Source organism: Diadema setosum, chromosome 9 (assembly GCF_964275005.1).
Source record: "Diadema setosum chromosome 9, eeDiaSeto1, whole genome shotgun sequence".
Lineage (NCBI taxonomy): Eukaryota > Metazoa > Echinodermata > Echinoidea > Diadematoida > Diadematidae > Diadema > Diadema setosum.
The window spans coordinates 22,530,751-22,674,929 of NC_092693.1; the positions used below are offsets into that span (position 1 = coordinate 22,530,751).

General features: G+C 37.8%; 2 protein-coding genes and 1 long non-coding RNA gene across 5 annotated transcripts; 2 read left to right on the forward strand and 1 right to left on the reverse strand.

The window, feature by feature from the left end:
• The first annotated feature begins 6,698 nt into the window (after positions 1–6,698).
• LOC140233241 (uncharacterized) lies at positions 6,699–55,276 on the forward strand. The gene is made up of 25 exons (XM_072313352.1): positions 6,699–6,788; positions 23,752–23,791; positions 28,484–28,648; positions 29,832–30,169; positions 30,773–31,034; positions 33,035–33,184; positions 34,490–34,579; positions 35,245–35,351; positions 36,082–36,286; positions 36,912–37,144; positions 38,477–38,645; positions 39,767–39,907; positions 40,800–40,872; positions 42,196–42,310; positions 44,668–44,723; positions 45,620–45,740; positions 46,698–46,804; positions 47,397–47,502; positions 49,198–49,351; positions 50,229–50,362; positions 51,703–51,788; positions 52,290–52,416; positions 53,020–53,130; positions 54,144–54,192; positions 55,215–55,276. The coding sequence occupies exons 1-25, from the start codon at positions 6,699–6,701 to the stop codon at positions 55,274–55,276; spliced, it is 3,291 nt and encodes a 1,096-aa protein (XP_072169453.1).
• A 4,848-nt stretch (positions 55,277–60,124) lies between these two features.
• On the reverse strand, positions 60,125–120,759 carry LOC140232926 (cytoplasmic tRNA 2-thiolation protein 2-like). The gene is made up of 14 exons (XM_072313036.1): positions 120,679–120,759; positions 110,375–110,443; positions 108,233–108,311; positions 107,438–107,497; positions 105,733–105,793; positions 103,536–103,645; positions 100,971–101,167; positions 99,485–99,670; positions 98,241–98,414; positions 97,437–97,500; positions 96,016–96,203; positions 95,441–95,501; positions 94,498–94,556; positions 60,125–60,642 (listed from the first exon to the last, which is right to left on the reverse strand). The coding sequence occupies exons 1-14, from the start codon at positions 120,738–120,740 to the stop codon at positions 60,588–60,590; spliced, it is 1,425 nt and encodes a 474-aa protein (XP_072169137.1). The 5' UTR covers positions 120,741–120,759; the 3' UTR covers positions 60,125–60,587.
• A 1,992-nt stretch (positions 120,760–122,751) lies between these two features.
• On the forward strand, positions 122,752–127,942 carry LOC140233483 (uncharacterized). Of its 3 annotated transcripts, XR_011901544.1 has the most exons (6): positions 122,752–122,849; positions 123,725–123,810; positions 124,576–124,667; positions 125,788–125,857; positions 127,027–127,144; positions 127,812–127,942. It is a non-coding gene; the product is annotated as an uncharacterized lncRNA (long non-coding RNA). The 3 variants fall into 3 exon arrangements; XR_011901545.1 differs by lacking the exon at positions 125,788–125,857 and having other exon boundaries at positions 123,725–123,861; XR_011901543.1 differs by lacking the exon at positions 125,788–125,857.
• The last annotated feature ends 16,237 nt before the right edge of the window (positions 127,943–144,179 follow it).

Sequence of the window (144,179 nt, forward strand, 5' to 3'; positions counted from 1 at the left end):
GTAGAAGAAAACACCATACTACATTAGATAATATAACTGGGAGGCAAACAAAATTAATGCAACCAGTGATTTCAATGAATGAACAGTAAGGCGAATTACATAAGTGTGTATGCTTCACTGGCGTAGCCGGGGGGGGGGGGGATGGGGGCGATCGCCCCCCCCCCCCCGCATTCTTTTTTTTTTTTTCCGCCTCCCAAATCCCCGGTCCAAATCTTAGGGGGGGGGGGGGCGATCGCCCCCATCCCCCCCCCCCTAAGATTTGGACCGGGGATTTGGGAGGCGGAAAAAAAAAAGAATGCGTGTATACTGTATGCATGCACATGAAGCGGGTCTCCTTTGCAACCTTTCATCAAATGAGATCATATTTTTTGAATATTTCACTCAAAGTGTGCACCAGATCGTTGAATTTCAATTCAAAATGTGCAAAATCTCTCGTGCCTCCCCCTCTCTGACTCTTTCCCTAGTTTAGTATACTCTTTAGATTTACAAAAAAAAATCGACCCTTTCCTCTCTCAGACCCCCCCCCCCACCATTTCTTTTTTTAATGATTTCACAAATATTTCATCAAATATGCGTATACGAGATATCTCAATTTCAACCTTAACCCCCCCCCCCCATGCATAGAAGTAGACTGTGGCTGCACTTTGAACATAAACAGTTTTCCAAATATGACACAAAATGTGTGCACCAAAACGTTTAACTGCAATCAGAAAATTATACAGGATCTCCTTACACAGACTTGCTACACTTCTCTTCTGATTGACAAATTTCCAGATATTCCAACAAAAGTGAGCGCCAGATTGTTGAATTTCAGTTCTAAAAGCTTAAAACTGAAAAAAAAAGGCTCCCTTGAATATGGGAGAGGTATCTTGCCATCGTTCCATTACATGTTACCCACTATATATAACAGTACATTTTTGGGAATGACAATTTCCGAATTTTCCACAAAAAAGTGTGCTCCAGATCGCTTTATTTCAATTCTAAAAACGCAAAAGCTCTATGAGCGGGAGGGGGAAATCCCCCTTCCCCTAAGCTCTACCTCACTAGACTTTGTACATGTACATACACACAGATGATGCACATTCGGAATAAGAGCTAAATTCCGTGATTTTAACACTTCGGTGAAAAAGTATTGCACCAAAAATTTGCACCAGATCACTGAATTTCTGGTCTGAAAATGCAAAATCACCTTCGTGTGGGAGGGGATATGCCCATATCTACACCCTCGTCTTCATGCTTTTTCTGTTTGATTGCTGAACAGACAGCGTTCATGATATTCAGTGTAAGAATTAATACAAGAAGATTATTTAACTGACACCATTTTATAGGCAAATTGTTCAATTATAATCTACACTAAAATAATACTGCAACCTTCAACAAGTGGGACTATTTCAACTCGTTAAAACACGCAAAAGCATGCATCAAATTGCACCATTTGCAACATCAAAATGCAAAAAGTTCTCACCGTGGGAGGGGGACACCCCCCTCCCACACCCTCCCCTCCCCCGTCGCTCGCTCCGCTCGCTCGGGTTCAGTCTCGTTCATGATATTCAGTGAAAATAATTAATACAAGAAGTGTATTTAAATTATACCATTTTATAGGTAAATTGTTCAATAATAATCTACACTGAAATATACTGCAACCTGAAACAAGTGGGACTGTTTCAACTCGTTAAAACACGCAAAAACATGCATCAAATTGCACCATTTCCAACATCAAAATGCAAAATCAAAAAAATCTCACCGTGGGAGGGGGGACACCCCCCTCCCACGGTGAGAGACTGAACCCGTCGCTCGCTCCGCTCGCTCGGGTTCAGTCTTGTTCATGATATTCAGTGAAAAGAATTAATACAGAAGTGTATTTAAATTATACCATTTTATAGGCAAATTGTTCAATAATAATCTACATCAAAATATACTGTTATCTTAAACAAGTGGGACTGTTTCACGTCGATAAAACGCGCAAAAACATGCATCAAATTGCACCATTTACAACATCAAAATGCAAAAAAGTTCTTACCGTGGGACCGGGGACACCCCCTCCCACACCCTCCCCCCTCGCTCGCTCCGCTCGTTCGGGCTCGGTCGCTTCGCTCCCTCGCAGACTAACCGCCCCCCTAAGATCAAATCCTGGCTACGCCGTTGGTATGCTTGTACTCATTAAGATATCTATATCATTTACATAATAACTTTATGCACTCCCACCATCATTTCACTGAAAATGTGGTAGCACTTTGAATTGCAAATTACACTCCGTTGTACGTGGCAAAGCAAAATTATATGTTTAATATTTTTGCCTACATCACAAACTGTGAGTTATATACCCATTAATGACATAATGGTATCGTCTACACTTCACATTAAGCCCCTGTCTGTTGGAATTTATGCGGCCAGTGGGAGAATTACTATACCTCTGAGGCAAAAGGTTAGATTTATGGTATTGTTTTACCTCACAAAAACTTCGGATTCTCTGCGTATCCTATTCATTCCATGTACCCCATCCTGGGTGCATATAACATTTCTCGAACATCGCAACGTATCGCTTGAATTAGAAATTATGTTGACTGATTCACACTGTTGTGTGAGAGGATATGTTCGTCAGAGAAACTGACGAACATATCCTAATCTTTCGTCGTCTATCATAATAATTATATTGTTAATTATTTTAACCTGAAAATACAAATTCTCTGATAGGTTAAGTAATTTGTGTTTATGTGTAATAGCTCCAAACAACAAAATACTGTCACTTCAACCCTTCTCTTCTCTTAACTTTTGATGTCCCCTCATATTTGTCCTAGTCTTGTTTGCCTTTTTGTTGTCATCGTTGGCTAAAATATATTGAAAAGACTTGAGGTTCTTTTATCTAAGTGTGTGTGTGCGGTGTGTGTGTGTGTGTGTGTGTGTGTGTGTGTGTGTGTGTGTTTTGTTCCTTCAGTTAAAAACTAGAGAGAATCATAAAATATACCATATCGCCCAGAGGTCGTTATTCCATCAAGCAAATTGGTTATTAACCGCCTCCTCCACATGTACCTTCTGACATGATAAAATGTATATTCATTTGCATTATAACATAAATAGTTTGGTATAATGAGTATTCAGTTTCAATACCTTATTTCATATTCTGATGTGAACATTGTTGATTTGACATAATGATTTCATATGTACAAGTGAAGAAATAAAGCAAACTGAAAAGAAAAATGATATTCCTACGTCTTGGGTTGTAAAGTGAGTCTACCAGGATTTATGCAATCATGGCTCCTCCCTCCATCACTTCCCTGTTTATAATTATTATTATACAGACAGTGGAAGTGTTTTCTCTGGAATTGGTAGTGTGCCAAAGCAAGGAAATAGTATACCTCAAACGTAATGGTAAATCGCAGGGCTAACATATTATTAATTTTGAAAACACACACAACACGCGCGCGCACACACACAGAAAATCAAACAAAATATGGGCAAATAACAGAGAGCGCGAGTGACATACTGAACACTGAGAAATAGATACAGATAGACAGACATACAGACAGAATGAGAAAAGGACAAGAAATCTGTCGCAAGAGATGAATTTTAAGAGGAGAGATAGACTACAAGAGGACAGATGAAATTCAGGAAGAGACATAATATTTAATACTGGTACAGAGTCATGGATGGAGGCGCACACCATGGCAAATGGCAAACGCTATATTCTCCACCGGTCAACATCTCAGTATACACCAGCGATCTTAATTAAAACTTATTGATTTAATCGGGAAAGCTCAAATAAAAGAGGCTTCAGAGTATACCACGAGCTATATTCAAAATACTCTCAAGGACTCCAATAAACATCCTCAGTTTATTCCATCCCCTCTCCTGACATTAAATTGAAAATGTACATATTTGCGATCAACTCACCGATTTGTTAGTATAGTGTCCTGAAATGTGCAAGATATACATATATTATATCCATCTCTTTTTAGGCTTTCGATTGCTTGCATAGACTTGGCAACGATGTAAAATGTCTTATCTATAAGAAAAGATTTGAAACCTGGCAACGGAGTCATGGTTAAATGAGTCAGGTGTCATAGGTTATGAGTTTAATTACATGTGTTCAGCTTGGGGGGGGGGGGGTCAAAGAGATCGCGCAATAGATACACAGTGATGAAACAGACACTACCAACTTTGACACCATGTCGGCAGATCCGTATACACGGGCATCTATAAAAAGGGAACCATTAAAAACTCACACTTTCCATTCGCATGAATATTTTGCTTTTGTTCTTGAAATGTCACGAATTTCACATTGCACTAAATAATCTTGTCAGACCATATCATATTACATCATGCATTAACATCTTGGTTTATTTTTCTTGCTCATGGCTACAACGACATTCCCTTCCAAATGCATCACAAACCACAGACAAAAATGACAAAGGAAGGCAAGATGTCCTCATTTAGATTTCATTTTTTAATTGATCAGTTTGCTTGCTTCTACTCTTGATTCAAAATAAAGTGCTTAAAACAAGGGATGTCACGTTTTCAGGACCACAGAGACAATAACGTGGAGACAAAGGGATGGATGGCGTAATTGATAGCTGGTTTTCCATTGACAGTAAGTTGTCACCATTTTGAATCGGAGTTCTCTTCCACATTTTCTCCCCTCTTTAATTGGTTTTGGTTTCGTTTTTTGCTTTGCAATAAACGCAGCGACTGTCAAGAGATGTCGAACTTATATAGTAACGTGTATCATTCGTTTATGTGAAACTCTGAATGATTGATGGGAACTTCAATATGTCATTTACGAACGTCACGAAGCAATTTCGTCAAACTGAAGCGCGTTGTATAGTCAGTCTGCGCATGCGTAACTTCACAGTCAGCGATTACTGATAACATGATATCTGAGTCCGTAGGATAGACAGATAATACACACACACACACAAACGCACGATTTCAAGCTCAATTAATCCATATTAACTTAGCAACACAACTCCAGGGTGTTTGCCCATTACCCATCCAGAGATCAACGCAGATGGAGCGAAATATTAATGTTTGTCTATTCATTGTCTCTTTCCCGAAATGATTACTCTCAATGGCCATACTGCCCTATACGAGTTGAGATCTATACTCGGCTGATTAACGATAACTATGAATAGATGAATCCTTTCACTTGCACCGTCGCTTCAATAATATACCGGTATGATCACTAAACGGTTTAAATTGAAAAATATCCATGGTTTCACGACATTAACTCATCCACGGAAGGTTTAACATAGACTCTTATCATAATTTTCACAACTTATGGTTGCTGCGCATCGGCCTGCATGCTTGTGTATATATTATGTTTAGGTTTATACTATAGCCTTGTACATTATATGCATATGAATTGTCTATTTCATAGTATAACAAAAATGCATATCGTTTACGCTCGGAGACCCAACGTCTAAACATTTCAAATTTTTAAGTTTTTTTTTTATTCTTTTTTTTTGTGGCTTGAGGTAGATCAACAACATCAACAAAAATAACATATTTGACAATTATATGCTCGTAGTTTACGTCCTACAACATTACTGACAATGGCAGACAAATCAGCCTAAAACCAAAATAATATTTCTAATTCAAACTATTAAGTCTTTTGAGGAAAAGGGTCAGCAGTCACCTGGTGGCCGGTATTTTATTCAGTGTATTTAATGTACAAAGAGTTGATAACCTGTACTTTGAGGACTAAAAAGTAAATGTATGTAACAATGAAAGCGAGCATCCGTTGCACTTGATTTAAGTCCCGATCCAGGTCACACACACACACACACACACACACATACACACACACAAGAATAGCTGTGACACCCATTTTTTATTATCGAAATATAAAACCGCTGAAGTAAAATGCATGCACCAACTAAAGTTGAAAAAAAAAAAAAAAAAAACCCATAAAGGGTCCAAGGTATTCCCTTGATACTTTCGAGGCATTATCTTGTTTGCCTATTCTAGGCGAGATTAACTCCACATGCACGCGTCCTGTATGTCTCGTGGCGTCATCTTCCAAACCACGTGATGTATTCACTCTGTCCAATCACGAGTGAGCTTGGCCAGGGGGAAACGCACAAGACAGTCATAACTCTATGTGGAGCGGCATCTATCAGTTGAATCCCTGGGAGCTGATGGATCTACCGATGATAACAAGACAGTGTTATCTACTACCAAGCGTGCATGTTTTTTTTTTTCCCTCTCTCGCTCATCTGTCCCGCCAAAAGCATCAGCCTGTCGTGCGGTTGACATCACATTGTGAATCTCTTCTTATATGCGCAATCTCTAGTCAACACCATTTAATGCAGTGCATAACAAACTGATTCATGTGGACATTTAAAAAAATATGCACGTTGTGAATCCTCTAAAGTGGCACTCCCGACAGACGTTGATGATCGAAGCCGAAGCGTCATAATGGAAATACTTGTCTCCCGGTTGACAACCGGTCGTGGCGTTTAAAGTGACATTTGAGTACTTGAAGAAGTCCTGCGCTTATGCATCTATTTTGCGTTGCATCTATTTTCCGTTGGTACATAATAATATCTACAGTATAATATCTTCTGATTTTCTTTGGGACTTACCACGAAGAAGAGCCGATCAAGTTATAGTGTGACTGTTGTTTTAGGCTGTCTTTTCTATTTGGTGAAATTGGTGTGACAGCGATTTGCATTTCATCACATCGTTCACACCACCCCAACATGTGCGGACGCCGGAGGTGTGGTAGCCTCCCGACGTTCTGGCAAAGAGCTGCTCACAAGGTAGCAGCAGCGATCTGTATAGTGGCTGTGGTAAGTGTACTCTTCAGGAACTATGATGCAAGGCCTTTGGTTATTAATCAGACAGACACAATGCTGGGCATTTAAATCAAATATTGAAACAAACAATATATGCATGAGTAATATGGCAGAGGCAATGTGAATCCACATCGTTAAATAACGTAAAGATATGGTTTACCCATGATACGAGCCATTTTGCAATAAAAGAAGCATAAACACATGACATGCAAGTTATTTCATGTTATAAATTGATCAGATGAAATTCAAACAACTCTGTGTTATTCAAATTCATGAAATTCTTCCGTCGAGATGTTTTCATTGCAACTGATTGACAAATTGCCCTACATCGACGTAAATAAGCACTGAATTGATCAGTGTTTTAGTAGTAGCCATGATAAAAAAAAAAAAAAAAACATGGGCGTACATACTCGAGCAGGATTCGAACCTACGACCTCCTGATCACCGTACAGGCGTCATCTCCACTAGACCACCGAGCTTTCGCCCGACAGCAAGTGTTGGTTCTATTCCTTATAGCATGCAGCGGGTACTGCTTTGTTATTCAAATTCATGAAATTCTTCCGTCGAGATGTTTTCATTGCAACTGATTAACAAATTGCCCTACATCGACGTAAATAAGCACTGAATTGATCAGTGTTTTAGTAGTAGCCATGATAAAAAAATCATGGCCGTACATACTCGAGCAGGATTCGAACCTGCTCGTAGGTCGTAGATTCGAACCTACGACCTCCTTGCTTCTAGGAGAAGGGAAAACACGCTAGCTCTTGAATTCCCTGTATAGTGTATAGGAGGTCGTAGGTTTGAATCCTGCTCGAGTATATACGCCCATGATTTTTTTATCATGGCTACTACTAAAACACTGATCAATTCAGTGCTTATTTACGATGTAGGGCAATTTGTCAATCAGTTGCAACTCTGTGTTGTCGAAACTCAGCTAAAAACAATTTATCTCTTCGATTTTGTTCATTTGTAGCTACAATAGTCTTTCGAGGATGAAGGTACTATTCAATCGAATCGGAAGAGTTTCAATCAATAGGCCAAAACCCTCCACACTGACACACACATGTTTTGGCTTCAAAGTTATTTTGAGCTTAGTCTGCTCAATAAACCCATTGAGTACAATACATTTTCTTTTACGTTTTAAGTGTCAATAAGAAACTTGCTTCTAGGAGAAGGGAAAACACGCTAGCTCTTGAATTCCCTGTATAGTGTAAAATATTATCACTAATTCTAAAATAACAAGCATTCTCCTCCGTAGGATGTACAGAATAAATCCATTCCATATTTGAAAGTCTTTGATTTAGTAGAGTGAAATCAAACAAAATGAAGATGAGGTTTCAACAGAATCGGACAAAAAATAAAAATGTCATGCATGGACTTTCACAAGTCAGGTTTATTTGAAACTGCATGTGTTACTGCGTAGGATGTACAGAGCAAATCCATTCCATATTCTAAAGTCTTTGCTTTATAAGAGTAAAATCAAACAAAATATGACTAGGTCTTAACAGAATTTAACACAAAATAAGAATGTCAGGCATGGACTTTCTCAAGTCAGGTTTTCAAGAAACTGCGGTAATCTCTATGATCCACATAATTATAGTTATGCAAATTATGAGGGTAACGGTCTCATCACCTCATAAGTATGCCATTAACGTATACATACAAAGCTCTACTACAATTTCTTTTTGTTTATCTTCTTTTTGTTTTGCCGTGATAATCCAGAAATTACTAAAAAGTAAACTCTAATCATATTTTTGTGCATACTAAAACTCTGTGGGAGTGTAATGAACTGATGTCATCATCAACTTACGAAATTTTCATATCTGGTTGTCACCACCAATATTTTTTTTGTTCGTAAAACAAAACAAAATACCGCTATAAAATTTCATGTCATTGATATGATCTGATTTTATCGAAGAATTTCTTCCGTTCTGTCTCTGCCAATTTGAAAAAGGGTTTTGAGTTGCACTCAAAACAACATCAGATATCCTTTCCTCTATGTGTATAGCAGTCAATTCTTTTCGCCATCCATTTCGGTACCAGCGAAGTTTGTTTAACACCTGCGGCATTTAGATATCGAGAAGGCTTTTATTGCAAACAGAAGATGGTTAGGTTTAAGCTTTCCTTTGATAGAAACATGACGTCGCTCTATGTGCACTGGGAAATCAAGAGTGCCTCAAACAAACCGAACAGCCAAAACCAAACAACCACGTCATCGCGGACTCATGTGTATCATGTTGCCTTAATTATGTCTTTGTCACTTTGGTCAACATGCAAGTATCATGGCTATCTCGGTGTTTCGCACGGACCTGCGTAAAATATTGATTTTGGTATCATCCACAATCTGACAATAACTTGTTTTACTTAATATTTTAATGTGCAATTCACTCGTTTGCGCTCGCTTCAGTACAAACCATTTTAAAGAAAGCAAAAATAATGGACGAATGTTTCTGAAAACAGAATTGAATGCATAGTTCACTGCCAAAACGTATCATACCAAAGATTCAAATTCCGGATTAAGGAATTATCACTATGAAAGAATTTCTGTTTTTGCCATTCGTATTTCTATCCTTGAGCCATGTTTATTGCCATGTCATTATCAATGTTTGATTGTTATTAAACTGAGTTCATAATACACCAACCCCCTCTTTAATGACTATGCATGCTTTTAGAACTCATTAATTCACTAATCCATTGATCCATTAATAGTGGTGAGATAAGAAATGATGGGAGACCGTGATGCTGTCTGGTGACGTGGAAACCTGGGCGTCGTACAACCGATCTGTTGCATGCACGGGTGGCCGGCGGAGACCGCTTTAGATCGGTGTTGTTGTGGTAGTTTCCAAGATGGTATTTTCCGCTTTCTAGTTGTCTTTAGATAGGCAGGAAATTCAATTTGAATAAAAGTTAGTGCTTTTGATAACTGGCATGTCCATATAGCATTAGGCAGCGCGTGAAATTCAACAGTCAATTTCTCACCAGGTTTTTGGATTACCACTTGTGTAACATACGAACGAATCTAAAGAAGATTGCAGAGGCTGGAAGTTTAATGGACTTGCATTTCTCTTCTTTCAATTTTGAGAATACAATGAACAAAAACACTTCAAACCTTTGAATCGTTCGTGGTCATTTCAAGGAATTGCTGTTAGTAACATTGTTGTTGAAAGAGACGTTACAAGTGTAACGTTGATGATGAAAGCTAGCCAGCAAATCTCGAAAGGTTGGTGGAAGCCTGAATCTCCTATTGTATGACCTCCCCAACTGATGAAAGTTTTATGCATCAAGTGTAACGTTGTCATAATTTCATAGCGATGTTTCCCGTGAAGACTATATACTCTTCAGCGCTTTGACAAATGTTTGAAGTGACAGTATCTGCACAAACCGGTGGAGGGGAGTTAAAAAAAAAAAAAAAAAGATCATTTCCCTTTTCTCATTTCAGTCATTTTATTTACCTACGCCTGTGAAATGTTCATCTTCCTTAGATCAATGACTGCAAAAACAAAAGCAACCACTTCTTTCCAACACGCGATAGCTAGCTTCATACTCTACACTTGGTCTATGTTCAGAGTGTGCGATGAAGGTCTTCCATGATTAATATAATATGCCTTGTCATGCTTTAGATGTGTAATTCGATGTGTCACATTCGTAGTCAGGTGGCAAATTGTCCACCAGGGGTAATCGTGTTGTCAAGGCAGTTGCAAATAGCTCAGTAAGGTGGAAAATTGTCCATGTTACAGAGTTTTACCTCCGTAATAATACCACCATCACCACCACACTAATGATCCAAAGACATTGCACGTCATACACATAGACACATACAATTCCGTATCAATTAACAAATCAACGAATACATAACGGGATATAACATGCTTACTCACATAATATTACTATGCAAACATACATAAGTGACATTTTTGATGCCGTACACAACGCCGCAGGATGCTTCTTGAGGAGCAAGAAAGATTTGGTCTCCTTTTTCTTTTTAAATCAACTTCACATTAACTTAAATAACATATAAGAGGTATTTCTACTGCATTATCATCTAAGATCATGAATGAATGAATGTGTGTGTGTGTGTGTGTGTGTGTGTGTGTGTGGAGGAGGATTTCTCGATAATAGCGCGCTGATTGGTATATCATTAAATGGCGATCTGTCGGGGCGTCGGGCTGGTGTGAGGACGCCTATTGATATAATTTTCGATGTGAATTACACCACACCCAGAATGTACGAATTCTTGGTTTGACATGGGCAGAACCATTTTTTTTTCCTTCTTTTCCCTGGGATGCCTGCCATATATGTTAACTGTCAGGCTCTGGGGTGATTTGTACACTATATTTATACAATGTTTTGTTTTTGTTCTTTTTCCCCATCGATATGGGTTTTGGTGCGTGTTGCACCACACCCAGAATGCACAAATTCTTGGTTCGGTATGCTTCATATTCTTTATGCATAATTTGAATATTTTTTTTTTTTTGTAATTTTATCTTATTATCTACCCGGTTCAAATTTTATCTTATTATCTACCCGGTTCAAATCAGTGCATGTATGTCGGGTAAGAAATTACTGTTAAGTTATGTGTGTAGAGTACGCAGACTTTGCAGAAACTCTTCTTTTTTTTTCTTCTTCTTCTTCTTCTTTCGTATGGCTTTGGTGGAGGGCCGCTTTCAATCATCTCCTTATGGTATGGAAAGTGGGTTAGTTGTTTTGGTATGGAGGTTTATTTTTGTAGTGTTTGAAGTTATGTACAGGGTAGGTATATGTAGCACATGGGTATCAGGTTTTTGTTACCGAATTAGATATTGGGATAAGTTAGGCTGCAATAGGAGGGAGGGAGAGGGGATTAATTCTAGGAGTGAAGGGTGTGAGGTGAGTGTTGTGTGCTTGAGGTGTTGTGAGCGTGAATGTTATGGGATGTCAAGTCGTGGTAGGGTTGCCTGTTTCCATTTTAAGGAGTTATTTTCAGTCAGCGCAAGTTCGCACTTTGCAATTTCCTGTCTGTGTAATCAGTTGGGAAGAAATGTCCTGGGAAAGAAAGTTTTTTGTGTGTATGTTCGGGGTGTGATTGAATTATCTGTTGGGAATAAGGTTGTTAGAATTTTTGGGATATGTGATGTAGTATATGAATAGTCTGTCTTCTTGTACATTTATGTCTTTAAATGTAAGAGGAATAAGAGATAAGTTGAAAAGGAAGAATATTTTTGAATGGTGTAAAAGTAAAGGGAGTGATATAATTTTATTACAAGAAACATATAATACACGGGAGGTGGAAGATATATGGAAGTTAGATTGGGATGGACCTATGTTTTTCAGTCATGGATGAAATCATAGTCAGGGTGTATTAACGTTGATATCTTCACATTTAAAATTAAAGATTGAAAAAGTGGTAATAGATGATGATGGAAGATATGTTATTTTCAAAGGTGATATGCAAGGGGTTACTTTGGTAATAGGAAATTGTTATTTCCCTACAAGAGATAAAGAGAGAATGCAAGTGGAGTTTTTGCAGAAATTAGATATTATAGTGTATCTAGGTTGTATAATCCTAATCAATTGTTTTTTATAGGAGGGGATTTTAATTTGATAATGAATGGAAGTTTAGATTATATGGGACCAAGGAAGGTGTTGAAAACTGTTTTTAATGAAAAATTTGAAGATTTTTTGAATAAATATAATTTGATAGATATATGGAGAAAGAGAAATCTGAATAAACAACAATTTACGTTTAGACAAAAATGGCCTGTTATTCAAAGCCGTTTAGATTACTGGTTTTGTTCTTCTAGTTTACAACACTCTGTGAAAAAGTGTGAAATAATAACGTCAATAACGCCTGATCACTCTGGTGTTTTGTTACAGGTTGAACAGTTGGTAGATATATTTTGTTATGGTAAGTCATACTGGAAATTTAATAACAGTTTATGTATGGATAGAGAATTTGTTGAAAATTTAGTAATGAAATAATTAGATTAAGGGAAGAATTGAGTTTGAGTATTCAGGGTAAACGATTGTTATGGGATTTTATGAAAATGAAAATGAGGGGATATATTATAAGCTATTCTAAAGATAAAGCAAAATTGAGAAGAAGTAGAATAGAGGAGTTAGAAAGAAATATTGAGGAATTAGAGAACCAGATATTAGTTTCATCCAGCAATGCGGTAGTAGATGATATAGAGGAGAAGAAATCGGAGTTACGAAAGATATATGAGTATTCTCGACAAGGTTTGAGAGTTCGGTCTAGGGCTGAATGGTTTGAAGAAGGAGAAACAAAAACACAGTATTTTGAACAATTGTTGAAATCTAATAAAAAGAAAAGTGTCATTAAGGAAATATATGATAATAAAGAACAGTTGATAAAGGATGTAAATGGAATAATGAAAGTAATTAGGTTATTTTATGAAAAGTTGTATTCTAATAATGATGAAAATAGTTATGATATAAATTGTGTATTTTTTGATGATATTCCGAAATTAAGTGAAGAGAGTAGAGAAAGTTGTGAAGGGAAAGTTAATATAAATGAATGTTTTATGGTTTTAAAAGAAATGAAAGGCAATAAAGCTCCTGGAAACGATGGTTTCACAGTGGAGTTTTATCTCACTTTCTGGTCGGTTCTGGGGCAAATGATGGTAGATGCTCTGAATGAGGCATATGATGAAGGGGCTTTATCAATATCAGAAAAGCAAGGTGTTATTACTTTATTAGAAAAAGAAAATAGGGATGTACTATACATCAAAAATTATAGACCAATTACACTTTTGAATGTAGATTATAAGATATTATCTAAGGTCTTATCAAATAGAATTAAAGAAGTTTTGGGAGAGATTATTCATTTTGATCAAGTTGGGTACATAAAGAATAGGAATATAGGAGAAGCGGTAAGATTAGTAGATGATATGTTATTTCATTCTTTGCACTATACAAGTGGGTTTTTGGTCACAGTGGATTTCGAAAAAGCGTTTGATTCAGTTGCACATGAATTTTTATTTCGGGTCTTACATAGGTTTGGTTTCGGTGAATCGTTTTGTTCCTGGGTTAAGGTGCTTTATAAGGATATTAGCAGTTGTGTTATGAATGGAGGGCACTCTACTGGTTATTTCAAAATCAAGAGAGGGGTTAGGCAAGGTGATCCCCTGTCTCCGTATTTGTTTTTATTAGTAATTGAAACACTGGCACAAGTAGTAAGGAAAGATAACACTGTAAAAGGAATATGTTTTGGGGGAAATGAAATAAAGCAAATTTCATATGCGGATGATATTTCGTTGTTTATAAAGGACATAAAATCTTTAAATAGGTTACAGTATATTTTTGATGAATTCGGGAAAATAAGCGGTTTAATTGTAAATAAAGAAAAATTTTATTTTTTGTGGATGGGTAAGGATACAGAGAAACCTGTATTATCTGTATCTGGAAAATATGTTGATGCAGTTAAAATTTTGGGGGTGAATTTTGCAAGAGATGTGAGGGGGATGAATGAGATCAATTTTAAAGAAATATTAAGTAGAATAAAAAAGTTGTTAGGATGGTGGAAACAGCGTGATTTAACACTCATGGGAAAAATTCATTTGTTGAAAACTTATGCATTATCAAGGTTAAATTATGTTTCATCACTCATAGTTGTTCCTCAATGGATATTTCCTGAATTGGATAAGATGATTTTTGAATTTTTGTGGAATGGTAAAGACCGGGTAAAAAGGAATATTATGTATCAAGATTATGTTAATGGGGGACTGCGAATGATAAATTTTAAGTTGTTTGTCAAAACGCAACGTATTATGTGGCTGAAACGTTTATTGTATGGTGAGAAGAAATCTGGGTGGAAAATGTATTTTGATTTTAGTTTTCGATCAGTAGGAGGAAGGTTCTTATTTTTATGTGACTATGAATGGTCTAGATTGACATTGACAAATCCAGTTCCACCTTTTTATTTAGAAATGGTTAAGGTATGGCAGGAAATGGATAAATGTAGGAATTTTGAAGATGAAGTGATGAATCCAGTTATATTTAATAATAGAAAAGTATGTATAAAAGGGAAGAGTATTTTTGATTGTGATTTATATGAAAAAGGTGTTTATAATGTACATCATATTTTACAAGGAGGTTTTATTAAACCCGTTGGGTATTTTCGAAATTTAGGTATTATGGGAAATGGTATATTTAAGATAAATGATATTTATAATGTTCTTCCAGAAAAGTGGAAAGAGTCCACAGGGAGTGTAAGGTTTCAGCAAATTGATGTATTAAATTATGATATACAGGTGAAGATTTTTGGTAAGATATTAGAATTTCAAAATATTAAGTCAAAAATAGTGTATGAGTATTTTGTTACAGCTTTACAAGAATTGTATACTCTGGAAATAAGATATGGTGAAGTGAAGTATGATTGCAGTGATAAAGAAATTAGAAATTTATTTCTTAGACCTAGAAGCACGACTTTACTTAGTAAACATAGGGAATTTCAGTTTAAGTTGTTACACGGGGTGATATATACAAGGGAACATTTGTTTAAGTTTGGTTTTGTGAATGATAATCTTTGTTCTTTTTGTCAATTGGAAAGGGAAACTTATTCACATATATTTTTTGATTGTGTGAAAGTAAAGCCGATATGACAGTTTCTTATTGAGTTTTATGATTTAGTTGAGTTAGAAGAATTAGAATGGAGAGATATTTTTTTAGGTTTACGAGGTAGTTCAAATCGAATCAAATGCGTGAATGCCTTGATAATTTTGATGAAAATTGTAATATTTCGGTCAAGAGAACAAAATAAGTTACCCAAGAGGGAAAAGATAAAGAAATTTGTTCTGGATTTTATAGAGGAGGAAAAGAACGTTGCGGTTAAAGCAGGTAAGCTCGGTTTTCATTTGCAAAAATGGGAGCAGTTGAAACTTTCATAGAGTCAGATGTATGGTCAGTTTAGGTTTTAGCCGTATTAATGTTTAGGAATTGGTATATGTATCAGCATTATGCTGGTCACTTTTTTTTCCCCCATGTAAAATGTTTAGTTAGCTTCGGTTTTAATTTGGTGTGTGTTTAACTGTCAAAGAAACAGGTAACCAAGATACCACAAGTATGTAGTGTGATTTGGCGTGCAAATGTTGGTGTTTGTGAGTGCGCACTGGTGGGTATGTTGTTGTTGTTTTGGTTGATGTCTAGTGCATATATGGGTGTGTGTGTGTGTTGAGGGAAGGCTACGGGGGGGGGGTATGTTAGTGGGGAAATAGGTGGGGATGGTTAGGGTTATAGGTAGATGTAGTTAGGTTAGAGTAGAGTAATGGTTAGCGGGGAAATAGGTGGGGATGGTTAGGGTTAGGTGGATGTAGTTAGGCAATGTTAGAATAATGGTTAAGGGGTCAGGCAGGAATATGGTTTGTTTTGATGATATACACATATGGTTATTTTGTGCTTGTACGGGGGGGGGGAGGGGTGGTTGATAGGTTAGATGGAAAAAAATGATGAGTTTTGTTCGGTTAAGTAAAGAATGCTTTTTTTATATGTTTTAGGAACTGCTGTATTCTCAAAAGAGTGTAAGAGAATTTATATAATGAAGTGGATATTGAGCAATCTGATCAAGTTGATCAAGATTTTTTTCCCTTTAAGAGTTATACTTTATCTGATATATTTATGTATATAGTGTGTGCTCTGCCAAAAAAGAAAAAAAAAGGAAGTTAAGTGAAAAAGTGATTGAGTAGCACACATTTCTTAGTCGGTGTGTGAGTGATAAGGCACATTCGGATTGGCTTGATTAGGCTGATCAAAATAGCTTTTTCTGAGAATTATGTAGATTTTTATGTCATTTCCCTTATAAAAACAGGGTATGATTTGGTAAAAAGAATCAAATATATTGTACTGTATGTTTGAAAAATGATTTAGCAGCACAAGAAAGAAGAATACAGCTGCTTTCTTTTTTTGTTGGTGGATGTATTAATTTTATTGTTAATATGGATTTCACATTGAATGAAACTCAAATAAAAGAATATTATTAAAAAAAAGTGTGTGTGTGTAAATTCGGGTCATAATTCAATCGCTTGTCAGATATCGTATTAATTTGTCATTAAAACTCAAACAGGTCTGTCATCGATTAGTGGGATTTGTCAGTCGATATCTTTGTTCCTTCATGGGGAGGGGGGGGGGGGGGAGAAAGGGGGACAGAATGCTTGACTGCATTCAAAACACCGGTTGGTTGGCAACGAACTACGCACATAATTATCATGAAGTAGACCACCTGAACAAGTTTGATCTGGCATACAAGGGATATTCTATTGATCTCAACATCCATGACCTCCTAAAGAATGATGGACATCGAGATCGTCCGCACTTAATGATTGTTGATCACTAATGACGAGAGTGCCACTACTACTGTAACTACTGAAAGTAATTATTGTGATGATAATAATAATAGTATTTCAAGGAGTTGAATACATAATACGGTTAAGCGGTGAAGCGTTTAGAGAGAAAAAATATTTTAATTTGTGGCATTCACAATGCTTTTTTTTTTAATTAGAATTTCGTTTCTTAAATACATGTAGTAATATGACGATCATTGAACAATTATCTTATGTTATCTAGATGTATGTTATTCTGCTATCATCAATTATCATTACCATTATTATTACTGTTATCATTATTAGTGGTTGTAGCAGTAGTAGTAGTAGTAGTTGTGTAGTAGTAGTAGTAGTAGTAGTAGTAGTAGTAGTAGTAGTAGTAGTAGTAGTTGTGTAGTAGTAGTAGTAGTAGCAGTAGTAGTAGTAGTAGTAGTAGTAGTAGTAGTATAGTAGTAGCATAGAAGTACTACTACTACTACTACTGCTTCTTGATTTAGGACATCTACGCCTCATGCTAAATATTCTATCTCTCAATTTCCTCACATCACTAGGACTACATTTTCCATCATCTGTTTTTCTCTTCTTCGCTTATTGGCCCTTCTTCTTCAGAACATCACGTTGAACCTAAAGCAGAAATTGGCACATGGTTATCATTTTTCTATTACAGCTGTTAAGACTAAGTAAAATAATTGAAGTAATTACAAATAGTTTAATCTTGATAACTCCGACAGCTTTTACCCAGCGTGAATGGACCCAGATTTGCCAGTGCTTGTTGATGAAGAAATGTCACTTGAAAATCACTCAAAAAAAAAAAAAAATCAGCTAATGTACACCATCATGCTCGATATCATTGTCAGTACGGGCTAGAAAATGGATCTATATTGAGGTAAAGATGAGTTCGGTTTTGGACTCGTTTAATATGTTGCCACTGACAACCAATCAAATGAAGACCCAAACAATGGGGAAAATGCCTTGACTATACGGGCACAAAGGCTGCTGGACTCGAACCAGTGTTAAAGTCAGTCTTCTGTACGCCAGATACTATCTTAAAGCGTTAAAAGCTCCTATCCATATATCCTTTGGCAGTGATGATTATCGTTTTCACATCAAAGCATTTTTTTACGGTGTAGGCCCTATGTTTGTGTGTGTGTGTGTGTGTGTGTGTGTGCGTGCGTGTGTGTGTGTGTGTGTGTATGTGTGTTGTTTAAAATTGCAGCGACTCAAAATATCACAGTGACTGAAATTTTAATGACCAACACGCATAGAATTACGGTTCGATCTATGTGTACTAATGCCACATTATTTCATGCCATCAAAACGAGTTAACATACAGAAGAAGATCTGCGATTGAAAAAGGGAGACGAGAGGAAAAAAAAAAACAAGAATCACTTGAATACTATTTCCCAGCGACGAGTATTCTGTCAGGAAAACAATCCGCGTCTCTGATTGACAAGAACCGAGCAGTTCGGCATCGGTTGTAATAGCTTCTAGCCTTGATCTGCATTTTAGAGGGCAACAAGGCACACTTTTCTCTCACACGATGTGTAATTTTAACGAGTTTAATGTAAATTCGCTTGTTAAAAAATTTATCGTCACCCCAGTACCCCATTTGCTGAGTTTACAATGGACACCGGTGAGTGGGCGGCTGCTGCGAGAAGCTCACTTATTTTGATTGGCTGTTTATTTTGTTTACCCCCTCGTCTCCCCGAGTATCCCCTTCTCTCTCTCTCTCTCTCTCTTATATATATATATATATATATATATATATATATATATATATATATATACATATATAATATTATATATATATATATATATATATATATGTATATATATAGAGAGAGAGAGAGAGATTATAGATATATAGATATAAAGTAACTATATTATTACTATTTTTTCTTTGGATCATAATCTTGTATATTGTTTGATGTATCGGAGATCTGTCAACATTATTTAAAGGGGAAATCTGGTCCAAACATAAGTTTATCTGATAAGAAAGAATAAAATATTACGAGTTCTCAACGGTAAAATTTTGATCGAAATCAGGTGAGAAATAAGGAAGTTATGACATTTAGAAATTTCGCTAAATTTTCAGGAAGCAGTTCTTGAACGGTCAATATAGCAAAGTGAGCAGGTAATATCCTCACAACTTGCCATATACTAGTAGTTTGTACATAAAATTTTGAAATTTCCCGTTTTTCATTCAAACGCATTTATGCCCGAGGCTCAAATCCTAGTATATCTAACTGATCACTATTTTGAAGTTATTCAACCAGGAATAACATCATGCTTCAGACTTCTATGGCAGAAACATTGAATTTTCTTCATTTTTTATACACGATCAATGGAAACTTGTGAGGTTATGACATGGTTAACTCACTCATTTGCATATTCATATCCACTGTACAAGAACTGTTTTGCAGAAATTACCCAAACTTCAAAATATCATAACTTCCTTATTTTTCATCTGATTTCAGTCAAATTTTTATCGTTGAACTCATGAAATTTTACTCTTTTTTATCACACTAACTTATGTTTGGATTGGATTTCCCCTTAAAAAATGTATTGCAAACATCTTGACACTCTGTCTGCTGATATCACATTAAAAATGTGAGCACAATTGCGATTCATATGCAAATACCCCCAAATAAAAGCTACAGCTCTACCTATAAGCCAGTTCACTATAAGCTCATGTGCACATTGGTATCTATACAAATAACCTTCTTTTTTTCTTAGTTGGTTAGGCGCTTCGATCGTTTTCAAAACGGCATAATGCACGAGCTTGCCGACTTAGGCCTAACAATTCATAGAATTCAAGTCCAAACAAAGAATGAACATACTCATAGTCAGGTGACCAGAATGGTTCGTCAATTGACACTTCGGCAAGCATCCATTTTGTTGTTTTGTACTGAATTAATTAAAACCCGTTTTCTATAAATATTTCAAAACCCCAGGCTTACTGTAACTGTATAAGGTGGATGAGAAAGCAAGCACCTTTTTTTGAGGATTTCATGAATACGTATTCTTTGTTTGAATTCCATAACGTTGCGTCGGACAAGCTTACAAAATGCATTATGCCGCTTTGTAAACGAGTGAAGTGCTTAACCGACTGAGAAAAAACAGAAAGGTCATTTTGTACCAAAGTGCATATGAGGTAATTGTGAACTGGCTTATGGAGATTGCTGCAACTTTTATGTTGGGGGTATTTGCGTGTGATCATCATCGTACCCCCATGTTTTAGTCGATTTCAACAAAAGAAGTGTCAAAATGTTTGGAGTTAAATTTTCTTTCACTTTCTTCTAAAAGTTGTCGGATATCACAACGCACCATATCTGAGCTAAGATCCAAAGACAAAGTGGTTAGTTAATTTGTTTGAGGTGGGCGTATTGTATATATATATATATATATATATATATATATATAGCGAAGAATCCAGAAATAAACTAGTAATGCATTATTTCGCCAATATATATATATATATATATATATATATATATACATATATATATATATATATATATGCATATATATATATATATATATATATATATATATATATATAATATTCATTTATCTATTAATTTCTTCATTCACTTACACAATTATTAATGTGAATAGATAATCCGGTAAGAGATTTTTCATAAATCGACAGAGACTGAGAGAGAGAGAGAGAGAAGAGGAGAGAGAGATGGAAACAGAGGAAGAGACAGCTGAAAGACCAACAGTAACACAGAGTGAAATGTTAAGAGGCGTTCATTTTCAAGAGTATAGGAGGGGATAATTTATTGATTGGCTTATTCTGTAAACATGAATACCGCTGGCAAAATGACCTTGCACTCGTTGAGCGCTTGTCCCCAGTAAGTTGCAAAATCGATTGCAGAATTTAGCGGCAGCTCCTTTTGATTATATTTATTGCGACTAAAATGGGCCAAATATTATTACACGGATTCCACACCACTTTCCGTCGAGGCTCTTCCACATTACAACTGGAGGCAATAATGTCATGGACGATGCTTCGGTATAAAATGCATTGAGCTTCCTAGTCATCAGCCTCGAAGAGTAATTGTTTATCCGTCCGTCTTTATCATCCATCCCGGGCGTTTATCCGCCGCTTCATGGGGCTTTCTAGCTAGATTTCCAACTGTCAACAAGACAGTGCAGCTGTCAAAACCGGATATTGTTCACAATTTACACAGCTTATGAGTCAGTTTTATTCAGATGTATAGGAATAAACTTTATATGCAGAGAAGACCGTACACTATTGGTCGAACAAATATTAGATTGAAATCATGATTTTGTTAATTTTTAGCATGTTATTGCTGCATCCACCACACGTCAAAAAGGCACTGATGCCTGTATATTCAGGTTATTCAGATAGGTTAGAATAAACCCTGATAATTAGATTTGTTTTTGTTTGACTTGGTTTAAATTCTTACCATTAACACCACGAAAATAATGATATTACTTGTGGTAGCTTACTGTAATGATGAAAAATCAATCCTGCAGCTACATAAATTATGCTGTGTAATGATGTGCCAATTGAAGAGAAGACTCAATGGCAATGCTGAGACTAGTGTTGCGAAAAAAAAAGAACTTTCACGCTCAGATTTTGAGCTCTTGAAGCATTTCATCATCACGACTAATTACAGATTATCAGTGTTATCTTACATCAACTCAGTGGCAGTGCATGGTAGCGTAGTTTATTGAAACTTCAGACGTGCTACAGAAAATGCAATTAGAGTACTGTGTCGATAGACGCAATCTGCAGTATATCATCTACTAGTTTATTCAGTAGGTTACTAATGAATCAATAATGCCTCTATTTCCAAACGATGGGATCGAGCTATTTCGTAATCTTCATCACCAAATCCTATCTATGAAGTTGCTCCTGAACACCTGATCTCGCTGATACGCACTTAATGTTAATTGCCGAGATTGTGGTAGCGCGTCTCGTCTCCATGGTTACGTGTGTCAACTGAAGGCATGTAAGAGCAGTTTCGTACGCTTGCATGATGGACCACGCGAGGAAATGATCAGAATGTCACATGAAATTTGGATTAGCTCTAAAAGTTCTGTCGGCCTGCTGCCTCCGGGATCGAAGGGATGGATGACTTTCAACTTTATGCCTCCTTTTTCCTGTTTCCAATGTTATTCCTGACATAGTGAAATTAAACATTGCGCAGATAACGAGTGACGGGAGAGTCAACGTAGATAAAATCTTCCACCTTTGTAACCTCCTACAGTATTTTAAACCCTGGGATCAGAGTGTTATGTACTCAAGTTTCCATATTGTATTTCTGGTTGTCCTGGTATACTATGTAGGTTTAGTTAAAGTGCTTTGAATATTCATACATTCGACTTGGATTTTCCGCTGTAGTGATTTTTGCGGCATCACCAACCAACACGGCGGGTGTAGATTTTGCGCCTCATACACGCACTATGATCAAATTGCGCGCTGATCCTCAGCTCACAATAAACCCTTTCGTTTGTATAGCAAATCATCGGTCTTGCAGAGTATAAAGTGTTGTCAAGAATACAAACTTTTATTTCAACGACTGTACCAAACTCCCTGTCATTTATTCACACGAGGGTGTTCTAACATGGGACAAAAACTGACAATATTTTCTGTCTATTGGTAAACACAATATTGTGGTCCATTATCGAGAGATCACGTTTATTCAATCTCTACTTGCCCATATAATATAAATAATCAGTAAGTCAGTTCTTGACAAAAACAAACACACAATTAAACAGACAAACAAGCACCCAAACAAACAAACAAAAAACAAACAATATTTCAGCAAACCAAGAAAAGACAACAACATTTATCGTCGAAATGAATTCTACAGCCAAGAGCTTCACATAATATTATCCATGGAAGCATATCTAACAGCTGTTCCCTGGAAACGGATCTAATTTGGGGTCAAAGAAGAGGTCTTTCATCTTGTCTAGTATATTCGAGCTCCGTGTACCATGCATGTTTCAGAAATACGTGATAGCCCTCTCTCCCTCCCCCTGTCTTCCTTTCTTCTTCTTCTTTTCTATGTCTTTAAAAATAAATGAATACATAAACTTTTCGGCATAAAAAGTGTAAGCGCAATTGACGGGTTACTTCAATGAGCTGCAATGTAAGGCTGTGAAGAGATGTAAGGCAAAGTACATTATTGCTAACGCTTCGTTTTCATTATATTTCATTTCAATTCGCGACTGAACAGAATACATAAACAATGTAGATTCTACCAAGTTACGCTTGTTGTACTGCTTTCATTCAAGTAATGTGTACTGATATTACCATGAACAGCAATTATACAAAAAACTGCCGAAAAGAAAACAACAAAAACCCAACAGTCAATAGTAATCACACAGTAACCATGGAGTGACGGCGCTGTAAAATAGTTTTGCTGGTTTGATGTCAGTGATTAGACAGGGCTGACTCTAACGAATAGATTTTTGTTGACTATAGCATGACGGGATGAACGTGTGGTCGTGTAGTATTAGAGGTATGATAGTACATGTGGAAGTAGTAGAAGTAGTAGTAGCAGCAGCAGCCGCAGCAGCAGTAGTGGTAGTAGTCGTAGCAATACCAGTGCAACGTAATATCACCATCATCAGTATCATTATTATTTCTTTTTCCACCTTAACAGGTGCTGTCAACAGCTACGGATGCAATTCACAATTGTTCAGGTATGTGTTCACGTATCTTTCCTCTAAAATTTAATTTGGTAATGATCGAAAATGCGTACTACATATTGGTAGAAGCAACACTAAATGGTGATCGACAGTAATAGTGGTATATATACTGATGAAGATATAATAAGAATAATACATTTGCGATATGAAGCAAAATTAGTGATTACTATCAAATGCATTATCAGATCATGCTATTGTTAGTAATGAGGGAAGTGAGTTATACGATCACATCTTATAACGAATTTTATTACGACGGACTTGCTTGACACCAAGGAGACGTGGGATGGGAAAAAAGCCCCTCCCCCCTCCCATTTGTTTGTTTGTCTGTTTGTTTGTTTCTCATGTCACTTCCGGGTTTCATCGGGTGCCGCTATAATACAAGCCCCCTTTCATTTTTTTTTTTTTAAACGGGAGGGGGGGGGGTTCCGCGAATCCTTATTTCTTTATTTTTGGGGGCTGCTGGCAAACGGGGGGGGGGGGGTCCATGGAACCCCTGAACACCCCCCCCCCCCCCCTCCAGTTACGGGCCTGAGAAGCCAGTTACGTATTCACAAGGCAAAATCGTATATGTGATGTATGGGACGAATATATATATTATATGATTGCCCATCCCTCCCCATTTTTTTATTATTAATAGAGCAATTAACGTGGAGGACTTGGAAAGTCAAATCTTTCTCTTGCAAACCCAGACAATTGTCATACAGTCGTATGAGAAGTCACGGATTATTTGATTAATTGCGTTCCTTGGCGATGATGAACTGCAGACGGACCCAAATGTAATCTCTTGTCCAATCGCAGTGTCTATACTGAACAGAATTCACTTCGTCATGGTTTACCCTGTTGATGTCATACAGCGTCATAATGTCGGAATACTGCACAGGATGAAATGCCTTGAATTGATGGCAACAGCTCCTTTAAAGACGTCGAAAAGCTCGTAAACGATTTTCGCGAGGTTTTCCTCCGTTATTCAGTAAATTATGTAGACTATTTTATGTTTCCACGCGTCCATGGCTGACGAAGCATTCTGTAAACCATTAATTAGCGTTTGCAATGTATTTGTGTAATCTTGCCGTTGTTTCAATTTCATTGACATCATTTATGGGAGCAAATTCGAGACAGCGATTGTTCTCCCGGCCAGTTCGAATTCCATTAATATGAAATATTTTTTGATAATTCTTTATTCGAATTTCGTTCAATTTCATATCACAGAAACAGAAACGTTCACAGAAACAAAAACAAAACATCAAACAAAGACAAACTGCATTATACACAAACATTGTACAAAATAACGTCAATCTTACACTATATAAGGACAAAATGCAGTACCAACATTGTGCAAACTAATGTCAAACTTACATTGTAACTCTTTTAACCAAGGAAACGAAATCCACTTTCTTTTAAACACATATTCTCGCAAAACGGGAACATAATAGATAATTTGCTTAAAACACAAAACGGGGCATATTTTATTGCTTCTCGAAGGAAAAAAAAAGAGAAAAAACGAGGCCATACACATACACACATTCACACACACACACACCCACACAACGCCAACAATGTACAAGTTTCACATACACACGCACACACACCAAGGTCCCTTCTATCTCTCCCTCTCTCTCTCTCTCTCTCTCTCCCTCTCTCTGACCCTCTCTCTGACCTTATTATAATGTGATGTGTTTGTATATATTATGTACATGATGTCTTCCTGCTCTACGGATGTATAATGCTACAAGGTCATTAAAAAAGATGCCTCAATAAAATAATGAAAGCCTGAAGTCAGACGTGACCTAGTTATGCAATGCATTCACCAGTGCATCATTTAATCATTAACGACGTGGCCAGGGAAGACCGTTTTTTTCTGTTGTTGTTGTTTGCTTGTTTGTTTTTTACTGGACAAGGCCAGTAACTTTTTTGAAATGTATACGCATTGGATGTAATGCGCATTCTTTACAACGAAATATAGTGGCAATCAGTGTCACTTATCATTCTGACATTTTCAAAGCTACCAATAACCACATGCTGGCCATTAAAAGCAACGTCCATTCTGAGCTGATGGCCGTCAACAGGATGTACTTTCGTTGCTACAAGGATTCAATTTGAAATTCTTCACTGGAAACTACTAAAGAGATTATAGTTCTCTCATTAATTTTGAGGTAAAGTTCCCGTATCAATTAGGCGGGATGAAAATTATTTTTAAAAACACACACACACACACACACCTACACAAACCTGCACGGCATCCAAAAATAGTCGATAGTGGAAAGGTAATGACGTTATTGTAAGAGAATGGTTTCATACAGAGGTAGTAGGGAGTTCAATTCACTCCCTTTGTCAATTAAAAAAGGCAACCAGTATAGATATTTTCAAGCGATCGCTGCAAGAGCACATCTCTTCTTATGTTTGATATAACTCAGTACATGACAGATTACTAATACATAATTTAATGGGAAATGCATATTTTTCAATTTCTTTCTCTTTTCTTTTCTTTTCTTTTCTTTTCTTGTGTTTTTTTCTTTCTTCTCATTGTATATATTTTGATTTGTTGTTTAATTGAAGAAACTGTATTACTTTAGTTTATACTGGACCCTCCTGTAAAACAGCGGGACCATAATGGTCCTCTTCGCTGAGTGAGGCTATCCAGCCGTATTATTTATGAGTTTTTGTATCACATGATTTGTAATGTGGATTTTTATATTTACGGAAATAAATTACCATACCATACCACGCAATCTCCTCACCTGAGTAGATGCAACCAATAGCAAAGTACCTTTGGATGATAATTGATGACAGTTATCATGTACTCTTGGGAAAGACACCTATATTACAATGAAAACATGACTGTTAAAACTTGGATCATATACCCATACCGCGGGTTTGTTTTACTATTACATACGAGATCTATAGGTCTCTTTAAAAGAGAAATGTTAATGCGATTGTCCCATTCAGGCGGATCTCGTGTATACTGTACTGGCTCGTTACCGTATATGGGCACGATTTTGTAACTAATTTGGATTAAGCTGAAATCTGACTTATTTGATAGTCACAAAGGAAACAATTAACTTCTGAGAAACAAACAACTGCTGGAACAGTCGGCTGTGAAGGACTACGCAGTAAGGTTAAAGAGCTGTCCAAACATTGATGTAAAGGAGCACTACAGCTGCTGCTAGTGGACTTGTATTGGGGATTTGAAGATTGAGAGCCCACGATAATGCACCACGCCATCACAGCTCTTTTCGGTATTATTTTTTTTTTATAGCGTCATAGTCATAAGAATTGCTTGCTTGTTTGTTTGTTTTTGCTCCTTTTGCCTGTTCGTACGTTTTAAAGATCCATTCATTCATTCATTCATTTTCCTTTTTCCTGTATATCCATCAACAACAGCAACAACCACAAAAACAACAACAACAACTACTACTACTACTACTTCTACTTCTACTTCTACTTCTACTTCTACTTCTACTTCTACCACTACTACTACTGCTACTACTACTACTACTATTACTTCTACTACTACTACTACTACTACTACTACTACTACTACTACTACTACTACTACTATAACTACTACAGCAACAACAAATGCAATACCACAAAAGACAGCAAGATGTTGGAACACGTTAACAACCACCGCGTAAGCCAGCTGATTAACATGCATTTAAACTTTAATACAAGCGTTCTGTGCTGTCTCAGACAGAATGGTCACTACGTCAGATATTTCGGAAAAAAATTCTATGGTACACGCGATGATGAATAATGCAAAAGGTGCAAGGTTGCAGAATTAACAACGTGCAACATGCTTCGGATGTATTCAGAAGCAATTCTTCGTAATGTGATGATAGAAACTATGGTGACAGACATTTCCAGGACGGAACACCGGCGCACATGGACAATGTGGTTGCTCTGATGCATTCAGATGAAGGCGGTCAATCAATGCATAATAGAATATTGTAATAAACATGAGTGCTGCATATAAGCTACGAATTTCGACATAGAATGCGGGGGGGGGGGTATATAGGAGGGCATGAACCCCATCTGCGCAGTTCCAACGTTGGTCGCTTATTTATCAATCTTTTATCAATCCATTTTCCACAGTAATTTATAATAATGGTCGTTGGTAAATAGGGCATCGTATATAGATATATATATATATATATATATATATATATATATATATATATATATATATATATATGTGTGTGTGTGTGTGTGTGTGTGTGTGTGTGTGTGTGTTAGTGTGTGTGTGTGTATGTGGTAAGAGAGACAGAGAGAGAGAGAGGCTGAGGACTACACACAGAAGCAAATCTATTACTTATCATTCTACTGTTATGTCAGATTTATATAAGACATAATCTATTCCTTATGTTTACTTGATTTGATTTGATTTGATTTGATTTATTTCTGCATACAATCAGATACAAATTGAAATCAAATTTCGAAAGCACAAAAACAAACAATAACAAATGCATCAATTGATAATGATAACATAACATTACACAAATATCTAAACATAAGCAATTGCATTGTGCAAAAAAGAAAAAAGAGATATACAAAATATGCAATAAGATATAAAGTATTTTCCATTAAGTGACAAAAACAATTGAATGTAGGAGACCACCATCGTGAGCGATTAGGCTTGAGATGAATGGGGCCTATACCTTATGTTTATGACTTTGCGATTTTCCTCAGATTTGATCCTCCTGAAAGGAAAGTTAGTCATCGACACAGATTGTGGACTGTGGTACATTGTGTGCAACGGAGGAGATAATGACACGGACCCCGCGTCGTGCCTGAACAGCTCGGCCCCCTGCAATGTTACGATTGATGACCTTGGATATGACTTTGACTTTACGAGTGAGAAAAACCGTTTAGTCCGCAGACAAAACATAAGCGTAGCCATATTCTAAGAGTGTTTATTCATCTTAATCGTTCTCTTGATACGAGGTTATACTACAAGTTTAATGCCCCAGTCACATAGACATCCCGGACCACCCTGGATCTGATCCGTGGTGATCCGGGGAGAGATCCGTGTTGACGCCGGGAGGCCAACACGACAAATGCCGTGTTGGTCCGTGTACACGCCGCGATCTTCCGGCCTTATCCGTGTAGCTGCCGTGTTGATGCCGTGTGTACAGTCAAATCAACGCTCGTCGACGCTCCATCGAGGTCGAAACTATCCCGTAACTCCCCGGATCATCATGTAGATCCTTGAGGATCCGTGTTTATATGTGACTGGGGCATTATTACTTGTTTTATAATTATCATTGCCATTACTATGATCGTGACTGTCCGTACTGTAAGCAAGTTCATTATAATTGTCGTCATTTTATTGATAATTAGATGTAGCAGAGCCAAAGCTCAAACACATGGAGAATCCCGCTTCATTTTTTTTTTTTTTTGCAATACTAGTTGAAGACCTAAGCCCCTCTTCGACTCTGTGAAGATCTCAAGTAGGTTTTTTTTTAAATCATTATTTCCGATTTAGATTTTCGATGTTTGTTTGTTGTTTTTGTGGCAGCTGTTCCTATGATGAATTAAGAGAACATTATATAACTCTTTTTTTTCTTCAAAAGAACCATGATAAGATGATATAATAGGCTGTGTCATAGGCTTGCAGTATCACGATTAGTTACTTTGTTTGTTCGTTCGTTCGGTAGTTGTTGTTATTGTTTTTTAAGAGAGGAAGGAATGGGAAGACTCTCCAAATCATTGTGATATTTAATGCTTTCTCCTTTTGTTTTCTAATTTTGTCTACCCGCTCTCGTTTCTCCCTCGCCCTCGTCTGTCTGTCCCTTTCTCTCTCCTTTGTTCAAAAGTAGGACTTTTAAACAGCTATTACTTAATTCCACTGCTAATGATCTGACAAGTTTAAAGTCACTGTTTATGTGTTTGCTTTGTTCTTTTTCTCTTTTATATTGTTGATTTCGTGTATTTTGTTGAAGTTGCTAAAGCGCTTTCAGTCTGCATAGAAAAGGCACTATATGAATATTGGTTATTATTATTTGGTTTGATCATCTCTTCATCTAACTTTAAGCAGACAACGCCTGGAACTTGTCTCACCCGTGGCCGGAGACATACCCGCCGAATGACATGGACTCTTCCTACGTCACAACAACCCCTGAGGTGAAAACATCCATGAGCGACACGTCGGGCGATTCCAATGATGCGACTCCGACTAACCATCAGTTCACCGACGACGACACGTACCCGAGTACGCCGACGAGTGGGGAGGAAGCCACGGTCGTGACGGAGACCTTCACAACCACGATGGCTATCATTGACGAGAGCACCACGGAACTTGGAAAAGGCGACAAGGTCGAAGGCCTTGACGAGGTGCACGACTGCCGCGCGAGATACAATGAAACAACGGAGCAGGTATATACATGTCACTCCGCCGATTTTATTATAGTCTCCGTATTAACACTCGAACACGTACTTTTGAAGAAAACGTGAATGAACCAGTTCTAGTCATTAAACGCAAAAAGGCTACGAGATTAAACTCGTGTGTATAATTATCAATGGAAATATAATGGAAACAAAAACTCTTCAACGACCGTGTATATAACTAAAAAGAAAAATCAGGTACCTTGAATTGGAGTGACAACATTGCTACTTCTGACAGGTATTTTGATGTACTTTTAAGACTTATCTGTACATCGTGTGGATACAACGTATAGCAACCATGGTATTGTGCGATTCCATTCTGATACTAAAGTTACAAATTTTCGCTGCAATTTATAATTCCCAACTAAGCATCTTGTCATTCGATCGGCTACGATTTCCTGAAAATGATATGGTCCAATGAAATATCTACTTAGAACTAAGGATCCAGACAGCAAATCTCGTTAAATGATTTTTGAGCAATTTCAGGCCTTTACCACAAACTTATTGAATTTATTGAATTCTTCGTCAGCTCAATATGCATTTATTTAGACGATAATTTTTTAAGCTTTGACAATTACCTTTAATATTTTCCAGCTTGTCGTGCTCCGTGGGGAAGTATTCTTTGTGGAGTACAATGACGATTTCAACAGAACTTGGTTCTACGGAGTGGCATCGTTCCTCGTCGACGGCTCCGTCTATCTCGACCACAGGCTGAACGTCGAGATCAAGGGACGCAATGCACTCCGCATCGAGAGCGTACTCGGTCACATCGTCGTCAACACGACACTCCACGTTGATGTGGTGAACGGAACACGGCCGAATTCGTCATCCGACTGGCACCTCGGTGGCTTCGGAAGTAAGAGAAGAAGACCTGGGGGCATTTCATGAAGTGTTTTGTCCGACAATTTATCGGACAGATTTGTTCCCAGCCAATCAGATGCAAGGCTTTCAGTAGCTTATAACAGTTTGTAAAAAAAAAAAAAAAATCTGACAAAACGCTTCATGAAATGCCCCCTGATCTACGCAGATTGATCTATGTTGAACATACACACATGCATATTGCATTACTGTGAACCAAAGTCGTGCCGAATCCCTACCAAAATTTTCAGAGAGTTCAGTCACTAAATCACATGTCTAATGGCTTCAGCATCATTTTTTTTTTTGCCCCACCAACTCCCACCCCCCCCCCCCAAAAAAAAGTACAGTAAATACAAAATTGTACGTGACAAAAGGAAGTCTGGACACTGTATTTGGCCGACACAGAATCAAACTGTTTGTTCAATCATAATAACTAATGACTTTAATAATCGTCAAATGAAAATAACTTCAAAGTTCACTGGGCATGGGAACTGATTGAATGGACACATTAGCAAAACTTCAAAGTGTGACACGGCGCACCTTTTGAGAAATCTCTACTAACAGAATAAATCGAATTTCGATGTATTCTCTGACTTTGTGTGCTTAGGTGGAACAGGGGCCGGTGTCAAAATGTCAGATGTAAAAATGTCAGAGGTGTAAAAATGTCATAACATTTTTACCTTTTACATTTTTACCGCAAACATTCTTATCTTTGACATTTTCATCTTTCACCGGAACAGGTGCCTGTATGGATTGACCATTGTTTCGTTGTTTTAGTAACTTAACTTTCAAAACGAAAAAGAGATGAACAAGTTGAAGTGTAGATGTAAATCCTGGAGATCGGTATGATTGAAATAAAATTCGATGTAATTGCATTTGATAATTCATAATAGCTGGTGAAACGTTCAATTCGTGACTATCGATGGTTTTGTAACATTACGTTCAAAATTTAGAAAGAGATAAATATGGAGAAAAGAGAATTTAATGTAACCCCTTTTGTTAATTCATGATAGCTGGTGAACGCTCAATTCGCGACTATCAGTTTGATAAAAATACATCATAAGAGTCCCATGAAAGATGGAATCTTGGTAAAAGTTCTCCTTATAATTATCTTCGCTTATCCTTGAATTATACGAGTTGCTGCTTTTTTTTTTTTACTGTCAAGCGATGACCTGAAGTGTCCTATCACGAATCTACCCAGTTTACTGAGTTTTCTAAATTGCAGGTACAAAAGTTATCAAACTTGTCATTGTTTTTGTTGAAAGGGGGGGGGGGGGGAGTAGGTGGGTAAGATGTGTTGTGGTCTTTTAAATATAGGCCAGATTAAGTTATTTTTTGAGGGAATTTCCCAAGAAGCCTACCTGAATTTGTCTTGGGATACCCAGGTGAGTTTGCGAAATTCATAAATGGCAAAATGAATTTGGAAATGGTACGCAGTGGATACGTGGACATACATTGCAGAATTCAATATTAATGCAACATTGTATATTGTGGTATCTTCACTTTAAACACAAACACACACACACATACATACACACACCATTATTTATAATGATGGTTGGTGGGGTTTTTTTGTTTTATTTTGTGTTGTTATTTTTTTTTGTGTTTTTTTTTTTTTTTTTTTTTGCTTAACATGAATTAATTTCGGATAATGTTTGGTACATACTGTAATTACATCTAAAGTGATCCACGTCTTACAAGCGCCTGCTGCTTTTTAGTGGGCTACTTTTTTTTTTCATTCTAATATTTTTTTTCCAAGTGTACATTGATATTTTGGTTATTTAATGAAGTTGTATGTACAATTTATTGTAGTTCATGATACTTTTGTTATCTATTTTCTAGAAACTTATAGAATAATCATTGTGTACTGTATACTTTGTATTTTGTTATGGTTTTTGTGAACGAATGGAAATAAATCTCAATTGATAAGAACTGAACTGAATTGAAATTTCTCTTTTGTTTTCTTTCTTCCACCGTGACTTCCATCACCTGAGTAAGATAAGGGAGGACCAGGGTTAGGTGCACCCTACACGAGTGACGGGGCGGGGCATGGTGGAGTGGGCGGGACCCCAATTTCGGCCCCAAACCCCGAATACAGCCAGCCTTACCTGATGAACGATACCAGACATCTTGTCGGCGGAAGTGCAGGTGGGGACAAGTGTTTTTTTTTTTTTTTTTAGTTTTAGGTTTCGTTCAGCTTATGTATATTTCCAAAGAGAATCGAACTAAGGATGCAGTTAACAACACTGTTTACAAACTGCAATATGTGTATATACCAAACAACTTTCAAAGTAAGTAGAGAATACATTATCAATAATGTGATATAATCGATATTAGTGTCAGCTGTTCAGTAGTAGAAAAATCGATATTACAATATACGTAAAAAATCATTATCTTCAGCAGACGATGTTATGCAGTGCATAATGCAAGGAGATTCCGTGTATGTGCATTTTCTTTTGAGTGTGTGTGTGTGGGGGGGGGGGGGGAAATGCCGTATTCTCAAGGGAGTGTAAGAGAGCTAATGTAATGAAGCGGATATTGATTAATCTGATCAAGTTGATCAAGATATTTTTTTTCTTTTAAGAGTTATGCTTGATTTGATAAATTTTTGTGTATAGCGTGTGCTCTGCCAAAAAAAGAAGGAAAAGAAAGGTGATTTAGCAGCACATTTTGTGTGTGTGTGTGTGTGTGTGTGTGTGTGTGTGCGTGTGTGTAATAAGACAGATATGGATTGGCTTAGATTAGGTTAATCAAGATAACTTTTTCTAAGAGTTACGCAGAATTTCATGTCATTTCTCTTATATAAACATGGTATGACTTGAAAAGAAAAAAAAATATATTGTACTGTATGTTGGAAAAAAAAATATTTAGCAGCACAAGAAAGAAGAATACAGCTGCTTTTTTGTTGTTGTTCATACTAATTTCATTGTTAACATGGACCTGATATTGAATGAAACTCAAATAAAGAACATCCTAAAACAAAAAAGTGTGTGTGTGTGTGTGTGTGTGTGCTTGTGTGTTTTATTCTAAGTTTTGTTATCATCAATTTGCCTTGGGTATTGATGAATGAGATGTGATTTCGTGATAAACGCATAGGGTTCCTAACATGCCTAACATGCGCCATCGTTTATAATCCCCTATAATTGACACTAATAAGCCTGTGAGTTTGTAAATGTGTTAGAGAGTGCATGTGTCTGTCTGTCTGTATATATATATATATATATATATATATATATATATATATACACTGTATATATATACATATGTATATATATATATATATATATATATATATATATATATATATATATATGTATATGTATATATATGATTATGTATTATTGTTTGAGTGTGTGCGTATATGTGTATCTAGATATGAATATACGTGTGTCCGCCATTGCTCGCATAACATTATATTGTGACATTATTCATAACCGATTGTGAACATTTCAGGCGGGGTTGTATCTGACGAGGAGTCGGCCGAGAGAGCGGCTGGGGGTGGCGCCTTGGAGCTGATCGCATCATCTGGTGTGATATACGTGGGTAAGAAATAAGTGGCGTCGAGCCATAACGGTTCCGAGATGTCGCGTGTTGATAAAAGACAGGCTAACAGACTGAGTTATTATGAAGGAAAGCAATCAAAATGAGAAAAAAACCCCAAACGAATTGTTCCCTTTTTTCGCAAAAATTGCGGATATCCAAACTAACTACCGATCTTGCTTTTGATGGAAGATGACAATACTATTGTGAGGTAATGGTAAAGGTTATTGGTTTCCATACCACGATAAGTATTCCAGGAGGTTCAAGTACAAAATAGTGAAAACTCAGAAGCAGAGACTGGAATAAATTTTGATATCTTTAGGATAAGATAATACCAGAATTCAATACTTTGCATGTTTTCGCCAAGCGGTAATATCAATCACATTAATGACGTAAATGTCATAGATATTCCATCATTTGTCGTGTCGTGAATATAAATATATTATGATATGCCAGCTTCAATGCAGTGGACTCCCGTTATAGTTTTCTTTCGTTATAACCGAATAAATTAAAAAAAAAAAATCGTTCTCACCGTGTTCGATATAACGGGAGTGCATTGTATAGGCTCGAGTGTTCCCGCATGTGAATGTCGCAAGGAAAGCCACACAAGCACAGCGATGATAAGTTTGGCATTAAGATTCTTTTCTCCCGATCACTTTGTACGTCAGGTGCACTTATCACTGCCCGAGGACAAGACGGTGGACAGACACCGAACACTACTCAGTGGTGTCGAGGTGGTGGCAGCGGCGGCCTGGTCCGATTCATAGCAGCTTATGTAAGTTTGGGAGGTTTTTTTAACGTGTTTTCCTTCATGTTCTTGTCTTTTTCGTCTCGCTTGTATTATTGTTGTCAATCTTGGTTAGGGTTTCAGTTCTGGTCTTTGTCCTGGTTTTGGTGATGGTCTTGATTTTGATCTTGCCAAGGAGATATCACCCCTTGATCTTCCTGTAAGAGGCTTGCGAATATTTCTCTCGCAGTTCCACTGTACATGAATGTCATTATTTGATGGTTTAATATTTTCCAGTTTACGGTCGTGTATAGCCTTTAGATAGGAGACCATCCCTTGACTGATTTTGTCTCCTTCCTGTCTAACAGAAAGCACGGTCATTACGACGGGGAGCATTTTCTTCTTTAAATGTAGAAGTAGTGATATGAAAACAATGATATTCAAAACTTCTCGATAATTATACAAATCGGGTTGCTTTCTGTCGTATTTCATTACTCGACTCTTAGTGAGTATGTCTTTTTTTCTGCTATTGCACTTTTTGTGTGGATGTGTCTTTAAGCACACGTACAATTCTGATATTAATTTAGTAATTACTTATACATGTATGAACTCCAATGCCGCCACCACCACAACAACCCGTTTTAGCGACTGGGTGAAGGCAAGGGAAAAAATACAAGGGAAAAAACAAAACAAAAGCAGTTGCAAAAAGTGTGCAAATCCCAATTTACGTAATCAGACGCATGTGAGGGGTAACAGTGTACCATTTTACCTCTATCAGATTGAAGTGGTAGATCCCGGCGCGGTGATAGTCGAGGGTGGAGACTCAGCTCTGGATAACTCCCAAGCCTTGTGCGGTGGTGGAGGGGCAGGGGGCGTGGTTCACCTGTCAGCGGGAGGGATTTGTGTGAGCAGCAACGACACTATCCGCCTTGGGGGCGGGGATGGCAGCCAGATGGGTGAAGACGGCGTGCTCACATACTACAGTAGGTTATTACCTTGCGGAGTAGACCACTTTGATCTTTACAAACATGCACATTGCCATATACTCATATTGGAGTAAGCCCCGTTTTTAGTACATAATTTTCGTAATCTCATTCAGATTTATTCAAATTTTATTAACATCGTCGGAGGGTTGTTGTTGTGGGGTTGTGTGTTTGTTTGTGTGTGTTTGTGTGTGTGTGTGTGTGTGTGTGTGTGTGTGTGTGTGTGTGTGTGTGTGTGTGTGTATGTGTGTATGTATCTTGCTTTTCTTTTGTCGCGTCTTGGTTCCTCAATCTGGCACTGTCTGGTGGACCTGTCTAGAAGATTTTTCAGGTAAATATTAGGCTACACGGTCCCTTTCAGTTCTTAACCTTTCTGTCCTAATGAATCAAATGTGCACAAATTTCTCACGTGAACCTATGGACAGGTATTAAATCTGGCGTGCAAAGGGTTAAAGCGGGGTTGTAAAATACTTACGTCATGATTACTAATCTTATCCTGATGATGCAAAGCTGCCATGCGAAATTTAGGTCTTCTTGTTTGATGAGAACGCGTGATATTTCTGGTACAGGTATACATTCCTGTCAGAATATTAATATTCGTATTTTCTTATCTTTGTTTTTCAAGGTTACTCGGATCCATTGTGCCATGTAGAATTCGCCATCGGCAACAGCAATGACGGAAACGGAAATTTGGAAAACGGCGACGGGTACAGAGGGGACCCAAGCGATGTGGAAACGGGCAGCGGTGGTGGTGAGTCTTCCGCAGGAGAAACCAGCCGGACGCAGAGCCCGACTAATCCGCGTCGGAGCGAAAAGAGGGTTCAGCAAGAGTTGCAGAATGCGGTCGCAGATCTGCCGGTGAGGGGTCTTCCCATAGTCCTATATATTTATATATTTATATTCAGATTTATATAACGCCTAAATAGATCGTTGTCATTTGATTGGTTCTTTGACATTGATCATTCGGTCCATTTCACTGTAACGTCATCATCCGGGCAATTCTGGCTCCATTTACCGTGCAAATTTGGATCCATACGATTTGCTCCATTGCACGCACTCAAAGAGCCCGGCACACTGCTTGCGTTTGCAGTGTGTATGCGACACCAAAGCGCTCAGTGACCACTCTCTCGATCTCAGATTCTCTCTTGTTTCTAAATTAAGAAAATATCAAATGAGAGGGATTTTTTGGCGTTATATAAAACAAATAATATATGGTTTTCATTCTTGCAATGAACAGAAGATATCATTTGGTGAAGATAATAATCAATGGAGATCCATTCAACGAGGCGCAGCCGAGTTGAATGGATCATTTCAACTTTCACCTCATGAAATAATCTGCCCATTGTATTCATAAACATTCATTATTTGTATAATGATATCAGTCCGTTTTAGTGTGAAATGTCACTCCATTTTTAAGTTAATATGATACATATGAGTGACTGAAGGTCAATTGAATAAAGTAATACAATTTGCTAGCACACGATATCGGGACGTTGAACCATCAAGGTGATGTTGTTTTAAAGTTTTCTCGTTTTCCATGTTTTCAGGGGTGTCAGTCATTAAATGTTGTCAATGTCAATGTGGTGATAATGGTATTGCCTTCCCAAGTCTTCTGTTGACCTGCACACAAGTCATCATAGCGAGATTCAAATTATACGGCGTTTCCATTTTACTCATCATTCAAAAAGAAAAAAAAAAAAAAAAAAAAAAGAATGGCATGGCCGGCGCCATGGTGTGGGGGGCATTTCAGACATCTGGTGCCACTTCCGGGTTTTATCAGCTAACAAGCAAAAAACAAACAAACAAACAAACAAAAACAAAAACAAAACAAAGGTCTCCAGCGCAACTTCTGTACTTCTGTAGGGTGCCACTTCCAGGTTTCTTCAGCTGACAAGCAAAGAAAGAAAGAAAGAAAGGTCTTCAGCGCAAAAACAAAGCCCTACCGGGCTCACACTTCAATTTTTCTATTTATTTCTTTCTAGTCATTGCCACTTACGCCCAAAGTTGTCACACCTTATGTATTCCTTTGTATGGTGCAAAAAAAGTGGGGCCCCGACCCCCCCCCATGTTCCAAACACTTGTACCATGATTTATCATAAGTGACGCGATCAAGTTATTGCAGTGTGAAAAGTACACAAACCAACGAATGATCGCAAGCAGAATGGCATTCCTCATTCTATTTCTCCTCAGCTCACATCTGGAACAAGTAACACGTCAACGGCAGAAGACGTGACACCGGCGGAAGCAGCGAATCAGGTGAGGCAATTTGAGAGCGCCCTCAGAGACGTGGCGGCAGATCTTCTCGGCGATTTAGCAGACAACGAATCGTTTAGCACGACAGCTACTGTAGGAGATACAGGTTTGTCTTCACCTACATCCCTCCCGCCTTTCCCTTCTCCTTTTTCATTCGGGGTTTCTGTCTCCAATTTTCCTAATTGGTCTACTTATTTCATTTCTTCTTTATTTTCTTCATAAGTTTACCCAACTTTTCATCTTTATCATACTTTGTTCCTTTTGTGCACCAATGCTTTACAAAATTATTCGAACATTAATGTAATATTAAAGGACAAGTTCACCTTCATGTACATGTGGATTGAGTGAATGCAACAATATTAGTAGAACACATCAGTGAAAGTTTGAGGAAAATCCGACAATCCGTTAAAAAGTTATGAATTTTTAAAGTATCTGCGCAATTACTGCTAGATGAGAAGACTACTACAGAGTATGATGTCACATGCGTACAACGATATAATGAAAATAAAAAGAGAATTTCACAAAATTTTACTTTTTGAATAAAGCACACATTTCTTGGACTTGTTCACTGATGAATGTGAAGGATAATAATATTCCCCTTGCCTTCTGAAAGAGAGAATTCGAGTATTCTTTTGTTATGCGAGAAAAGTGAAAACAAGGTGAATTTTCTTTATAATTTCTTCATACCGTTGTACTCATGTGACATCACAAGCTATAGTAGTCTTCTCATCCAGCCATGACTGAGCAGAAACTTTAAAAATTCATAACTTTTGAACGGATTGTCGGATTTTCCTCAAACTTTCACTGATGTGTTCTACTAATATTGCTGCATTCACTCAACCCACATGTCTATGAAGGTGAACTTGTCCTTTAAATGTATTTCATATCATATCATGCATGTCTATTCAATGCTATCTTTATGACGGTCTTGTCGATACTTTATTCCATTTCTCTCTGTTATGCATGCGCTCACACTTTTCCAGCATTCTTTCGTGCGTGGGGTGTGTGTATGTGTGTATTGGGGGGGGGGGTGCGTGTGTATCTTTGTGTGGGTCGACCTACCCCCAAATGACCAAAAGCATATTCTTTTTTGGTAAGTGTATAAATACATGAAATTAGGACCTATCATCTATGTCCTACATGCTTTCTTGCTATGTGCCCGTCTTGGCAATTTGCTCACACGTACAACTGTCTAAATGTGAGATATTTCATTTCATTGTTGCTCAGAAGTGAAAATAAACATCGTGCCAGCATCAGACTTTCGCGGGACTTCGTTCCCATCGCCCGGCGATAGTAGCGGGCTGGAGGCGGACACTTCCGGTACCAAGATTGTGATCCCTACAATAGATTTGACAGAAAATGCTACGGGTAAGCCAGGAATCCCGCCTTCCCATAATGCACTGTGTACATTATACAATAATAAATGATATGTGATTGTGGCCGACACCCCGGTTTCTAGTATATACATGCGAAATTTCAAAGTTCCCCTTTGCTTTTGAATATTGTCAAATTGTCATGAAACATTCATCAACCACTTAACTTGAGTTTCCACTTCTTTAAGGATCACTCTGAACACGGAATGGAGTTTTTTTTTATTTATTTTCATATTTCTCACACATATCACAAAAAGTATATAAATACGAAAATTATACGAAACATAAATTAGATGGAATTTCACCGGAATGTACAAAAGTTTGTCTTGGTATAAACAAAAGGTGTATACATGAGAGTTGAGCTATAGTCATAATGCGATAGATATGATGGGGCCTGCGTAAAAGCAAGCTTGTACAACCGCAGGTCCCGTGATAAATCAGATTAGGGGAACTATGAATACAGATAATTTAAAACCATACTTTAACTGGGAGAACCGATTAAAACAAATAAAAAATCCGATCAAATAAATGTTACTAAATAAAATACAGTTTGTCTTTGATTCCAAAGAAATGCGTCCATAGTGTTGCAATAAGTCTCAATTGCCATACACTGCGTCTAAAGCCACGTTTTAACAGAGCCTTTCAAACTCGAGCTACCGCGGCAGCGTCTAGGTAATCTTTTTTTACTCCTGCTTGTTAAAATGATTATTGCTCGGACGTTGTCGCGGTAACTTCTGCTCCTTACTTTTGTAATCTCCTGCTTTTTTTATTGTTTGAGGCAAAGAATTTTGTTGATCACTTTCACCTTCTCCGGACATTGTCGCAACAACAAAGACAAAAACACTAAACAATAGCAAACTGTTGACTGTTTGTTTTTCCACTGACAGGGCATGTCGTGTCTGTCTTCATTCTCCACACATCTCCCCCACCCTTGGGTGGCAAGCTCGCTGCGAACACAAAGTAAGTCTAATATAGGCTTAAAGGCAAACTCTTTCGTGTTGCAAATCTAAAACAAAACAAAAAAAAAATCTTAAGCGAACGATGCAGCAGCCTCGAAGCATCCAATCAGCTGCAAGCTCTGAAGACCTTGCCATGGTAACTGTAACTATTTTAGGCCTAGATATACCTCATTACTATTTTGAAAAAAAAAGTGTTTTGAATTGAACGAGCCCCTGTGATGCAAGCCTTGATATTCTTTTCAGCATCACTTTTTTCTTTCATTTTCGCAACAGCCGCCAACAGCATAAAAATATCAAAACAGTTAGCAACTATTTAATTAGCCTCTGCTGTTAACAACAGACCAAACGTTCTACAAACATTGATAGACAATACACGATTCATTAGCTCATTCAAGGCTCAATGAGCCACAAGAGGCTCGTTTTCTGCACTCACAATCATTAAAAATGGATGCAAAATATGGCTTCCCTCAAAGTACCCCTGCTGCATATGCACTTTACTCTTAGGTTGATTCACATATGTGATGATGATAATGATAATGATAATGATAATGATAATGATAATGATAAAATTATAATGTTAATTACAAAAAATAACAACGACAAAGACACTAACAACAGTACCAAGCATATAATACGAATTCAAAATGAAAAGAATGGAACAGAGAAAAATAGCATTACATTAATTTTCTCTTTTTTGCGTTTTATCGTTGTATTTTTTTTTTTTTGTAGTACACTTTTCTGGCTTTGTTTTTATCTGTTTGTGCAACCATTCTCCCAATTTTTATTCACCTATTTTGTGCCTTACTCTGTGGAATTGGATGGGATCTGAAACAAAAGACATTTTGACACGGCGAACATGGAGCAAAGTTATCACTGCAAGCTATGGAACAGGTTTATGTGTATATTCTTCCTTGGATGCTAGAACACAGCCCGCATGTCATTTCAAGCAATTATACCTTAAAAGCATCCTGTCATTAATGAAGCGAAGGGCTGTAATGGTTCGAACATTTTAAGTGCAGCTTCACGCCGATGACGTTGAGCATGGGTGCCGTTAATGAATTAATAAATTAATGGAAGTTGGAGAGAGGTGATTATGTTCTCCTCAGCGAAAATTGTTACACTTTAACAGAATTTTTACACTGAAAAATTTGTAGCGTCCAAAATGTCTTTTGTGTCAGTGTTTATTGTTTAGTTATGAAGCGTTTATCTTAGTTTTCGATGTGACAATGTTCGATCTCTCTGTATACATGTATATCTAATCTTCTTCTTTTCCCTTCACTATCTCACTCTTCTTCTTCATCGCCTCTTTCTTGTGGGATATTAGCACAAGCGTGAGTCATCAGCTCAATAGTCACGTGATCAGCGCCACTGTGTCGCTGGAGAACGACGGCGCCGTGAACTTCAACGAACCAGTCGTCATCGTTCTGAGAAATGGCGAGGTACGCGTCAGTTGTTTGCTTTCTTTTTTTAACTTAATGCTATTATTTTTTTTCGCCCCTTTTATTTCCAGTGAGAGACAACTATAACATCATCTCAGTGTCGGCTTCGCTTGATTACAAGATGCCATATCGCTGTCATCCAAGTCAAGCAAAATGCCAATTGGTGACGGAGACCGTCACCAGTACCAAAAAACAAAACAAAAAACAAAACAAAACCCGATATATCTATTTGGATAGTCTTTAAGTACTCTTATTTATGTTTTGATGACCACTTTGTTAATTTGTCATGATATCATATTTGTACAAGTGTATGGAGGAAAAGAAAACAAACGAAACATATACTTGGAATGTTTTAGAAGTATTTCATTCATTCATTTATTTTGTCAGTCAGTCAGTCAGTAAGTCAGTCAGTGGTGTACCTATTTACTCAATGTCTCCATGTGTTAGCAAATAGTAGGATACATACAAAAACAGAGCACATTTCGTGATTTGAGTCTTTTACGTGTGGTGTACAATGGTGTATGCAGACAACATTTTGATGAGAGCCACTACGTACAAACTTTACGTGTTTCTAATCTACAAACAGCACAGAAAACAAATGGTTCTAGAAAGGATGACTAACAAACTCGAACTGTGTTGATAATTTTTTTTCGTGCTACTCAGATAATCAATTTGTTCGCTTTTACGAGACCACACAAAGAAGAAGAAAAGAAACAACATCGCATGTGAATATTTATGCAGCGGGAGGCAGACCTACAGATGAATCCGACTTAAGAGCACTGTAACGTTGGTAACTTATGGCGGCCATAACGGGGGGGGGGGGGGGGGGGGGGGCTTCCAAAGAAGAACGGAAGCACTTTCAATGGGTTATGCAATGAGCCAGGTGCATTGCTATGTCAGTGCATAAATCATCTTTCGTCAGGCATACTTGAAGCCCCCAGTCAGAAATTACCATTAAAAGTTATCTTCTTCCTATAGGAAGGTTTTTTAATATCTTTAAAAAAAAAAAAGAAAAAAGTACGGAGCAGACTCTGTAATTGCACGGTTCGAGGTCACATTGGTTTGTGATAGATGATATGATGGAACCGCGAGTAGTATTCCTCCCATGAGTGTGCTTACCAAATTTACATGTACAGTGCATTTTCACAAATTTGATGGCGAAATTATTGCGAAACCTTGACATCGCGTTGTCGCACTTCTTTGTCGCTGATGTCGAATTCCCAATGGTGATGTAAAACTTTGTTCCAAGGATAAATTTGTAACGATGATCCATCAGCCGAGTCTCGGTCACGTGGGAATACGCGATCGACTTTTAATTTGGTGACAAATCGCAAACACGAAAATGGTACAGCCTTTAATTGTTTCGGTAATCCCATCAGTCATTTATGCGAATAGTATCACGCTGGATGTTATCTGAATAAATGAAGGTTTTGAGATCGATGAGAAGGTTAATTTGATTAGTTGAACCCCAACCTCGACGCCGTTGTGTAAAAGGACCTTTTTGCGATTTTGACTGACAATTACGTTGTTCTATAATTTTAGAGGCCATATTTTGCATCCACACTGCTTCTTATTCAAATTCAATTTAATCCAATTCAAATTTTATTTCATTTTTCGAAAAGAGGATAGACATTTCACTTTCCTTGGTAACAGAGAGTAAGGTTAAATGAGCAAAACGAAGTCCTTGACGGTACATTTGAAAATGCAAATAGCAATGTCTTTGGAGCATTCCTCATGATTTTGGATATTTGTGGACTACGGGCATGAAATTGCACTGCTCTATCCTATCTTGATTTCACACACACACACACACACACACACACACGCACACCGTTACGTGTGGTCTGGTATTGTTCTCATTGTAGGTTGTTATCTGCTTTGCTTGTCCCTGTCATGCCCGTTGTGATCTAAAAACACTAATGAAATGATGATAACGATGTTAATGATAAGAAACACAGACATAGGATAAAAAATAAAACTTTCTATCTATCTGCGTAATGAGTTTATGCCCTCTTTTTCATAATTCCCCATTTTTTGTAAAGATTTTGCTGTGATTATGAGACATGATATTTTGACATACCGTGGCCTAAAGCATAATTTCTAAAAGGGTGTGTTAAAACGTATTTGCCTTAAATGGGATGCTCTAAAAATACTGCTGTCAGACTATAGCTTCCTGCCCCACGCTTCTTACCGCCCTGCACCCTGGATTTAAGAATATGAAGACTGTTTAAAGTATTCGTGCACATACTTTCTCTTAAAACGTTTTACTTATATGAAAACGTTTTACTTATGAAAACGTTTGCAATAAAACCCCTTATTTCATGTTTTGTATAAGGATACATATTCTTTTCCCTCAGGAAGTTGGTGAACAACAAGGATCACTGTGTGTATTTTACGACTTCACGGCCGAAAAGTAAGTAACATCATTGTTTTTAACATAACTTTCTTGGTTCGGTTTAATTCACAATGGGCGTATAAATGGGCACAAACACATGCCTAAGAGGAAAAATAATTTAGCTGCAATATGACAAATACAGAAATCGATATGTGGCTAGTAGAAAGATGTTTGGTTATTCATTTGTCTGTATAATGGTTCATAATCTTTTGCCTGCACACTGGTGCCACAGTCGTACCTGACACAGTGAGAAATAATTTTAGTGTTTGGGATCTTGTGGCAGAAATGTATGGGATATCAAGAGAAGAAAAGTTTCACACTGATCTTTACAACAGACTGAAAAATCCTGGGATTGACGAAACAAATGTTCGTGCAAACATCGTGGATGCCGATGAATGAAAATTCTCTCTATGACTCAAACAACAGTTGGATGTAATGAATGGAATAATTATAATCAGGATCCTTCTCCAACACGATAAGTATGCCATTAGTCCATAAGTGCTGATCCCTTAAACATCACAGAATGCTTCTATTCATTAATGCATATGCAATCAATATGAAATTGAGCAGAATTTCACTCATTAAAGTCAGTTATCAGCATTAGATCTGAAACTATTGGAGATCATCGACTATTACCATAAAGGGCCCAAATTATTCAGCGGCCCACAGTACACAATAATGTGAGAACTCGCGAGCACAAAATGATATTGTGTTTTCTGTGATTGCTGTAATACGTATAGACCCTCTGTCTTTATCTCTGCCTGATTTCGCAGCTAAAGTTACATAACGCAACGTTACACGTCAGCTGATTTTGTTTACTCGGAATTGCATGCCTTTCCCTCTTCCTCTTCTAACTGTTTGGTTGTTTTTGTTGTTGTTGTTGTTGTTGTTGTTGTTGTTGTTTTAATTCAAAGTGAAACGGGGGCGTGGTCCCAAGAGGGTTGTGACGTCATCCATGTGAATAGTTCCCACACGGTGTGCGAATGCAATCACTTGACCAACTTCGCGCTTCTACTTCAAACCACTGATTTCGAGGTACGTCGGGTGCTCAAACTATACTTACCATGACAATTTTAGTCGGTAGCTGTGCGTGCAGTATAGCATTTTCGACAGCAGTAACTGATCCTGTGACTAGTATTAGAGAATGTTGCAGGTGATCATAGATGCCTTGTCATCACTTAAATTGGCTCCAAGCAGATTTTATTATATTGTTTTCGTCACGGTAAAAGGTTATGCAAGTTAACCACGAATTTTGCATGCGGAATCAACACTAAGATCAATGTTATGATAGTACTATAACATTTTATGATTATTATACTACATTACGATAATAATCATTTATGAGCACTTGTGAAATGGAAATCAAACGTGCTTGGGATAAGAATATTTTGTAGGTATATGCTTTACCGTGCAGATTGTAGGTCGCATGTAAATGTTGACGAGACTGGCAGGTTCTACTGCTTTCCTTCGGAAAATTATGTACATAGCTGGTACGAATGACCCTTCTTTTACAGTCGATGAAGGGCACTTCACTCGTTTTCAGAGCGACATAATGCACAAGCTTTACAAGACAATTTATGGGATTCATCAATCCTGTTCAAACAAAGAATGAACTTGCGTAGACCAGACGACTAGAATGATAGGAAAGCATCCATTTCATTATTTTGCATTGATTGTTTTATCAATCTCTATCTATTGATATTGCCAAATACCACTTTTGCTGTCAGGTGGGTGTGCTGGCAAGCAGCATTTATAAGGATTACTTGAATAATCATTATAATTGTCACAGGTGCTTATCCCAGTGAATAAAATTCAACATGCCTGTTGGTACGAATGACCTTTTTTTCTGCCCATGTGCAAAGTGGAACTCTAAACTGGCTTATAGCAGCATGAACTGCTCACCATAGACTGATGTTGGCTTTACGTTTTACAACAACGAAATAGATAATAGGCCTACTTTAAATTCTTAATATTGTATGCATTCCGTTTTAGATTTCCGAGAAGGATGAGCGCATTCTTCAAATCATCTCTCAAATTGGCATCGGTCTGTCTCTCGTAGCGCTGTTCGTTGGCTTTTTCACCATTGCTGCAACTTACAAGTAAGGAAGTTGTAAATAATATTATGCAACAATATACTGGTGACACGAATGCCATCCCTAATTGTAAAAGATATCATGTTATGTTGTCTGCCTAGAAATTGTTTGGATTGGTTTGTTGATTGTTTGTTTTAGAGAGGGAGTAGCTCATCCCCACCAATCCCTCTCCTAAAAATATATCGAAATGTCTTAATGGTGCATGATAGTTTGAAGATGGTGACTGGGTGCCTATAGAAGTGACAAAAAGAAAAGGAAGAAGAAAACTTTTAGATTCTAATTTATGAGTTGCTGTCCTTTCTGCCGGCAATTAACGCTGTTTCGCATAAGAAAGAAGCCGCAATAATTATAATGATGCGGTGATAGTAAGTTTTGATAGTTGCATGTTATATGCATCTGCGTCGTCACTGCATTCAAATGTTAATGTATACAGTTGCAAAAAATAAATAAATAAACCCAAACACGTTCATGATAATACAACTATTATGTATTGTATGGTGATAGATGATGTTATTTTCAAGTCTTCTGATTTGTTTGTTTGTTGTTGTTGTTTTTTTTCTTGCTCTTTCATTAACTCGCCGACCGCTCCACAATTCAGGAGTCTTCATAATCGCGAGGCCGCCCTCATCCACTTGAATCTTATTGCCGCCATGTTTATAGGTCACATGATTTTTGTTGCCGGCGTGAGTGATGTCGGTCATCAGGTAAGGAGCGTGTGTCACGCAGACTTGTCAAGCGTCAGACAAAGTTGTTACTGATGTTGTTGCGTAGAAATTATTTCATTTCCAACAATGCAAAACATATACGTACACAAAATAACACATCATCAGTACAATTAACAACTGAATGTGAGACGTACTTTAATTTTACATTGTTATATATTTTATTCGTCTTGTATCATATTCAACTTTATATTTTGATTGCCGTTTTAACTTTTCGTATTTTGTATTGTATTGTATGTAATGTATTGTTATGGATTGTAACATTGTACTGTTCAAAAGTTGTTTCAAATTGTAAACTGTATTTTAATATTTTTATGTAATACAGGGCTCTCTTGTAAAAAGAGTTCTATGTACTGAAGATACCACCCTGTATAGAGAACACAGAATAAATAAAAAAATAAAACTACAAGTAACAAAGAACAAAGAAAAATACGTGAAATTAAGAATACTACGCATCACATAAGCAGATAAACTTGAATTACAGTTAAAGTTGCAGGAAATGGAGGAGACGTGCTGAAAAGCCAAGCTTGTATTTTGCATTCTCCTCGTGGACAAAATGACTAAATAACATCAAGGAAGCAAGTTGCTTAGATATATAAAGGATTATGTCGCCATAATGCGATATTATCAATATGGCCTATACGTTGCAAAACTAAATGAGTCATGATTGGAAATAAATTCGTAATGTCTGATATAAAAGACTAAACGTGACAAAGAGAGGAAAGGAATAAGATCGAAATATTCCAAACAAAATTCCATAGAATATGCGAGAGACTATCAGTGTAAGGACACAGAGTTCATGTACGTGTGTATATACGTATGAGGTTGTGTGAGTGAGAATGAGAGTATGTGTGAGAATTAACAAGAAACGTGTTTACTCTTTAACGCTTGATTGCAATGGTATTTGAGAAATATCTAAAAAGCCTTCATTATCCTTCATTATACTGTAGTGAATATGTCATTCAAGAATGTTGCAGACAATCACCTTTTAACCATGGCCCTCCTACGTAAACACCTGTATTTTCACTCAATCAATGTCTCCATACAGTCATATACGCAATGTTGTCACAAGGAATTCCATAATAACTTAATTTTGATTCATCACGTTAAAATATTATTGTTAAGCATGCATACTCGGGGATTACAACTGCATGCATGTGTTTTGAAGTTGGCTTTAAGTTCTCTTCACCACGATACATCTTATCTCTGCTCAGCCTCCATAAACCATCTCGATCTGGACTGCGCTCCTCTAAAGCCTCTTGTCTTCTCATCCCCAAAACTAAAAGATCATGCATGGGGGGACAGAGCATTAATATGTCAGCAGCTCCCCTATTATGGAACAGACTGCCGAACTCAGTGAAGCATTGCGAGACTGCAAATGACTTAAAGAGAAAACTAAAATTGCACATTGGTCTAGTTTTCTTTGAGGAGGAACATGCTGTAGCTGTAAGAACTTATAATAGACCGTCGGATTGTGTATTTGGTTACTCATATCATTATTATTATTATTATCAGTATCATTATTATTGTCATTTATTATTATTATCATTATCATTATTATTATTATTATCAGTATCATTATTATTGCCATTTATTATTATCATTATTATTATTATTATTATAATTATTACATGTATTACGATTCTAACACTCTTGTCTCTGTTGACGCCGATGCAGACACGATGTCGAGCAGTCGCCATTCTGATCCACTTCTTTTACCTCGCGACCTTCTTCTGGATGCTCATGGAAGGGGTGTACATTTACTTCCGGGCCACGAGCGTCTTCAAAAGCAACAACCGTCAGCTGATTATCTACCACGCACTCGCATGGGGTAGGTATCCAATGCGCACGCGCACAAATCATCGTGACTCATCATTATTATCCTTAAAGGACAAGTTCACCTTCATAAACATAAGGATTGAGAGAATGCAGCAATATTAGTAGAACACATCAGTGAAAGTTTGAGGAAAATTGGACAATCGATGGAAAAGTTATGAATTTTTAAAATTTTTGTGTTGGAACCGCTGGATGAGGAGACTACTAAGGCTCGTGATGTCATATGAGTACAACAGTATAAAGAAAATGTAAAGAAAATTCAACATATTTTCACTTTTTTCGCATAATAAAAAGAGCACTTAACTTGCCTCTTTCTAAAGGCAATGGGAATAATATTATCCATAACATATGTCAGTAACGAGTCAAGGGAATGTGTACTTTTTTCAAAAGATGAAATGTTGTGAAATTCTTTTTATATTTTCCTTATATTGTTGTACGCATGTGACATCATACACTGCAGTAGTCTTCTCATCCAGCAGTGACTGCACAAAAACTTCAAAAATTCACAACTTTTGACAGATTGTCCAATTTTCCTCAAACTTTCAATGGTGTGTTCTACTAATATTGCTACATTCTCTCAATCCTTATGGTAATGAAGGTGAACTTGTCCTTTAACTACTATGAAAACGACTGTCCCATAGGTGAACTTGATTTCAAAGGCAGCATAAAAAAGCAGAACACAATCAATCCTATACAACTCCAAATTATGAACAAAAATTGACGGGTATAGCAAGAAGAACAAATAATGCGCGTGACGTTTATGTGAGAAGTTCGATCACCCTTTGTTCATATCTTTCGTCTGTTTGTCAATGTAAATATATTCCTCCACCATAAATTCTATACGGATGTATGTAAATATATCTACATTGCAGGGTGTCCGGTCCTTATCGTCATGATCACGGCTGTGATAAACATCAATTTCTATGGGACATCTTATGCCTGCTGGTTATCGAGAGATCGGGGTGCCGTATGGGCCTTCGCCGGACCCGTGGTCGTCGTCATTGTGGTAACACCATGATCTCCTCATTGTTTGTTGGTCAGGGCAATAAATAAACAAATAAATACAATGTAAATGAATACATAAATAAATGAATAAATCAATACATTTATATACATAGATAAATAAATAAATAAATAAATGAAAATAATAAATACATGCATACATAAAGAATGAAAGAAAAAAAGAAAGAAGAGCAACGCTAAATTATAAGATTGAGTTTTAATCAATTATTTTTTTCTCTAATCTGTCTCTTTTGATGATAAGATGCTCATTGTTCTCGTTCTTTTGGCACATACCGATTGAGTCGTCACTACTGAGAAAACTGCAAGAAGATTGATTTTGTTAACATCCTCAAAAACTAAACTAAAATTAAACTAACTACACAGTCATGATGTCTGGCTATACATATAGAAGTAGATCAAAAATAATCACAAAGATATCATATTTAGAATAAAGGAGTGTCAAGTGGAGAAAATTGCGGGTACATACAGTGGACGGAGAGTACATTTTTGCCGGACCAAGAAACGTTCCTCCATTTAGATGTTAATCGGAAGATCAATATCCCTTTTTTAATTCAGAATTCCAGTATAATTAAATATAAAAAAGGAGGTAACAAAACTTTGAAAAATACAGTAATATTTCTATCATGATTAAATCTGAATACACGTACCCGCAAAACAAATAATCAATAAAAGAATATTATTGTTAGATACTGATTGAGGTTTACCCGACCGAATCAAAAACATATTATGCACCCAAAATAGAGAAAATTAAATCTGTGGAAGATTTTGTTTCTTTCACTTCACTTCTTTCACCAAGAAAATTTCCTCCATTTAGATGTTAATCGGAAGATCAATATCCCTTTTTTAATTAAGAAGCAGTACAGATGCTAAGTGTATGCCGTGGCAGAAGAAACTTTTGATGCAATCACGTGACAATTGATGCGTCTGTAATACTTCAATCTATGTCACTACACCACTCGTTGTCGTCTTTTTCTTATTCAGTTCAATTTAATCTGGTTTGTCAAAAATACTGCCACGGCAGCCGAGATGCTGAATTTACAATTTAAAAACGTGTACAGCATAGAAAAAAAATCCAGTATAATTAGATATCAAAAAACGGAGGTAATAAAACTTTGAAAAATACAGTGGGTAATATTTCTATCATGATTAAATCTGAATACACGTACCCGAAAAACAAATAATCAATAAGAGAATATTATTGTTAGATACTGTGTGAGGTATATCCGACCGAATCAAAAACCTTATACCTGAAATGGAAAAAAATAATCTGTGGAAGATTTTGTTTCTTTCACTTCAACCTTCAACAAATCGTTTCCTCTCTAGGCAAACGTGATCATACTCGTCATAGTCCTGCAGAAGTTCCTCTCCATCAAATCTATGAGCGACAAATCAAAGTTTGAGCAAGTGAAGTAAGTCACGTCAAATTAATCTAAGTTTTATATAGTGTACATGAATGTATGTACATAAAATTATAAATACATTATTTTCATGAATAAACATTATATATACAAATGCATAGTATATCAAGTATATATAAATAAATGAACACATGTGAATATATTTATAAGTATATAATGATATGATTGTGACAATGATGGTGCTGCTGCTGCTGATAATTTTAATAATAATAATGATAATAATAATAATAATAATAATAATAATAATAATAATAATAATAACAATGATAACGGGAAGTCAATATTGTCTTTTACCACCAGAAGTAAAGCCGAAATGGTACATATTGCAATAGTGTATAACCGCCTGCCTACAGGTAGTGTTTGTAAGACACAACTTTGTAGTGGTAGTGGTATTTAGTCATTGTACATTCATACATTTTTAAACCATTCAAACGGGGTTTTTATTTTGCTTTGCTTTGCTTTGTTTTGTTTTGTTTTGGGTTTTTGATACAGAAAATCCACTCGCGCAGTTGTGATTTTGCTCCCCTTGCTGGGAATCACGTGGATGCTGGGTTTCCTAGCAACAAGCTCCTCCACCATCTTTTTCCAGTACGCATTCGCTATTCTCAATTCCCTCCAGGTATGTCATTCCCTCGCTCCAAGTGTATCATGCATTTAACTCTATGAATACACTCGGTAAGTTGTTTTTACACAATGCTCAGGGAATCTGAGGTGGCGGGGCCCTGAAAGTGTTAATGCGTTTCCGAGAGCTAAATCATCCGATTTCACCGCCTTCTAAATTCACGCACCAGAAATGAGCTGACTGTTGTGTTCGCGGGAAGATCTGTAGCGTAGAATCAACGTTAATTCGTATGGTAGGACTATAAAACTGATCATGACAAACATCTTTCATGCCTATATCCAGGCTCAATTGCACATGCAATATAGTAAAAGTTTTCTTTTAAAAAACAACAACAAAGAACTGGCCTGACAAAGTGGGCTATTGAACGCTCATGCATTAACCTCATCGTTCTTTGAAAATCCTGAAAATTCGAGTGTTTCTTTGTTTGCTTATTTATTCTAGAGAAATGTTATGAAAAAGCAAAACGCAGTGAAATATATCTAGCATTAAAATTACTGAGATCGGAGACATGTACCTTTCCTGACGGAGGCGAGAGTCATGATTTCTTCCTCGTGGTGAATTCTTACTTTTTGCTACTGGTATGTTTTCAACAATCAACAGGGTGTATTCATCTGCGCGTTCCACTGTTTTTGGAATGATGACGTCATGAAGATAGTGAAGCTGAAGTACAAACGATCCAAGGAACATTTCGATGCTATCACAAGCCAATCGGTAAATCTCTACGTTCGTTTATTGACCCTCCTCTGGCGATCAAGACTGCACTGATGCTGCCATTTATCGGCGATGCAGAAACAAATCGAATTCAAAATCATCCTTATGATAGCAGAAACTAACATTTTATTTTTTTTTCTCTTTTTTAATAATGAATTCGATATTCCTTGGTAAAACAACAGATTATCATACAGGAAATCGACTGCTATGTCCCTCCACTCGTTCAATGACGAACTACGTACTGTCTCCCTTTACGCATCTAGGTAGAGGAGGGTAGCAGAAAGGCAATTTAATGGGTAAAATCAAATTTGAAGAGAGTGGTGGGGAATAGGAAAGCCGTCACGTTAAACACACTTCCAGTTGCAAGCATGTCTTAATTTTCTACAGTTTATTTTAAAACGATTTGCAGATTTAAAGGCCTCGGCACACCGTCCTTTTTTTTTTTTTGCGTTTTGTGGGGATTTTTTTTTTTTTTTTTTTGTGCTATGGTGCGCCAAAAGGAACTATATCTAGTTCTGTTTAAAAAAAACACCCACACACACAAATCAATAGGCCATAATTGGGTACAAATTCACCCAAAATTTTATGCTTATGTCAGAATCAAAAGAGCAACAAGATAACCTGTTGAAGATTTATTTTGTAGTAAAATTATGAAAAAAAAAAACTGATATTGTAGCAGAACCAGATATGGTTCCTTTTGTGGCCCCATAGCAAAAAGTCGGACCGTTGCCGTTTAGACCGTGCTCAGTGTGCCGAAGCCTTAATGTAAGTGATTTCTATAGTATTGTCTTAAACTTGAACTTTATGTGTGTAAATCAATAAATTGAACTTTATTTGTGTAAATCAATAAGGCATAATTATATAATATCTCGTGTGTGACTGTACTTCTACATCATTATACAGACCACTATTCCGAACTAACTACACTCTACATTCTATTGACATGATTAACACAATCAAAACTCAATTCCTCTCATATTATTATATTGTTATCATATCTATTTCTAACGCAGGGCTCAAGTTTTGCGCGTCCAGGCTCGTCGAACTCAAAAGTAGGACCAGGTGCGTGACGACAGAAACTCTTCTGCTCACTCAGTGTGTATGCTGCGAGCTCCCGATTGTATTCTTCATCTTTATCTACCTCTCTCTCCCCATCTCTAGCTCTGTTTGTTCGTCACTTTTTTCTCTCTCTCGTATTACATGTATGTATACAGTATCCTACATCTTTGCATTACTATATCCATGTATGTTTGCATCTACATACGTGCCCCTCTCTCTCACATGCACTCTTATTACTCTCTGTATCATACCAGCATCAGCGTGTCATTGTTATAACTTCTCTTTTCATGTTGTTAATGCTATCACTGTTGATTGACATTTTCCTCGCGTATAAACAATATGCCTTCATTCGGGATTCATGAAATACTGACTATGTTGCTGTAGGAGGCTTTAAATGGTTCCTAAACGTAATGTGTGTGTGTATATATATATATATATATATATATATATATATATATATGTGTGTGTGTGTGTGTGTGTGCGCGCGCGCGCGCGTGTGGGTGTGTATGTGTGTGAATTGTAAGTCGTGACAATTTCTATAAGTCTGGCGCAACTTCCATATTTGACCATAATATTTCAAATATGATTCTGGGAAAACCCAGAAGACAATAGCGTTGTTTAGTCGTCTTGGTACTCAGTGAAAAAAAAAAAGAAGAAGAATTATGATCATAAAATGATGAAGTAAAAAAACAACAACACTTGGGCATAAATACAGAATAAAATGAGAACACCTCATTTGAATATACCAAACACTACACAATTGTGTGCATATGGTGAAATTATGAAATGGTAGCAGAATGGTATAGACTTAGCAGTTACGTTATTTTATCTGAATTAATAATATCAATAATAGTAACAAGTAATAATAACAATAACATAGTAATAATGATGATGATAATAACGGTGATTACATGATGTTATGGAAAGATAAACTATAGATTACTTTTCACACTATGTCGTGGTGTTCAAAGAAGTCTTTGAACAAAAATATGTTAACCATTCTATATCGTCATCCTCCAATACAGCTCCACGACGGGAAGCCTTCAGCGAGTCTTCACCCTCCACCGTCGCCACGATGTCGTCGTGATCGGCGTCAGATCAAAGTCGTTTCATTTCAATTCGAATCAAAGGCGGAACGAACTCGAGTGCGACAAGAAATGCAAGACAAACAAAGTGCACGTAACTCTAGCGAAAGAATATATTATGTGGTTCATATAAGATGAGAATTACATACAAACTTATGGGAAATACTAGCCACAGTACGGCTGTAGGAAAAAAAAAGATCAAGAGCACATTACAGACCATATTAATATCATTATCATGTCGTTGTGTGCCCTACTAGAAAAATACACACGAGGTAGGTTTACTACAGGATTACAGTGTTGATATCATGTTTTATAACAATGGAAACGAATAGGACGGTGTGATAAGCCTAAAAATTAATCGAAATGGCAATCACAGCATACAGTTTTTCCTCTAATGATAAAAAGAAATTGAATCTGAATGGCTGGCAGCTAATCGCTTACAGGATTATTGATTTTGATTATTATTCATAAGTATCGAGTGTGATTTTTCTCAAGGAACAAAAATGTCAATGTATTGGGATACGAACCCAAATAGAGGTGAAAATGCAGGCGTAATAAGTTATCTTACGTGAAAGTTAGACCAGTAGCAGACTATTTCTCTTTTCAAATATACAGGGTTGCGCTGAACAATATTGTGATGGGCCATCAATGTGAAAAGATTATTGGTATGATGCTGGACATTTGTTAAGACGATAAACAATGAATTATTAACGATGTGTTTATTCTACAGGATTACGTTCGTAGCACATTTTATCAGTACAACTGTATCCAATTTGGTTTGCGTTCTGTGCAGTATAGAGCAATATAAAATTCTATAAAGTTCTCATTAAGTATCATTCTGAAATACCTGGAAGTCCTGAAGCTACTGCAATATGAATACATATGCAATTTTCACCACCATCGATCTTTCATTCTTAACTATTATGAAACAAATATTAATGAAAATACTTTGATTTTGATTTATATGCCTATATTGTGGACTGAGGGCAGATAAAAGTGCAATATATACTATGTAGTGCCTATTAACTTTTGCGTATTGTTACTATAGTTTTGTACTGGGTTTGTAAATAATCAACTACAGTTCACGTTTCTTGGTATATCATTCAGCAACTATAATGCGTGAACCTTTGCAACTTTTTGTCATGTTTTCGTCATTTCAGTACTGAATATCTTCTTTTTTTTTTATTTGTTTAGAATAAATAGAAAGCAAAAATTAATTTAGTGAGGATGTATGTCTGACAATGGGATACTTTTGCGTCATGGTGGCGACTAACGTGACTATTATTATGATCATGAGTGTTTTGTGAAAATCTCATGAACAGGGGCGGATCCAGGAATTCTGTAAAGGGAGGGGGCAACTAATATTTCTGGTGCCACTTCCGGGTTTCATTTCATTTTTTCTTTTTATTTCTTTTGTTTTCAACAATAAAGGGGGGGGGGGGGGCGTGCGCCGGTTGTGCCCCCCCCCCCCCCCCCCCTCTGGATCCGCCACTGATGAACATGAACATTCCATTGACCTTTTCATTTGCCTCCGATATCAATAAAGCTGCCCTAATTTCCTTTGGTTGATTTTACTCTAGCTATCGAGACCAACTTAAATTGCATCCTCCGCAGGAAAAAGACAGGCATTGCATTTAAAAAACGACAACAACAAAACCCCTAAATGATGGTTTGATATACCAGAGTCTACCTGGGCCCTGTTTTATGAAGAGTTAAAATTGATTATAAAGTTGATTTCAACTGTCAATCTATGGCAGACTGGCAGACTGTGTGGTAAGGAAATTTAGAATCGATTTTATCTTTTGATCAATCGGATCTATCGAGTCACGACAGTATTTTGCAGTTGGATAGCTTTTGATAATAATACTTGTCTTTTGATAATGGATTATTTTGTCATCATTATGCAAATAATATCGTGTACATTCATTGCATTCTCTACTTGGTGAAAGAAGCGCGATGACCATTCATTTCGTGTCTTTTTACATGCATTATCACGCCATTATTATGCAACATAATGTACATAACGCGCTCTCTACTATAGCACATTAGATGAAATAAGTGCCATACCGTATACTTTATACTACCAAATTTACAATATGCACGTGTAATCTCAAAGGAAACAACAGCATATATAGGCCTATATGGATTGAGTGAAAGCAGCAGTACCAGTAGAACACAAAATAAGTGAACATTTGAGGAAAATTGGACAATCCATTCAAAAGTTATGAATTTTTTAAAGTTTCGGTGTTCGTCACCGCTGAATAAGAAGACTACTACACTTCATGACGTCGTTATGGACAACAACATAAAGGAAATACGAGAATTCCACAAAATTCCACTTTTTTTCACGAAAATTACATATTTCATTGATATGTTACTGACATAATGTTAAGGGTAGTATCATTCCTCCTGATTTCTGAAAGAGGTAAGTCAAGTGCTCTTTCTTTATGCTAGAAAAGAGAAAACATGTTGAATTTTCTTTATAGTTTGAATCGAAGTATTTAGTCTCCTTGTCCAGTGATGACACTTTAACAATTCATAACTTTTGGATGGAATGTCCGATTTTCCTCAAAATTTCACCAATGCATTTGTTCTACTAATATTTCTGCTTTCTCACAAGCCCCATCCATATTTTGGCTTGGTTTCCTCAAATGTATCTTATATAGACGTGGTGGTGCGGGAATTTTCCCACATGATTGATCTTATTTGGTGCGACTTCAGATACATTAGAAAGTCTGAATGAAGACGAAGGTAATGCCCGTTTGCATAGTTTGGGAAAAATTTCTGGATTCCTTGGACAGTATTATCACTCTTTTGCTGTTGGTTATCACTTTTTGGCTGCTGATTTTAACTTTTTTTTTTTGGCTGCTTTTCATGCAAGTTTGGAAAGAAGAAGTGATAGGAAGGGAGGAAAATAAGTACATGTACATGTAAGGGATTTTAAAAAAAATTAAACGTCTAAAAACAATCTTGTTGAAATTCAGAGGCATGCATGTATGTATATAATATGTAAGAAAATTGTGCCTGTTATGTATAGTAGGTAAATCATCTCCCACAGCTTTCGAAAGTATATGGATACTATCATAGAATAAATTGAATCATGTATTTCCCTAGTTTTGTTATTTCATTATTATGTATTTATTATGTGTATAGGCCTACAAATATATATATATATATATATATATATATATATACATATACAAATAATATTCACATTGTGTTAGGGTCAAGTTGACTATGGGTGGCACATTGAAGATCCTCACCAAATAAATCTATATCACTTTTGGATTGCGTAACTACATTGTATAGACTAACGTTAACGCTGGCTGCTCAGTCTAATCAACACTCCTGTGTCCTTTTCCAAGCATCAAATGCAACTGTTATATCAATGGTTTGATCATAACGGAGCTTTCAATGAATGAAAGATTGGGTCTAATCTTCCGCCATGAATCACACATCAATTAATACTCGTAGACAGTTGGTCAAATTGTGAATTTGAAAAAAAAAATGGAATTAATAAGTTCAATAAATCTGGTAAGGATGAGTATGTTATCCTTGCAAGATATACTGAAAGTATTACAATATGTAATTTCATTAAATGCCATATTCGTCTATGTCCCAAAGATAACACAGTCTGTTGCAACTGAGTCAATAATTTGAATAAACGTTCAGTTTATCATTTCATACCAATTAGACACAATGTTTGCTGAAAGAAATAACAAAAGCATGCTGCTACATTGAGTATAATTCAAAGACACAATTAAACCAGTGAAAAACATTCTGTTAAAAGTTTTGATTTATTCATACAGCTTGGTATATATTGTTAACACTAACTGTATTTTGATACAATATAAAACTCTGTCCACAAACTTGTGCCTGTATTTTGAGTTGAGTTTGACACTTTTTAACCCATGCCAACGACAAACAAGCACATATTTGACACACTGTGATTCCTGGCATGGTTATTGTTGTCTTGAGCACGCTAGAACATTCTCCAATTTCTTCGATATTACAGCAGAGCAAGTAAGTGCTACATCCCACAGAAGAAAAACTTTATGTTGTCACAACTTTCAATGGGCTGAATTCAGAGCCCGAAAATTTGCATTGTTGAAATGAAAACTTTGCACTTTGAAGGTGAAAGCAGTCTCAAGAACTGGCAGATAATTTGTCACAAACCCTCACTACAAATCAGCATTGTTGAGGACTGGCATTTATGTTTGTAACAGGCTTCTAGAAGATGTCGCGTTATATTTATTGTATTCTACACGTTACGCAGCTCAACCCTGTTTGAAAAAAAAAAAAAAGATTTACATCTTTCAAAGTACATTTTTTTTTTTTTTTTACACGTGGTCCATTATGAAAACATGTTGAGCAACTTGAAAGTCATTCAACTCCATGAAAATGTGGCAAGATTGTATTCTTTAAATGGACTTTTAATTACACTGTATAACAATATACCGTTTCAGTAAAGTGCCTCTCATCAATTTGGTTATGATCTTCTCTTTGTCATAATGCTGACACCAACATCTTAAGTGAACATGGACAAAAATGAACATATATCCCTGCCATATCAAAACACTGCACTTCGTCTTAGAAACTTGTATAGAATCTGCTTTTGACATTAGCACTGACTAATGTACATTATGCAAGCTTAAAGGTTTTTTTGACATACAAATGCATGTTGATTTGTTGTTGACTCATGATACCCTCAACATCACTTTTGCGGTGAAATGATATTTAGAAACAATCCATATATTTTTGAATAATTTTTCTTCTTTTTTTCTTCAGATTACTTGGATACGCCAAAAAAAAAAAAAAAAAAAAAAAAAAAAAAAAAAAAAAAACCTTCCAAACCAAGATTCTGGTTGTGATCTCATCTGTCAATCATTGCTAAAAGTACTGATATGTTTAACAAAAGACATTGGAATGCACCTTCCCCTCGACTCAGCATAACTTGCATGTTTCTGTGATATTAATGTGACTAACAAAAGACATGGCAAGGGAACATGCAAGTTATGCTCAGTCTCGCGGAGGGTGCATCCCAATGTCTTTTGTTACTCATAATACATCGTAGTACTTTAGCAATGATTGACATAAAACCTTTAAAATTAGAATCAGACTCCACATTGCTCCATGATGACACTTAGTGAAAAAAAAACAAGTGCAAAAGGAGACAGATGTAAGAATTACATTGAGAATGGTTAAAAAAAAACAAAAAAAAAACACACACAAACTTGTGGTTTAGAAATAAGCAATTACAATGACCGATTATAATGACCAATCTTCACTAATGATTTATATTTGACCCAACTGTTATCTGTCGTCATCTGTTAGCAGGAATTCTTGTATTTCTTCCTTCATTTGTGACCTAGAAACATGAAGAAAAACAGCAAAAAATAAAAAAATAAAAACTTAACACTCTGTTTCACATCAAAGTCCTGACATTTTAATCTGTTGATTATCAGTAATCATTAAAGGGAAAAATCCTTCACCAAAGACTTGTTGCTTTTGAGAATGCTGTATAAAAAAAGATCTTCACCAAGGGTGTCAATGCATCATAACATAATTGCAAATATCAAAGTGGCACTTATTTACTATAACCAAACAGGTGACCAATGGAAATAAATAAAAAAAAAACCAACAACAACACTCTTATAAACGAATTGAAGCAACTTGTATGAGCACACCTGAACCCCAGTTTGTTTTTGTTTTTGTTTTTTTAATTTGTATTTCCATTCAGAAGGTGCACAGCCCTTTCAGTAAAAGACTGATTTCCAGACGGGTCCATGTCAAAAATAAAATGGTGTACAAGGTAAAACAACAAATACAAATTAGATAAAATAACCATAAATAAGAAAACAGAACAAAATACAAAATACTAGACACAATACTATATGTTTATACATGTTGACGGCAAAAGTATCCAGGAAAAATCATCCTGGGTATTAACAACCACAAAAACACACATTTCAAAACAAAACTTAAACAAATCGTATCTTCTCATATTCTCTCTAAAAATAAAAATTTTATCAGTCCATCTAATGTCATATGGTAGATCACTGAATAAAACTGCACTAGAATACAAAAATCTTTTTCTTCAAAATTTGAGTTTGGTTTTAGCAAAGATAATCTATATTATATACAGCATTTCAAAAGAACTTTGTGGAATTTGCATGCACATTCGCTTGGTAAGATATTCAAGCAAAGTATGATAAATAGATTTAAGCATAACTACGAGATTCATTCTTTTCCATGTGCTTTGTAAAGGCTCAATTCTTGATTGATTGCATAATTCATTGCTTGGTACAAACATATCAGTATTTAGAATAATTCCAACTAGGCTTTTTCGTGTGTAATGAACAGCACATTCAGAGCATTTTGAGAGTAAACTTTTTTTTTTATTTTCATGAAAAGTCATGCAAATGATAAAAGAGACATTGCTCTACAACACCTAAAAAGTCAAAATAGTACACATTCAAGGCAACACTGTGGGAGGTGGCCAAAGTTATGCCAACCCCATGGAAATACACATCATATGCTGTAGGCCTAAACACCAATGCATAAACATTTGCTCAATGGGTATACGTGCCTTCAAAAAGTTGTCCAGACCATACAACAAAGATGCTTTTATTTTAAAGAAATAAAATGCAGTCTATAAAAGAGACAATGTTCTACAGTATCTATGTAGTAAACATGGTGCACATTCAAAGACAACCGCAAGGGAGATGCCCAAATTTACCCCTATCGTCATGGCCCCATATACAGAACATGCATTTTACCAACATGAATACATAGACAGTTCTAAGCATTTATGTCTTTAAAAGTAATTCTGGCTATAAAGCAAAAACACTTTTGTCTTCATGAAAAGTAATGGAAGTAATGGAGGTGACATTGCTTTAGAATATCTGTATAATGAAAAGGGTACACATTCAAAGGCAACTGTGTGGGAAGTGCCCAAAGTTACCCGATCCCCCCCCCCCCCCCACACACACACACACACACACCAATGGCAATAAATGTATCTATGTAGAAAACAAATGCATTTATATGTTCCATGGTTACACGCCTTCAAAAAGTTGTACAAGCCATATAGCAAAGAAAATTCTGCTTTTATGAGTTGTAATGGAAAAGACAGAAGAGACGATGCTCTAAGATATCTTCAAACAGAAGCCAAAAGGGTGCACATTCAATGGCAATCCCTTGGATAGTACCAAACTGAAGAAATACCTGAAATAAATGAAGTATTAACAATTCAAATGAACTGTAAACTGACATTTGTGCATTCCAATTACTGAAACACCTTAAAGGGAACACAAACCCAAAGAGCAATGTGGATTGAGTAAAAGCAGTAACATTAGTAGAACACATCAGTGAAAGTTTGAGGAAAATCGGACAATCGATGCAAAAGTTATGAATTTTTAAAGTTTTGGTGTTGGAACCGCTGGATGAGGAGACTACTAGAGATTATGACGTATGAGAGGACCACAATATAAAGAAAATATGAAAGGAATTCCACAAAAAATCACTTTTCTAGCAAAATGAAAGAGTTCTTGACTAACCGCTTTCAGAAAGCAGGGGGAATAAGTGCTACCCCTAACATATGTCAGTATCAAGCTGACGGAATGTGTAATTTTCATGAAAAAATGAATTTTTATTGAATTCCCTTTTTATTTTCTTTATATTGTAGTCCACTCATACGTCATAACCTCTAGTAGTCTCCTTACCCAGCAGTTGCAACACCAAAACTTTAAAAATTCATAACTTTTGCATCGATTGCCCGATTTTCCTCAAACTTTCACTGATGTGTTCTACTAATATTACTGCTTTCACTCAATCCACATTGCTCTTTGGGTTTACTTTCCCTTTAATGTGGACCAAGCTGCTCAGAAAAGCTGCATTGATAGTTCACTATCTGCTCTCAATGAAAAATAATAACAGCCTGAAGCAAAGGTGACAGACAATGGCTCAACCACTGAATGAATCAACGAAGGGCGATAAGATGCTTGAACCAGACTTGTCACCACAAGAGAAGACATAACAGGAAAGGGTGGTGACAATGAGGTCACAAGTATTTTCACAGAAAGTATCATCAAGGCAAGTGGCAAGAAGGCCACAGGGTTGAAGGAGCCATCGAAAGCCGATTAGGAAGATGTGTACTCTGTGAGGTTGAACAACAGGACAGGCAGGCCCTTTAACCAATCATCCAAGAGTGGTTCCTACTTGGCATGCATATAACAAATGATAGTAGGGTGGCCTACAATCAAGTGCATACCTTGAATAATGGTGTGTTCATAATAGACAATGTCACTGTTCATTAGGGTAACTTCATTGACTCTATCGATCACAAAATTCATACCAATCAAACTGAAGGGCATTGGCTACCTACTCTGAACACTTTGGAGATAACAAAATAAAATTGCCAGGAGATGAAGCACCTGCAGCCATGGCAGACATCACCACCAAACAGAAAAATAAGAATTCAACTGCCATGTAACAGAGTGGATTATAAATGCTACTCCTCACCAGTTGGCTACTGCTCCATGCAGAAAGGACAGCAACATGCACAATGATGGAGCATTGGGGAGTCACCAAAGACCAGAAGCAGCAGAACTTCATGACAGTCCAGATCAAGTTCAATATGCTTTACCAATGCACCTTCACCGACTTTTACAATCCATGGAGCTTTCATGCTCTATTCCTCACCGATCATGACACTGTCATGTAGTGGATGAAGGCAAACCATATCATCGCATCGAGGATGGCCTGCGAGGTCTGCGGCTCGGAGTGCGTGTGGACGAAACGAGAGAACAAGCATCACGGTTTCACGTGGCGATGTCAGCGGAAGGGGCAAGTTGGACAATTTCTAGGACATCTGAATATCTGATCACTTTCATTTTGATGTAGTTAATTACAAGATGACTTGTTATCAGAGAAAATTTACAACATTATCTGATTTTATCTCCTAATGTAGGTGTCTGGATCTGGTGCTGCATCACTCAGAAGAGTGTGTCCATCTTATTCTTGTATACATTGAGCCAAAGTAAAAATCATCATTCATCTCTTTTCCTAATCTCAGAAGAGATCCTGCTCTCAGAAGAGAGTAAACTTTACCCACAACAGTGAGTCTTTATCCTTTTTTCCATTTCACCTTCATCCAAACAAAACCAAAATGAAAGACAGACTGTCTTTTGAAAAATATACATGAAAGTACGACAAACACAAACGAGCCTCTCTCAAATCTTCTATCCTTTCTTATTCTGAAAAGTTATTTTCTGATCTTGCTGTGTTATTCTCTAACTAATTCTTTAAACTCATTTCCTCTTGCTGAAATTGTCTTTCAATTTTGCTTCATATTACTGACACTGAATCTTATTACTTCCTTTCTTTTTCTGAATCTCAATAGCCTAGGCCTATCTTTGTCACTTTACTTGACAAAGTTGAAATTCACCAGATATTAGCCAGTTATACAGAAACTGCTGGTAATGATGAATGTTTACAATGTGGGGATGACTTCAAAGAAGATGAAAACAAATGTAATTGTGAATTGTGTCGTAGGCACTATCATATGACCTGTCTAGGATTGCAATGTTGACAAGGAATCTCTGATGTCAGATTGATTTGGATTTGCACTGAACGTGGCCAAAACAGTATTGCACATTGTATACTTGATGCAACAGGTATCCCTCTCATCCCGATAGATCCAGCCTCTTCAGAGTGATCTTCTTCAGAGAAGAAGCTGAGATTGATGGTTATGAGTGTCACACATCAACAAAGACTGACTGGAAGCCAAGGTGTACCAGAAAGAAGAAGAGGTATGTGAAAGAAAGTTTGTTTGAAAAGGGTACAAAGAAAGACTTTATGCCTATCTTGGGTGAAGTTATAAAGAGGAGATAGAGTGAAGAGTTTATCAGCTAAGAGTGAAGGCTTGGGAGCTGTTGAGAGCTAGCTATCCCGTTATAACTGCCTCTGAACACACACACAGAGAGAGAAAGTAATCTACAGAAGAGATTCAATAGAGAGCCAACCAGTCCAGAAACAATCTCCAGTCATGTTAGCCTATTGCATTAGTCAGTTATAATTCCTTCACCGTATCGCACCTCTCTGCCTGGTGAGATATTCTCAATATCCATCCCTGTAAATGTGTTTGAGTAATTCGTCATAATAACCTTCTTAACCGTCATTTCTGCCTGATGAGTGTTATATCTTCCTGACTCTCGGCCTCTGTTGGAAATAAACTTCACATATAACGGGACTTTATTTTTGGGACTTTCACAGAATAAGGAATATATTCTGCTCATTTTTGACAAATACAAGTTGCCTTTACAACACATGCACTGATTGAGGGTATGTTCATCACCCCATACCACCCTCAAACAAACTGGTTAGAAAGAGTGAAAAGAAACAGGATGTCTAAGCTCCAGGCATCATTAAGGTGTCCAGGGATCATCTTGCATGGGACATCCATCTGGCCGTATTCAGCTTCGTGTTGAACACCTCTACACGACACTTTTGGTGTGGAGCCAGCACTCCTTATGATTGGCAGGTTGAATACACCACTATCCAACAAGCTCGAAATTGATGCAGTAGAAGGTATAAGGAAACCCAGTGAGGAAGAAGAAGGATCTCACCACAAGCAGGCAAGACTAAGGGGCAGACTACGTTATGACAAGCGACTATTAAAGTGAGGTGCAGATAAAAGAAGATATTGTGCGTATTCAGGTGTATCCCCCATTTCAGATGTGAGGAAATACTTTTCTGCAAAGTTAGCCCCTCGTCGGTCAGAAACACATCTCATGAGCAAATGGCTCACTACAGTAAACTTTGAAGTTACCAGTGAGGACAAAAACATGAGGACAAAAACATGACATGCATTGCGCATTCAGACCAACTGATGTCAAGATAAATGATAGAGCCTGATGGAAAGGAAGAAAAAAAGAATTCAGGAATTATGAAAAATTGAAATTTTGATGCTAAATGAGGGATAGATTTTGCTGTAGGAATAGCCTCATCAAAAGGAGAAAAGGAGGAAGAAGAAACTTAAAGGGAACAAGAGACCCGAGGGTCTCGCTTTCACCTGAGTATTGCAAGTTCACCTTCCATGCATTCTTGCAATCTCTCAGCTGAGAATGTTGAAAACTTGGGCAGGGGGCAGCTTTGACAGCTGGGGGCATGGTGTTCATTTGCCTATTCATCACACTGGTAAGAACACCTGCCAAGTACACTGCGCATAGAAAGTTGGACTATGCAGTTTTGAAAAAAAAAAACAAAAAAAAACAAAAACAAAAACAAACTTAAAGCTCTATCACTTCTGATATTAGAGAAGAAAAATATCATTGAATATTCCTTAATTTAGGAGGTTTGGGCCCCCTGGGAACCCCAAGGGGAACATGGTGCCCATTTGAACACATTGAGATCCTATCCCCCTAGGAATTCTACTTGCCAAGTTTAGTGGAAATCCATTGTTTTTTCCAAGAAGATGATGAAAATGTACAATTTAGGCATGCATTTGGATCCCTCCATCCCCTCCCCCAACAACTCCAAGGGGGGGGGGGGGGGGGGGGGGGCACATCAACATTATGTCCTTATAAATTATTGATAACATATATCTGGGGGGTGCTGGGGTAAACTCAGACATCATCACTATCCCACTTCTTCCTTTATTTAGAGCTATGATGAAAATATCACAGATTTCTTATTATTTCTTTAAATTTCAGGCACTTTAGACATAACTTTCTTTGATGAATCATAATGGATATATCACGTTTTGTGATGAAACTCTTTATGTTTGAATATTCACAAAAGCACACACATAGAGCCTACGCGCGCGCACACACACACAAACACACACACACAGACTATCATATGATATGTTTGTAATATTGTCTAGCCTATAATTACTATTTGCCCCACTTCACCCCAACCAATGTCCCACTTATGATCCTGCTGAAATTAACACTTACATGCATTTATATGCCAACGTAATGAAGTTTCATCTGTAGGAATTTGAAAACCGAAACCACATAAATTCATGAACTAATGATTAGGATAATTATACCATTAGAAATACAGATCCTACGCACTAGTTCGTGTAAGTAAATGCATGCTCGGGAAGTGTAAAAAGGCAGGTTATAATGGTAAATTCACATCAATGGGTGCTCATTTAACATCATGTGGCAGGACTGGTAGGCCTGTCTTTTTGTATCCATCTAGGGTACTGATATGAAAACTTGTTAACTTAGTTCAAGTGATTAAGCACAGCAGTTTTATTTTTTAGTGCATAATCTTATATCAAACAGAGAAATCACAGGATTGATGTTTGTCAAGAAATAGACATCTGAAGGTCCAAATTTAATCAACTCACTCCATGATGCTTATCTTTCATTATCAATGCATTTGTTTGCTTTTTTCTTTTTCCTCAGGAAGAAATTTCCAAAATGACAAGACAAGAGATGGAGGAATTGCTACTGAAAACGGCTGAAAGACGACCAGGCCTCATCCTTGACCTGATGCACAACCCTCCACCAGAAGAGCAGCCGGCATCTCATGATGTGCCATGGTGCACATGCGGCAACTGTCGTGAGATGCGCTCTGACGCAGAACATCTTTGTTGTGGTGCCAAATCAAGGGCGGAATGCCTTTGAGAAGCAGACATGGGGTAAGAGACTTCTGTGTTCTCAGTGTCCTTAATTACATGGAGGTCTTAATCATTATGTCTACATTGATATGAACTGAATACGGAGGTCTGGTTGATATTATCAAAAGACAATATTAATAATTGCATTGCTATTAAATATCAACATGGCTGTCCAAAAAGGGATAACATGCTTTTAAGACACATCTGAACGTAATTATTGACAATTTTCAGGTAACCTATTACATCACCATTATTGATTAGTTTTTATGTTAGCTCAAGGTGAAAATACAAAAGAATTATTTAGTTTTTGATCTTTTAAAATAAATATGAGTCTCAACATTGAACTCATGAGATGTTTTATGTTTACAATTTTTTGATATAAAAAGAATAGAAAACTGGAACAATGAATGTATGATTCAATGACAGATATCCTTTTCATGGATTCACTTGGAGAAATGTTAATTTTTTGTTGCAGATTTTCTTCCTGCCGATAGATGAGGCAGTCCTAATGATTCAGCGTGCAATGTGGAAAGACGCATTTAACATCAAGGCTGAGCCACAAGAACCAGAAGATGAGAAGAAGAGCATGCGACACGCTGCCTACAGAAGTTACATCTTCCGGCAACATGGACGCTTGGGACAAGGGAACAGGAGGGTGATCCCTAGCTGCTGTGTCATGGAAATACGTGACATGCAGATTTTCTTTCTGCTGATAGATGAGGCAGTACTAATGATTCAGCGTGCAATGTGGAAAGACGCACTTAACATCGAGGCTGAGCCAGAAGAATCACGTGGCGAGAGGAGCATGCGACACGCTGCCTATAGAAGCTTCATCTTCTGGCAACACAGACGCTTGGGACAAGGGAACAGGAGGGTGATCCCTAGCTGCTGCGTCACAGCAATACGTGACAAGTACAGAGTCCAAACAGGAACTACACTGGATATGTTCAGGGTAGACGGGTGTAACATAACATACTTGTAATACTCTTGAAGTGAAAGTGCCAGCTACGAGGGAATGAGGAAAGAGAGTGCTGCCTGACAGAAGAAATGGCAATTCAAGTTGGCATTCAACATGAACAGGGAGCATCCATTGATCCAATGATCCATTGATCCATTGATGGAGACAACACTTTCTATACACCCTGGAGAAGCCATGCATGCTTTAGTTTTCATGCTTGGAGGCTGCACTACCAGATGGAAGGAAACACTTGGTTTGCATTTCACTGGTACAAATGTAATTCTGTGGATGGTGCATTACACCCATGAATTGTGATGGACACAATCTAGATCAAGGGAAGGGACATTGGTCTGCATGTCAACAGTGTGACTGTCACATGGGCAGAACAATTCATAATGCCTGTTACAAGAAAGGTATATGGATTTTCATTTCCAATTTCTGTAGCGTGTCTTGCTGAAGAATCCCAAGAACTAGTAGACCCGGCATTGCCAGGTACTGTTACATTTCAAGCAGCCAAAAATGCTGGCTTCTGTGTCGTATGTTCAAGAATAGACTGTTTCCAAGGTGCTCCATCCTGTTGAACCTGGTATCCAATTGTAAAATGTCTCCAAATGTCTAGTAAGTTTTGAAGAACTTAAAAGCTGTCCTTGTGAATAGACATAACAATTTACCTAGAAGTGATATTGTAAGAAGATATGACTTCCTCTCAGACAAAGTCACAGTCGCACACATCAGGGTCTGGATTGCCTTTGAACATGCAAAAGATCTAAAGGTCCCCTCCCCCCATTCTCTCAGAGTCAAAGCTTACCCCTACAAAAATAAGACAAAAGAATTACAAGCTTTTAATTTCTTCATTAAAACTACCAGAGCTGCACTTCAATATTTAGTCAAATTTGATGGATTCAGCAAGGAATTTATGACGGATTAGTATCTTTTTTAATCATATTAATCATATCAACTGTTGGTTTAACCTGATGTCAAGAAGGCATCGAAATATAATTTTTAAGTAGGGAAGTAGCATCTCTGGGTCCTAAGGGTGTGTGGAAACCTGTTCAGACAGGAGCTATTCTCTCCACAGCATATCAATCCTCAGTCTCCAGTCAGAGCTGCTTAATAAGGGCCAAACATCTCTTCCTACAATGTACTTCACGACTAACACAAGATTGTCTGAAGAATCTCTTCCCCTCAATCAGGAAATACGAATCCAGTACCAACAGCGCTTGAGTTCAAACAAGCTCTGAAAATAATCACAGTTGCACAGTATCTCTAAATGTCTTTCCGTAGGCAACTACCAACAAGATGATTGTAAGTATCTGCCAGAATTTCTCAGTTAACCAACAAAACATTCTGACATGGACGAGCAGCCTTCTGAACCAACTAACATTCCACTGCAAAAACTTTCTCAATCAAGTCTATACTGCTTCCATCACATTGCAGGCTACTGCATTAACAAGGTAATCAAGAAGAAGAAGGGATGCTCAGACTGCATCACTGCTGTGGAGGTCTTTCAATACAGATGTTGATGGCTTTTAATAGAACAATCTAAAACCTGGACTGGTATTCAAATCCATATGTAGATTACACATTTTGTTAAGATTTTTACTTGGCTAAGCACAAACTAAAATTGTATTCAAATATCAAGATAAAATCTTGCTTAAACATTTTCTCTCTGTTCATTTTGGTTGAACAGTCGACCAATTTCAAGGAAGGCAGGGACTGTGAAGCTCACAAAATGCCCTCTTAAAGGTCCAGTTTACCTTTGGGAGCAGTGATTTCAAAAATGTTCAAGATATCACATTTGATGCATATGTGTAGGTCTGTTGTATCATAAAACATCCTACCATATTTAATATTTGCAATAAAACCTAAAATATAAGGAGATATCAGAGTTTTTCTCAATAAACCGTAACTGTATACGGTTTAGTCTGTAAACATTTTTATTATAACTATTGTTCACATTTTGTGTATTTAACAACACTTAACATCGATTATACGGATTCAAATTTTGACAGTGGTTATTTCTATCCCTAACTCACATTTTAGAACTATTTTAAAGCACTAATTCTGGGTTTTTGTTTCATCTGCAAATGGTAAATTATGCCTTTAAAGGTTGCAACGCTCTTGTGCAGAGAATTGACACTCATCTATGCAATCAGCACAACCTTTCAAGAGGATCTGCAGAGATGAAGAGCCACATAGCAGCAGCAGCCTACCCAACTAAATCTGGAGGTTCAATTTTCAAGCATTTGTTATTCATGTCACAAGAAAGTCAGCTGTTACATGTACTAAAACTGTTGCAATCACTAATCATAGTACATTATTTCTCTCTTTTAGCCTGCAGCCACCTTCCAATGAATTGGATTGACTTATTTGATTGAATTATAGCATAGTTTCCCAGCATTTCATGCCCTTCAATCAGAAACTATGTACTAGTACTGCTTTCTTGCCAACAGAATACATTTTGAGAGAAGGTTCTGTTTATTTTCTATTTATTATCTAATCAAAACAAAAAAGAAATAATGAGTTCTTACAAGGAAATTATCAAGTGAATGAAAAATTATTTATCATAATGAAAACATATATGATATATGTATACACAAATAATGCAAACAGTAGTATAAAGCCAACTAGGAATTGCAAGTATTCAGTTGTATCATTGAACGATAACATAAAATGCTCACTACAGTGATCACCTACAACTGAACAGATTTTGGATATAGGGTGTGCAAAGTTTATCATTTGCAGAAAAATTCAAGGTTATACTTTCCTTTTTGCATTATTTCACAGCTAGGTGGTAATTAACGAGGAAAGGCCGACTATTGCAATTTTGAATGAAATAATTCTCATGAGAATTCTGCTACTTATGTTCTTGTGACAAAGATATGGCATTGCTAATCATTGTGTTAAACCTGACGAATAGAAATGGAGTACATCCTAAAACAATTTGAGCTTGACTTAATGGCAAAGTGTGGAAGCGATGACAATTCAACAGTAAGGCAGCACATCAGTCAGTCGGTGGCCATGGCTGGCATCATTGGAGGGCTGCGCAACCTCTTCACAACAGAAGTGCTGACAACGTAAGCACTATTTCTTTTTTCCAATGTTGCGTGTTAAATATCTCACCGGTGTCTGAGGCCACAAATAAAAAAAAAAAAAACAGTAGGGAAACTTAATATCTTTTTCCTTCTTTCCATGCTTTTTAAGAACAATCTTTGGCCTTTTTTTAAAGAAGTTTATAAATGACAGTTTAATATCATACCCCCATAAGATCATGGTTTGCACAACAGTCTTTACGAGCAGTGAATTACCATTTATTTGTTTGTTTGTTTGTTTTAAAGATGTGGAATCTCTATGTGATGATTCATGTGTAAATGAAATGATGTGTTTTTTTTTTGTAAATTTTGTATCCTTTTTAATGGTGTTTTGGAGGTTATTTTGCAATTTCTGAAGATTTTGAAGAATTTTGTGCAAGTCACCACAAATGTCTAATTGATATATTGCTTATATAGGACTCCAAGCTAACTTTCTTTTTGTAGCCCAATGGGGCCACCAGAATCATCAATTTCCAATTTTTCTTGGCCCAAAAATAAAATTTGGTGGACGAAAAAAAACAAACAAACATTAAAAGTCTTTTTTTTTTAATGCTTCTAAAGCTTCATCTTCTGGCAGCATGGACGTTTGGGACAGGGTAACAGAAGGGTTATCCCAAGCTGCTGTGTAACAGCAATACGTGACAAGTGGATTTTCTTTCCGCTGATAGATGAGGCTGTACTAATGATTCAGCGTGCAATGTGGAAAGATGCATTTGACATCGAGGCTGAGCCACAAGAAGTGATGAGGAGAAGAGCATGGGACACGCTGCCTACAGAAGCTTCATCTCCTGGCAACATGGACGCTTGGGACAGGGTTACAGGAGGGTGATCCCTAGCTGCTGCGTCACAGCAATAGGTGACAAGTACCCAAGTCCGAAGAGAAACTACACTGGATATGTTCCGGACAGATGGGTGTAACATAACATACTTGGGATATTCTTGAAGTGAAAGCACCAACTATAAGGGCCTGTCATCCTACGAGCCAAATTTCACAAAAAGTGCAGAGAAAAAAAAATCATTCAATTGAAGTTACTTCTCATTATAACTCATTAGAATTTACCTTGTCTCAGCTCCAATCACCCCACCCACCAAAAACGCTCCCAAATGAGATTATAGTATAACATGACCCTCTGACGTCAGTTTAAAAATGTTGCTCGGCTTTTGTGCTGCACGATCATCATGCAAGCAGCTACATGCACCAGCATTGCAATTAGATTTGTATTGTATATTGCGTATGCCTGGTGACCTTTGTTCAGCCGAGAATTTGTTCAATCGTCATTTCTGTAGAGAGCAGAGAAAAGAGAAAATGCCTATGCAATGTATTGTAGCAGGATGTTCAAAAACATACACCGTACAAAGATGGAATTAACCTTCATTCTTTTCCAAAGGACCCCAATCTGCGGAAAATTTGGACAGCAAAGGTCAAGGTAAAGAGGGCTCGATGGAAGGGTCCTATGTACGCCAGTGTAATATGTAGCGAACATTTTGATGTGCTGGACTTTCGAAGATCTTGGATTATGGGCCCAGTTTGGCCTCAAAAGACAGAAACGGCTGAAATCAAATGCAATTCCAAATATCAAAGCCACCAGCATAAATATTAACATGGTAGTCCAAAAAGGATAACATGCTATTAAGACACATTAGAACTGAATGAAAGACACACATAACTTATGACATCACCATATTGACCAGTTTTTTGTGTTAGCTAAAGGGGATTATACAGAAGAATTACCTAGTTTTTGATCTTTATAAATAAAAATGATTCTCAACATTGAACTAATGAGATGTTTGATGTTTAAAATTTTTTGATTTAACAAGAATAAAAAAATAAAACAATGAATGTATGATTGAATGAAATATATCTTTTCCATGGTTTCACTTGGAGAAATTTGATTCGTTTTTTTTAAGCAGATTTTCTTTCTGCTGATAGATGAGGCAGTACTTAATATGATTCAGCCTGCAATGTGGGAAGACGCATTTAAAATTGAGGCTGAGCCAGAAGAACCATGTGATAAGGAGAAGAGCATCCAACATGCTGCCTACAGAAGCTTTATCTTCTGGCAACATGGATGTTTGGGACAGGGATATAAGAGGGTGATCCCAAGCTGCTGTGTCATGGCAATATGTGACAGACAAGTAGATTTTCTTTCTGCTGATAGATGAGGCAGTACTTACGATTCAGCATGCAATGTGGAAAGAGGCATTTTTAACCTACTCACTCATTTGTTTCTTGTGGTATTTCTTTTTCCTCAGGAAGAAATTTCCAAAAATGACAAGACAAGAGATGGAGGAATTGCTACTGAAAACGGCTGAAAGACAATCAGGCCTCATCCTGATGCACAGCCCTCCATCAGAAGAGCAGTCGTCATCTCATGACGTGCCATGGTGCACATGCGGCAACTGTCGTGAGATGCGCTCTGATGCAGAACGTCTTTGTTGTGGTGCCAGGTCAAGGGAGGAATGCCTAAGCAGACATGGGGTAAGAGACTTCTGTGTTCTCAGTGTCATTATTCACAGTACATGGAGATCTTCATCATTATGCCTACATTTACATGAATTGAATATGGAGGTCCAATTGATATTATCAAAATACAATATTAACATTAATGCAGCTGTAATTGCATTGCTATTAAAGATCAACAGGACTGTCCAAAAAGGAATAACATGCTTTTAAGACACATCTGAACTTAATTATTGACGATTTTTAGGTAACCTATGACATCACCATTACTGACTAGTTCTTATGTTAGCTAAAGGTGAATTATTTAGTTTTTGATTTTTTGTAATAAATATGAGTCTCAACATTGAATTCATGAGATGTTTTATGTTGACAATTTTTTGATATAAAAAGAATAGAAAACTAGAACAATGAATGTATGATTCAATGAAAGATATCCTTTTCATGGATTCACTCGGAGAAATTAGAATTTTTTGTCGCAGATTTTCGTCCTGCTGATAGATGAGGCGGTGCTTAATATGATGGAGCGTGCAATGTGGAAGGATGCATCTAACATCGAGGCTGAGCCACAAGAACCAGGTGATGAAGAGAAGAGCATGCGATACGCTGCCTACAGAAGTTTCATCTTCTGGCAACATGGACGCTTGGGACAGGGTAACAGAAGGGTGATCCCCAGCTGCTGCGTCACAGCAATACGTGACAAGTACCAGGGTGCGAACAGGAACTAAACTGGATATGTTCCAGGTAGATGGGTAGAATATAACATACTTGTTGATTATTCTTGAAGTCAAAGTGCCAGCTACGAGGGAATGAGGAAAGGGAGTGCTGCCTGACAGAAGAAATGGCAATTCAAGTTGGCATTCAACATGAACAGGGAGCAAGCTGAATCCATGGATGGAGACATTCCTTTCTAGACATCCTGGAGAAGCCACGCATGCTTTAGTTTTCATGCTTGGGAGGATGCACTACCAGATGGAAGGAAACACTCAGTTTGCATTTCACTGGTAATTCTGTGGATGGTGCATGATATCCATGCATTGAGATGGATATCATCCAGAAGGGAAAGGACATTGGTCTGCATGTCAACAGCGTCACACGGGCAGTGCCAACAGAGCTCTGTGTGCCAGATTCTGTGTTGTGTGTTCAAGAAATGCACAGACTGTTTCCAAGGTGTTCATCCTGTCATACTCTGCCTCCACTTATACTTCATTGCAGATGTCCCATAATACGTTTTGAAGAACTTAAAAACTGCCCTTGAGAATGGACACAACTATGTACCTAGTAGTGTTATTGTAGGAAGATATGACTTGCAATCAGTCAAAGTCACTGTTGCACACATCAGGGTCTGGATTATCTTTGAACATGCAGAAGATCTAAAGGTCCCCCCCCCATTCTCTCAGAGTCAATGCTTACCCCTACACATATAATAAGATGAAAAAGTTACACGTACAAACTCTTAATTTCTTCATTCACACTACCAGAGCTGCACTTCAATATTTAGTCAAATTTGATGGATTCGGCAAAAGGAATTTATGAGTGAATAGTATTTTTTAATCTTATCAATCATATCAACAGATGGTTTAAGAAGGCATTTAAATATGGCAATAAGTACAGTAGTAGCACCACCAGGGTCTAAGGGTGTGTGGAAACCTGTTCAGACAAGAGCTATTCTCTCCACAGCATATCAATCCTCAGTCTCCAGTCAGAGCTGCTTAATAAGGGCCATGCATCTCTTCCGACTTCAAGACTAACACAAGACTGTCTGAAGAATCTCTTCCCCTCAATCAGGAAATACGAATCCAGTACCAACAGCGCTTGAGTTCAAACAAGCTCTGAAAATAATCACAGTTGCACAGTATCTCTAAATGTCTTTCCGTAGGCAACTACCAACAAGATGATTGTAAGTATCTGCCAGAATTTCTCAGTTAACCAACAAAACATTCTGACATGGACCAGCAGCCTTCTGAACCAACTGACATTCCACTGCAAAAACTTTCTCAATCAAATCTATACTGCTTCCATCACATTGCAGGCTACTGCATTAACAAGGTAATCAAGAAGAAGAAGGGATGCTCAGACTGCATCATTGCTGTGGAGGTGTTTCAATACAGATGTTGACGGCTTTTAATAGAAAAATCTAAAACCTGGACTTGTATTCAAATCCATGTAGATTTTGCATTTTGTTAAGATATTTACATGGCTAAGCACAAACTAAAATTCTATTTAAATATCATGATAAAATCTTGCTTAGATATTTTCTCTCTGTTCATTTTGGTTGACCAGTCGACCAATTTCAAGGAAGACAGGGATTGTGAAGCTCACAAAATGCCCTCTTAAAGGTTGCAATGCTCTTGTGCAGAGAATTGATACACATCTCTGCAATCAACACAACCTTTCAAGAGGATCTGCAGAGATGAAGAGCCACATAGCAGCAGCAGCAGCAGCCTACCCAACTAAATCTGGAGGTTCAATTTTCAAGCATTTGTTATTCATGTCACAAGAAAGTCAGCTGTTACATGTACTAAAATTGTTGTAATCACTAATCACAGTATTTCTTTCTTTTAGCCTACAGCCAACTTCCAATGAATTGGATTGACTTATTTGATTGAATTAGCAAAACGAAGAACGAAGAAGTTATTAATCTTATAAACAATCATGGCCTGGCTGTAGCTGTTAATGAAGTCATCAAATTAGATACTGCATTGGAGTAACCATTTCACAGTGCCTAAAAATATAAGTCGTAGATCAGTTACAGGACTCCAAATTCACATTTCCCAAGAAGTCGGCACCATATCCCCCAATTCCACAACCACATCTCTGCCGCTGCCATCGCTGCCATCACCACCAGTGCCACCATCAGAAGTGCAGGAAAAAAAAAATAAACTGAAAAAGCAGTTGGCAGAAACAAGAGCAAAATTAAAGAGAACAGCTTCTTCATCTGCATACTACCAAAAGAAATCCATCAAACTTGCATACAAAAAAAGTGAAATTGAGAGAAAAAAATTCAAGTACTGACGAGAAGAAAAAGAGCAAGAAGTTGGCGAGTTCGAGGAATCTATGAAAGAACTAATTACAGAAAAAAAAAAAAAAAAAAGACCTGAAGGATGAGAATGAATGGCTTCAAGAAATGGTGCAGGATACAGTTCCAACCATGGATGCTGGTGGAGAGAATGTGTTTGTGCTCTTCTAAATCACAATGAGCCATCTGGCAAAATAGGCCCAGTGATTGAAAGTGTCCTGAAACTAGGTGGCCTTAAAGCTTATTATCCCATCCAAATCAACTATAACAGACTGGAACATTATGTGACTCATACTTGCACAGAACCGGCTCACCTGGCCGAGGAACTGCCTTCACAATCCAATATTGGCTTGCTCAGTGATGAGACTTCTAAACAACACAGGCTGGAAGCTCCAGAGAATCACTTCTGACAGCATATGAAAGTGAGGTAAGAACAACAGGCCTCATCACATCCATCATATCGAGTGGTACAGATGAAAGCTGGTTATTGTCACTCTTGATGCAGATAGAGACTCGCAAAGAATGTTTGACTGTGAATGAGAGAGACGAGTGGGAAGTGAAGGTGTAATCCAAGGCAGGAGATGTTAGTGCTGTATTCCCAACCATAACAGCCAGACTTACAGTAGACAGTTTCAGGGATTCGTTGAGACAGTTCAAGTCACTGCATGGATGTCCAGGAAATCCTGATTTCAGCATCCCTTCAGTCATAAAAAGTGAGAGTGCACAGGTGAGACTGAATGAGTTTGCATAAAACTTCAAGTTTGAACTTATTGAAGATGAGCCCAGGAAATGTTGCAAATTCAGATAGATCTGATTTTCGTATTAAAAAAATGTGACTAATCAAGGCTGATAATGACAGACAAAATCACGAGAAGTAACATGCAACGAAAATAGAGTCTTGTTTCAGTGAGCACTTGGTAATATGAATTTTTAAAAGTGTATAATTTACAAAAATTATATTTCGTATGGAAAATAATGAAAACCCACATTCCAAAAAGTTAAAAAGAAATGAGTTATTGATAGGTCTAAAAAGAAGTTCGCCTTAATACTTAACAAGGATATCAAATAAATCAGTGGTTCACTTTGTTCATTTCCCATTTAGATTGCTCAAAAAAGCCACCAGCAGGTAGTAAGAGTATCAGTATCACCAGTGGTACCAGCAAGAAATCATCAGATGATAATGGGAAACCAAAACAGGCATCCTGTTCTACAGATACACCCAAGACCATAAAGCAGAAAGGTAATTCTCTTTTGTACTCATATTTCTTCGAATCTGACATTTGACATTCCTATGTACTAGCATACGAAATTGTTTGCTATCATGCGCAAATTGTAAATATTTGAAACCAAATAATTATGGGGGTGCATTTTTTTTTCATCCCCCCATGATTAAAGTATGTGCCATCTTTTTATTTTCTCTCTTTTTTTTTTCTAGAAACCATTTCACCATTTACCTCAGTGCACATACAGAGGTGGGACCACAGGATATATATCAGGTCCAAAACAAGAACAAAGGGCTAGGACCTGTGAGATTACTCCATTTCAGGAGATGGACCCTTTCCACCTCCCTGCTAACTGGATTCTGCTGATGCCTTACCTTATTCTCGTAGTCACTTGATTCATATCACGCCTGCACTCACAAAATGCACTTCCCTAATTTTATTAAAAATGATTTTCCCTTCACTTTTTTTTTAAATTTGATTACTCAAATGAAAATAAAATTTCATTGCTATCAGCATAGTGTTCCTTTCCACTTACTTAATTGTAATCTCCAAATTTCACCCGAGGTAAAATTTGCTCATATTTTCTTTCAGTCACACATCAATCCAACGTGGACAGTGAAGCTGTCATCGCCACTGGACCACAACTCCTGCGCAAGGCCATTCAAAGTGTGCACAGCGACAACATGTTAGAAAACGAAGACGTTGCAACACTTGCAGACAAGACCAAATGTGATGGGGAATCATTCTCCAAACTGTCCCGCGAAATAAAGGAAGATATAGTGGCATGTGCCATCTCTGGGGACGGACATACTATTGGACCGTCAGCAAAAACAGAAGTATGCAAGGCAGTCCACAAATACTGGTGTGGAAGTGACATCAAAAGAAAAAGGGAAATGTTCCTGAGTGAATAAAATGTCACAGCTACGGACATGGTGAAATATGCACTATTGCAGTATGTACTGAGGAAAATGCTGCAATATATCATATCAGCAGATGACCACTCCATTGAGGATAAAGATGATCCACACGACCTCATGACGAAAGAGGAGGAAAGAGTTCTAAGACCAATTGCTGGATATGTGCCTTTTGCACTAGTTAAGAGGTACGCGAAGATGAAGTCACCTCTAGGACAAAAACTGAAGTCAGCATTAATGAAATGGAGGGTGGTTGATGACAAGACGACCGATACTGACACGTTCATGAAGTATACTTCAGGGAGGTGAGAGACACATCCCTGATCTCTCCCTGCACAGTGACCTACACACACAGGTTCTGGTAGGGTCTATTTAGGGAGGTGAGAGACATGTTCCTGATCTATCCCTGCACAGTGACCTACACATACAGGTTCTGGTAGGGTCTATTCAAGGAGGTGAGAGACATGTCCCTGATCTATCCCTGCACAGTGACCTACACACACAGGTTCTGGTAGGGTCTATTTAGGGAGGTGAGAGACATGTTCCTGATCTATCCCTGCACAGCGACCTACACACACAGGTTCTGGTAGGGTCTATTCAAGGAGGTGAGAGACATGTCCCTGATCTATCCCTGCACAGTGACCTACACACACAGGTTCTGGTAGGATCTATTCAAGGAGGTGAGAGACATGTCCCTGATCTATCCCTGCACAGTGACCTACACACACAGGTTCTGGTAGGATCTATTCAAGGAGGTGAGAGACATGTCCCTGATCTATCCCTGCACAGTGACCTACACACACAGGTTCTGGTAGGGTCTAGTCAAGGAGGTGAGAGACACATCCCTGATCTATCCCTGCACAGTGACCTACACACACAGGTTCTGGTAGGGTCTATTCAAGGAGGTGAGAGACATGTCCCTGATCTATCCCTGCACAGTGACCTACACACACAGGTTCTGGTAGGATCTATTCAAGGAGGTGAGAGACATGTCCCTGATCTATCCCTGCACAGTGACCTACACACACAGGTTCTGGTAGGGTCTAGTCAAGGAGGTGAGAGACATGTCCCTGATCTATCCCTGCACAGTGACCTACACACACAGGTTCTGGTAGGGTCTATTCAAGGAGGTGAGAGACACGTCCCTGTTCTATCCCTGCACAGCGACCTACACACACAGGTTCTGGTAGGGTCTATTCAAGGAGGTGAGAGACACGTCCCTGATCTATCCCTGCACAGTGACCTACACACACAGATTCTGGTAGGGTCTATTTAGGGAGGTGAGAGACATGTCCCTGATCTATCCCTGCACAGTGACCTACACACACACATTCTGGTAGGGTCTATTTAGGGAGGTCACCTCCCTGGTCTATTTAAGGTCCCAACATGTTACATTTAGATGCATGTTATACATTGAAGATCAAATGATATTGTTTTCTCCTACTAATTCATATTTCTAGCCCTTTTTTTCATAAATATTTAGACCTTTTTCATGTAAGGCACCAAGTGCAAGTATATATAGAGAGCCTCGAGCTGATGTCAAGAAGCCCTGCCCAATCCTCGTCAAGTTATCAACTACAGGACCAAGGCAGCTCTGATGAAGGTTAGGCGACGTCTGAAAGGAACTGGAATTTCTATCCAAGACGATTTGACCAAGGCTAATCACCAGATCCTCATGAAGCTTGCAAATCATCCTAAAGTTGAGGCTGCTTGGTCGGTTGACGGGAGAATCATGGCCGCCTTAGAGACCATTGAGGAGGGGATTTCCATGAAGAAGGCATTTTCTACCCTTCGACAAGTTTCAATTTTATAGTGGATTGGAAACATGTAATTATACCTACCTGGTCATCTATCAATCCCTGAGGTTTCCATTTTGACTCCATTACTGAACCACTTTCTTGCTTGTATTTTGTATATATACATATATTAGTCTTTTTTATGTTTCTCTAGCTTTTATTGTGTAATCATGTACGATTACACTGCTTTTTATTACATATTCTGTTTTCATCCACTGTTCTTCTACTTGGTAGCTAGTGTTGTGTGTGTGTTGATGCTGGTGTTTGTATGTGTGTGTGTATGTGTGAAGGCTCCTCCTCGACGATTTTACTGGTTCATTATTAAAGTCTTGTTTGTCTTTTACCTACATGTATGTTCTCTTTATAATTTGGAACTCTACCCTTTTGTTATACTTAGTGGTTTACTATCCAAACTCAAAATTTTCTTATGAATAATGACTTTCAAGATTATATTGATCTTGTAGTTAGTGACTGTAAGTATATGAACTGTAGTGATTTTCAATGTAATAATATAAATAAACTTTCTATCATGCATATTAATTCACGAAGTCTTTTAAAGAATTATGAAGATTTTGTGGTTTTGTTGTCATGCATAAGACATAATTTTTCTGTGATTGGGATTTCAGAAACTTGGTTCAAGCCAACAACAGATATGCGTATGTTTAACATTCCTGGGTATTCTCTTTTGCAAGTTTGTAGATCCAATAAACGAGGTGGTGGAATATTATTATACATTCGGGATGGTATTGAATATATGTTGCGTACTGATTTATCAGGCGAGCATGGTAGTTTTGAATCTATTTTTGTAGAAATAGCGATTGATAATGCGAAATCCATTGTTGGTTGTGTATATAGAGCACCTGATAATGATATTCCTTCTTTCATTCAATCTTTTGACCATTACATGGAAATTATTGGCCAGGAAAAGAAAGATGTTTATCTTATGGGTGACTTTAATATAAATTTAATAAATTATGATTCTGATGGTAAAGTTAAGGATCATGAAGCAGGGAATTCAAACATAGTTTATGGCAGTGGTATGTAGCTCATAAATGAAACTTGAGGTCACTGGTCAGAGGTCATGTTCGTATTTTAGAATGGTGAGAAGTGATGTGCACATGCATAATCCAGATGTCTTTTTTATGACATTTTGAGATTGTAGAAAGAAGTGTAACTTATCACTGGTCAAATAGTGCAAACACCTCTCTTCTTTTATAAATGACTTCATCTATATTATATAGGAACTTAACAGAATTTCTCATCATAAGTATATATATATATATAGGAGGATTACATTTAAACTTTGCGGAAATGCTTTTGTAGTATCTCTATGGGAACACTTAGGTTTGAATGGGAGCACTACAATAGACGACTTTAATTGGTCTACATCATATAACAGTGGTAGGGTCAATTTCTTGATAATGGCATATAATTATCCCTCAGAAGCATAGGTGAAGATCTTCAATGCTTTGTACAGTGGCAAAAGTTGGTTAAACTATAACCGTCAAGTACTAAGTGATCCAACTATGTTTCTTTTTTTTTTCAAAGCTGACACTGCCAACGAAAAAGTCATCGCTGACTTTTTTTCCCATTTGATCTGGAAAAGCAGTGGGGACAGCGGTGCAGTGAAGACAGCAGAGCAGCATCGCTCCATCCTACAAAGCTTCGAACGACTTGTTGGCCTGGAGGAAATATTCTCCTCTTCTGACGCCCTTGCTATGTAAGTATTTGCTTAGATTTACTTCATGTGGTGTAAGGCTACCCTTCTCGCCTAGGCAAGGATTTGAACAAACTGAACCAACTTTTATAGGTGCATGGTTTAAACTGTATGTGTCATAATACCTGAGTATTCAATCATTACTTTTGTTTCTACTCTTTTTCAGGTATTTCTGATCAGCAGTTTCTTTCTAATTGCATGATTTTGTTGATTATTTAACATCTTATGATTCATTTGCTTTGATTACTAAACCGACTCGTATTACTTCTTCTTCAACATTAATAGATAATATTTTTACGAACTGTGTTCAAGATGATTTTGAATGTGGAATTTTTTGCTCTGATTTATCTGATCATATGCCCACTTTTAGCATCAATAAAGGGAAGTCACTCACAAATAACAAGAATGATACAGTGTTTAGGCGTGTGATTAAAGATGAAAGAGTTAAAAATTTTAAGAAAAATCTTCTTGTAATTGACTGGTCTTTTCTTTATAGTCTTACTCGTGCAGATGACAGTTACAATTATTTCTTGAGTGTTTTCTCTTATTTGTATGAATTTCATTTTCCTCTTGTTAGATGAGCATGAAAAAGAAGTGTAAAAAACCTTGGATCACCAAGGGTCTTCTGAAGTCTATAAATTATAAAAACAAACTTTATTGTATATACCTTGGTACATTAAACATAATCAGGCAAATGGAAAGCAGTATGTAGACTATAAAAACATAGTTTAGGGCAGTGGTATGTAGCTCATAAATGAAACTTGAGGTCACTGGTCATGTTCGTATTTTAGAATGGTGAGAAGTGATGTGCACATGCATAATCCAGATGTCTTTTTTATGACATTTTGAGATTGTAGAAAGAAGTGTAACTTATCACTGGTCAAATAGTGCAAACACTTCTCTTCTTTTATGAATGACTTCATCTATGTTATATAGAAACTTAACAGAATTTCTCATCATAAGTATATAGGAGGATTACATTTAAACTTTGCGGAAATGCTTTTGTAGTATCTCTATGGGAACACTTACGTTTGAATGGGAGCACTACAATAGACGACTTTAATTGGTCTACATCATGTAACAGTGGTAGGGTCAATTTCTTGATAATGGCATATAATTATCCCTCAGAAGCATAGGTGAAGATCTTCAATGCTTTGTACAGTGGCAAAAGTTGGCGAAACTATAACCGTCAAGTACTAAGTGACCCACATATGTTTCTTTTTTTTTTCAAAGCTGACACTGCCAACGAAAAAGTCATCGCTGACTTTTTTTCACATTTGGTATGGAAGAGTAGTGGAGATAGTGGAGCAGTTAAGACCGCTGAGCAGCACCGCTCAATATTACAAAGCTTCCAACGACTTGTTGGCCTGGAGGAAATATTCTCCTCCTCTGACGCCCTTGCTACGTAAGTATTTGCTTAGATTTATTTCATGTGGTGTAAGGCTACCCTTCTCGCCTAGGCAAGGATTTGAACAAACTGAACCAAACTTTTATGGGTGCATGGTTTAAACTGTATGTGTCATAATACCTGAGTATTCAATCATTACTTTTGTTTCTGCTCTTTTTCAGGTATTTCTGATCAGCAGTTTCTTTCTAATTGCATGATTTTGTTGATTATTTAACATCTTATGGTTCATTTGCTTTGATTACTAAACCGACTCATATTACTTCTCCTTCTTCTTCAACATTAACAGATATTTTTACGAACTGTGTTCAAGATGATTTTGAATGTGGAATTTTTTGCTCTGATTTATCTGATCATATGCCCATTTTTAGCATCAATAAAATGAAGTCACTCACAAATAACAAGAAGAATGATACAGTGTTTAGGCGTGTGATTACAGATGAAAGAGTTCACAATTTTAAGCAAAATCTTCTTGTAATTGACTGGTCTTTTCTTTATAGCCTTACTTGTGCAGATGATAGTTACAATTATTTCTTGAGTGTTTTCTCTTATTTGTATGAATTTCATTTTCCTCTTGTTAGATGAGCATGAAAAAGAAGTGTAAAAAACCTCGGATCACCAAGGGTCTTCTGAAGTCTATAAATTATAAAAACAAACTTTATTGTATATACATCAAATACAGAAATGAGGCAAATAGAAAGAAGTATGTAGACTATAAAAACGTATTGACTACTTTGGTCCGTACAAATAAGAAAAATTATGATGATGATGTTTTTAAAAATACTCAGAGAGATATTTGGAAGACTTGGTCTCACATAAATTAGTTACTTGGGAGGGGAAAAAGAGATCTCATACCAGATGAAATGTTCCATGGAGACACACACTCAAAATCAGACTTAGCTAAAGCAGAGTATTTTAATAAGTATTTCATTAATTTGCCAGCAAGAATAAGCAGAGAAATTCCACCTGTGCAGTCATCATTTGTAAATTATTTGTTAAATCAGGATAACTCATCCTCCTTATTTTTGAGACCAACATCTATGCATGAGATTGTGAAGTATGCTTTGGCCATAAAACCATTCAAGTCATCTGGCTCAGATGATATTTCTCCTAAAATTGTAAAAGATTGTATTCATGTTATTGCAGATCCGCTTTGTGACATATTCAATATGTAAATGTCTCAAGGTTTGGTTCCTAACAAGTTAAAGATAGCAAAAGTACAAAGTAGTTCCAGTGTACAAAAAGAATGATCGTAAATGCATTGAGAATTATAGACCCATTGCCTTGTACCAATATTCTCAAAGATTCTGGAGAAAATAGTTTATAAAAGATTGAATGACTTTTTGCTCCTTCATAATACTTTGATCCCCCAGCAATTTGGCTTTCGTAAAAATTGCTCCACTAGTATAGGTGTTTTAAATCTAGTAAATACAATTATCAGTGCAATTAATGATGGGAAGTACTGCCTTGGTGTATTTTTAGATTTGTCAAAGGCATTTGACACTATTGACCACAATATACTCTTAAACAAACTTGAACGCTATGGTGTTCGAGGAATAGCTCTGAACTGGTTTAAAAGTTACAATGTACTTGGAAGAAAGATTACAGTTTGTTGTTGTTAATGGTGCCAAATCACAATCCAGTAATGTAACTTATGGTGTACCACAGGGATCTGTTCTTGGTCCGTTACTGTTTTTGATTTATATAAATGATATCATTAATTTGTCTCAATTATTTACTTATTCTCTCTTTGCTGATGATACATGCTAGTTATATTCTCACAGGAATATTCACACTCTAATGCAGTCAGTTAATTTTGAAATTTGTAAACTCTTTGCATGGTTTTGCTGTAACAAACTGTTATTAAATACTGGTAAAACTAAATGTGTATTATTTAGATCCAGAGGGAAGAAAATCCCTGAAAATGTTATTCCCTTAGATGTTGGTGGTCATCAGATCAACCGCAGTCAACATGTGCAATTCCTTGGGGTTACAGTTGATGAATTTTTATCTTGGAAAGAACAACTTAATAATGTATGTACTAAAGTGTCTTGCAGTGTTGGTGTAATATCCAAACTTCGTTTCTTCCTTCCCCAGTACACCCTAGTTACTTTATACAATGCAATTGTTATGCCTCATTTGATGTATCGCAATATTGCTTGGGGACACACATTTAGGACTCATGTACATAAGTTGTTTATTCTTCAAAAGAAAGTTGTCAGGTACATAACAAATTCAAACTATAGATCACCTAGTACTCCTTTGTTTCTGCAGCTACATATTTCGCCGTTTGTTATATGTTGTATAATTTGTACATATGTTATACTCCATGTAAATATGTTACACCTTGCCATATACTGTAGTGTATTGTGTAAAGGGGCCCTGACCACAAGCTGTGCTTCACTGGGGTCCCAAACCTATCATTCTGAATTTTTGCAGTTATGTCTTGTACTTTTGTTATGTTTGATTTGGTTTGAATAAACTGAACTGAACTGAACTGAACTGAGCTATCAAGGTTAATTCGGCTAGAAACAGCTAGAAACTGGAAAAAGAGGCGAAAACGGGGTTAGTGGAATACAAACTTCTGAATATGTAAATTTCTGAGGATGTAAAGGCATGTTTTGTTAGGGATACGCTTTGTTACCCCTTTGCGTGGACTGTGCACTATCAAGGGTACGCTTAATACCCATTTGCGCAAAGTTTGTTTTTGTTACCACACAATGAACGGCCATCACTGCTATAACTCATGCGCAAAAGAGCATTCTTTTATTTATTTATGCTCAGTAAAGAATGCTGTTTTGTCCATTGGCAACTAGTCATTGGTGGCATATATGTCTTTAGTGTTCAAACAGATGACATTTTCTGTCCGATAGCTCAATATTTTTGGATCATTTTACTGAACTCGTTAATCCATAAAGGCTTTCAACAGCAAATTGGAAGATCCAAATACGGCTAGTACAGCTGATTTTCAAAATCCTTGGAATTTCTTTGGACTTTTCGGGAACAAAAATGATCAGCAAATTGCAGAATGGACGCGGGACAATAGGTTCATCGCAAAGCACCATGAAGTGTGAGGTGTGCGAGGAGGATTGTAAGAAGATAACAAAGGAAGATCGTCGTCTTGGTTATGTTTGGAGATGCAGAGGATCCCCAAATAATCCTCATGACAGGAGTTACTCTGCCACTCGTTTTTCATTCTTTGAGAACACTCGCTTTGATGTCCGGGATAATCAATGAAGCTGTCCCAAGTACATCTGAACATCGCATTAGCACACCTCATCAGCAGAAAAGAGTGCATCACTTACTGTATTCCCAACCATAACAGCCAGACTTACAGTAGACAGATTCGGGGATTTGTTGAGACAGTTCAAGTCACTGCATGTATGTCTAGGAAATCCCGATTTCTGCATCCCTTCAGAGATGGTGGTAAGTAGGCCTGTTAATGTTCACATCATGTCGGAATCTGTCACTGAACGGCATGTATCATGCACATTGCTGACAACCCAACCTGGATGTTGTGGGACAGTGTCGAATATATCTGTTCAGACCTCGCAAAGCTCCAGCATCGCATTCAAGTCGATTCCTCACCTCGCCCGAAAACAAACTATCGATACATGAACAGAGAATGATTGTCTAAAAACTCTCCAGAAGCAGAGATGAGCAAAAGGGACTTAAAAAGCTACTTGCCAAGCTTGAAGAAAGAATTTCAAAAATGTTCGATACTGAGTCAAGAATAATAGTCAGCGAGGATAGTGATGCCTTCTCACAAATCCTGCAAAGAGAAACTTCTGCAGTACACGATCATTTTCCAGCTGACACCCCAATACGTGTATTGTGGGATGAGCAAGTCAAACGAATGAACACACACCCACAAGCCATGCAATGGCATCCTTCCATTTTGAGATTATGTCATGCTCTTGGGGAAAAGTCCCTGCTGCATATGACCTCCTTCAATCATATCTGGAGTTCTCGAACTGCCACACGAGAATTTTAAAGCAGTACACCAAGTTGTAGCTCCATGGTTTAAGCTTTGATCATAATGTAACTTGCAATTCAACAATGCATTGCACTGTGTACATCTGGTTTCCTAGTCATCTTCAGGACAATTGCTAGGCTTTGTCAATGTGGGAGATATAAACAATGAACAGGGGCGGATCCAGGCATTCTGTAAAGGGGAAGGGGGGGGGTGTGACTAATATTTCTGGTGGCACTTCGGGGTTTCATTTCAATTTTTTTCTTTTTATTTCTTTTGTTTTTCACGAAAAATAAAGGGGGGGGGGGCGTGCGTTGGTTGCGCCTCCCCCCCCCCCCCCCCCCCCCCCCCCGGATCCGCCACTCATGCATTCATGACAATGGTTTGTGGGATATTTTGTTCTGTGAAACAAGCTGTAGCATTTTTTTTCCCCTACATCTACCCTTTGTAGTGGGGAAATATATGATTGCGTAATGAGAACTGTTTTAAAAGTGGAAACAGCTGGACTCAAAGTTACAGCAGCAGTGTCAGACAGAGCATCTTGCAACAGAAAGTTCTAAGCATTATGGTGAAAAATTACCCCATGGGTAATGCTTGGAGGCAGGCTAAAGACCATTTCAGGCAGATCAACGGCACCAAGCTATACAACTCTGAGGCCCATCTCACAGAGATAATGTGGCGTAATCACATGAAAAACAGAGACACATTTGTGAGGTTTTTCTCACTCCTGAAGAGTATCTATCCTCTTGACAGAACACAGAATTTGGAGGTAAGACGACCACTGTTTAACACATGGACAGTTGAGAGAGATGGGTGCTCATTCAACGACTCGATTTTTAGAGAAGATGTTGACAAAGGTGCTGTTGATTCGCCCCGACGTCCTCTATTAGCCACGACTGTCCTTCGTCATCTGCACCAAGATCTACAAGCTATATATCCACATATACACAGAAAGCACAAAGACATTTGTCATCTCCAATGACTACAATTTAGTAGATCTAGACCTACAGAGGAATAGAGCATTAATATTGCAAGGTTAGATTTTAGATTAAAATTTTTAACGTAAGAGATATAAATGAGGCAGATGGTGAAGTTAGTGTACTAATTGCCACCATCGCGTATGGAATGGGAATTGACGCAAGCGGTGCTAGCAGGGCAATAATTTGCAGCCATCCAAGTGACTTGGATGATTATGTGCAGATGAGTGGACGGATTGGCAGGGATGGATCCCCAGTGTAGCAGCCACCATCAAGTATCCAGGTGACAATGTTGGTCAAAAGACATCATCAGGAATGCGAGACTTCCTCAAAGGAGATCAATGTCACCGCAGAGTTATCCTTGAACACTTTGGTGAACAATCAAGTCATGAAAATGTTGTTCAGCACAGTTGCTGTGACATGTGAATAGATCTAATGCAGATCGAGAAAGAAGAATGGTATTGAAATGATCCCATCTCTGACTTCATTAGCTCCTTCTCAGAATTGTCTTCACAATGCTGTAGACTACATTGTAGATCCAGAAGTATATAAATTTATATATTTTTCCATCTTTTCATTGGGTGCTGTCTACACCAGGGATGTGGAGAAGCGGCTGCTGCTCCAGCCAAGTGATGGCGCTTCCGTTTCTACCAGTTGCTGAGGTGGTCCCTTCATTTCAATAACTCAGGCAGCAGAGCGATTCTCCTTTGCTAGATGAGGTACATGCAAATGCAAACACACTCCATTGAAAAACAGCTGCAATCAATGTATTTCTGTGTGTACAAGAATGCAAAGTGAAGAAAGTTCAATGGGTAAAGATGCAAATGAAATGAAAGAATGGACCTATGAGGCTTATATTGCAAAATCAGTTCCTCAATCTCTACCCATTTTACAACCAAAGTATGTATACTACCAAATGAACATGATGTACATATATTTGACATGAATGAAAATTATCTGCAGCAGACATTGCAAAGCAACTGCATATATCTCAAAACAGGATCAAACTTAAAATTTCGTAAATAATCATTTTTCATTCTAAAGGATTCTTCTTTCAAAGCATTAACCATTTAAAACTTTTTATACGAAGAAAAATATTACTCATACTTTGTAACACATTGCTTCATTTGATACCTTCAAGCTCTTTGACTACGTGGAGATGACACGGCTGAGAAATCAGACATGGCCACTGGTGGCTTGGTGTGTGCATGGCAAATCTCTCCGGACAAACAACGACGCCGAGGGATACAATCAGAGACTCAACAGAAAGGCGGGGGGAAGAAACATGGGACCCTACCGACTACTGTCATTTTTTCACCAGGAAGGGAGACTGGTTGACCTCAAGGTAAAAATAGTCGATCACCAGCTTGTCACGAGAAGGCAGCGACGGTTGATGAGGACGATGTAAGCCCGCATCTTCAGAGCTTGGGAGGACCACAACAACGGCACGACAGCAACGCAGGAACTGCTGAGGGTCTGCGGAATGACTTATGACCATGAAGTATTATCTGAGTGTGTAGAGTACTTTCTTTCCTAATTTCAATTGTTCTCAGTGTAATTCTGAATACAGCAGACTGGTAAAATTGATGATAACATCAAGTCCTGAGTTTGAAAGTTTTTAAAGATTATAGATTCAATTCATGTAATTTCAAGGTTATAAAACATAGTTTATAGTTATAGTTTCATTTTGATCATGCAAATGCTGTTTATACACGTAAATGAATGAATTTTCTTCATAATTTTCTTTGCAGGGTCCAAGAATGGAGACTCGGAAATGAAGACGTGTAGAAGAAGATGCAGCCAATCTGCAGGTCTGTATGGTAATGAGCAAATAAGCAGAAGATGCATAAATGCTCTAGTGGCCATATCTTCCACTCTGTAAAATCTCATAAATTATGATACTTTCTTTCTGGAAGAATTTTGCCCGTTCTGTCACAAGAGCTGTGGAGAGAAACTAACCGGACACATAACACAAGTGCACAAACATGAGAAAAGTATTAAAGATGCTTTGAAGCTCCCAAAAATGGAAAGAAATGTGGCCATGGCTAAATTCAAGAAACAGGGAATTCTCTATGCCAACCGAGAACAAATGAAAAAAAAAAAAAAAAAAGACCCACAATACCAGAGAGAGCAACAATGCAAGTCAAATGATGAAATGACTACTGGTTTGTGGGTAATGCAAAGGTTTTTATTCAAAACTCGTACTTATCAAGTGGAATTATTGCTCGATACGCTATTAAAAAAGCATTGGCGAAACCTTTCCAGCATGATGACAAGAACTGAGGTGATTCTAAGAAACATGACAGCTGCCATGGCACAGCTTTTGAAATGCATGTTTTCTGACCATTCAGAGGGAGGTAGATAGCAAGGTGCATGTCCTGAAGTGTGGGAAAAGTTGAGAGGGCTGCCAAAGCACAATATAATTTTCTGAGGGCATCTTTGGCCATCCATCTAGACATGGAGACAGATGTATTGGTGTCACTGAATCTGGCAAAAGAAAGTGGGACAAAGGGGCTTATTGCCCACTCTGTAAAACCCATCAGGAAGAAAAAAACAACGATGACCACTGAAGCATCTGACGGAATGAGAAACAAAACTGCATGAGAATAAGCTAGAGGTGCAGTTCAAAGCTATGAAAGATGAAGCACTGAGACATCAAAACATGACCAGACTCAGAAGTCTTGGAATGACTACCACAAAATGGAAGTATCAAAGAATGAAAAATGCATAATTCTTCCAGTCTACTGGCACAATTATGATGCTGTCTACTGATTTATATGGCTTGCTGTGTTTGCTTAGGTGTCTTTGCTATAAAAGAGAGATCTTTGGAAGTACAGGGGCTGCAAACTGTGGAATAGAGTACATATGAAGATGCAACAATCAATACTAGTGTTGGTGAACCATGGACAAAAATGTCAAGAAAATAAAGAAAGAGGCCAGAAAAAGCTTCTCTTTCCAATTGCAGGTGTAAGGAGTAAGGCTCACATTATCCTCTCTGGACTAGGGGACAATGAAAAAGTGACAGCTTGCTTGATCAGATCAGATGACCTCATCAGCAAGTTAGCTAAGAAATTAGTTTTGAAGTTGGATCATGACGACAATGAAGATTCCTACATAAGAAGGAAATTGAGGGAAGTAGGAAGGCTTGTGCTAAACTACAGGGATTTTAACAGAGAGAGAGAGAGGGGGGGGGGATGCATCTCTTAGTACAATATGTGTTCTGCACACACTGAGCCATAGTGAGTGCTGCTGAGTCTGCTTAGCTGGTTTGCACCGTGCCAGTGGAGAACCGTATGACCACGAATCAATATTACCTGCCAGTTAACGCAAGCTACCAGATCTGCAGCACATATCTAGTTGCTTATGTTCTAAAACTTCCCTGTATTTTGATAACCTGTTACCTCTCTCAGCTCTAGTTGTCCTAAAACATATCATCACACGTCAAGTTATCAGTCCTTCCAAGTTTATCCTAATGATTTTGCATAAGATTACTGATGTGACCATATGGGACTACCCCATACTAATATAAAAACATACAAAAATGACTTTGCAATGTTGGCTTAAAACTCCTGAATCTTGAGAAAATATCAGTAAAAGTGGGGGGAAAAAAACATTGAAAGAAGAATGTTTCTTCATTCGACTTATCCTCCAAAAGTTGTGGATGACTCCATTCGAACTATAAGTAAGAATATATGATGCTAAAGAGACACATGGTACTTCTATTGACATATACAAAAATTCATCAAAATAAGTTTGTAAACTTTTGTAATCCGTAAAACCCATCTGTGGCGTCCCATGAAACGGACGGCTTTCCTAACGGCCTTGGGTGTATTCCGGCTCCATCCAGATGCCGTCTTTTCGTGAGATCTTTCCACTTTCTGGTATCTAGAAAGTGATAGAACATTTCACTACCCTGGTATATTCTATTCCTTCTGATCTAATCACAGACGCCTAAATTGCCGCATTTGAGGTTCCCATTGAATGCTTGCTTCAAGGGTAGTTGCATTGTCATCGATACCTGTAACTAGAAGATATGGTGAGATAAGCCAGTGAAAGGAAGAAACCCTTTGAAAAGAATATATTCAAAATTCAGAATGCCCATAGCCTCATGGTCAAATGAGGAAGTCTAAAAGCAATTTCCTTTGTTCCACTAAAAGTGGAATTTAGTACCTTTTGGATGAAATAAAGCCCTGTAAGAGTTAAATGAATATGGTAAAATTTTGGAAATTTACCTCAGTTTTGAATCCTCTCTATACCACAGTTTCACTAGAGACTTTTCCATGAATTGTCTTATTCTAGACTACAAACAAGTGCAAACCTTCATGTTTAATGTAGCTACCACCTCCTTTCTAGGGAGCTTTTTGCTCATCTGTCACTTGTCAGAGCCAAAGTTTTTTTTTCTCTTGGTCATTAACTGAAGGGCACTGGATCACAATCCAAAGAATGTGATTTGTGCTGGTCAGTGTCAGACATGCAGTGTGTGGTCCGAGACAAGGTCGTCTAATGAAGGAACTGAGCTCGGAGCTCAGTTTGCCATTAGATGCCACCTCTGATCACAAGTTGAGTCAGTGTCAGGTAAGTGTTGAGCTGGTCACATACGTGTCAGATTTGTGTTTTGCAGCAATCGGTTATGTCCAGCTGACGTCCTATGACAGTCTGTCGAATGTCCTATGATCAACAAGCAACGGACATATTAACTTGAGTCCTGGGGGGTATTTCACAAAGTGTTTTGTCAGATTTTTGTTCATTACTCTTTTTTTTTTTGGACAAATTTGCTCTCACCCGATCAATGAAAGGATTTCAGTAGCTTGATAACAGTTTGTAAGAAAATATATCTGACAAAACATTCCACGAAATGCCCCCAGGTTCTACGGCAAGCTCTTCTGGCACTGGTATCAATCTTGGTGAGCCTTTGTGTGAGTCTCTGGAGCTTGTCGACTCAGATTTCATTGGAACTCATCAGAACACTTAAAGTTTTACATTTGGGGGATTAGATGAGCCTCTAATGATCAACGGAAGAGGTGCTTACAGCATGCATGACCATGTTGATATCTTACCTTCTCTGCCTTCTTCCAGCCTCTGAGATTACATAGTCCGGCAGCAGGCTTACATCCTTCTGCAAAGCAGTATGCAGATGAGAAACCATTTTCATTCATTTCGCATCACACCGATGCAAGATTATCATTTGGTACGAGTATCAAAATGTTTGAATCGTACAGTATCTGAAGTCAAAATGAATACTCTCAAATTACATTGTGTAAGGAAAAAGTTAAAAGCCTAGCTGTGAGTGTCATTTCTAAATTTGATATTGCTGAGCATCAACATGAAGATTGCAAAACATTGACTATCCCCTCTGCCATGGGCTTAATTCACATTTGAGGGCACAGTAGGTACAAATAGACCCCGTTTACAGTGCGGGGCCGGGCTCGGCCGTGGCTCGGCCGTGGCCGAGCCCGACCTCAATTGCGCGGCCGAGCCTCGCAATTTTGTCCGTTTACACTGCTGGGCTCGGCCGCGCTTTTAATTCAAACCTTTCAATATTTTGTCGTAGTGGGGCTCTGCTTGTAAACAAACGCAATTTGGTATTGTCTGGTTTTCAGACCCTTTGCCAACTGAATTCCGTGGCGACGAAGTCGCCGTTCGGGCAAAGGCCTTTGCAGAAGGAAAAATCCTTTGCAGGACAAAACCACCTTTAACTATACTAGTTTTCCACGTTGAGGGGGTTAATATCGTGAATAGCGAAATGGTACGGGCAGAGGGTCTGGAAGCCAGACTAAAATTGGCCGCGCATTTGGCCCAGTTTGCGTTTACATCAAGAAGAGGCCGAGACCACCTCCAGAGCGAGGCCAAATGCGAGGCTCGCACTGTAAACGGGGTCTAAGCCTCTACTCTCAATCAATCACACATCAAGGCTCTTTCGCATTAGGGGCATTAAACATTTTGCACTTTATAGAATAGAAACATGGGCCTTACGCCTCTGTCAAAAACACGTTTGCTTACCATTTCCCTCACTGTTATCCTGCAGCCATAGCACAGCCACTGTGAAAGCTCACTCTCTGATCTGCATGATGAATATAGAGATTCATTCACATAAAATAATTCAGAAAATTTCAAGACATTGCACTGGGTAAATATGCAATAATTAGAAACATGTTATGGAGAAAATCATTTCATCAATGACATTGGCATCAATGAAGCAGACATAGCAGAGGCTATTGCAGTGGATACTGATTATTCATTACCAATAATTCTGGCTAATGAATATCCTACTCAATTATCACAACTGAAGAACTGTCATACATTCCTATCAATTGCTTTTTGATAAACCACTTTACTAAGATATTTAACTTCACAAACATCTCTCTGACAAAGGAAGTCCAAATCATCAGGGGGAACAGGTAAACTTACAAGCTCATTTCTAGGTCCTCAGAAAAACAAAAACCAAAACAAAATGCAAAGAAATTGAACACATTAATAACCTGAGCGTATTCACTTTAAGTCTATTTAGATCTAAAATAGATAACAGGACAAAAGATGGCAGATTTTGGCATGGCTTCGGCATGGCTTCTACTCACATTGTCTTAGCATTGCCATGGCAGCTCCCATCCCCTTGGCCGCAGCACTCTGTAGAAGGCTGACCATCTGCACCCTTCCCACAGAGCGAGTTTGAAGGTAGGCTGCCCTCGCTGGACCCCCTCAGAGACAGGGAGTGTCTGGTTGACTCCAGGGCAGAGCATGATGGGACGGCTGTGTCAAGAGGAGCCTGAAACAGAGAAGGCATCAGAGCATTGCACCATGAGCATCACTTGAGAACCAAAAGGGGATTAAAGCTGAAACATAGTTCTCAAAGAGCTCAAAATTCATCTTCCACCACATGGAATTTGCATGCAATACATTGAAAGGCTCTACCAACAAACTTGTCTGGTTGATGTAATTTGCTAGGATAATGAGTTTGTGAACATTTTGAGATCAAAAATGTATGATAATTTCTATCATAGTATACAACTTTTATTCGAGAAGTACCCTCCCCATTTGGTAGTGGGTAGCAGTAGTTGTATGAGATGATCGAATCATGTCCTAGCAGTAGTTTTAATTCATCACAAGCAGCTCGCAAAGCTGTATGCGATTCACTCTTGCACAATGGATACTACTACAGCCCGATATATGTAACTTATGTAATTGACTATAAAACATCACATAGCAACCACAATCGGGTATGCTCTGAGATTGTAATACTTCCACCATACCTTTTCGGGTAATATTTCACATTTTCATTGTTTAATATCCCACTAAAATTTTATTCATTTCCTTACTGGTCAATACTAAGACAAAGAAAACTTGCATTATATCCAACACTGTATTCAAAGTCATCCCTGCTGAATCGCAAGCACTTTTGAGCCACATAATGGCACTAAGATTATGCTGTCAATACCATCTTCCCAGCAATTCTCTAATTTCTGTAAACTACTGGCTTCTGTCAACTGAGGAACCACTAACTGGAGACGCCTGCCCTTCATGTTTGTCTTCAGCCAGATAATAGGGAGCTTTAGATTTATGGCGCGGATGTTTGAGAGGACGATTGTGTTGGATGTTCTCCTCTTTCCCTGCCTCATGTTGAAAAGTAGCTTTAGATTACGTGAGGACGCAACCTATAAAAAGTAAAATGGCGCCCCCATATGATCGGTGCATCATTTAGCTCTCTGTGTCATGAATTGGGTGGACATAAAATAGCCCAGAACACTTTGTGAATAGATTGATTTTGATAAGCGATTTTGCGCATGCTCAGGACAGGTTTTGTTTTTCTCTCTCTCTCTCTCTCTGAACGTGTGCATCACAAAAATCTAAAGCTCCCTAACCCATTGAAGACGGGCTAATTTTGCTACAACACGCATTTCCCATATACCCCTGTCCGACCCGAGTATACTCGGGACTCGTCCTCAACAGGCTAATATCAGTCACTCATAATTTTCCATGTAAAAGGGTTTGGGAAGTTTACCTTGCACATGACACAATCAGTCTCTCCTCCCGACGGAGCAACTGAGCACAGCTTCTCACCGGTCCTGAACGAGGCAAGCAGAAAGAATATCTTGAGATGTTCAGTGGCCAGTGGTGACTACTTGAGATCATATACATGATAAAACATGATGGCTTTATCTATGCTGTATGTATACATAAATTGTACACAAACTGTAACAGTGAAAACATTCACAAATTTTTTCTTGTTTTTGGCACAAGGTCAATTTCTATGAATTTTGATTGATCATTACTTTGATAATGAGTTTGTTAGGCACATTGTAATATCTCTCCAAAAATATTGAAGTGGTGTCCTTCTCCCATTGGTGCAGTGGAGACTAAAATCTCCAAAGATCTCCACAATTCAATATATTCAGCTTCTACCACATAGAGTTTTGATATAAAAAAAAAAAATTAGCTAAGCTTTATGTGCTAAAGGCTTCAAAGTACATTAGAACACCTTTTCAACTTTTAACGTGCAGCAGTGATGATGAAATAAAGTCAAAACTAAAATTAGTGTGCATTTTTGTTTTCAATCCACTCTTTGCCTACACACACACACACACACACACACACAAAATGTAATCTTGTGTGATCATACTTGGGTTGCTGCTCATTCACATTGAGGGATTTCATTTCATATCCCACTGGAGAGAAAGACTACAGCACATCTTTACCTATCAGCAGGCAGGTCCCAAATGGATTTGAACCTGGGACCCTCTCAACCTACAACAGACCATCGACAACATGCAAACTACTCTCTCACCAAACCTGACTGACCCCTCACCTGAAGACAGTGGACACGGTCGAGGGAAAGCTGACCTGGAGACCGTTGATGAAGTCGTCGGTCAGTGCATTGATGCTGGCGTACTGGCCTGCCTTGGTCGTCAGCGTCGGCACACAGACAGACTCGACTCCACTGAAGTGGTTGTACATGGCAACTTCTCGGCTGGGAAACTCTCTATTGGGCAGATAGATAAAAAAACAGTTTGAGAACGAGAAGATAGAAAGAGAAAGATAAATGGCAAGGGAGAGAGAAATAGTGATACATGAATACATAAAAAGAGAGATGGTGTTAGACAGTTATAACGAGAGAGATGGAGAGGGGAAGAAAGAAATGGTGATAGGTAGATAGAGAGATAGAAAGAGAGGAGGAGGAGAAAAGATAGTAGGGGAGAGAAAGAGAACTCAAGAGAAAGACATACTTGTATGCATGGGCAGCCATTACTCCTTCAATACTTTCCACTTCACACACATTTTTCAAATATGTTCCATTGCAAATGGATCAATGCTATAATCTGGTTGATGCGATGGGGAATTTCTTCCTGTCTCTATGTTCTATTCATATTTTTCGCTTAGTTAGGCGTAAATGTCAAACCTCCCTTATTTGTTCTGCTACTTCAATTTAGAGCAAGAGTTTGCATAATATGCACACTTCTGGCTGTGTGCTTTCTTTGCTGCTGTTTAATTCTTGACAATTTAGTTTGGGACTAGGACCATGCTATAAAAGTGGAAGTATAAACATGATTTCTGCCCAACTGGAAGATTGGAGCCATGACCTAGGGACTTGTAGTACTACTGAGCAAGACATTCGCATTGCACAGAGCACTTGTTTGGTTGTAACAGGCCTCCATGAATCAAAAAATATTTACACACAGGAAAACATTGTATCTTTCACACTGTGTTCTAGGCATGACAAAGGATGTAGTGACTTCTTCAATTCTAGGAAAACTCCCGTTCACGTTAAGTCAACATAAAAACAGCAAATTCAACCACGCAGAATGGTAAGAGATTTGAGCAAGACCAAATATAAGACTGAATAAAAATGTAAAGTTCTTTTCTTCTTCTTTAGAGGAAATTTTGAAGTTTCACAATGTCACTGTTTCATGAAGGCAGATGACACTTAAAACCCACTACCTTCTTATTTCACACATGATTCTGATACATCTTGAATTGTGTTTTTATACATTATGTATACTGTATACAGATATATATCTATTTTTGTTTATTGGTAAAAAAATAAAAACTCACCGTAGTGGTCTGACGAATACGCCATCACTCTCCCTGTCGTCAGCGAACCCTACTTCCAGCGGCACGGTGACCCCGCGACCCTGGGCCATCCCCGCTAGGACACGCGATGCCAGGTGGGTGCCATTGTCTGCCAGCATGATCTTTGTCAGTCCTTTTTGCCTGGCCACATGAGCCAGCAGTCTGAGTCTACACAGAATCAGCACAATACCTGTCAAAACTGTTCATCTAAAAAGGTTTCCATTTGCAAAGAAGCCACATGTTTGTCAGAAGTATACCAACAGTTGTATGACCAAAGACTATAGAGGGCAGCATACCAGGTAACACTCATTTCACACCTGTAATGTGGACTAGCCCGAGCCCCATCACTTGTGCATACCACACAACATAAGCCACACAAGTCTGTTAAAATCTGAATAGGTGTGGTTGATGAGGGTGAATTCATAACACCTCATTTGGAGGCTGGACACACTTTCTTTTAAATTTAGGATGTTTGTTTGCCTTAAATTAAAAAAAAAAAATGTGGCATTTTGTAGTAAAACGCTTGTCTATCTTTAAGAAACTCTGAGCAGAATTTGAGCAGAAACACCCCACCCTTGTAGGTTTCAGGGCTAAAGTGAAGTAAGTTGGTGTTTACTTAGATATGAAACATGAAAGACATTCTGTGTACTTTATATGATTGTTTATTTTTTTATGGTTAAAGGGATTGTATAGTTTTGGTTGAGACTTAACTTCAGGTTTTTATCATTTTTTTGGCGAGATAGTGGGAAACCTCATATGAAATATGAAAAAGCATGTAATTCCATGAGATTTCAACCTTTATTTGAGGAAAATTGATTTTGAAATGGCTGAGATATCCAAAACAGAGTGACCTTAATAAAGTGTGGGACCCACATTGTATTACGATTGTTTTGTTTTACTTTGTTTTTGGATGTTTCAGCTATCCCAAACCCGATTTTCATCAAATAAACTTTGAATTCCTCTTAAAATGGTATGCTCTGTACTATTTCATAAGTGTTTTCTTGGTATCTTACAAAAAAGTTAAAGCCCAATTTTCATCTCCATCAATACTGTACCATCCCTTTAACATGTGTCTCTATGGAGAATTATTCAGAGATGTCAGACCTGTAGTGCAAACATTAAAGCTGTGTGAATCGCATTATCTCTCTTGTATAGTTAGCTCATGCATTCTGCATCATGCCGCACAGACTGTTATTCAATCAAATCAGGATTCTGGTAGAAGAAATATCCAGTAAATATAAAAATACAAGGAGAAAACTGCACACTGAATTTGCACAAAAATCATCTACTGCACTTCTCAACCTTTGTTAAACCAAGGCTTTGGTGGAATAGTATTGAATGAAATCTAAACACAGCTTTACAGAAATAGAAGAAGAGTTTGTGTGTTGATGAAAGAGGTCTTCAACACTCTCAGAGGTTGTGACGTGTTGATGAGTTATCCAAAGTTCGCCTCAGGTTTCTTACTCACCTCAAGGTGCGAACAAGGTCCTCTTTGGCCGTCAATGATTTCGCACTGTCCAGGATTTCCAGCAACCTCCTGCTGGCGCTCTCATCAATGTTCATTTGCTCCACCCCATCCGTTACCATGGCAATGTCATCCACAACTCCATCTTCTGTACCTCCTGCAATAGAGATGGGCTCCCTTGCAGGTTTTAGATCTAATACCTAGAAAACAAGGAAAAGTAGAAATTACGCGGTGCGCAAAATATGTCCCCACCGGAAGTAGCATTTAGTAGCAAAATGTACAATATCGGTAAAAAATCAAGGTCAAAGGTCAATAATTCTGTGTAGAAGTTTTGAAGCCCTCACCTAGTGCCATCACAAAGAGCAAACGGAATCGAAATCGGGTTTTGATAGAAATGGCGAAGGAGTAGCATTTTGTAGCCAATTTACAATATAGGTCAAAAATCAAGGTCAAAGGTCAAAGAAGTCCAGGGTCAAAATTCTGTGTAGAAGTTTTGAAGCCCTCACCTACAGACTGCAGTGCCATCACATAAAGCAAACGGAAATGAAATTGGGTTAGAAATGGCAAAGGAGTAGCATTTTGTAGCAAAATGTACAAGGCAGGTCAAAAATCAAGGTCAAAGGTCAAAGAAGTAAAAGGTCAAAATTCTGTGTAGAAGTTTTGAAGCCCTCACCTAGTAACATCACATAAAGCACACGGAATCGAAATTGGGTTAGAAATGGCGAAGGAGTAGCATTTTGTAGCAAAATGTACAATATAGGTCAAAAATCAAGGTCAAAGGTCAAAGAAGTCAAAGGTCAAAATTCTGTGTAGAAGTTTTGAAGCCCTCACCTAGTGCCATCACATAAAGCAAACGGAATTGAAATCGGGTTAGAAATGGCGAAGGAGTAGCATTTTGTAGCCAATGTACAATATAGGTCAAAAATCAAGGTCAAAGGTCAAAGAAGTCAAAGGTCAAAATTCTGTGTAGAAGTTTTGAAGCCCTCACCTAGTGCCATCACATAAAGCAAACGGAATCGAAATCGGGTTAGAAATGGCGAAGGAGTAGCATTTTGAAGCAAAATGTACAATATAGGTCAAAGGTCAAGGTCAAAGGTCACAACTGAAATTCTGTGTAGAAGTTTCAAAGCTCCCATGTAGTGCTATCATATAAAGCAAACAGAATAAAAATTGGCTCATAAATGACAGAGAAGTAGCAAATTGAACATATTGATCACACACGGACGCACAGACAGACAGACGGACGGACACACGGACACACACACGTACGGAGCCCGTTTCATAGTCCCCTGCTCGAACTCGTTCGGCGGGGACAATAAATACAGGAATATTAATATTATTCTTACACACACATGCATGCATGTGCACACACACACATTCATCTTTTTGTTTTTTAAACGAAACATAACCATAATATCAGTTGTTTGATCCATTTTTGGAAATAGGAACTCTCCTTGATATGATGAGCAAAGCCCTGCCAGGGATATTTACGAGATCAACTGCAGATCAGACTTAATTATTCTTCTGTTAGTATGAGGATGATTGGAGAAGTGGTTTCGAATAGGCACAGTTTACAAAAGGTTTTGTTTTGAATACTTGGTTCAGAGTTTGTTCTTCCACACTGAATGTACTCAAGACAGTTCAATGCCATTTGCTCCTGCCATGATTGCACCCATAAAATGTCTGTTCACTAAGCCAAACATAAATTCTATCTACAAACATAATCCTAACCCTTATCCTAATCCTCACATCAAACTAAACCTAAAACCCTATCACAACCCTAACCATAACCCCGAGTCCTTTGAAAAAAAAAAAAAATAAGACCAGAGCAATTGTCAAAGGAGCAAATGTTATGTCACCACTTAAGACACTGCAATATTTATCTCTGAAAACAAAATTCAGCAAGTTTCTCAAGACTTCCATTCCACTTCCATAAAAATCTACTTGTATATAAAGCTAAAACATAGTACTCATAAGGGCTCAAAATGTCATCCTCCACCATTTGGAATTTGCTTCCTATATATCAGAAAGCTCTACCACAAAACTTGTCTGGCTGACACGATTTGCCAAGATAATGAGTTGGTTTGATGTATTTTGAAATCAAAAGTGTGAAATAATAGAAGTCAGAATACCAACTTTTATTCCTGAAGTGTCTTCCCTGTTCAGTAGTGAGTGTGTAGAATAGTGCCAAATGTAGGTTATGTTCGAATTGTGTTCAAGCAGGGGTATTAAATTGCATGCAGACTTGCACGCAATGGACACTGCTGTGGCCCGATATATTGTAGTTGATGTATAGATGTGAGTTGATCCAATATAAAACATCATGTAGCAGCTCTGAGACTGTCGTACTTCTGGTGAAGCTTTTTGGCTAATATTTCACACTGTCGTCATTACCGAACTGAAACCGTGTTATGACACTGGTATCTAACACATTTCTCATTCAAATGTGTACATTTTAAAGCAAAAATTGACAGTTCTGCATGACATATTAAAGAGAACTGTGTTTCTGCTTTATGGGAAGGAATGCCATTGATAGAAAGTGATCATGGAAAAGAAAAAACAACTGACCTTCTCAAGAGGTATGACACAAGCTGGGAAACCATACGACTTCATGAGTCCTGAGATTGTCGTTCTGACAGCACTGCGCTCCGCCGGCGTTTGACCAATCACCACACCATCTCCACAGAGATGAAAGAAGAAAAGAACACCATCACTGAAATGTAGCCTATTGTACAGCATCTGTCACTATAATAATTTTAAATGCTGTCACTAGGCCATACTTGACCACGATACTTTAACTCATAAATGCTACAACAGCCCTGAACCAACATCACCAATCCTTAACTTGCTGGGTGTATGACTTTAATAAGCTCAAACATTTTGTATACAATCTAATTTGTTTGGTGGGAAAAAAAAAAACATGATGTGGAGAGCTATTCTTGCATATTCACATTTAGATCCTTAAAATGAATATACAAAATTGCATGAAATTTTTCTCAGAGTCAGAACAGGGGTAATGTTTTTGTTATTTGATTTCACCAGTTAAAGTTCCCATGTTTTTGAGGACTGTAAAAGAACTGATTAAGCACACACACACACAAACATCAGTTTGGATTGATGTCAGAATGACATGACTGATTGAAAACAATCACACAATCTGATACTTAAAAACATACAGAAAAGTTGCGCGCATCTGCTCCGCACGCCCCGCGCGAACTCGTTTAACACGGGAAGTGAACATCGAAATTAGCGCTTTTTGATGAATTGACTGTAATTATGCAAAGCAAGTCACTTTTTTCGAAAACCTTCGGGCGGATTTTGAAACTTTAAAATGTTTTGCGTACAATGATGCTAGATTTGCAATTATTCTATGAGAGGAAAGGGGAGACTTTTTGGCATTTAAATATCCATGTTTTCATCGGCCCTATGGAGATTTCGCTAAATTTCCCGATTTTGAGGGCTCGGCGTACAATCGAAAGCTTGTCAAATTTTACTGGAGTATGGTATAAATTTTCTTCGGGCGGATTCTGAAACTAGAAGATTTTAGCTTAAGATTCATGTTACAATGGTTCCTACTCGTCAATAGGAAATGGTAGACTTTTTTGGATCTTTCCAGACATAGTTTTATCAAAAGTTGCGGTTTGCTAAGATATCACAGTGCTGGGTCTGTACGTACTCTGCACCAAGTGCATATCTTCCTATCCCTGTTAACACCGCAGCACGCCAGTGCTCGCAGTGCGCTGCATAGTTGCGTGCTGTTGCAATTGCTGAGCGACAATCCACCGATTCCGCGAGAGGGAACAACAGGCCTACTGTGGAGGGAGCTCATCAAGTTAGATAGCTTGTGCATTTGTTTCGTCAGTATGAATAAGATAGACGTATGAATAACGAAATGCATCATAGTATCAAAACGTTCAGTGTTAAGAGTACCTACTAATCATCAACAAAGCGTGTTTTTCTGAGCAGTCATCACGTAGCCGTCTGGGCGTCTGCTGCCTTGCCACCATACATACTGTGTACTAGCTAGCTATAGGCACATACAGCCGTAGGCTAGCCCAGGCTAGTCGCTGTCGCACGGCATCTGGTTGGGCTAGCAGTACTACTAGACGCAACGTACCCTAGGCGCTGCCTGTGTGTGTAGCGTATGGATGGATCAGGGAAAATGTATCATTTTGATCTGTGCGCACACGAATGCACTTAGCCTACGTGTAATACTTTCTGCGCGTTTTAGGGGAAAACTTTTTCATATGAATAATTTCAAATATAACACCCTGTAACACTTGTCTAATATTTGAAAAGCTTTTTTTTTTTTTAACTAAATTCTTCTTCTTCTTCACATGGAATATATACGAGGCAGATACCCTCAACACTGCATCAAAATAGATACAATTTCTGTACAAATATTAAAGGTATCTGCACATGAACATCTTTTTCAGATTCCAAATTCTTTTTGCTTTTCATTGTAATTGGAAAAAAAATAATATAAAATAGTTCATAATCAGGCATGGTTTATCTGCTATGCATGACTCAAATGTCTAGAAAAACAAATAGTCATAAATCATATTATTTAAAAGAATAACATTTCATTATATTTGAAATCATTACTTTCCCAGGTTCAAGAAGAATCTAGTGTACTGACCAGCATCAACCGGAGAGGTAGGTGATTATTTACAACAGTCCCATTTGACAAATGTCATATGCTTAACTGGTCAACTTTGCTTTTGGAAATTGTATGTCTACTGGTCAGCACAGCATATCTACTCACCATCAATGTAAACCAGGCTGGGAACAAATCGGAACTTCTTGTGCTGGCTTTCTGACCGTCCCTGCGGAGAATTGTGCAAAAGTGTGGCTCTAGTCTTTATCACAACACACGATCAGTATACGAGGCAGCAGCGGATGGTGTCAAAAACAGCAACAACAACAACAACAACAACAACAACAACAGCAACAGCAGCAGCAGCAGCAACAACAGCAATAGCAGCAGCAGCAGCAACAACAACAACAACAACACATAAAATAAAGAAAAGACAGTGATGGCGGTCTCCACTACGACCCTCACTGAATGAATGAAGTACAGTCAGACCTCGGTTACCTGGCCATCGCTATTTCAGATTTTTTCTGAAATCTGCGCATGGGCTGGCACACAGCTGTCTCTACATTTTCATGCATTTTTAGTATAAAACTTTACTATTAAAAACAAACACAAAGCAATTCTCCTGCAACTTCTCTAGGCTATCCTAAAAGTATCGACAGGAAAGTTGATCACTATAATACAATGCACATTCATGACATCCAAAACGTTTTCCTTGGAATGGAAAAATGCTGTTCATCTGATGGTCTGATCACAGAGAGCAGACAGAGAGAAACTTTACAGGTTTGATTTCTGCTTGTCAGCAAACTCACAGAAACACAAGAAGCATTTTTACTTATATTTCATCTTCTTTCCACATCATAATCATGAAGAATGAAACTCGCAAATATGAAACTACACGTAGTCATAGAAACAGTAAATTTACAATGACCTGTAAATTATAGTTTGTACAATTCAATAATAATGTCATGCCTTGAGCACGGCCGACGCCACATTTTCAAAAGGCCTTTTTTTTTTCTTTTTTTTTTTCAGGTGCCACTTCTGGGGTCAAAATTGGTGTATTGTGTGTGTGTGTGTGTGGGGGGGGGGGCAAAGTGGTTACACCCTATGTATTCCTACATGTATGTATTGTGCACAAAAGTGGGGGGGGGGGAGGCAAGCAATATCACTGATCTGATGATGGATGGTTGCAGTCCTGACATGCCCAGATAACCGAGGTTGGACTGCATTTCAACATGTTCTGATGCTGATGCATGTATAGCTACAAGGTCACATATGCATGACTGTACATGTATTTTATCTCCTTTCAAGTTTCGAGCTCGATGCGAGATGAATTATTCTTACCTGTCATCATTATTGGATATAGCATTGCTGGGGGGGAGGGGGGTGACAAATCTAATTGTTAAACCCTGTCAAAAAGTAATGCACATGACACAGATAATGACTGGTATGGGGAAAACACACACAATGTTTCACCAAAGGGCTTGGGCTTGAAATGCTAAGAAGGGACACATCCTTCTAGAAACATCATTAAGAACCCTGAGGGTTTACGTATATTCCCAACATTACACAAAATGTCATCATCTGCAGAATCTTACGGATGAATCAAAGTGCTATGACAGTAACACATGTAAACAATACCTTCAAACTGGATTTTCCATGACAGCCATTTTCTTGGTATCACTACCAAGCCAATGGCACATGCATTGCAGCTTTGCACCTCACGCCGAGATAAAAACATTGTATGGAATGAAAAAAAAAAAAAAAAAAAAAAAAAAAAACTATTCAAACTATTCACATGGAACTTGAAATTCCCACTGAGGGCAATCACTGCCAACGTGTACATCTGGCATACCACACATGAGCTGAAACTCACCTCTTTAACAAGATGAGCCACTGCACTGGAATTTTGCCCACCTGAAAATGCCAGCAGGACCTAAATACAATGTACACAAAAGAGACAGAGCAATTGAGCACATAGTAATGGTGACAGCAAAACCTCCAGAACATCACTCTAGCATGGAATGTGCAAGGAAAGATATCGATCGATTAGCATAGAAAGAAAGCTATCAAAGTGGATAAATAACAAGAAAGACAGATAAAAAGTTGGACAGATAGATGAAACCTCCAAAACAAAAGAGTAACACTAGAGTAACAGATACATCCACATATTATACATATATATATATTGTGTGTATGTACATTGTATATGGACCATGACACGAGAAAATGGCCCTTTAGGCATAAAATACTGAAAATCAGTTTTTACCACTATTTGTAGAATGAATTCTGACTTAAATGCAAACTGTTTTTTGAAATTCCACTCCTAAGTGCCCCAATTACGACATCTCAAAACCATGTTTTGTTCAAACACTGCCACTTTTTTACACTCCTGTGGATTTGCATGCAGCTAGCTTGTTGATTTTTGTTTTGTGCATATTGGTTTGTCAAATTTCCGTGCTGTTTTATGGCGTATAAGTGCAACAGTGCTGAGGGCCCTTTTCTCACGTCAAGGCCCATACATATCTTGTGCCTCTCTCAACCACTTTGTGTGGGATTTTGGAGGGCAGTGACTCTCTGTACAACCAAACTCTCAGGGAAGGTAAGTCAAAGTGCCCCAGGAGCACTCCTGTGCCAAACCTTGTATACATAAAATGGGGTATTACTTTACCTTCTCCTTATCCCGAATCAATCTTGCCTTTCCAATGGTCGCCTTGAAGCGATGGGTCACATAGGCCAGGAAGCAATTCCTGATAAGACATAACAGGCAGTAAGAATTGAATTAGGAAGACTGAAACATTGGACACACTGAAACGGATTCATTGAAGGACTGCCTTTTGCCGAGTGGCCATGTCGATATAGATAAATTCAAATTATTTGTTTGAAGCAAAATACAGATGTTATACCCTAATGTTCGTGAAAATTATGACCTTAAAATCAATGTAATTGGGCAGTCCATGTCATTGAGTAATACTAGGGAAGCAACAACTAGAATAGGATATATGAATGTAAAATCAAAAAGATCTCTTCAACAACAGCAACAACAACAACAACAACAGACAGCATCAGGTCACTTCAGAGAACACAGACAGCAAAATCCAGCTGTCAAAATACTATGAAATACAATTTCCTATTTTTCTTTCAATTCCATTAAAAGAACCTCTAATAAATCATCTACCCAGTAGCAAGATGTGATCACTGCCTTAACTACCTAGATGCTCAAAGAATCAATGATATTCCATTACTGAAACAAACCAACAATTGAAGTAGATACAGGATCAAAGTTATCCATGTCAGACTGATATCATAAAATCATAAAGGAAATAGAACACATCACATAAAGTATGTGACAACCAATACGATAACTCTAACAGAAGGGACACACTAATTCACTTGCATGCTTGACCACATGTCTACTTGGCCTTGATCTTGACCACCAAAACAAGTTAATTAGGCCAGTACATTTGAACTTCACATCACAAAACAAAACATACACTGTAACCCCTTGTCCACTTGCCCTGGACAATCAAAAGTTCCTGTAGTCATGCTACATAACATGGAGTTCACATCTCAGGGCACTATAAAGCTGCTATATCTATTTGCCCTTGACCGTTAATATTCATACCCTATCAGGCTTGTTCATTTGAAGTTCACATCACAGGACACCACGTACCCCTTGTCCACTTGCCCTGGACCATCAAAAACTCTGACCAACACATTTGAATTTCACATCTCAGGGGCATTACATACCGTACCCTATAAAGGCAAGTTTGTCTTTGATCATCACAATTTATCAGAAAAAAACGAAGCACTTACAGGTTGGTAATTGTGAACTTATGTATGTCGTTGTCTGTGATTGAAGCCTCTGTTCACAGCCTGTTAGAAGGTATGATGTGGGGTACACCCATTTCTTCAGTCTTGTAAGCATCTTCAATCCCTTGCATTATGCTAACAAAGAACTGCATACAAATGTACAAATCTAGCTCATGTTGTAGGCTATTAAAATACTTTTCTTTAATCCATGGTAGCAGATACATTTTGTGCTTCACTGCTTTCAAGCTACCGGTAATAAGAAATCCTCAAAGTGACAAAGTCTCTTTACAAACAGCAGAGATCATAACTGAGAGCTTTTAGTTTAAACATTCTATATATATACAGTTTGACCTCGATTATCCGGCCTCCTTTTATCCGGAAATTTCTATTATCCAGACGCATTCACGCAGTGAAGGACTTTTTTTTTTTTCATCCAAAAATTGAGAAAAAACAGTGACTTTCATGGATCTATTTCACTAATTTCAGAAGATGTGCATGATAGGTTTCTCAATATCTAATGAGGTAAAACATGTATGATTTTCACATAAAGATATGCATTATTTTTGTGAAGAAGGGACTACAATTTTGCGCAGGCTAGCATAGATTACACCACCGTTGCGGGGTACGCTACCTGCCTAGCTGCAAGTGCACTGGGACGGCAGCTTGGACGGCAGCTATATACATTAACATTGTGTCTCCCATATCCGGCCAATTCGCTTTAATCCGGATGAGCACCGGTCCCGACATGGCCGGATAATAGAGGTTGAACTGTAGTGTTAAAAATCTCCATGCTATCTCCAGACACAGATCCATTCATGATTACAATTTCAGGTTTAAAAGAAGGGCATCAAATGTACTTTATATCTAATACAATAAGCCGATCAGGGTAACTCTTATCAACTTGTTAAGGAGCTGATTTTGCTCTAACACTCATTTCCCATTGAAACCTGCCCAAGTATACTCGGGACTAGTCGTCAACGGGCTAATATCACAGACTTACCTGCAAAAGGAATCTTTCACTCTGGCTATGACCACAGCTGGTGCAGAACACTTCATGCATGTTGTTTCTCTAGAAAAGAACAAAAGAGTGGCATGAAGTTTGCAATCTTTTATCTGGACACATCGTACGGTATTACATGAGCATTTACACTGTAAAACTGACCTATGTTTTGGAACATGTTAAGATAGGAACTGTTATCTGAAGGTACATACTATGTATACAAGTCATACTCAAAAAGATGTGATGTGTCAACTCAAAAAAAAAAGGATCATATCGCCAAAATTGCTGTTGAAATAGATGCCATTGTTTGATTACATGGTTACTTCAAGGCCATGAGTGTATGTTTTTGGATTTTATGAACTGCAAAGTTTGGTGATACTTGTATCAAATTTAAAATGACGGAAAAAATGAAACATACAGAATAGAAAAAGTATGATTACACTTTAACACTTAAATTTAGAGAATTATGGGATTTAAAAGTTTCATGTTTGTTTCCTCTAGCAATATTGGTTGCACTCATGACATAAACAATATGCACAGTAGAAAGGCTGATGATGTCATTAACTCTGCTACATGCATAACTATTGCAAAACTCCTGTTTTTGATTAGTTATTTGGCAGCTACAACCCTTTTCTTCCTCACTGCTATTACTGCTAAGTTATCTTAAAATAACTAGGTGTGATGGAAACATATTCTCCTTTGTTTTACTGAATGAAAAATGTTAATAATTTAATGAAGATTTCTCTGGAGAGCAGTGGGAAATTGTGAGGGGATGACATCATATTAAAACTGTATCATCTGATTTGCATATAATGTATAATGGTTGCAATCGATATCTCTTCTACTTGAGAACACATGAAACGTGAAATTCCATTTTGATTGAATTTTACATGCAATTGTGATGAAACTCCCTTAAATCTGTACTCCTGTTTTGTTTAAGTTGACTCTCAAGGTCAAAAGGAACATGGACTGATGTTTTACTTTAGATAGCTCTGACTGAAATGTTGAAATGCATTCACATTAAATACGGTGTTTCCTCTTTAAACGTTTAAAGCACAAACACTAGTCTATGTTCAATCTCTCCCTTTAAAAAAAAACAACAAACAACAAAAAACAACTAGAAATGTCGCTACAGCGACTGGTTATACCCCCGCCAAACAACATTTCATAAGCTTTGGTCAAAAAACTGAGGAAGTAGTTAAATCCGCAAGATCTTTCCTTGATCTTCTGCCATTAATATGCCGTTACCATGGCAACGTACTTTCAGGTACTGTCGAAAAATGCGTCTTGCACATCTACAACCAAAGGCACACATCTGTACCAAGTTTCATGGAAATTGGGCAAAAACTGAGGAAGTAGTTTGCAACACAAAATTTTCCATCATTTTGGCTCATAATATGTGAGCTGTTACCATGGCAACATACTTTTTGTCACTGTCAAGAAATGTGTCATGCTGACCTATATCCTAAGACAAACATTCAATATGAATTCCATGAGAATTGGAAGAACACTGATGAAGCAGTTTTGCCATGAAGCATTTTGCCCTATATTTTACCAATAACATGCCGTTACCATGGCAACGCACTTTTTGCCACTGCGGAAATATGTGTCTTGCACATTAACATATTCAGATGAACATCTGTACCTAATTTCATAAAAATTGATCAAAAACTGTGGGAGGAGTTCGCGACGCAAGATTTGTACCCATTTTTGCCCATAATATGCCGTTACCATGGCAACGTACTTTTGGGTACTGTCAAAAAATACGTCTTGCACATCTACAACCCAAGGCACACATCTGTGCCAAGTTTTATGGGAATCGGTTGAAAACTGAGGAAGTAGTTCGCGACGCAAGATTTGCAACGGACCGACCGCCCGACCGACCGCCCGACCGCCCGCTGATTCCTATATACCCCCTTCAAACTTCGTTTGGCGGGGGTATAAAAAAGGTCTTTGACAGTAGTCAGCTGTCTACACATTGCATTCATTGCTTTGCATTTGCTTCAGAAAAGCATGGTGTCAACGAGCACACAGAATGGATTAATTTTGCATCTGTGATTCATGTAATATAAATCATGCATGTATATGTCTGGTTTCGAATAAAGTTGAAGTTGAAGTTGATTACTCTATTATAATCTCATTAGTGACCAGATCATCTCCGCTGCCCAGACTGAATGATCACTCCCAAGATTAGACAGTGAGAGACAACCATGATTCACCACATACAGTACATGTAGTTGGTCTCCACCTGTTCATATTGCTTCCAACTTCAAAGAGGCAGGGAATCCCCAATCCTGTATAGTCTTGCATGACCTGGAAAGTGCCTGGATGAATTCCCGGTTCCTACAAAGCCCATTTTCACGACCATATATGGCAGAATCACATTAACACACTGCGCTGTCATTGGCTATCACAGCTATCATCGCTCCAAGCACTCATTTCAGTCCTCCAGAGGCGAATGCAATTTCCTACCAATTGTTCTTGTTGTTTTTTTTTTTTGTTGTTGTTTTTATGTAACATACAATCTAAGTATTTCTCTAAAGATGACAATGTCACATTTGCCAAGGGGATTTCCAGAACAAGTTGGGTCAGAGATAGATGGGAATCCCATCACAAAAAAGAGGATGATTTGCTTGTAACTGGATTTGTTTTGGTAATACTTGTTTTTAGCTGGATGTAAACATAGTCCAATGCTTGGACTGTTTTTGTTAATAGACATTATACCTTTAGGGGTCATGATAGATGTAAGTCCCTGAGGCTCCCACCAACATGGCATTTGATGCCGCTCTGACTATCTTCAGTGCCCTTCTCAATAGATCCTTTCTCATTTGAAAATGATGTGATATGATTTATAAACAAAATTGCAACAATCAAGCTTTTTATTTACACTGTATATATTAAAAAAAAAAAACCCTACCATTAAGGCAAGTACTCAAGAAATACGATGAGTTTATGCTAATATACAGTTACAATTGTAATGCAATACATAATTAGCTTGGCTGTCTGTTGCATGCTGCTAAAGTTATAAAACGAGACAACAGTCTTGGCAATTAGCTGAGCATTTGCTTTCACAAATCATATGCATAGGCCTATACGTATGCCCATGTTGGGAAGGAATATGTGTACGTGTAAATGTCCAAGAAGCAGTCACATAACAATTATCTTCATTTGTCTACAAAAAGCATTCTCATCGCAAAATGTCACGATAAACTTCATGTAAAGTTTAGGGAAATCAAGCTCTGACACATACTTTTCCTGGCAGAGTTTCAGGGGGAATTTGGGCATTGTTGCCTTGCATCTTTCAGCTAAGTATAGCAAGTGTTTCAATGTCACAAATATTCATGATCAGTGAATGATCCCACAGTTACCATCTAAAAAGGGAAGGTGGATTTGATCAAACTACATGTATATCTTCTGAGAAAATTATTTTCCACAACTTTCACTGAATGTCTCATCAATCATTCTGCATTCACTAAACACAAATAAAGGGGGGGGGGGGGAGATGCTGTGGTAAACCTAGTCCTTCCCACATACGTGTGAATTATGTGGCAGGACTGACAAATTGTTTTGATACTGAACTTGGCATTGCAGATATGCACAAACTGTTAATTCTTGTCCCCATCTAAACATCAACCATACCAATTTCCTAATCACGGCCTTGTAAAAAGAACAAGCAGACTTGGACCTCATTGAGAGTGTATTTGTGATGACACCCTGCCTATAAAACATTGACACTGGCCTTCACTGGCTCTTGTGGGTTAATAAGACATGGGCATGACTCCTGCACCACATCTGAAGGAGCATGGGTGATAAGTAACAACCGAGTCTAGATAATAGCCTGCTCACACATGTATGGACCTCATACTGTATCCGCAGAATATTTCATGAGGCTTTTATTTCCGCAAATTTCACAAGTCAGGTGCTATTCTCGACATTAAAGACATGCCAAATAATGACTTTAACCACTCACGAAAATCATAGGGAAGTCCTGATTCACGAAAATTTAGACTCACTATGAAAATATATAGCGTATACAGTAATTAGCTTGAGTGACAGGCAAGCCTGGTTGATTTTGTCCTTAAATGTTATGCATCATGCAACTACGGTTGGCCCTAAATACACCATAATCATAATCAATTGATGTTTGTATAAAATTTAATTTTACATCTGGGAAGAAAGCTAAACTGTAAACAGCGGACTATGAAGAAAAGTTCTTCCAAATACACCAGGCTTAAAAACAAACACACAAATTGTAGCATTATCTCGCACTCAGACGAGCCTTCTACACAGACCAGAAGTCAGTCCAAACGCACGCGTGCACCAATCAAACTCTCCACTCGATGAGCTCAATGATCACAGTCACCAATTTCTGCACTAATATTAGCATCTTCACTGGCGTTCTTCTTTAGCAGTGTCAAACTGGCATGTGTGTGTGCGCGTGAGCGTGCACATACATAAGCTTGACGCTTGGCGTGATGCATTGGCGTGGTTCACTGCATAACAGAAAATACAATACAATCCAAAATATTTGAAACATTCCTCATACTTTGTCAAATTCTTTGTTGCTTCTTCAAATGAGTTACTGTTACCTTATCGAAACTGTGTACATACATTGTACATATGTATGTGACCTGCCATGCAAAAAGGATCCAAAAGTCACAGACGGCTGAGGTGAGGTAATTGAGTTTGAAGTCAGATCATCAAAATCAGTCAAAACCATCCACTTTCTGTATTTTGCATAATTCTGTAGTCTATTGCTTCCTCTATCATCTGCCGAAATTTTGAAGCTAAATTATCAAAGGAAAAGCAAGAAATTGGCATTTTTTTGGGTCATGATTTTCCAACCTTCAATGGAACAGAAACGTGTCCGAAGATTTTGATTTGGCACTGCAGATAGACTCTGCCCCTGGCAACGAGGGAGTGATCTTATTGGTCAGTGCGTAGCATCCTGAAACTGACTGGTCATGCGTAGACCACTTGCGCTAACTTGAATGAACTAGCTAGGTGTGCTAGAGCTAGGTGTGCTAGCAGCACACCTTCTATTGTTCAGAGGTGAAAACTGTCTTACCTCCCCTTGATCACGACTGCATTGCCCAGAAGGAAAACTTTGAAGGTAATTTTCTCAAAACGCTGATTTCTTAGACCACTTGACATGCTCTCATAAAATCATTGATATCTCTGCAACAAAGTAGGCCCTACTTATATGAGTCCTGCTATGAAATTAAAGCGGAAGAATAAGGGACTAATATCATGTCATTTTCAGAAAATCAACCTTCCCTGACTTTCAGATCCTTATGATGTCGCGGGTCACATCTAACTACCACATAGCCAAAATATTCTTAGCTCAACTGAATCAGTGTATTCTTTCACTAACATCCAATCCCCCCCCCCCCCAAGCTTCTTCCAGTGTAGCATAAATTAGATCACAACTGCAACCATTTATATATGATGACATAAATGGTATCCCGGGGTACCAAATAAAAATCAGCCATTTTGTTGAATTATTTATTTTTTTAAAAAGGTTGTACCCTGGGTGCCAAAAAGTAGAAATTATTTTGGTGCTGGAGCTAGCGCGCACTAGCCACTGAACTGCACTGCACTGAAGCACATGCTAGTGATAGCACAGCGTGCCATGCACACATACTATAACACGCAGTGGCATGGGAATGACTATGTACACGCACACGCAGTGCATGCATTTTTCTCTGACTGTCCTCGAGTGGACGTGAGGTGGCGCTACACAACGCGGTAACCCGGGGTACTACGGTACTACGGTACCCCGGGGTATGGCTACAGTACCCCAGGGTAACACGTGATGCATCATATATCAGATGTGAGATGGATGAGAAGTGAAGAGGAGACCTCGTGAGCACTACGGGGAGGGAGCCTCTTGACTACCCCAGAGGTGCTCACGAGGGGTGAAATGGAGCCCCCCTCATGAGCGGATTTCCTGGACTGTGATGGGACACAATGCATGAGTGCAGATATAGCACTAACTGCGGCCAGCCCCAACGCGAAGTGTTGGGGCTGCACATTGTAGGATTTCGGATCTGGGAAGGTGTACTATCGTGGTTAAATTTCACCTTAAATACTAAAAAAATGCATCAATTTGAATACTTACCGATGTTCAAATTATTGACAAGAGGATACGGGGAACATAATAGTCCATTTCTGTCCAAATCGATGACTTTAAATAACTCTGTCAGAAGGGATCTGCGAGATCGACAACTGCCCATAAAGACGGGATTTGAAACCTCTGCGCTTGCGCGAGTCAGTAGCAGTATAGCCTTTTTGACCAGGCACTCTTGCTGCGCGACATCGTGTGGCGCCTGATCGCTCTCTGCTGGTGTGGGCGCATTTCACTTGAACCCTTTCGCTCATCAATAAACAGCGTGCAGCGAAAGGGCCTTGTTCAAAGGCTAAAATCATTGCGACTCTCATGCGTATTCGATATCGCCAATGTGCAAAGTGCCAAGCAAAGGTTGCATCGAAAGCCAAAGAATGAACAGGAGGTATGGAGATGAACTCTTAGAAAAACATCTTTTTCAAGACTACATGGGATCAATGTGGAAATGAACAAGTGAACGTATTGTATTAATAAGGAAAGAAAAATATGTATATTACAAGAGTAAGCCTTATGCTGGAAAAATACGAAACTTATCATGGCACAAGAATTTGTGTTTCTTTTTTACCGTACAGAGATACACTGTGTAGCACAATTTTGACTCCCTAACCCCAGGGCGCTCCTTGTACACAGTTTTACTGTGGGAGCGCCCTGAGTCAAAAGAGTGCTATCTCTGTAGGTTGGAAAAGCACTCTTTTGACTCTGTACGGTAAAAAAGAAACACAAATTTTTGCGCAACTATAAGTTTCATAATTTGAAAGCAAAAGGCTTACTTTCATAAAGTACATACATTTCTTACCTTATTCATATGATACATTCACTTATTAATTTCCACATTTATCCCATGTAGTCTTGAAAAGACGTCTTTTCTACGAGATCATCTCCATACATGTACCTCCCGTTCATTCTTTGGCTTTCGATGCAACCTTTGCGTGGCACTTTACGCATTGGTGATATGAATAACGCATGAGAGTCCAATGATTTTAGCCATTGAACCAGGCCCTTTCACTGCACGCTGTGTAGTGCTACTGACTTGCGCAAGCGCAAAGCTTTCAAATCCCGTCTGCGTGAGCAGTTGTCGATCTCAGAGATCCCTGCTGATCGAATCATTTAAAGTCATCGATTTAGACAGAAATGGACTATTAATGGACTATTACGTTCCGCGTATCCTCGTCGATAATTGGAATACATCGGAAAGTACCGGTATTCAAATTGACATATTTTTTAGTATACAAGGTTAAATTTAACCGCGATACTACGCCTTTCCAGATCCAAAATCCTACAATGCGCTACGCGTTGGGGCTGGTCGTAGTAAGGCGCTCCCACAGTATACACTGTAACTGCGTTAAGGAGTGCCCCGGGGTTAATGTAGCACTAGCAGGTCACGCGAGGTTTTTGTTGTGCAGTTGTTCCTACTACACCCTGCTATTATTCTTACCTAACAAGTTATTACCAGGATGTATTACAGTAGGACAGGGTCTAGATACAACATTGTATATCTAATATTACCTTCAAAACCCCCCAAAAGGCAAATCGACCGGAGACAGGCCAATTAAGTTCTACTGTCACTCAGTGTCAGTACTGACTGATGCAATGACGGGGATTCCCAATTATGGGAAGAGAATCTCCTGCCCTGTGCCATAGCCAACAAGGTATGGAAGGTCAGGCTACAGATTCAAAGCTAACTCCACATCATCAGTAAAAGAGACTTCACATGTAGAGTTATACTGCCTAAAGTTTATCATCTGTTAAAACACGGCTGTATAAGTTTGCATTATGGGGTATGCCATGGGGTCCAACTGGACCCCATGGACTGGACCCCATGGAAGACCAGCTTAGCGTAGCTGATATGGGCTATCCTGCCATCTTCTCAGATGGAAAATGAACAAACAAACAAACAAGCATTGTTGCAACAACGGACCCAGCACTAACTACACAGCCCAGTCGCTGTTGAGCAAAATCAAAATAGTGACAGGGCTGTACCGGAGCGGCCCACAACACAAAGAGAGCTCAGTGATCGCTTTACGATCGTTTTGAGTTTTTGATACTTGACATCATTTTTTGTCACCTCAAACTCATTTAAATGTAATCTTCATTAATGACACTACACATTTCACAACTTACCAAAAATGAAGATTATATGCAGCATGTGCGAATGGTACACCTGATAATCGGGAGTTCACGCAATCTGAATGCACTTTTAAAGGTCTGCTACCAAAGAGCGCACGCACGCGATAGATTGCTGCACTTCCAGCCACCCATGCGCACGCAAAATTTGCTGAGTGGTCAACACGCCATTTTGAATTCTGCAACGATGAACCCCGACAGTCAGGGATTGCACTAGAAAATGCCATTTTTTTTTGTTCAATGGACTTATCGTGAGGGCTCTCTATGGACTTATGTACCTCCTGTAATATAAGCACGCACTTTACGTAAGTAAAGTATTTAAATGTCTATAAGTAGAGTATTTAAATGTCTATAAGTAACGTATACATTGTTATAAGTTTTGTAGTTTGTGTTGTCGTTCCCCGATTTGATGGTGAGGCCCCGTCTGTCTGACGCTTGGTCGGGCTAACCCAGCACCAGCAGCATGCAGTGCAGTTGTAACTTGTATGGTTGGACCTACTACACTAGTACTACTCATCGACCGCCTAATTTTTATTTGCTTGATAAGAATATCTAACACTTGAAATTCACATAAAAACTTGACCTACGTGATTGAGAAAATCCAGCACTATCAAATGCTTTTGTTAATTCCCTTTTCAATGCGAAGTTTCAGTGCAAAAATATCGCCGTCGAACTTGAGTGGCCTCTTTTCAGCTCCCCGCGGTGCCGCTCCGTTTTAGATCGACCGCTGTTTTTGCATTGACAATGCACACAAACCGAGTTGTATTGAACACCGTGGTGTAAATTTACGAAGCTTTTTTTAGAAAATGCATTGACATTACATTACGATTCGGTAAAATATTCATTCAAAATTTTGTCCTTGATTAAGAGTTAAAACCATTTAGATCTAACTCTAACTGTTAATGAACAGTGAATTTTCGCATTATCCCACACATCCTCATCAACGGTCAAAGCCAATACATTTTTATGTGCTCTGCGCGCAGTGCAGTGCGTACTACGCGTTCTGTGCGCACTACGCGTTCTGTGCGCCAAAACTACGCGGTCGGTTTCAAAAAGGGTGGTCGATGTGTAACTTAGTACCACCATAGGCTTATAGGCATAGTAGCCTGACCAGACCGCTGTGCAAACGCTGTCGCTTTGCGACAGCGGCTGCGTGTTTACTAATAGTAAATAGGCATAGAATAGGTAACTATACACAGCCCAGTCGCCGCTGTACATACGTAGCGCGACAGGGCTGTACCAACGAAGCTCCAAACACGAAGAGGGTCCAACGATAGCATGCGATCGGATTGAATTTTGATACTTTAGATCATTTTTTTGTCACTTCAAACTCATCTGACGAACAAAATGATAATGAGACTTCATATCTATGCTATGAATATTGAAATTTAGATTTGATAACTTACCTAAAATGATGGTTATATGCAGCATGTGTGAATGGTTCACGAACGGTACATCGTCTTTCACGCCAGGCCATTTCCAATATCCGGGAGGTCACATGATCTGAATGCCCTTTCAAAAGGTCGCGCTGTCGACCGTGCTGCTACACCAACACTCAAGCAGCGCATCGCACGCACGCAAAAGATTTCCGCAGAGATCAAGGCGCCATTTTGAATTCTGCAACGATGAACCCTGACGGTGTTAGGGAATCCGCCAGAAAGTATCATTTTTTGGTTCCACGGACTTATCACGAGGGCTCTCAATGGACTTACGAACCTTCTGTAATACAAGCATGCACTTAAGGTGAGTAACGTTTGGTAACGTGTACATTGTTTATAAAGAACGTATAAATTTTCATAAGTTTTGTAGTTGTGTTGTGGTTCCCCACTTTGTAGGTGCCCGCTCGTTGGTCAGACGCTGTATTCGCGTAGCGTATTAACAGCGTCTGGTCGGGCTAAGAATAGGTCTAGTAGAAAGGAGCACGCCTGACAACACTACATCAAGAAGAATAGGTGGGACTGCACTGTCAGACCGCTCATCAGTCGGCCTTGCTATACTTTTATCAAATCTTTGACTTTACCCTCAAGGTCATAAATGTAGATAAAACACAGACCTTTTCCTTGTACTTCGACATTCTTCCACCGGCATAACAGCATCCCCTTGAACATCACACATCTTGCATTACGTTCGCGTGTCACAACAATCAGAATATGCCATGCATCCACCAGTCGCAGTCAAGTGCACTACTACTAGGCGCTACACGTACACGCCTACGTAGAAAAGTACCGGACGACTCAAGCTGAAAAGCAATAGCTAGCTAGCTAGCGCGTACCGGTAGGTATGGCGCGCCAGAGGGGAATCAAATATTTATGTTCGACACCAACTAAAAAACCATTTCATCAATTTAAATTTCATTCCACAAAAATATGTTCGATAAAATATATATTTCATAAAATATATATTCAAACAAAATATATATTTGACAAGAAAATATGAAGGTTTGACCGAAATATATTCGACAAAATATATATTTGACAAAAATATATGCTTCACCAAAAATATATTTCACAAAAATATATTTGATCAAAAATATATTTGACACAAACTATGTTTGACCCAAAATATATTTGACAAAAAATATATTTGACCAAAAATCATATTTGACCAAAATATATTCGACAAAAAAAATATATATATTTCACCAAAAATATATTAGACCCAAGATATATTTGACATGGCGTTCTATACTTACGACAAGAAATCATTCGATGAACAAAAAACCATTCGATGAACAAAAAATCATTCCATGAAAATAAAAAGTCATTCGATGACAATACAGCGCAGCGCAAGCTTACGCTGCACGTGTCGTTGCGTGTACACTGTGGTATACACCATCAATTTGCAAATTGCTTGCGCATGCACATCCGCGCTTGCTTGCTAGCCCGTATACCGTGCGGTGAGAGCTAGACGCTCGCGTGGTACGCGCGCTATTATACAAAGCATATTTAGCGATTTCGATGTCTGTTATCTCTTCTGAAAGTGGGAGTAGGAACGATCTCGATGGCGTTATGCAAGAGATTCAGCTCCGCCATTGCCAGTGAGATGACGAGCGCGAGATCGATCGGGATCAGGTCGCCCGGTCGTGGACATACTTGGAGACTAAGTTAGCACGAGAAGAGCAACATCAGCGGTAACCGCAGCAGCGACCCCAACACGTTACTGGTACAGCGCCCGGCCGCCCCGGGCGGGGGTTACATCAGCGGCAGCGTTTACGAATAGCCCGACCAGACGGAGGTACGCTGTGCGAATATCCTACGTACAGCGACTGGGCTGTGTATAGTTACGGCAGCGCCTGCCATGACGATCCGGTCTCCAACCCAAACATCAAGCAGGCCAAGGGCAAGACCACAGCCTGAGGCTGTTAATAGGCTCAGGCTCAACCACCGGCACCGCACCGGCACTACGGATACGGGCTCAGCCTCAGCAACCCCAGGTTGGTAAACTGTCGTAGACCGATGAGATCTGTATCTGTATGGTTTAGTCAGCAAAATGTCCAGGAAGACATATCCACGCTAACTTGTAGAGGAGCACTACGTGTGGACAGAGCGCGACCATTGAAATTTGTCTGAGATCTGTCTCTTCTCGTTGCCGTCGGTCATGGGCTTCTTAGAGACAGATTCCGGCGGTAGTAAAATGGTAATGCAGTATTGGCAGTAGGCCTATTAAGCCAATATCGTATCTAAGAGGCAAGAAGATATACCTCAAATTTCACTCTACCAAATTCCACCAAAATTTCAGGGATTCCTTAGTATCTCATTTCCAGTCACTCACATAAATTTGAATTAAATGAGACATGGGGAAGCATTGAATTCAACGTTGACTTAGTTGTGGTTGTTTCTGCTCGCGCTCACAGCTTACGCTGTCTAATGTAAACGTTTACACATTACGGTGGCTTTTAAATAAGGGGGACCATCATAGACATCATAAAAAACAAGGTTATATGCCTTCTAACCTGGAGTAATGTGTAACTCATCATGAAATATAGATTGCTAGTTGTTCTCCCCCCCCCCCCCATGAGACTAACAATTAGAGTTACTGTCACACAGGTCAGTATCATTACGACAGCGCGTTGCTGACTGCAGTTATTCACGCGATCACGATTACTCTCCACAGGCATTCATTGTCAGCAGGTAGTTCGCCGTACAGGAGGAAAAGAATATGAAGTTTCCGTGACAACCTGAGGACATACGTTGATGCAGCAGGAAGAGATGATGGATGTGTGAGGTAAGACATCGTGTCCTCATTGCTAGATTCCCACTGGTGTGATATTTTGAATGGAAAGTGCTTCAGTAATATTATACTAATCACAGAGTGAGGAAAATTGACTTTATTTCTTTCTTTTTTTTCTTCTATGAATGTGATGTTTCTTATGGAAAGTTATGAGATTGAATAAGCTGAATGAACAATTCTCAGAGGATATAGATATAAACAGCCATCCCTATCTTTCAACAGAGCAGAATTCTGGATGCCTAATCCAGTCAAGTACTAACTTAGTCAAGTACTTGTACTGTTTGAAAATTGTTGTTCAAATTTTACCTCTTTATTGTTATTTATTTGTGTGTGTGTGCGTGTGTGTGTGTGTGTTGAAACTAAAGTTTCAAAGATGAAGTTTAGGAAGTCAAGACTTTATGCCCCATTGTGAATGTTTTTTACTTTTGTGATAAACTTGGAATATAGTGATTTGGTGTGTTTTTTCAAAGCTAGTAATATTAGGAATAATAAAGTAGTGATGGTAGTGATCATAATAAAATTTTCATGATGAATTATCACTGTTGTTATTACTTGAATAATGAAAATGATGTTTCTAGTCATGATTATCATCATCATCATCATCATCATTTATCATTGCTTTCCCCCTTGCAGAATTACAATATATATGCCTCTAAATATATTGTAGGCAAACTGTAATAGCAGTACCTAGAGAAACCTGAAACAAGTACTGGTACATCAATATGGTACTAATTGGAAACATTTCAGTTCATCTTTTCAACATCAAGTTTATTATATGTTGATAAAATTATGTTCCAAAAGGTATACAGTATTTACCCAGTAATGTCATGCATTGTATTTCTGTTGTTTCCACTAATACACAATGGCAGCTACAGTGTGAGAATGTTTGAGGCCATGAGGGGACCTGTAACTATGCCGTCTACGAGATCTGGGAAACAGAAGAGGACTGGAAGACGTGGAGTCACTTTGTGTTGATCTCTATTGATCCAGTGATGGTTTTGCCAAGGTTTGACACTGTAGCTCCTTATTATAAAGCATAGATTATTAAGTTCAGAAGAAAATCAAGCAAACAATTCCATACTTCTTCAAATTCATGAAATTCTTCCGTCGAGATGTTTTCATTGCGACTGATTGACAAATTGCCCCACATCGACGTAAATAAGCACTGAATTGATCAGTGTTTTAGTAGTAGCCATGATATTTACGTCGATGTGGGGCAATTTGTCAATCAGTTGCAATGAAAACATCTCGACGGAAGAATTTCATGAATTTGAATAACAAAGCAGTACCCGCTGCATGCTATAAGGATTAGAACCAACACTTGCTGTCGGGCGAAAGCTCGGTGGTCTAGTGGAGATGACGCCTGTCCGGTGATCAGGAGGTCGTAGGTTCGAATCCTGCTCGAGTATGTACGCCCATGATTTTTTATCATGGCTACTACTAAAACACTGATCAATTCAGTGCTTATTTACGTCGATGTGGGGCAATTTGTCAATCAGTCGCAATTCCATACATCATTTGTCAGAATAAATTGTGCAGTATTAAAAGAAAAAAAAAGTGTCTTGTTCAGAATGTGTTCACTGTTATTGTAGTTTGTGTTTATTTGTTTGTTTGGTGGGTCATAGGATTTCTGTACCAGATGTAATTGCTTATGATTTGTGGTATTTTGTAGTACATGTATCATGTTCTTTGTTGATAAGCTTGTCTTGTATTCTTTCAGGAACTTTGCTGGTGCCAAGTCAAAGTCTTTCCGTCGAGAGAATGTGGATCTTTTGGACAAACCAGAGCAGCTGTCTTCAATGGCTATACCAGGTGAGAGTCATGTTACCCCAGTGATAGCTGGAGTCCAATTCCAGAGTGGTTAACCCTGACTTTAACTAGTGGGGAAATTCTGTTTAATCAACATATTGCTTACAGGAGCCATGCTTGTGCTGCGATAACTATTTTATCAGAGGATCCTGATCAGTGTATATCAAAATTTTACGACCCTCATAAAGGTAGTTACATCAATCAGCTAATCTTTGAGGAGTTGTAGATTCAGAAAGAAATGAAGACAGGATACTGTAAAGATTTTTGTTTCAAAAAGTAGATTCTAGAGTATCTATCTTGTGTTGCAATAATCAAAAGTGCACACCCAATTCTTAACAATCTCTATTCTCTACTTAAACAAAATGTTGTTCTTACACCCCAATGAAAGTAGTTTTGTGCATACTGTAAAGCAAGAAATATTTGCAGTGTGAAATTTTCTTGAATCACAGCTGACAGCCTTTTTTTTTCTTTTTTTTTATGCCTCCGCCACGAAGTGGTGCCGGAGGCATTATGTTTTCGGGTTGTCCGTCCGTCCGTCCTTCCGTCCGTAATGAATCTTGTGGACAGCGTAACTAAAAAACGTTTTGAGGTATCCTAATGAAACTTGGCATGTATGTGTATTAGGGGGTGAAGTTGTGCCTATCAACTTTTGGGTGCACATGCTCAAGATCAAAGGTCAAAAGGTCAAGGTCAAATACGTAAAATTTCACTATTTCCAACATATCTATGTAATGCCTGAAGATATTTTCTTAAAACTTGGTGTATACATGTATTACCCAATTAAGATTCTCTGGTGGAAGTTTGGGGTCATGAGGTCAAAGGTCAAAAGGTCAAGTAACAATATTTTTTTGTCCGTAATTTGGAAATTGTTCATGGTATCTTCATGGAACATAGCATATATACATGTACTGACTGACAATGATTATCTAGAGAATTTAGGGTTCATGGGGTCAAAGGTCAGGGGCCAAAGAAAAGGGCAACACTTCAACATTTTACTATTTCCCTCATATTTATGCAATGCCAGCGGGATTATTTTTTTTCTTTACACTTGGTGTATGCATGTATAACCTGATAGAGATTCTCTGGAAACTTTTTCTTTTCTTTTTTTTTTTTTGCCTTAAAGGTCAAAAGGTCAAAGATCAAGGGAAAGTGCTGAACTAACTTTTTCCTCCATATCTCAGAAGTGGCTCAAGGTATCATGAAACTTTCTACATATTTATGCATGTTCTGCCTGACAGTGATTATCCTATGAATTTTACCGTCAGAGGCCAGATGAAAATGGTAACAATGTACTTTTCAATACAGAAATTGCACTTTTTCTCCATACCTTGAAAAGTACTCAATGCATAAACTTATGAATGGGCAAAGTCAAGTTAAAGTCCTTAAATCCCCAAATGCATGCTCTCCTATTCATCCAATCAAACTTAGGTCAAGGAAGGTGAATATTCAACACATTTGTGACAAACTTGTTATTTTAATATTTTGCCAATTGTGTGAAAATGTAATCACACATTGTCCACATGTACAGTAGACCTATTAGGAGAATCATGCATTATGGCGGAGGCATACCAGTCGCCTTAGCGACATTTCTAGTTCAGCATGCCACTTGAATTCAATGCATACAGTGCATACAGTGTAAACAAGAACTTTTGCATGTACATGTATTTTGGTTTTGTGACTCTTTGATCTCACAAAATTTGCAAAATTGGAATACAGTGTACACACGAAAATGTTTGGCTTAAAATGGTTCACTATTTTTGCTTCAATTGAGTTCTGCATGCCAAAAACGAAAGATTGTATACTTCATTCCGTTCAAAATAACTGTATGGTGGAATAATTATTCAAATATAGGCATTAAAGACTCTAATCAGTGTTTTCACGGAAGAATTAAAATGGGTTGATGCTTATTCTCCAACAAACGTTATTCATTCATCCATTTCATTCATTCATCTCATTTATTTTCACTTTCATTATTGGTTGACAAAATCTGTATTAAAAACACAAACAAACAAACAAAAATGCACTGTGTCAAATATGATAATGGAGAAATCATGAGAAGCACAACGTAGTCTTATTGAAAATGACCCCTTAATAACAAATGATGTAAATATGTGTAATCATTTATAATCATTTGTAATTTGATTGAAACGAATATGAATACAAATTGTGATAAGATTATGTATTGATTTCTACTTTGCAAGAAATCAGTTGAAATTTGAATTATTGATGAAAACTTATCCCGTAATGACCAATTTGCATGGACACATTAATGGGTTAAATGCAAAAGTATGAAGTGAAGGATCTATGAAGATAGATTGCAACATATGAGTTTGTTTGTTTGTTTGTTTCTCTGTGTTGGTAGGAGCATAGCTGCCTTGGACCCTGATAGCCCTATCCATCATCATGAGGTTTCCCAACCCACTCAATGCCATGCAGAGCCTTTGGATCAACGTCATCATGGAAGGACCACCTGCTCAAGGGTGAGCCACAATGTGCACACATCAGCAGGTCTGAGAGTATTCTGAAGGGGTAGGGCAATTATGCCGGCAGTGCAGTCATTATTCTGATTCAGTCTAATCAGGCCACTCTGCATAAAGATTCACAATCAATCAATCAGTCAATCAATCAATCAATTAATCAATCAATCAATCAAATTTCTTCAAGCAAATATCTTTGAACCTCATTAAAGCTTTGGTTTCAAAATATTTCATTTTACCTTTTCATCGGCTAAAGCAGCATCTTAGTGAGTACCATTATAATTCTTCAGTCATGGGGGAAATAATTTTGTAAAAGTAAAAATCAATACCTCTCAAATCAGCAGTGTTTCGAAGTCTCATTTGTATGCCACTCTCCTTCTCTTTGTGACCCTTCTTATTGGAAAGTCTGGACGCCAACTATTTCTACTCTACACATTAATGTTGTTTCCAGAAATCCTTTCTGTCTATATGGCTACAGATTTTATTGTTAATTTGGAAGAAAGGACAAATATATGTTCATTCTTTAAAAAAAAGAAAGAAAGAGTGTGTATACATGTATTATCAAAGATGGATAATGAACAAATACTGACATGAAAAAAAAAAATTGTGCATTCTGTAGTTCACATTACTGTATGATAATGTTTCATTCTCTCCCCACTCCTCTGTCCAGTCTCGGAGTGGAGCCATTGGACAAGGATGTAATAAGGAAGCCTCCTCGTTAGGTTCGTGACCCCATGATCACCAGACCTCTTCTTATTTATGTAGTCATGTCTGCCCTCATCATCGTCGTGGGGATCCTCTGGGTCTTCTGGAGAGAGGTTAGCGCTCCCTTTATTGTCCATGACTGTACACACATTTCTATTAATATTGGTCAAGTTCTTCCTTTACATAATTGTAATATTATGCCCTTGCTACATTGTGCCGAGTGATAACATTAGTGCATTTAGCAAGCTATCTTCTGTCAGATGCTTTGTCATGCGGATTGTAATACAGTGCACTCCCGTTATAACGAACACGGTTATAACGAAATTCCGGTTATAACGAAGTAAAAATTTGGGCTGCAATGTCATCCACTCTATGTATTTCTATTGTTTATTTGTTCGGTTATAACGAAATTCCGATATAACGAAAGAAAACTGCCAGTCCCGAGGACTTCGTTATAACGGGAGTCCACTGTATTAGCTAATGATGCATGTATTGATTTGATTAGATTTATCCATTGTCTTTATAGATACTTGGCTGTGTATATTTGTACATGCAGTAGCAGCATTCATCTTCACATACAGTATGCAATGAATTGTTTTGCTCCATGAAGCCTTTTCAGAGTATAAGGACAAGCATGGTACTATCTTGAGCTGGGATTTATCAACTTGTGCCTGTCAAGCAGTCCAGATGGCACTGTAATAATGACTGCTCCTCTCGATTAGATGCAATCCTGCCTCAGCCTTCTCTGTGTCAGACAAAGTCATAAAAAGACGTGTAGCATACATGTATGAATACAAGACCATACATACTGTCTGATGCACCACTGGTGATGAAATTACTCAATTGTGTACAGACTTTGTCTGTACGTTTCAACATAAAGTAATGAGTGATAATTTTGATAAGTAATGTTGTCAAACATGCAGATCATGCCTTGGTTAGCTGTCCTTCAAGATGTAACTGATGTTGGTTATCTACTTCCCACCACTACAGGAAATATTCCAGATGGAAGCACTGTCAGTATAAGGTGAGTGTGGCATGAACTTCCCTCCCCTTCTCCCATCCCACTGGTGTATTCGCACACTTTTGCCATGTTATTGTTGAAACCAAGGGCCGTCATTTAAATATCACAGGCTAATTGTTAATTGTACACATTGTAAAATTATTGCCCATTGTACGCTAATGTGTACAAATGTGTCCTTTAAAAGCAAAAAAATTGAATGAGTTAACTATGTGTAAAACATCTGTCATTATGATTGTACTTCTTCACAACTAAACCTCAGCACTTCTGTAGGATTTCTTGTATTCTGCTCTGCTTCATGTTTTGAGAAAATTAGAGGTTTCTTATACTTTTTTTCACTTTATAAGATATTTGTAGGAAAATAATGCTATATATTTGGTTTCATAGGCTGCTGACTGGATGGTATAATTGACTAATTTAATGTCTAATGCACTACGTACAATGACTTCCATGTCTGTTTAATTAGAGGGGCAATCAGGCACAGTTTTACTCTTTTCCATAGAACTCCTTTTAATGACTTACTCTCGATTGACTGATTTTTGTTGCTCATTTCAGATATCTGTTTCTTGGTGATGCTGACTTCCTCTGTCTTACTTGTGCCGGAGATTAAAAGTAGGGTCATCGGCGGTTGAGTCGGCGTCACATCATCAAGCAACTGTGTGATTTTGAACTTGTTTGACCTGACGATGGTCTCATTGATACTTGGCAGGAATTTTATGTGGTTTTGCAGTATTTCTGACGCATTCAATCTGTCAAAATCATCATACATGTACTGGTGCACGGACATTTGTTTGGTTGGGTATACTCAGTGAAAGTCATTAATAAGTGAAGACTGTGTACAATTGTACCTGCTACCTGTATTTTAGGTGTAAAACTCATATTTAACGAAACCCCATTCGATAGAGAGTGTCTGTTGCATCCAAAAATTTGTTATATAACCAGTTTAAAAGCCGTCACGACATACCGGTCAGAAATTCCTGGGCTAAATCACCCAGCGCCACTGACAAATCGATTCTCTGAATAATACTAAATAAAATCTTCGAACCGGACTTATCAGTCGCCAACACGCTGTACTGCACGGCCATTTTCCGACACCAGGTGTTGTTGTTGTTGTTGTTTTTGATAATTCGCAAACCCGTATCGCGCCCTCTCTCAGTAAAAACGATGTATTTCCTTTTTTTGTGTGTGTGAAAAGTTCAGGGTCGGGGGGTTTTCTAGGGTCGGGCGGGTTACGCCAATACAATGATTTTTTTTTTTTTTTGCCTTATGGAAGTGTTCCTGTTTGCACAAGGTTTTATATTTAAGTGTTTCTCATGGTTCTTATAATGGGCATTTACTTTAAACAATTATGACTGATAATGGTTTTTATTGATGATGAAGGTTGCCAGTATTGAGTAATGCATTTATATTTAGTTCATTTCTTGAATCTGTAGCATTTGATTTCATGTATTTGAAATTTTGCAATTGGTACATGAATGCCAACTCTTTCATCTGCACTATTGCAGTCTTTCAGCAGTTACAGATTTGTATGATGATAAGATGGCAAGAACATTTTAATGTGTAATGCTGCTTAAAGGGAAAAAACAAATCATGCCCCTATGAAATTGAAGTCAGGTTAGTTCTCTCCCTCCCCTTTCCCAGGTAAACATACAGATTTCATAGTTGTGATGACATTCTCTGTCAGAATCGTCTTTGATATATTTGCAAGTTATATAGCACTGGTTACTCAGAGGAATACCAATACCAATGTCAACCCATCACTCTCAGTCAAGCCATTTTTTTTTTTTTTTTTTTTGGTTGATAGCTGATGATGTTAGGGGAAGGCGAAAGATTGATTATATGGCTCATTGCCAATCATTCCAATGTCTAATCCACTCAATGTGTTTATGTCACATCCTCAGTCATCATGACATCATAATAATGTTTGTATTATTTTTATGACAATATTACATCCCTATCACATCGCCAGCTCATTATCAACATGACATCCTCACATCATCATCATCATTAGATTATCATGACAGAATCCTGATAGCTGAATTACATTCATGAATGTGAACAGGAACCACAAGGAGAACAGTGCAAAGATCACTAAAGTGGCTACCCTCTATGAATAAGACTAAATCATCATCATCATCGTCATTGTAATCAAGACATAATTCTTATACCTTTATAACATCATAGCATCATTCTCACATTATTGTGATATCATCACCAAACACTGTGACATCATCATGACACTAATGTGACATCACATCATTTTCCTATCATTCTTCATATTGTCCCTAAACCGTGACATCATCCTGCCATTAACCTTCCATCGCTTTCCTTTTACCCACTCCAATGAATAGCACTTTTAATGGGATAGAGATTTTATAGTCTCTATGCAAGGGGTAAACCCATTTTATCCTCTTTATTATGAGCAGGTCTAGCTCTGTAAGAATATTGGATATCACCTTGCTCAGTACAAAAATACTGTCTGTGGTGTTTCCTCAGTATTCATGACTCTTTAAATTGCCAGAGGTTACAATGTAAATATCTCAAAATACTGCACCATTTAACTTTGAATGAAATTTTATGATAGATTAATTTGATCACTGTGGTCCAATTGAAATGTACTTACATTGTCAGAATACATGATATGAGCTGAAGGACCCCTGAATGTAAACTATAAACTGCCATATGTAGATTGTTGAAAACAGTAAGATTTACAGTGGAAAGGCAGGATTTACATCCTGGTGTTGGGAAGAAAAATCCACATTCAGTTTTTCACATTGGCTGTGATAATGCTGGAAGAGCATAAACAGAATTGATAGTGTTTAGCTCTCAGTCTTCTAAAGTTCTAGTGGGTTTTCCTTAGTTCAAAAATGTGATTTAGTCCACATTGTTAACAAAGTTCCTTCATAGGTGTGTGAGTTTTTATTGTGTGTCTGTCTGTTTGTCAGTGTTGTTGAGTGTATATGAATCTTTCTTTTGGATTCAGAAATTATTCGTAAATGTACAAATTATCGTCTTATCAAGGAGGTACTAGTACCTCCTTGGTCTTATAAAGTTTTTATTTTTCAATTACTTAGCAATGTACAATCCATACAGGAGTGCCTCTCTTGATCATGTTTTCCAGCGTATCTGAGATTCTAATATTAAAGACTTCCTACAGCAAGTGTAATTGTGTGGTATCTCTAGACTGATGAATATCTGCATAGTTCTATTTGTCTCAGAGTTAATTTTAAAGGGATGTTGACTTCAATCCTGTTTATTTAAGTGATCAATGTGAAATAGTTTTGTTTATTGACAAAGTTGAACAAAGTTGCTTACAATATACACTGGAACTGGAAATACAAATGAAGTCAGTGACACGATGGATGCATCTGTTTTACACTCCACATCTTTATTAAAGTTGTACATACAGAATAATATACTAGTATGTGGTAACAGTTCAGCATTGATGTTCATAGGGCCTTGTGTGTAGTCTTGACTTTCAGACCCACCTTATCTTTGACACAGTTGTAGTCTGTATCATGTTAACTCTGATTGTTTGTAGGTTGTTTTCACAGTGAAGTACACAGCAGGATCCTGTATAAACTATTGATGTGCAGTAGTCATACTTAGAGAATGGGACTTCATTGGATGATACAATACTTTACATTGATGATCTTTGTCCTGTAATGGCGGCTGACAGTAGACTGGTATAAGCCAAGTTTTCATGTTAACAAGAATTTTATTATGTGTTCAGTGCCTTCAAAGATCAGTGTACATGTACCACTTGCGAGTAAGAATCTTTATGTCTGGAGGTGCTTCAAGTCTGGCTTAACAGAGTTTCCTCTTAACCAATTGAGAACCAGTCGGAGTATACTAGGGCAGGTGTCTATGGGAAATCAGTCAGTCCTCATTGGGTTAAGGCTAACTTGTGTCGTAAGCAAATTTCTGCCCCCTCTGATTGAAACAGGTTTACAGTATACAGCATAATTTCAGAGCAGAAGCATTGTACTTGCCATTCAAAATTAGCATTCATTAATTATTGTGAGACTGAAATGAAATGAATTTGAAAAATATAGAAAAAAAAAAGATATGTGACAAGGCATGTACATTTGTGCCAATTGCCTCATTTAGATTGTAGAAGATTGGAATTTGATTTCATGAATTTGAAAGATTGGAATTTGTGACACCTTGACTGTGGCATTAAGCTGGCAATGCCAGAGAAGCTTCAACCACATGACATGTAAGAAATATGATTGAAGCTTGGAAGTTAAGGGATCTGTTTTTGATAGAAAAGAAAGATCCCTTCTGAAATGAATCAAACCTGCATTAATTACTTGCGACTTTTCAAAGTGTAATATTTCAAATATTGACTGGATGTGCCATGCCTACAAGCCCCCTACATGTTACATTGTAAGTGGATCAGTGTTGTAATTGTTGAAGTGCTTCAAGTCTTTTTTGGTTATCATATGTTATTATGTTTTATCTGTGAGTGTCTGATGAAGAAAATGTATGTTTCAATATCTCTCATGTTTCAACAGGAGAAATATGGGGGTTATTTCAGTGCAAATTGTAATCTGCGATGCAACTTTTACAACATAACGGTAAGCATACAAATTTTACCTGGTAATACATGTACTCAGTAACATTCAGATCTTACTCAGTAACATGAAATAACAATGCCATAATGTTAGAAATACTGCCTGCTGGCTCATCTGTGAAATAAGTTCAGCCTCTGAAATCTTGTTACTTCTGGCCATAAGTGGGCGATTGATGACAGGAAACAATTTATCCCCCAAAACTGTGTGGCCTACAGGTGACATCTCTTGGGTCTGTTGTGAATGGAAAATATGGACTGATAACAAAGGGACTGTACCCAAACTACTGTGAAAGCAGTGTGGTTCAGAGCTCTTTAGTAGGTTGTGTGGAATACATACAACAGCAGTGCGAGCTGTCTTGTTGAATAATGGCAAGCCAATTTGAATATACAGTGTTATTTACATAAACTTTGTATTTCTTTTATGTCCAGAATTGTTAATGACTGCAATTAAATTTCCATCTTGTGATTGGTATGGCACAAATATCTTTCCTTGTTAACTTGGCATACAAAGTGAAAGGAGTGATTGAATGCGTGAGTGGATGAATGATACACAAGATAAATTTATGACTGAAAAAGTGAGATAGTTACTACGTACATCATATAGCTGTGTACACAACTGAATGACGCCATCCCACAAACTGTAATTTTTCTATATATATTGTAAGTTGTGCGACTGGAAACAACCAGTTCATTGTGAATGGGCAAATTAGTTTACTGCTGCTCAGAAGAGTACAGTACAAATGTATATGCTCCAGGTGAATGACTGCAAAATTAGAGGTTTTGGTGTTTGTTTGTTTTTTTCATACAAGATGCAGTGCAACATACTACTAGTACTCGAGGAATAATAACAGTGTTGAAAGTATGGAGACCTATAAGTGAACAAACCATAAGAGCAATCAAATGAAAACACACACACACACACCCCCTCACATACAAAAAAAAAAAAAAAAACTTGGCACATAATAGCATATATGTGTTCCTTTTCAATCCATGACTATGATTGTGATGAAATTAGTGTATCATCCTTGCAAGTTTTATAACATGGATTCTATATTTGTATCCAGTTTTATTCATTCTTTGATAACTGCTGCAAAAGTTCCAACACAAATGAAAATACAGTCAACCTTGCTTAAGCTGGCCTCGCATAAGTCAAATAATCACCCAAGTCAAAGGTCCTTTTCAAGTCCTCTTCTCTTTATACCGGTACATTCTATTAATTTTAATCCCTCATTAGTTGAATTTTCTCTGATCGAAGCTATTTCTTCAGTCCAAATAGATTCAACATGGGCAAGGTTGACTGTAGTTCAATTCCTTCAACATATTCTACAAACATTTATTGACATTTTGATACTACATATGGAATATGTTTGCCGTAGTTCAATGGCACCTCTACTAACCACCACACAACACTTCTCCCATCTATTCAGACATGAAGTTTTTAATGACAATCTCCTAGAGTGCAAATATGGACTGCTCTTCGGGGAATTGTTGATATCATTACCACGAGGGATCTCGGCTCTGTGCTATGACCCAAGGAACCTTACAGGGGCACCTATAGCAACAACTGCCTTGAAGAAAAGCAGTTCATATCTGTACATACATGTATTATATAATGAAGAAAATTGTATATGAAAATTTAGTAGGTTGATGGCAATAGCTCTTGGATAGCCAATTCACACATCTGCGCTGCCATTTCACGTGCATTGCCATTGTATTGGATATTGGTCACCTCTCTCACTATTGAAGCCAAGTGCTTACCCTACATGTGCATATGAATGTGCTGCTACAAATCAAGAGGGCAGTTTAGTATAATATGGGTCAGTTTGGGTACTGTGGGAACTACAGGTAATTGCTGACCGTATGCCCCAATTCTTAACCAATCAGACTTGAAGATTCATCAAATGAAGTATCTGGTTGTAGTGATGAAGTATGTATCTGGTTGTATAGTGATGAGGTATAGAGCTGGTTGTATAGTGATGATGTGATGAAATAATAGTACTATATGTATTTGTATTGTGATGATGTAACCCCGGCGCGGGGCGCTGTAACCAGTAACGTGTTGGGGTCGCTGCTGCATGCGGTTACCGCCGATGTTGCTCTGCCATGGCCACGACCTGATCCCGATCTCGCGCTCGCCAACTGGCAATGGCGGAGATTAAGCTGTGCTGAATCTTTTGCATATAACGCCATGGCGGGATCATTCCTACTCCCACTTTCAGAACAGTGGAAGCCCATGGCCCATGCGTGAAGTCTTGAGCTAGATCGACATCGAAATCGCGAAAGCTACCGCGCTCAAAACCCACCACTCGATCGAGCATCCCACCGCGGCGGCCAGCGGCTGCGCCGCGCCGATGACGGGCTAGCTAGCTGTAGTGTGCTATGCATGGTACACGTGCAGTGTATGCATGCGTACGTGTTGCGCTGCATGTAGACAAGTCGCATGGGCCAGCTTGGTACACAGCGAATATTGCGCACTCGTTTTGTCGAACGTATTTTGTCATGAAACGTATTTCAGCTCATGAAATGTATTTTCATGGAATGGTTTTTCGTTCATCGAATGATTTTTTTTTTCGAAAGTATGGAAAGCCATGTATGTAAAACACTTTTTGTCAAATATATTTTGGGTCTAATAGATTTTTGTTGAAATGAATATATTTTGTCGAATATATTTTCGTCAGATATTTTTGGTCAAATATATTTTGGGTCAAACATATTTTGTGTCAAATATATTTTTGGTGAAATATATATTTTGTCGAATATATTTTTGGTCAAATATATTTTTGGTCAAATATAATTTTGGTCAAATATATTTTGGTGAAATATATATATATTTTTGTCAAATATATATTTTGGTCAAACCTATATATTTTTTTGTCAAATATATATTTTGTTTGAATATATTTTTGTCAAATACATATTTTATTGAATATATCTTTTATCAAATATATATTTTGTCGAATATATTTTTGTTGAATGAAATTTTACTTGATGAAATGGTTTTTTAGTTGGTGTCGAACATAAATATTTGATTCCCCTCTGGCGCGCCATAGGTAGGAGCACAGCGAACTGCACCGCATTACCGTTTTTATGATGTAACCAGCTGCCAATACAAGGAGGCATGCACGGTTGTCAAGCTCATGCACATTGCAATTTAGTTTTTGTTGTGTGGAGCTAGGTAGAATTGAATACAAAATCGCTGAATATAGCAGAAATTAAAAAAGAAATCACATTTCATTAGTCAATATAAATAATGCAAAAAGGCGTGTTTTTGTTTGTTTGTTTGTTTGTTTGTTTGTTTTTCTTTTTCTTTTTTTGAGCCATGCGTGGGGACGGATGGAACAATTTTGCTGGCGAGCGAAATATCTACTAACTTCTCTTTTTTTTTCAGTGATATAAAACTGTTCTTAGAAATTTGTCTTCGTTTCATTTAAACTTGTTCCTTTGACCGCTGAGCAAATATTTTTATGTGGCTCAAGGGTTGCGGACTGTATATGGGGACTGAATACTGACTACATTGATGTTTACATTGCATTGTGTCTGCCTAGCTACAAATATGGAATAGTTCCTGACGAGTTTTTAGTTCAGGCTGTGATAAGCACTGTATCGTAATATTTGCAAGATACGACGGACCATGACACTGGAAACATTGATTACAGCTCAATCCAGTTTAATTCCTGATTCCAAACTTGTCATGATATTCAGTAAGATCATTTGATTCATTTTGTGTTTGTCCCGCCGAGAGGTTCCCAATTGACGTGTTCTCTTATTCTTTTCTTTAATCTGTACATGTATATCTCAGTTATGTTCGGATGTACACACTGTATATGTTTTATTGTCTTGTAAACAAAAAGAAATAACTGTATTTCATTTGTTCTTTATATGTTCTTTGCAGAAAATTCCCAATAAATTCATGTGAATTTGAATTTGAAAACGGTCATCGATCAACAATCTGAAACACACTCAATGCATGCTTGTTATTTAACTTTGTGCAGCAAATAAGGTAATAAAGACAGTAATATTGATATCTGCACGTATATCAGTCTATACAAATGTTGACTTCGTCATTTGTGAACATACACTATTAAAATTCTGGCGGTTTTGCTTTGTTTTGTTTTGTTTTTCGTAGGTAAGTTGATGTAGATGGTCCCGAGTAGTGCACGTAAGAGCAGGTATTTTACGTTTTACAATTCATTTGAACCATTCTTTAAATCGATAACATTTTGCACCCTGAACCTATTTCAAATTCTACCCACAAACATAACCCTAACCCTAATCCTAATCCTAATCCTCGAAACTAATCCCAAAACCCTTTCACACCCTTACCCTAACCCTATACATAAGTCCTTGAAGAAAAAAAGGCCAATGTATCTGGTCTCTACTCATCGGTATATTAATGCGCACGCACTACTCACACAAACATTAATGACAAGCACTCCTGCGCCCTGTTTCATAAAACTGTTCATGAAGTTACGAACGACTTACGAGCGCCTGGTGATCAGTTCTTGTGCTGAATTATTGAAATTCTGATAAGTATAGCACATCACAACTGATCACCAGTCACTCGTAAGTTGATCGTAACTTAACGAACAGCTTTTACGAAACACCCCCTGGGACCTTATATACATGCACCTGAATCACAACTTCAAATTGTCCTTTGGCTGTAATGCACTTTCTCCATATTATTACACTAGGGAGTTGGATATTTTCACCTCCCAGATTATACAGAAGGGCTCCTTCCCAGCACTGGGCTGAAATGCTAAAAATAAGGGGGTCTTCATGGAATGTTTACATTAGCTTGAGGTTGTATCTCACTATACACACATAGTTTAGTGACATGCATTGACAGAATAAAGGGTTAGTGTAGTGTGTCATTACTATTATTATAATGATCTGTGTAAACGCAAAACGTACAGAGGTACATTGTGTAAACATGTAACACATGTTTACCTTTGGGAGCCGTGATTTGAAAATGTTCAAGATATCACAGATTATTCCCAGGAGATATCATTATTTTCATTAAACCTTAACTGTAGACGGTTTAGTCTGGAAATCTTTTTATCATAATCATAGCTATTGTTCACATTTTGTGTATTTATTAACATCGATTATACGGATTCAAATTTTTACAGTGGTTGTTTGTATTCCTAACTCACATTTTAGAACTACATGTATTTTAAAGCACTAATGCTGTTTTTTTTTTCCTTCTGCAAATGGTAAATTATGCCTTTACTGTAAGCACTTATATATCAGTATTCTCACACATTCGTCAACGTCATAACAATAAAGATCCATGTACACACATCATGAGCAATAAAGGCGGGGACCTACATTTCAAACGGACAAACCTTTACCTTTCAGTGACGAAGAAAATAAAGATGATATGCTTTCTCAGACAATATTTAGCGATATAGTGAGATAAATGCTTTCTTTTTTAAACTGTCGGTTCGTGTATATCAGGGTACAATTGATTTTTTTTTTGTGTCAAAAAAGTAATTTCAAATTGTATTTGTTTTTTATCATTTCTTATTGATGCATGGTTGTATGTCTTTTGTAGTCTTTTTGTGTCGTTTTGAATGCGTTTGCTTATTTGCTCAGGGTCTGCAAATGTCTCGAAATCAGAACGTCAAACCAGGTATAGGATAGTGTATAATCGGCAGGGATCTCAGGGAAAACCACTGCTCTGGGGACATGTTATGTAGCGCTTTATCAGATTTTTTTTTTCTGACAAACTGTTATAAGCTACTGAAATCCTTGCATCTGACTGGCTGAGAGCAAATATGTCAGAAAAAAAAAAAAAAAAATCCGACCAAACGCGTCATGAAGTGTACTCCAAGAGAGATCAGTGGGAAAAACCCGTGATCTCTTTTTGAAGAGAACAACCAAAACACATCTTTCTTCTAACATAGAGGGCAGCATCGGTACATACTAGTTAGTGTCACACTAATACTAGTATTTTCCAGAGCCTTAATACATGTACTGGCATTTTCCATTCCATTCTGGGGCCTGATGTGTCATAAAGAGTGAAGTTAAGATTGATCTTACGCTCGATTGCGGCTAAACTCTGCGAATCTAGCGTAAAATCAATACTAATCGTAAGTCTGTTTCATCGATAGTAGAATGGGCGAAACTTTTTAATCGTACCAAACATAAGATCAATCTTACGATCGATCTTTATTAAACGGGTCCCTGCTCTGAGGGGTAAAGGTGCCGACTTCGGTTTTGATTTATTGAGATGCTACAGTCTGACATAGTATGCAAACCTGTGCAATAGACCTTTTCATTTGTCATTTCAAAACTAAATAATATATTGTGTATGGAAAATTACTGATCGACTATGATAATACAAAGTTGAAAAAATCAGAAATATCATTTGGAAAATATTTCAGTTGCTTTACTGAAAGAGATGAATCCCTCTAAAACAATACATGTTACTACCCAATTAACTTGAAATGAATATCGTGATATCTGGACATACTCATAATGTATACATTCCAGCATGCATTAACTTCGAATGAACTTGTTGCTTTTTTCGCAGAATCCCAACGAGGTGAGTGCCTTTATTATATGTGGGTTCAAAATTTTGATTCTCATTCTCAGGATGCCAAAAACATTATCTTCATCATGAACATGAAACGATTTTGTTACTAATTTTGACAGAGAACAACTCCTTAATTTATAGGAACTACACAAAATCTTGATTGTTACCAATACAGGGTTTCAGAGAATTTTACGAATTTGCAAGAAATTGATTATGGGTGTGAAACAAGCAGATTCTTCTTTTCATCCCCTCTTCAAACTTTCGCCGTATTTTCACGCCCTTTACTATCTAAACCAGCAGCAATGCCGGTATATATTATAGCGAGTCAGTTCTGCATAATGGTCATATATATCTTACTTCTTGTCTTCGTGCATCTCCCTGTATGGCCATTCCTTCTCCACTGCACTCACATCGGGACGACTGTTCTGACTACCGGTGCATGGTATCATTTCATTCTGAAAGTAACTTCCGATCCATCCTCAGGGTGACTCAAATTATACGAATATATACTCTCTGCTTTGAAGCACATTTCAACTGTTTGCATGTATAGTATTTTGACCGTGACTGAATAAAACTGTGTGTATATAAAATGATCAAGACTGCTATCTGGATCACTATAGAAAAAAAAAATCACCATCATCATCATCTGACCCTTGTGACATCATCAACTTCTCCTTAAAAAAAAAAAAAAATATATATATATATATATATATATATATATATATATATATATATACTGAAAGGGATGGTACAGTATTGGTGGAAATGAGAATTGGACTTCTAACTTTTTGCAAAATACCAAGAAAACACTTTATATGAAATAGTACAGAGCATACAATTCTAGGAGGAATCAAAAGTTTATTTGATGAAGATCGGGTATTGGAATGACTGAAACATCCAAAATAAAAGTAAAACAAAGCGATCGTACAAAAAGTGTGGGTCCCACACTTTATTAGAATTGCTCTGTTTTGGGTATCTCAGACATTTCAAAACCAATTTTCATCAAATAAATGTTGAATTCCTCATGGAATTACATGCTTTTTCATATTTCATAAGAGGTTTCCTATTATCTCACCAAAAATATGTTAGAAACCTGAAATTAGGTATCAACCAAAACTATACGATCCCTTGAAATCTGTTCATAACGTTTTAGAGTTATTCCGTAAACAGACAATCGGACAAACAAGTCAAGGCCGGCAAAAACATATCCTCCTTGGTGGAGATAGGCCTAATGAACTAAAATTTTCGTCTACATCAGAAAGGATATAACAGATATAGGATATGGTCATTCACGAGTAGGCCAACATGTACAATTATGCTTTTAGAGGGAAAAAAGTGATTACGGTCATTTATATCCTTGCTTATTCGATGGTGTCATGGCTTCAAAACTGGTTCTAACCACAATTTGTGCATAAAACATTCTTCTATAATAAAAAAAAAGCAAGAAACTAAATCCTTTTACATCTTGACGATTATCATCACATGGTTTCTTAATGATTTTATATACCGCATGAAAGATAGTTATATTAATATCATATACGTGATTGCGCTTAGGGGAAACCAAAGCCTGAATATTGAGTGAGTCAGCAATATCACTAGAACACATCGGTGAAAGTTTGAGGAAAATCACACAAAAAGATATAAAGTTTGCATGATCACAGAAAATGTAAAGAGAATTCCAAAATTTTTTTTTTTTTTTTTTTTTTTTTTGGTACGTGCACGTTCCATCAACTTTTCACTGGCAAATGTTAGGTATTCGCCTGCTCTCTCAGTCTGAAAGAGGTATTACGGACCATCAATAAGTCAAGTGCTCTTTCATGAAGATAGAAATTCATAACTTTTGAATCGATAGTCCGATTTGCCTTAAACTTTCACTGATATGTGCTCTACTAATAACGGTGTATCGCTGCTTTTATTCAATCCACATATTATACTCAGTATCTGGGTCTTTGGTTCTTTTATTCTGAACGAGAAATGAGTGAGTACTGTATACGGGGGACATAACAGTGTTATTTCGCATGGTAGTTTCAACCAATGTTACTGCGTCTTTTTTTTTTGTCAGATTTTAATGAAAGTTTCAGTGCTTTACTTTTTGTTAAACCTGACTTTACCTTCTAAATAATTTTGAACATGCATGTGATGGATTGTCACTTGGATAGCCTGGTATAGCAAAGGAAAAACAAAATTTCTATCATCAGGGCCGCCACCACAAAAAGAACAACAACATTTGAAGAGTTTGTTTGCAAAAACCGATAAGTCAAACCGATTTGTCAAATGGAGATATTTGCGATTAAAGGTCAAGAAAAATAAAGAGAATAACAAGAAAATTTTCGCTTCTTTTGACCATAACTTCAAAAATGTACCTTTATATGTAGTGACCAATATATCATTTAAAAGGTATTATTTTGTACTTTATGACAGAGACCGTACTTCAAAATCTTCAAAAATGGACTTATCGGTTTTTGCAAACAAACTCTTCATTTATTTATCTATTTAAACAAACAAACAAACACACACACACACACAATCAAAACAAGTTGAACGCGTTGTCCTTCCTGTTTAGAGATGCATTCATATACAGGATCAGGCAGACGATCTATTTTGATGGGATTTTTTTTACGCTTATAAAAGAATACATGTACTGTCATTTCTCATATTGGAGTAGCATGCATTGAAACTTCTTCCCATGGATTTTTCTCGTTCGCGTCATCACTCTGACGGACGATGGCTGTTTGACGAGCATCTTTATGACGTAATCAACATGTTTCTCCACATAACCCTCCATATCCATAATCTTCGTGTATGAGTGTGTATGTATCTGTCTGTAATGTGTGTGTGCGTGTATGCGTAACAGACTGAAAACCGGATTTCTTTTTCTTTCGGAGCATCATTCGTTCTTGTTTATCATCTTCATTATCTTTATTGCGCGTGGGTTCGTTTTGCTTTGACTTGCTTATGTTGTTTGTTTCGATGGTACGTCTTTCCCTCCAGGCAATTCCACTTCTTTCTCCCTTTTCCGTTCTCCTTCACAAGTGAAGTGAGGTCCTCACGTAAAGATTTCTTCTTGGTCCATGAGGATGAAATCACGAGTAAAATTAATGAAGACAATGAGAAGTTTTGTTTTAAATAGAAACCAGCGTACCATCGTTTTTAAGACTTTGATATATATCTATATATGGATACTGTATTATTTTTAATGTAGTAATTCAAACAGTTTTAGAAGACAGACTCAGAGTGTGAGTTAAGAGAGGGGGGAGAGAAAGGAGAGCAGTTTCACAGCTAAAAATCAGTTCGTAAGGGCCTTCTTCTGTTCGTCATATCTATGAAAGAGAAGTCTAACACGAAATGTATAACTCATTTATTTGTTGTTGTTGTTATTATTGTTCATGTGTCTGGTCTTTTTTCCTTGCTTTCCACAGGTACTCACATTTCATGACAATCATGTCACTGTTGTCAAACATTGCTACGACTCAGTTCTCATACATTGTCATAGGGGATGCCTCTCACGAACCTGACTCCGTTAAAGCTATTCAATTCATTAAAAAAATACAGCTATATGCATGACGTATAACTGCCTTTCTCTGATTTTCTTTGCATTCTTTTTTTAGTTTTCTTTTTTTTTTTCTGGATGTTGTTCTTCTGATGAATGACAAAAAGAAATACTATATGTCATCTGGATATCTGTCTTAGTCAAGTGAATCATTGACAATCAATGACTCGTGAAGTCGACGGTATAAACAGAAAAAAAAAATCATGACAAACAGGGCCCTGGTTTATATCCAGGTGCTGAATATTCCACACAGGAGCTTGGTTTAGCTGCAAGCGCCTATTGGTATACTGCAAGCGATGGCTCAATCTGTACGATATCATTCACGTTATTTGTAAGTTCTAATGGTGGTGATCATTTAAGAAACTGATGAAACGTGACCCCGAGTTTAACAATAAGCAAGACAGCCTGTAATTCCAAACTCAGAAAACGTTTGAACATACATGTAGTTTACGTGTCTCACTGTTTATACCTTGGTTCTGGAAAATTCGAAATTCTGATGCGATCACACGAAGTGTTGCGCAATACCGGCCGAGACGCGTGGAACACGTTTCATGACGTTGCGCAATACATCACTCTATATTTAGCACACAGCTTCTACGTCATGCATATGGGGAAAGGCAACCAATCACACTCCTTACATATAACGTCATG

What these genes read in the sequence shown, in the direction of transcription:
- LOC140233241 (XM_072313352.1), top strand. Translation starts at nt 6,699, where the DNA reads ATGTGCGGACGCCGGAGGTGTGGTAGCCTCCCGACGTTCTGGCAAAGA. An exon ending in TTTGACAGAAAATGCTACGG is followed by an intron (nt 39,908 to 40,799) that starts GTAAGCCAGGAA and finishes TTCCACTGACAG; the next exon opens with GGCATGTCGTGTCTGTCTTC. An exon ending in CTACCACGCACTCGCATGGG is followed by an intron (nt 49,352 to 50,228) that starts GTAGGTATCCAA and finishes TCTACATTGCAG; the next exon opens with GGTGTCCGGTCCTTATCGTC.
- LOC140232926 (XM_072313036.1), bottom strand. Translation starts at nt 120,740, where the DNA reads ATGTGTGATGTTCAAGGGGATGCTGTTATGCCGGTGGAAGAATGTCGA. An exon ending in GTATTCGTCAGACCACTACG is followed by an intron (nt 98,415 to 99,484) that starts GTGAGTTTTTAT and finishes TCTGCCCAATAG; the next exon opens with AGAGTTTCCCAGCCGAGAAG. An exon ending in GGATAACAGTGAGGGAAATG is followed by an intron (nt 94,557 to 95,440) that starts GTAAGCAAACGT and finishes ACTGCTTTGCAG; the next exon opens with AAGGATGTAAGCCTGCTGCC.